Source organism: Pollachius pollachius, assembly GCF_949987615.1.
Source record: "Pollachius pollachius genome assembly, chromosome: 9".
Classification (NCBI taxonomy): domain Eukaryota; kingdom Metazoa; phylum Chordata; class Actinopteri; order Gadiformes; family Gadidae; genus Pollachius; species Pollachius pollachius.
The window spans coordinates 11,094,558-11,195,912 of record NC_136942.1 but is presented as its reverse complement, the minus strand read 5'-3'; the positions used below and the strand labels follow the sequence as shown (position 1 = coordinate 11,195,912).

The 101,355-nt window shown below is 49.1% G+C and overlaps 8 protein-coding genes across 10 annotated transcripts; 4 read left to right on the top strand and 4 right to left on the bottom strand.

The window, feature by feature from the left end:
- Positions 1-1,390: 1,390 nt before the first annotated feature.
- drd4a (dopamine receptor D4a) lies at positions 1,391-7,865 on the top strand (the record flags this gene model as incomplete). Its single annotated transcript, XM_079743861.1, has 4 exons — positions 1,391-1,660; positions 2,675-2,787; positions 3,649-4,211; positions 7,660-7,865. 4 exons carry the CDS (start codon positions 1,391-1,393, stop codon positions 7,863-7,865), a joined length of 1,152 nt encoding a protein of 383 aa, XP_079599987.1.
- Positions 7,866-8,464: 599 nt separating this feature from the next.
- deaf1 (DEAF1 transcription factor) lies at positions 8,465-25,217 on the bottom strand. Its single transcript, XM_079743613.1, has 13 exons — positions 24,867-25,217; positions 23,721-23,806; positions 22,941-23,070; positions 21,923-22,069; positions 21,601-21,740; positions 20,788-20,853; positions 20,524-20,568; positions 20,136-20,250; positions 19,812-19,919; positions 19,070-19,398; positions 17,742-17,816; positions 17,283-17,372; positions 8,465-9,066 (listed from the first exon to the last, which is right to left on the bottom strand). Exons 1-13 carry the CDS (start codon positions 25,033-25,035, stop codon positions 8,968-8,970), a joined length of 1,599 nt encoding a protein of 532 aa, XP_079599739.1. The 5' UTR covers positions 25,036-25,217; the 3' UTR covers positions 8,465-8,967.
- A 691-nt stretch (positions 25,218-25,908) lies between these two features.
- Positions 25,909-29,252, bottom strand: bet1l (Bet1 golgi vesicular membrane trafficking protein-like). Its single transcript, XM_079743958.1, has 4 exons — positions 29,233-29,252; positions 28,737-28,822; positions 28,403-28,459; positions 25,909-28,224 (listed from the first exon to the last, which is right to left on the bottom strand). Exons 1-4 carry the CDS (start codon positions 29,249-29,251, stop codon positions 28,057-28,059), a joined length of 330 nt encoding a protein of 109 aa, XP_079600084.1. The 5' UTR covers position 29,252; the 3' UTR covers positions 25,909-28,056.
- Positions 29,253-35,556: 6,304 nt separating this feature from the next.
- atp2b1b (ATPase plasma membrane Ca2+ transporting 1b) lies at positions 35,557-55,451 on the top strand (the record flags this gene model as incomplete). Of its 2 annotated transcripts, XM_079743889.1 has the most annotated exons (20): positions 35,557-35,755; positions 38,406-38,603; positions 41,251-41,508; positions 41,942-42,067; positions 42,290-42,487; positions 42,711-42,737; positions 43,511-43,645; positions 44,433-44,647; positions 45,344-45,586; positions 46,979-47,220; positions 48,534-48,771; positions 49,105-49,284; positions 49,916-50,003; positions 50,315-50,421; positions 51,387-51,578; positions 51,794-52,007; positions 52,799-53,010; positions 53,898-54,005; positions 54,623-54,811; positions 55,110-55,451. In XM_079743889.1, 20 exons carry the CDS (start codon positions 35,557-35,559, stop codon positions 55,449-55,451), a joined length of 3,711 nt encoding a protein of 1,236 aa, XP_079600015.1. The 2 variants fall into 2 exon arrangements, with proteins under 2 accessions (XP_079600015.1, XP_079600016.1); XM_079743890.1 differs by lacking the exon at positions 42,711-42,737.
- A 1,990-nt stretch (positions 55,452-57,441) lies between these two features.
- gtse1 (G-2 and S-phase expressed 1) lies at positions 57,442-63,944 on the top strand. Of its 2 annotated transcripts, none has more exons than XM_079742903.1 (11): positions 57,442-57,531; positions 57,924-57,985; positions 58,120-58,180; positions 58,633-59,236; positions 60,773-61,013; positions 61,209-61,751; positions 62,142-62,211; positions 62,347-62,520; positions 62,763-63,090; positions 63,196-63,312; positions 63,426-63,944. In XM_079742903.1, the coding sequence occupies exons 2-11, from the start codon at positions 57,967-57,969 to the stop codon at positions 63,510-63,512; spliced, it is 2,244 nt and encodes a 747-aa protein (XP_079599029.1). In that variant the 5' UTR covers positions 57,442-57,531; positions 57,924-57,966; the 3' UTR covers positions 63,513-63,944. The 2 variants fall into 2 exon arrangements, with proteins under 2 accessions (XP_079599029.1, XP_079599028.1); XM_079742902.1 differs by having other exon boundaries at positions 57,480-57,531; positions 57,934-57,985.
- Positions 63,945-64,957: 1,013 nt separating this feature from the next.
- LOC307080423 (cadherin EGF LAG seven-pass G-type receptor 1-like) lies at positions 64,958-94,211 on the top strand (the record flags this gene model as incomplete). The annotated part of the gene is made up of 35 exons (XM_079743112.1): positions 64,958-68,492; positions 71,286-71,951; positions 72,648-72,870; positions 75,027-75,142; positions 75,406-75,494; positions 76,640-76,797; positions 77,105-77,268; positions 77,449-77,574; positions 77,934-78,100; positions 78,630-78,815; positions 79,358-79,471; positions 79,629-79,806; positions 80,146-80,284; positions 80,869-80,989; positions 81,427-81,610; positions 82,196-82,297; positions 82,919-83,013; positions 83,304-83,513; positions 83,967-84,150; positions 84,384-84,893; positions 85,220-85,373; positions 85,524-85,703; positions 86,541-86,661; positions 87,332-87,532; positions 89,860-90,034; positions 90,252-90,364; positions 90,977-91,056; positions 91,156-91,282; positions 91,532-91,651; positions 91,930-92,045; positions 92,736-92,830; positions 93,018-93,149; positions 93,277-93,462; positions 93,823-94,063; positions 94,187-94,211. The coding sequence occupies 35 exons, from the start codon at positions 64,958-64,960 to the stop codon at positions 94,209-94,211; spliced, it is 9,333 nt and encodes a 3,110-aa protein (XP_079599238.1).
- Positions 94,212-96,745: 2,534 nt separating this feature from the next.
- LOC307080692 (gamma-crystallin M2-like) lies at positions 96,746-97,741 on the bottom strand (the record flags this gene model as incomplete). The annotated part of the gene is made up of 3 exons (XM_079743519.1): positions 96,746-97,027; positions 97,322-97,564; positions 97,709-97,741. The coding sequence occupies 3 exons, from the start codon at positions 97,739-97,741 to the stop codon at positions 96,746-96,748; spliced, it is 558 nt and encodes a 185-aa protein (XP_079599645.1).
- Positions 97,742-99,857: 2,116 nt separating this feature from the next.
- Positions 99,858-101,148, bottom strand: LOC307080850 (gamma-crystallin M2-like; the record flags this gene model as incomplete). The annotated part of the gene is made up of 3 exons (XM_079743783.1): positions 99,858-100,168; positions 100,423-100,665; positions 101,116-101,148. 3 exons carry the CDS (start codon positions 101,146-101,148, stop codon positions 99,887-99,889), a joined length of 558 nt encoding a protein of 185 aa, XP_079599909.1. The 3' UTR covers positions 99,858-99,886.
- Between the last annotated feature and the right edge of the window lie 207 nt (positions 101,149-101,355).

The window sequence follows — 101,355 nt, the reverse complement described above, 5'->3', positions numbered from 1 at the left end:
TAATTCTGCACCACGGCTGAATTTCGGGAACGTCTTCAAATACTGTGTTAGGGGCCCACTAATATCTATATTAAAGCATCCATAAAGTAGCATGCCATGGGACCTTTAAAGCATTGACTGTTCTACACTTAGGTGGCCGCTAGGGGGCGACAGAGGGACGACCATTCATTACCCTTAAATCTAAGCATAGTGGGTGGCGTTAGAATTCAATAGAATCTATTCAATCTACAATAGAGCACATACACTGATATAATCTATAAAGTCTTACTTTCGTCTTTACTACCAATTAATATACTATGAAATCATCTAAACAGTCTATGATATAATATGTATAGTATAGTCTATGATATAATTAATACACTGTGATATCATTTATTCACTATGATATAATCGATACAGTCTATGATTAAATCTATACAGTGTAAGATATAAATTTGAAAGGAGTAAAGTACTTTCAAATTCAGCCATACTGGAATTAATCATGTTGGTCTGGGACCAGTGGCCTTCATCATCAATCATCTTTCCCCCATCCATCATCATCATCATCCATCCATCCATCCAACTGTCATTATGATCTCATGACGCAATTTCCTGAATCCTCTGTTGTTGGTTCTGTTGACGTTCATCCAAACCACTCAGACTGAAGGAGTTCACCCCAGTGTGTGAGTCTATATGAAGAGGAGGAGGAGGAGGAGGAGGAGGAGGTGGTGGAGGAGGAAGAAGACATGTTGGCTAATATTATTGAACACAAACTCATCAGTCTAAGTCCTAATGACGTCACCACACACTAAACCAGCGCGTCGTTATCAATGAGCTGCAGCACTTGCTCAGGTGTCCGCGTGCTCAGGTGAGGGAGTCAGAGGATCAGGACCACCGGGGTTACCGTGAAGCCCCTCCTCCGGTCAGACTCCCGCCCGGCGGGGAGAGCAGCCCTGCTGTGCTCACCTGCAGCACGCGGGCTCCGGTCTCGCGCCCAGGTGTAAGCGGCTTTAGGGGGAGGAGCTGCTCTGGGTAATCGCCTTTCTCCTCCGCGCGCTCCGCCTCGACGTGTCCTTTAGTTCAGTAAACACTTGGTGGTGAAACCCAAACTTCCCACGGAGGAACGGCTCTTTAATTAACTGGTTTTGTTTAGTCTGGTGACGTAACGGTCCGGTGATAAAGCCCGGAACACGCGCGCAACGGGAGCGCGTTGTACAGCGGGGGCGCGCGTTATGAAGGACAGCGCGCGGCGCACTGGACTTTGGTTCTCGCCCTCGAAAAGCCGAACATGCGCTTTAACTTTTAACCTTTAACCCTCCCCCCCCCCCGCCCCCCGCCCCCCCTCCCGGAGGAGCACCCCCCGGAGACATGCCTACATGACGCGACTTGGGACCGTACGGGCTCCGAGGCGATGCCCGCCAACTTCTCCTCCTTCCCGGACCCGGAACCCGGGGCTCCCTCCGGCCGGGGCCCGGGGCACCCCGGGGCCCCGCACGACTGGCCAGCGCTCCTGTTTGGGGTGCTGCTGATCGTGGTGACGGTGTGCGGGAACGTGCTGGTGTGCGTGAGCGTGCACATGGAGAAGGCCCTGAAGACCACCACCAACTACTTCATCGTGAGCCTGGCGGTGGCCGACCTCATGCTGGCGGTGCTCGTGCTGCCGCTCTTCGTGTACTCCGAGGTGAGCAAGACGCGCCAGAACGTTCATATCTATACCTGATGACGTTTTAATGACAGTGGAGGCGTTAACCCTACTAGCATGAGACAGGTATTTACTGCGCATCCTATCCGTAGCGTGAGACAGGTCTTTACTCTGCAGCCTGTCTGTAGCGTGAGACTGGTGTTTACTCTACATTCTGTCTGCTGGTCAGACCTGAGACAGGTCTCTATTCTGAAGCCTGTCTGCTGGTCAGACGTTAGCCAGGTCTCTACTCTGCAGCCTGTCTGCTGGTCAGACGTGAGACAGGTCTCTACTCTTCAGCTTCTCTGCTCGTCAGACGTGAGACAGGTCTTTACTCTGCAGCCTGTCTGTAGCGTGAGACTGGTGTTTACTCTGCATTCTATCTGCTGGTCAGACCTGAGACAGGTCTCTATTCTGAAGTCTGTCTGCTGGTCAAAAGGTTAAAAAAAAGTCTCCAAAGAAACTTCTCAAGCTGTTTCTACCTGACCTCCCTAACCTGCCCTAACCTCTGACCTCTCTAACTAACCCTAACCTCTGACCTCTCGAACTGACCCCATCATACGTTAACATAGCATCATAGCTACCCAGTGCTAACATAGCATCATAGCTACCCAGTGCTGTCACTCTTAGGTTGATGAATCTTTGTTGAGTGAAAATACAAAAAGCTCTGAACAAACAAACCGTGTCCCCTCCTCTGATTGGCCGGCAGACGGGAGACAATTCTTCACCCCAAGACCCCAACGTTCTATTCCCACGGCAATAGCCCCCCCCCAATTGACAAGCTAAAACAAACACCAAGTTTGCTAGGTGTAGGTGTGTGTGGGGGGGGGGGGAGGCTGTCATATGATTGGTCCATCCCTGATGAAGAAAAGAAAGAGAGAGAATCATTAACGGCAGGAGACCACTGAGTGTGTGTGTGTGTGTGTGTGTGTGTGTGTGTGTGTGTGTGTGTGTGTGTGTGTGTGTGTGTGTGTGTGTGTGTGTGTGTGTGTGCGTGTGCGTATGTTTGTGTAGTTCCAGGGGGGGCTGTGGTCCCTGGACATGGGGGTGTGTGATGGGCTGATGACGATGGACGTGTTGCTGTGCACCGCCTCCATCTTCAACCTCTGCGCCATCAGCGTCGACAGGTCAGTGGGGCCAGCATGAAGGTAGCATGTTAGTAATGGACTTAGCATAGCATGATAGCATGGAGGTAGCATGTTAGTAATGGACTTAGCATAGCATGATAGCATGGAGGAAGCATGTTAGTAATGGACTTAGCATAGCATGATAGCATGGAGGAAGCATGTTAGTAATGGACTTAGCATAGCATGATAGCATGGAGGAAGCATGTTAGTAATGGACTTAGCATAGCATGATAGCATGGAGGAAGCATGTTAATAATGGACTTAGCATAGCATGATAGCATGGAGGAAGCATGTTAGTAATGGACTTAGCATAGCATGATAGCATGGAGGAAGCATGTTAGTAATGGACTTAGCATAGCATGATAGCATGGAGGTAGCATGTTAGTAATGGACTTAGCGTAGCATGATAGCATGGAGGAAGCATGTTAGTAATGGACTTAGCATAGCATGATAGCATGGAGGAAGCATGTTAATAATGGACTTAGCATAGCATGATAGCATGGAGGTAGCATGTTAGTAATAGACTTAGCATAGCATGTTATCATGGAGTTAGCATGGTTAGTAATAGACTTGGCATAGCATGTTAGCATGGAGTTAGCATGCTAGCATGGAGTTAACATGTTAGTAATATACTTAGCATAGCATGTTAGCATTGAGGTAGCATGTTTGTAAAATACTTAGCATAGCATGTTAGCATGGAGTTAGTGGAGGTAGCATGTTTGTAATAGACGTAGCATAGCATGTTGGCAGGGAGTTAGCCTCTTCCCCTGTAGTTAGGACTGGTCTGGGGGTGGGTACCTGTGGCGCCCTGTGGCCTCTCCAAGGAAACCACGGTAACCATGGCGTTGTGTGACCCCGCAGGTTCATCGCCGTGTCCGTGCCGCTGAACTACAACCGGCGGCACGTGGACCAGCGGCAGACGGGGCTGCTGGCCGCCACCTGGCTGCTGGCCCTCGCCGTGGCCTCGCCCGTCATGTTCGGGGTCAACGACGTGCCGGGCCGCGACCCCAGCGAGTGCAAGCTGGAGAACGACGACTACGTGTTGTACTCCTCCGTCTGCTCCTTCTTCATCCCCTGCCCCATCATGCTGCTGCTGTACTGCGCCATGTTCCGCGGCCTGCGCCAGTGGGAGGAGGCGCGCCGCCTCAAGCTGAGGAGCAGCATCCAGGCCTGCAGGAGGCTGCAGGAGGCCGCCTCCACCCTGCCGCCGCTGGCCTCGCTGCCGCCCCCGCTGCCCCCCTTCATAGAGCGTGACCCCCCCGAGAGCGAGGAGGCGGGTCCGCGCCGGCCCTCCGCCGACCTCCGGGCGGGGCCGGCCGGGACCCTCTCCCAGGTCCGCCTCGCCGCCGACCCCAACAAGAAGAAGAGGGCCAAGATCAACGGGCGCGAGCGCAAGGCCATGAGGGTGCTGCCCGTGGTGGTCGGTGAGTCAGAACCGATAACCTATCAATAACCTATCAGTAATGAATACAAGGCCATGAGGGTGCTGCCCGCGGTCGGTGAGGGGGGGTCTGAGTGGACCCCCCTCCCCTATGCTGGAGGCTTTAGGTGGAGTTCAGGAGGTTGTTCTATTAATAGCGCGCAAGGCAGGGCGAGGCCGCTCCGTCAGCTGCTGATCCCCAATCCACTTAGCGGCCGTCCTCAGAGCCCCGCCCCCCTGGGGCCCGCCCCCAGGGCCGCCGCCGGGACCCTGGCAGGGGCGCTCTGATTGGTCCAGAGAGGTGTTGAGCCCGGGCTGATTGGCAGGTGGCTCGCTCTAGCGTGTTGGCTAATGAGTCTCCGTTAAAGTTATTAAGAACACCCTGCATGACAGTAAGTCTCACAGGTCCTCAAACACACCAGCTCCAGACAGAGAGAGGAGACTGGGCTGAAGCCCCCCGACGGTCTGGAGAACTCAGCCTCCCTGATGAAGAATAACTTATTTTCAGGACACTTCGGCCAGCTCAATATTCGATTCAATATTCGAGCGTCATCATGGGAAGAGACAGGCAGCAAAGTGATCAGGAATACATTCAGTGAGACGATGGGTGGAAGCGATTCTTATAGGGGAACGTTCACATCGAGGGTTAATACAAAGGAAACAAGGGTGAGGGGGAGTGACCATGGTGGAGAGGTTAGGATTGGTGGGAAAGACCAAGTTAGTGCAATGCACTATGGGTGGAGTGGACAGGTCTGCAAGGCTGCAAGACGGTTAAAGGAATCAACACAATAAGGAGTCAGTGGATTTACATGACGTCAGTATCAGACTTCAGGGCCACCGTGGCAAAGCCAACTATCACCTCTCAGTCAGAGAGAGGAAGGGAGGGATCTCTAGATACAGGGAGAATGTATACAATTCCTTTTTTGATTGACTAGTAATTATATAAGTGGCCAGGACTCCCTTGAAAACGAGATATTATCTCAATGGGACCTTCCTCGAGAATAAAGGCCAAATATAAACAAGGTTAATATAATTAGTGTATAATTGTATCTTATAGTTACGATTAATATTTCCACGACAGTCCCTCTGTGAGAGCAGTACTTATTTGTAGCGAGGTCCGTGCTACACCCCACACTCCACCAAGGGGACATGAGTGGGCTCCCAACACAGAAACCAGGGGGGGGTCGTGGTGTTGAAGCCCGTTATTGTGAAGTTCTGCAGAGGATTAGGATGATGATGATGATGATGATGATGATGACACATGGCCTGGTGTTCCATGTTGCCGTGCAGGACTCTCTTCTGAGTGGGTGCAGTGATGGCTGCTCTAACCTGTTGCACACTGATTGCTCAACGCACAACACCTCAGTCTCGTTTATAACTGAACAACAGAAGGATTCAGACACCGGTAATACCGGCACTAACGCACACCAACAGTAAATGCTACAAAACGTTGAGAATATTTTTGTAGTGTTTCTTAATTAATATGACGTTATTTGCAATGGGAAAATTGTATTTTCACATTCTGTTTCTTACTGCCATTTGTATGGTGTGCCTTTTGATCAAGGGGGGTTAAATGGTTCAACTGAGTAGTCACCACTATTAGACCCCACAATGCAATTGTCAATGTCCAAATCAAATAATGTTTATCTAAAGGACAGAGTCTCCTGTTTACTCATCAAGTAGAAGAATGCATAATTGGATCTCTGCTCCCTCGTGACCGTTGTACCCAAGGCACAAAGGTTAACTTTAAGTAACGCTAGGAACAGGTAGGGTGGCTAGACAATGCAAGAAATAGGAGGCAGAGCTTACATGATGAAGGGAAAACAACATGATGGATTTTTCCCTTACACATCATGTGTGGAAAAGAGCTGATCTCAGCATTTCTGAGACCTGTCTGCCACTGTATAAGAGGTCCATGCTTTAGCCAATGCATTGGACTTTTCCTTGCAGATCTTTAAAGTCCAATTTCCACCAGAACCGACACGGAATCACCACGGCAGTAAAACGGTTGCCGAAAATAACAGTAACCATTATAGTCAATGTAGGCAATTCCACTGGATACGGTCGCAGCACGGCACGGAACCGTCCCCAAACCGGCACTTGGTTTACGATTCTTCTATTTTTGAAAGTTGCCGGTTCGCAGCCGTCTCTCAGAACACTTCTACAGCCAATCAGTTTGCATTTGCTCATGAATATTCATGAGCTCCCATCGACCCCTATGCAATTCACAGGATATTGTAATATTACACAGTCTATCTATGGTATCAATAGCTAATCAGTGGCAGAGAAGATATGAAAGTCTGCGTCGATGCCTCGTCTATTCTCTAATCACAAGTCCAGTGTCGCAAGCGGACCGCGACGTTGCCTTGACATCTAGAAATTATACCGTATTTAATGGGTTATAATATTGATGTGTAGGGGTTGATTATAACTCATGAATAATATTGTATGAATCATTATAATAATAATAATTTTTTCCAATTCATATAGGCCTATTATAATTATGCACGTCTTGAGCCATCAGCCGGAACGTGTCCGTACCGCTTCCAGTGGGGATTGCAGTGCGGAACACAACCGCTTCGCTGCCGTGCCGCTACTGTGATGGTTCTGGTGGAAATTGGCCTTTAGAGATGCAGGGCGTACTCCCATCTAAGGCCCCAGATTATTGTGAGGCCTCCGATTATTGTATGTTTGTTGTATGTTATTGTATGTTTATTACTTAAAAGTATTACCCTTATTGTTATGAGTTCGGATGACTCCTTATTCCTAAACAGTTTACACAGAAATGATTGACGTGGCCAAAATTCACACCACAATTAAATCCATGTGGGAGTAAGTACATATGAACAAATAATCCAGAGTGGTGAGCCTCCAGTTAGGTGGAGGGTGGAGGCTCCAGACTCCAGACGGTGTATACATGGATGTTTCTAGATTAACCTTCTGGAGTGTTCCGTTCACCAGGTGAACTGTGTCAATGGCCTCAGTGGTTACCAACAATGCCTTTCTCCTTCCATCCCAGACTCTTAATCAATGGGGGTGGCTTCATCAACTTAATCAATCAACCCTTTTTATACACACGATGAGACTAGCCCACGTTTAAAACTAGGTCCTCCAACCCACAAGCAGAACTAGCAGACCACCTGGGTGTGTCCATCACCATGACAACATGATGCTGTCCCTGAGTGGGTGTGATTCATTTGTTAGTGAGAATATCTTAGATGAGACTCTCATCTCCTGAAGCGATGTAGCTCCACATCTTCCTATCTAGAATAGCGTTGTTCTCTAAAGGAGTCTTTCAGAGACAACAGACAGTTCACTCTTTACTGACACCTCGTATCAGGACCGTACAACACGCGGTCCAGGATACACTCTTTACGATTGAAAGAGTTGAAATAAACTATCAGGCTGTGAGATGTGATCAAGACCCCCCCCCCCTCCTCCTTTTCCTCCAGGTACCTTCCTGTTCTGCTGGACCCCGTTCTTCGTGGTGCACACCATGCGAGCCCGCTGCTCCACCTGCTACGTCCCCCCCGGTCTGATGAGCGTGGTGACGTGGCTGGGCTACGTCAACAGCGCCCTCAACCCCGTCATCTACACCGTCTTCAACACCGAGTTCAGGAAGTTCTTCAAGAAGTGTTTCCACAGGTGCTGCATGTAGCCAGGACCCGGGTCTGACCAGGACCAGGTCTGACCAGGACCCGGGTCTGACCAGGACCAGGTCTGACCAGGACCCGGGTCTGACCAGGACCAGGTTTGACCAGGACCAGGTCTCAACGGGACCCGGGTCTGACCAGGACCAGGTCTCACCAGGACCCGGGTCTGACCAGGACCAGGTCTCACCAGGACCCGGGTCTGACCAGGACCCAGGTCTATGCAATACGCGGGTCTGACCAGGACCAGGTCTGAACAGGACCCGGGTCTGACAAGGACCCAGGTCTACCAACAGAGAGCCTGGAACCGGCTCTCTGTTGGTTCTGGAGGAACCTGAACCCTGGATCTGCTCAGCTTCCAGGATTCTTGGAGGATTAGAAACTCGTTTGTACAAAGTCGCACCGTTTGAAATCCATCTTTGTGGAATAAACTTTTTTTGATGAAAAGTGTTTCGTTGTCATTCTTTGGGGCTCTAGGACGAGACCGGGTTAAACCTCTTAGACCTTGACTCCCCCGCAGCGAGGACTCTCATAACCACAGCCAGCTAAACATCTTGTCTTCTGTCTAGCGTTCTGTTTTCTAGAGGAGTCTTTCAGAGACAGCACAAACAGTTCACACTCTTTATTGATGTATCAGGACTACTCTGATCAACACGGAGGTCCAGGATACACTCTCTGGGAAAAACGAAAAGTACAATTAAAAGAGATGAAATAAAACATCAGCCAGGCTGTGGGATGTGATGAGGAACGCTGAATGGTTGGTTTAGTTCATGATGGTTGCGTCACGGCGTCAGATCCACGCTTTATTACGTTAAATTAGTCTTTTAATGCCCAGTGTAAACATGAAGGACTGACTGGATACCCCAGACCCCCTGAACTGGACCCCCCGGATCCCCCGGAGCTGGTCCAAACCCCCTGGACTGGAGATGATCCAGGGAGGCACCCTGGTTTGGAGGGACCCCTTCAGACGATGAAGGAATGCAAAGAGGAGAACGCTCCTCAAGGGGGTTCCTGGGGGGGGGGTCCCTCCTGGGTCTGCTGGGTCCGTCAGGGGAATCTTGGGGGGCTCTGCTGGGGACCTGGAGTCCCTGGCCCTGGTCCAGGTGGGGGCTACACCAGGACCTTGGTGATCTCTATGCTGGCCAGGGGGTCGTCCTCCAGGGGCAGAGCGGCCCCCGGCTGACAGCTGTTCTGGTGCTCCTTCCAGTCCTAGCAACACGTTAGCATATGTGGTTAACAACACGTTAACCACATAAAAAACTTAACAAAAAAACAGACATCATTATGTATACTTTGATCAATATTACAACTCAACTTAACCAAAAATATAAACCAACTAGTTCAGCCTGGGGACAAACACGCGTGTGTGTGTTTGTGTGTGTGCGCGCGCCTGTGTCTGTGTGTGGGTGCATACTTGGGTGTGTTTGTGCATGTATCTCTATGTGTGCTTGTGTCTCTGTTTGTGTGTCTCTGTGTGTGTGCGTGCTTGTGTCTCTGTGTGCCTGTATCCCTGTTTGTGTGTGTTTGTGTGTGTGTGTGTGTGTGTGTGTGTGTGTGTGTGTGTGCACTCACATTTATTACTTCAGCGGGTCACCCCGTGAGGAGCACACCAACGGTGGGGGGCCCTAAACCAGTGTGGGGCCCAAAATGGTGGGCCCCACACCGATTTCATTTGTAATGAGCTAAGAACCCTCCCCTGATGTCCCTCTTGCTTTTTCTTGAATTGGCCCACGAGGTGACAAAAACTGGAAATGAGTGTGTAAGTGTGTGTAAACGTTTTGCTCACTACCGCCCCCGGAGCCTGTAAGGTGCTATAGCACCGACACACACTTTCCGGAAATGTGTGCACACACCATGGACACACCCGAAGGAAGTGAGTCCCTTTGGCCAATCAAATTGCTGTGCTGTGGGAGCTGCCGCGAATTAGAGACAGAAGAAGAATCACGGTCAAGATCAAAGTTAATATAATATAAGAAAACATCGAAGACGGGATATTTGATTTTAATGTGATGTCTGTGATACCTGCATACAACAGGTGAGCATGATTTTGTTCAATTAATATCGTTTATCTTAGTGACGTTATTTACTGTAATACAATAACCGCTAGCTGCTACCATTAGCCACATGTGGTTATATGCTAACGCTCGATTTTAGATTTAATTGGCTGTTATATTATTGTTATTATAATGTATTATTTTCATAGACTGGCAGCTGCTACAGTGCCAGCTGCTATACCCGACTCCAGCTGACTAATTAACGTTAATGAGCTAACGCTTTCAGCGTTAGCAAATATCGCTAGCGGTTAATATTAGCATTGCGGGCCACTACTAACATTAGCAGCTAGTAGGGCTAGGCGATATTGACCAAAAGTCATGTTTCTATATTGTTTAGCTGAATGGCGATGCTAGATATATATAGATATTTTTTTCCGTGGCCGAATAAATGTGTCTATTAGTAATGGCCCGCTAGTAAATCGCACTTCCACCACTCGTACTACAAATCCCACAATGCACTGCAACTGCTGACACGCGGGTGACTTGTGCTCCACCTCTAACCCCGCTGCTTCGGTTGTTTATTGACACACTAATCAGTGGTCCAGTGTTGACAACTTCCACTATATTTAGCAACTTTTCAGGCCCTCCATCGATTTATTTTTTTCCCAAAAAGCGACTAGACAAATCTAGCGACTTTTTCTGGGGTTATTGGGGACTCTGACGTGACAACGTCAACGAGCAGCAGGTCACTTGGACAGAGGCAGAGGAGGAATAAAAGCTAACTGGCAGCTCAAGTGAAGAAATGTACTAGTTATTTTAACGCAAAATAAACGTCTCGTTTGAATATATATCGCCCAGCCCTAGCAGCTGGCGATTTATTATTTTTTATTTATAAATATTAGCATTTTATCTCAAAAGCTTCCAGGTCATGTGATCAAATGGTTCAAAATCAGGGTTGGATCATGTTATTACACTGACTGCATGAGATACCTCTTGTTTTTACATTTGAAATCTGTTCATAATTTTTGTTCAGATGTGTATGTAAATATCATTTTTGCACAATAGCATAGCTATAGAACAATTCTCTTATGATGAATGTACAGTAATTATTACAATTATTATTACAGAACCATTATGTCTAAAAGGAGAAGAATAAAGCCTGAAGATGATGCAGAAAATATATTCTGTCTTGCACTGACAAGTCTGGATTATTGGCAAGATTTATCAACAGTTGCAAAGGTAAGTAGCAGAAGGTTCCTTGACACAACATTTCAAAAGAAAAACAGTAAAGTGGATATGACGACAGGGCAGAGTTTATTTACAGGGCAGAGGGCTATCAAGAGGGATAAAACATCTGCATTACAAAATATTAGAAGTAGATGTCATTATTCTCATGTATGGAATTTAGTTATTTTCTTGTTGTTCCCCATAGCCTGTTGGGTCTTCATTTTCATTTACTGAGTTTTTAGGAAGGTTTTTTTGATTTTTAAAATGGTGCAGGGACCCTCAAGTAGCACTTTCTTGCTCTTTATTTCTATTTATTTTAGAATCTGGATTGGTTTATGGATCAGTGACATCAGTTAATTCATTAATGACTTCAATACAAGCACCTGATACTGATTATGGATCACATCTGTTCCATTTCTACTTTGAACATAGGTTAAATGAACTAAAGTGTTCCACATTTCTGTGTTGCATCCTGTCTAAATGAAAAAATCAAAAAAGGTTTTGTTGGCATTTCCAAAAGGGTTAAGGAAGCAGTGTTGTGCTTATTATACTGGACATCTTGCTTCAATACATCCAGCATTTAAAGGCAGTAAACTAGAGCATCCTTTTACCACATTTAACTTCTAAATTGTGGGTCATGTTGCATGCCAAAAGTCACAGTGATAGTTCATCTTGTTGAAACTGGGTTGTATGATGTACTTATCTGTCTGAGCTGTTACATGTTTTAAAGCAATATTTATTACTTATAGTATTTAACACTCGTATGTTTCTAGTCTCACCCATATGGGGCCCTTCCGTTTGGTTCTCACTGAAACTGTTAAAATTGGAGTTGAGATTATGTCAGGTGTTGGACAGTGCAACAAAAACATTTATAACTGTACACTGCCTGAGCTGTTACATGTTTTAAAGCATTATTTAGAATGTGACCCACCGCAGACCCTTGTAATGGATTATGAGAGTTGCTAATACCTCAGAATGACAATGCTGTGCTCTCAGTTTGAATGTCTGTACCGTTTGAGAAACTGTTTTATCATTGGGTAACATTATCAGCCTTTGAATGTCTGTACATACAGTTGTGATTTCAGTCAGTTCTAAGTGTCTTCTTGTCTGGTATCTACATTTCAGATGAAAGACCCTCAGACTCCTGCAGCAGCAGTCGAGACAGAGACCAGCCCTGTACATCAGACGTTCCATGAGAAATCAAAGTCAGATGAGACTCACACACAGGTAAAATGACATTGTAGAGACAGTCATCATCAATATATGTGGTAGTTCTACTACCCAAATTTGCCAATGTTTACATTGCTTTAATGCAGTCAGGATTACTTATTGGGTGGTGTGATAAAGGCCGGTTAATGTCAAACACACTCGTTTCCAGTCATGTCCTTGTGGGGTCATTTTATGTCAAACACACTCTTTCTCTAGTCCCTTGTTAGTGGGAGCAGGTAACATACTGTAACACACTCGTATGTTTCTAGTCTCACCCATATGGGGCCCTTCCGTTTGGTTCTCACTGAAACTGTTTTTATGGCTCTGTCCAATACCTGGAATAATCTCAACTCCAATTTTAACATTTAGAATTGTACACTGTCTGAGCTGTTACATGTTTTAAAGCAATATTTATTACTTATAGTATTTAACACTCGTATGTTTCTAGTCTCACCCATATGGGGCCCTTCCGTTTGGATCTCACTGAAACTGTTAAAATTGGAGTTGAGATTATGTCAGGTGTTGGACAGTGCACCAAAAACATTTATCACTGTACACTGCCTGAGCTGTTACATGTTTTAAAGCAAAATTTAGAATGTGACCCACCGCAGACCCTTGTAATGGATTATGAGAGTTGCTAATACCTCAGAATGACAATGCTGTGCTCTCAGTTTGAAGGTCTGTACTGTTTGAGAAACTTTTACCATTGGGTAACATTATCAGCCTTTGAATGTCTCTACATACAGTTGTGATTTCAGTCAGTTCTAAGTGTCTTCTTGTCTGGTATCTACATTTCAGATGAAAGACCCTCAGACTCCTGCAGCAGCAGTCGAGACAGAGACCAGCCCTGTACATCAGACGTTCCATGAGAAATCAAAGTCAGATGAGACTCACACACAGGTAAAATGACATTGTAGAGACAGTCATCATCAATATATGTGGTTGTTCTACTACCAAAATTGGCCAATGTTTACATTGCTTTAATGCAGTCAGGATTACTTATTGGGTGGTGTGATAAAGGCCGGTTAATGTCAAGCACACTCGTTTCCAGTCATGTCCTTGTGGGGTCATTTTATGTCAAACACACTCTTTCTCTAGTCCCTTGTTAGTGGGAGCAGGTAACATACTGTAACACACTCGTATGTTTCTAGTCTCACCCATATGGGGCCCTTCCGTTTGGTTCTCACTGAAACTGTTTTTATGGCTCTGTCCAATACCTGGAATAATCTCAACTCCAATTTTAACATTTAGAATTGTACACTGTCTGAGCTGTTACATGTTTTAAAGCAATATTTATTACTTATAGTATTTAACACTCGTATGTTTCTAGTCTCACCCATATGGGGCCCTTCCGTTTGGTTCTCACTGAAACTGTTAAAATTGGAGTTGAGATTATGTCAGGTGTTGGACAGTGCACCAAAAACATTTATCACTGTACACTGCCTGAGCTGTTACATGTTTTAAAGCAAAATTTAGAATGTGACCCACCGCAGACCCTTGTAATGGATTATGAGAGTTGCTAATACCTCAGAATGACAATGCTGTGCTCTCAGTTTGAAGGTCTGTACTGTTTGAGAAACTGTTTTACCATTGGGTAACATTATCAGCCTTTGAATGTCTCTACATACAGTTGTGATTTCAGTCAGTTCTAAGTGTCTTCTTGTCTGGTATCTACATTTCAGATGAAAGACCCTCAGACTCCTGCAGCAGCAGTCGAGACAGAGACCAGCCCTGTACATCAGACGTTCCATGAGAAATCAAAGTCAGATGAGACTCACACACAGGTAAAATGACATTGTAGAGACAGTCATCATCAATATATGTGGTAGTTCTACTACCCAAATTTGCCAATGTTTACATTGCTTTAATGCAGTCAGGATTACTTATTGGGTGGTGTGATAAAGGCCGGTTAATGTCAAACACACTCGTTTCCAGTCATGTCCTTGTGGGGTCATTTTATGTCAAACACACTCTTTCTCTAGTCCCTTGTTAGTGGGAGCAGGTAACATACTGTAACACACTCGTATGTTTCTAGTCTCACCCATATGGGGCCCTTCCGTTTGGTTCTCACTGAAACTGTTTTTATGGCTCTGTCCAATACCTGGAATAATCTCAACTCCAATTTTAACATTTAGAATTGTACACTGTCTGAGCTGTTACATGTTTTAAAGCAATATTTATTACTTATAGTATTTAACACTCGTATGTTTCTAGTCTCACCCATATGGGGCCCTTCCGTTTGGTTCTCACTGAAACTGTTAAAATTGGAGTTGAGATTATGTCAGGTGTTGGACAGTGCACCAAAAACATTTATCACTGTACACTGCCTGAGCTGTTACATGTTTTAAAGCAAAATTTAGAATGTGACCCACCGCAGACCCTTGTAATGGATTATGAGAGTTGCTAATACCTCAGAATGACAATGCTGTGCTCTCAGTTTGAAGGTCTGTACTGTTTGAGAAACTGTTTTACCATTGGGTAACATTATCAGCCTTTGAATGTCTCTACATACAGTTGTGATTTCAGTCAGTTCTAAGTGTCTTCTTGTCTGGTATCTACATTTCAGATGAAAGACCCTCAGACTCCTGCAGCAGCAGTCGAGACAGAGACCAGCCCTGTACATCAGACGTTCCATGAGAAATCAAAGTCAGATGAGACTCACACACAGGTAAAATGACATTGTAGAGACAGTCATCATCAATATATGTGGTAGTTCTACTACCCAAATTTGCCAATGTTTACATTGCTTTAATGCAGTCAGGATTACTTATTGGGTGGTGTGATAAAGGCCGGTTAATGTCAAACACACTCGTTTCCAGTCATGTCCTTGTGGGGTCATTTTATGTCAAACACACTCTTTCTCTAGTCCCTTGTTAGTGGGAGCAGGTAACATACTGTAACACACTCGTATGTTTCTAGTCTCACCCATATGGGGCCCTTCCGTTTGGTTCTCACTGAAACTGTTTTTATGGCTCTGTCCAATACCTGGAATAATCTCAACTCCAATTTTAACATTTAGAATTGTACACTGTCTGAGCTGTTACATGTTTTAAAGCAATATTTATTACTTATAGTATTTAACACTCGTATGTTTCTAGTCTCACCCATATGGGGCCCTTCCGTTTGGTTCTCACTGAAACTGTTAAAATTGGAGTTGAGATTATGTCAGGTGTTGGACAGTGCACCAAAAACATTTATCACTGTACACTTCCTGAGCTGTTACATGTTTTAAAGCAAAATTTAGAATGTGACCCACCGCAGACCCTTGTAATGGATTATGAGAGTTGCTAATACCTCAGAATGACAATGCTGTGCTCTCAGTTTGAAGGTCTGTACTGTTTGAGAAACTGTTTTACCATTGGGTAACATTATCAGCCTTTGAATGTCTGTACATACAGTTGTGATTTCAGTCAGTTCTAAGTGTCTTCTTGTCTGGTATCTACATTTCAGATGAAAGACCCTCAGACTCCTGCAGCAGCAGTCGAGACAGAGACCAGCCCTGTACATCAGACGTTCCATCAGAAATCAAAGTCAGATGAGACTCAGCCACAGGTAAAATGACATTGTAGAGACAGTCATCGTCAATATATGTGGTTGTTCTACTACCAAAATTGGCCAATGTTTACATTGCTTTTCTGGATGCAGCTTTTTAGTCAGATCATTTCATGTTTATATGTTACTGTTAATTCAGGAACAGTTTTTGGTTAGGCTAACTTGTCTAGTTAGCAGATACTGCCATACATGACCTTTTCAAGTAACAGTTTTTTGCTGTTTATCTGTGTTTAGGTGTTTACTGTCCAAGGGTTTCCGCTTGTTGATTATTCAGATAGTGATGAAACTGATGAGGATTGTAAGGAGAACAAAACTCCCACTCCACACCGTGATTTTCTAAGGAACAATACAGAAAACATTCTGGTATGCCGCTGATGCTTTGAATTTCATTCAAATGTTTTTAGTCAAGTAATTGTATAAAGCCTCCTGTTACTGGTTTTAATAGATTGTATAGATCTATAGATTTAATAGATCTACAACTGTATTTTGTTTTCCTGTAATCATTTGTTGCAGCCCTAGTTCAGTCTCAATTTTGCCTAGAGCATGGTTACTATTTCATCAAAGTGTGAAATGTAGTTGTTGTTTCCATAAATAAATACATGCTCCTTCAGGACAACTTGTTGAAAGCATTTTATTTTATTGTTAGCCTCAAAAATAAGACTTAACCCAGGTCAACTGGTCTGGCAGTGATCAGGTCTGGGTGTGGACACTGAAGTTTAACTCAGCTTTCCAAGATATTTGGTTTATCACAGTTTGTGACTTAACAAGGGGGAAAATTGCTTATTCACATAGGGCCATGTTGGTTTGGATAGCTTTTTTCTCTTAAAATAATTAAATCATCATTTCATTTAAAATGGTTAAGTGCTGAAGATCATTATTTGATTACCATGCTACTACCCTATCTTCCTGTTGATGATCTTTTGTTAAGATGATAGCACATACAGTAGTTAATGAGCTTACAAGGCATTTGAATTTGCAGGTGTAGAGGGAAAAGAGATGGAATGAAGGAAGATAAATATAGATCCTCAACGCAGTCAGTGTCTGTGTGCAATAGAAACAATTTGTGGGCCCCAGATAGTAACTTAACACCCTGCAAAGATATAAAAACAAGAAAAGTGTGTGTGTGTATGACGCTGGACCTCACAAGTACTGTATGTTAGAAACGGGCCCCATAAGTGACCAAAAAACTGGCATGGAGACAAAAGTTTTAAATTTTGTTAAATTGAAGTGATTTTTGTGATTGGGATTTTTTTTTTATTTTACCTGATTTTTTTCAGCAGTGTAGAACCACTGGAAAGGGTGGACCCCATAAATGAGCAAAAAACTGGTGGGCCCCCTGAAGGGCAAAAACCAGTATGTGTGTGTGTGTGTGTGTGTGTGTGTGTGTGTGTGTGTGTGTGTGTGTGTGTGTGTGTGTGTGTGTGTGTGTGTGTGTGTGCGTACCTTCTTCTGGCAGAAGGTGGAGCAGTAGTTGACCTTGTGACAGCCGGCGCACTCACTCATGGCCGTGCGGCCGCAGTTCACACACATCTGCTGTAGGGGGCATCATCATCATCATCATCATCATTATAATTGTTAACGTGACAACAAAGAGGTTGTTTGCTCCCTGCAGACCTGGGATCAGCGGACAGAGGTCCTGCTGCTATGAACACATCCTACAGGCACAGCATGAGCCCAGGAATACCTCTGTGTCTGTCTGTCTGCCCACAACCTTGTCTGTCTGTCTGTCTGCCTGTATGCCCACAACCTTGTCTGTCTGCATATTAGGTGTGTCTTATGTTGTATCTTTCTTTCAGACAGACAGACCTTCCCAGCTCTGTGTCTAGCTGTGTGTGTATGTGTGTGTGTGTGTGTGTGTGTGTGTGTGTGTGTGGGGGGGGGTGTGTGTGTGTGTGTGTTTACATTGATTGTGATCTCTGTGAGGTCGGAGCTTCTCTTGGTCTCTGGATCATTCGTCTGGAAGGAAACACTTTGGAACTACACACACACACACACACACACACACGCACACAGGTCGTTATATATATATATGTATAAAAAAAGATATATAGATACTTGGTGTTTCCCAATGTGAAGGAAGCATGCTCAACGGCCACCTTTTTAAGGACACTGCGCCACAGAACGCCAACAAGCACTGTTCCCATGTTGAGAACACTCGGAAATTCGCGCCCTTTTCGCGTCCTTTATTTTTGAGAAGTGTGATGGAAAATCGACATGTTGTTACGTTTTTTGTCTTTATATGAACTTAAGTTTTGTTACTATTTTGTGTGATGCATATATTGCCTGCCTTCTACTCTCCTTGTGGGTCATGTGTAAACCTTTGAGTTTCGTGTGATGCATTTATTGCCTGCCTGTTCCTCTCCTTTCGTGTGATGATATCTATTGACACATTCTGTTTCCGTGCAATCCTTTGATGGGTGGGCCTGTTCCTCGACTCCCTGGGGAGCGTCGAGAAAGCAAAGGGTTACATGGCACGGCCGCGACCCCCTTTTATGACATCCTGGGGAGCTTCAATTGTGAAGATTACCATCTGGTAAAAAAAGGCTTTTGGTTTATTGGGGTACAGCTCCCCTCCAGAACCCAACCTAAGTGTATAAGAACTCCTAACTTTAGCCACTCAGCGGACTTCTCCTTGCAAACCTTTAGAGTATGAAGTAAGACGCAGGGCGAACTTCCATCTGAGGCCTCAGATTATTGTAGTGTATGCCTGTTATGTTGTTTGTTGATGCATGTTGTGATGTATCTTTGTTCGTACTTTTATTACAAATATATATGACCACCAATTGTCTACAAGTATTGTGTGCTTTTTGCATCAAAATATCTCATCTGTCTTAGACGCAAACTCTGATAGAGAAATTGCCACGACAGAAGTCCGAGAGTTTATTTTATTTTTTTCAACGAGCCAAAATACCCACAATCCTTTGTGTTCACATGCTACGCGGGGTATTTCAAAAATGCGTATGGAAAGCGATACACATTGCTTTACACAAGTGAAGTTATTTGAACGTTTTCAGAAATATTTTTTGCCGCATTGCTTGTTATAGATCAATGTAAATGCAAAGTGTGATAGTGTGGAAGCACTTCCACACTAGCAAGTCGTTCCAAACTCTGAACGCTACAAACGCTAGGCAGCACTCAAGCCCCATCTCCATAGGACGCGACTCGCAAGGAAGTGTTCTAGCAAGGTTGTAGCCTTCACTTTGGGAAACAGTCAAAGGATATGGTTGTACCTGGCTGACTTCCTTCCTGGTCAGGTGACCGGAGGCGAAGTGCTCTGATTGGCCGGCCTCCTGCTTGGCCTGCCCTATCAGTGCCTTCAGCTGCTGGACGTTGCCAAGCAACGTGTCAGCCAGCTGCTCCAGGTAGAGCCAAGGGCCCCTTGGGGCGTCGCCCAGCCCCGGCCCCGCCCCCGTCGCCATGGTGACCTCGCCGTCGCCAGGCACCAGAGAGGTCATGACCTCTAGGCCGTTGACCAGCCCCCCTGGGGAGGGAGGGGCCGACACCTTGGACTGGAGGGGGGGCGTCGTCAAGGTTACCGCTGCGGGGAGTGAGCTCAGCACTGTTGGGAGGAGGGGGGGGTTAATACTGTCTAACCCCTACCTGCTCCTTGATGACCTGCCTCTGTACTGTCTAACCCCTCCCTGCTCCTTAATGACCTGTCTCTGTACTGTCTAACCCCTCCCTGCTCCTTAATGACACGTCTCTGTACTGTCTAACCCCTCCCTGCTCCTTAAGGATCTGTCTCTGTACTGTCTAACCCCTCCCTGCTCCTTAATGACACGTCTCTGTACTGTCTAACCCCTCCCTGCTCCTTAAGGACCTGTCTCTGTACTGTCTAACCCCTCCCTGCTCCTTAATGACACGTCTCTGTACTGTCTAACCCCTCCCTGCTCCTTGATGACCTGTCTCTGTACTGTCTAACCCCTCCCAGCTCCTTGATGACCTGCCTCTGTACTGTCTAACCCCTCTCACCTGTGGTGGTGGTGAAGACGTCACTGGGGGCGGGGCTCTCTGACGGGGTGGGGGGGTCGAAGGTCAATGTTCCAGAGGTGGTGATCTGTCCCGACGGAGACACCGTGACTGGAGGACAGACGGCCAATCAGGTCACTCACATTTGAAAACATCCAATGACAACCAATCTTTGTGTGTGTTTGTGTGTGTGTATCTGTGTGCCTGTATCTGTGAGTGTGTGAGAGTGTGTGAGTGTATCTGTGTGTGTGTGTGTGTGTGTGTGTGTGTGTGTGTGTATAGTGCGTGTGCGTGTGTGTGTGTGTGTTTGTGTGTATGCACTCCTACAGGTTGCCCCGGGGGTCAGCGTGATGTTCTTGGGTGAAAGCTCGTCCTTCTTCTCCGAGGGGTCAGAGTCCTTCTTCCTCCTTTTATAGGGGACGAAGAGTCTCACCGGGCCAGTCTGCACCACGCAGAGAGACAGGCAGGGAGACAGGGCACGCAGGGAGACAGGCAGGTAGACAGGCACGTAGGGAGACAGGTAGGGAGGGAGACAGGCACGCAGGGAGGCAGGCACACAGGGAGACAGGACAGGCAGACAGACAGGACACGCAGGGAGACATGCAGACAGACAGGGACATGCAGGGAAAGAAAATTAAACGTTTGTGTTTGTGTGTGTTTGTGTTTGTGTGTGTGTGTGCGTATATAGTGCGAGTGTGAATGGCTGCTTGTTTACCATGCTGATGTTTTCACTTTCCAACGAATCTCCTTCCTTCAAAGACTAGAATGAGAGAGAGCGAGAGACAGCGAGAGAGAGAGAGGTGAGAGAGCTACAGTAATAGTGGTACCAGGGTAAGAGACATAGAGCTGCAGTAATAGAGCGGTACCAGGGTGAGAGACATAGAGCTACAGTAATAGAGGTACCAGGGTGAGAGACATAAACATACAGTAATAGAGGTACCAGGGTGAGAGACATAGAGCTACAGTAATAGATTGGTACCAGGTTTAGGTCGTCACAGCAGGCAGAGCAGGTACAGGAGGCTGCGTGGGGGTTAAGGATCCTCTCCTGGAATATAAACACCAGCATTAATACAACATAATACTACCATTAATACGACTATAATACTATTATAGTACTACCATTAATACTACTATAATACTACCATAACACTACTATTTATACTACTCTAATACTATCATAATACTACTATAATAAAACTATAATACTACCATTAACACTACTATTATACTACCATTAATACTACTATAATGCTACTATAGTACTACCATTAATACTACTATAATACTACCATAACACTACTATTTATGCTACTCTAATACTATCATAATACTACTACAATACTACCAAAATACTACCATAAAGCTACCAAAATACTACTATAAATATTACTTAAATACAACTATAATACTACGATTAATACAACTATAATACTACCATTGATACTACTATAATACTACCATTAATACTACTATAATGCTACTATAGTACTACCATTAATACTACTATAATACTACCATAACACTACTATTTATGCTACTCTAATACTATCATAATACTACTATAATGCTACCATTAATACTACTATGGTACTACCATGATATGACTATAATACTACTATAATACGATTATGATACCACTATAATACTACTATAATACTACCATTAATACTACTATAATATTACCATTAATGCTACCAACAATACTACCATAATACCGGCATTAAGAGGGCTAACATACTAGCATTAAGGGCTAGGCGTTGCTAGGCACCGGGAGGCAGTGTTGCTAGGCTACCTGGATGAGGCACTGCAGCGGTCTCCCGGCGTAGCGGATGCTCCTCTTCCAGTCCTTGCTGCTGGCGCGGCCGGCCATGCCCTCGAACTCGGTGGGCGTGAACCACTTGTTGTTGTGTTTGATGCAGCGACCTTTGCCCCCTGGACACAGACACACATGTTGACCCAGACGCACGCTAGGAGGCTTTTCAGACTGCATCACACTCTCTGTATGTACTCTCTATATGTAGGGTGTGTGTGTGTGTGTGTGTGTGTGTGTGTGTGTGTGTCTATGTGTGTGTGTTTCTATGTGTGTGCGTGTCTCTGTGTTTGTGTCAGCTCACCGGAGCCCAGCCGGCTCTTGTGCAGCACCCCGCTGGTGTTCCTGCAGCGGACCGGCAGCTGGCTGTTGAACACTGAGGGGTCCCAGTTGTACTTGGAGCCGCCGTCCTTCTCTGACGCCACCGCCAGCACGGCCCCCTGGCCGCCCGCTGGACACACAGCGCACTGTACACACTGGACTACACAGTACTACACTGGATACAATGGACTATACTGTACACACAGTACACTGTACACACTGGACTACACAGTACTACACTGGATACAATGGACTATACTGTACACACAGTGCACTGTACACACTGGACTACACAGTACTACACTGGATACAATGGACTATACTGTACACACAGTACACTGTACACACTGGAATACACAGTACTTCACTGGATACACTGGACTATACTGTACACACAGCACATTGTACACACTGGACTACACAGTACTACACTGGACTATACTGTACACACAGCACACTGTACACACTGGAATACACAGTACTACACTGGATACACTGGACTATACTGTACACACAGCACACTGTACACACTGGACTACACAGTACTACACTGGATACAATGGACTATACTGTACACACAGCACACTGTACACACTGGACTACACAGTACTACACTGGACTATACTGTACACACAGCACACTGTACACACTGGAATACACAGTACTACACTGGATACACTGGACTATACTGTACACACTGGATACACTGGACTATACTGTACACTGTACACACTGGACTGTACTGCACAAACTGGACTATACTGGAAATACTGGACTATACTGTACATACTGAACACACTGTACACACTGGACTATACTGTATACACTGTACATATATATAGATAGATAGATAGATAGATAGATAGATAGATAGATAGATAGATAGATATATAGAGATCTATCTATCTATCTATCTATCTATCTATCTATCTATCTATATACAGAATGATCTATGCCTTTATTCCTATAGTGTCGATCTATAGATCTATGTATCTATATACCGGAGGCCAGTGCTGCCGCAGCGCCCTTGAGCCCAGCAGCCTGCACGATGCTGCCATCGGCGTGGACCACGATGAGGGTGGCCTTCTGGGAGCCCAGCCCCTCGGACAGTTGCAGGGTGGTCCGCCCGCTCTGAAATATACAATGCATTTTAATAGATAAGACTCTAAGTTATAATATATGAGATTCGATGTAAAAATACATGATATTCTACATTATAATATATGAGATTCTACATTCAAACATATGTAAAACTACATTAAAAAAGATGCTATTCTACATTCAAATATATGAGATTCTACGTGATAATATATGAGATTCTATATTCAAATATATAACATTCTACATTGAAATATATATTAATTATACTATGATATTCTTCAAAATAATATATGATATTCTTCATTCAAATATAGCATTTATAATATTTGATATTCTACATTAAAATATATCAGTCATTTGAATATATATTTGACATTATAATACATTATATTAAACATTATAATATATTATCTGATGCATTCTCCATTCAAATATATATTATGTTACACATTATGTTTAATAATATATTATATTCTCCATTAAAATATATAATAGATTATATTACATTATAATGATGATAGATTATATTACATTATAATCTATTCTAATCTACATTCCCATTGATATATATGACATTATATACTATGATATATTAAAATACATAATGTACAGTGTATAATTATGCATTGTAATGTACAGTATATGATCGTGTATCATAACAGATTATTGTATGAACTCACAAACACGTGTTCTGGAAGGCTCCCCGTCGTGGTGAAAACTGTCTCCGACGACGACTGTACATCACCCACTGTTACCGTGGTTACCTCTGGGGAGACATATACGTACATAAACATATATATACACGTGTGTGTGTGTGTGTGATTACGTTTTATTTTTCTGTGTTTAACTTTTGGAATGGTGATGAAAACCATTTGGAGAGTTCACTCACCAGGCTGCTAAATTCACCCTAGCATAGCAGCCGCCTAGCATAGCAGCACCATAGCTTAGCAGCACCCTAGCTTAGCATAACACTAGCAGAGCAGCACCCTAGCATAGCATCACCATAGCATAGCAGCAACCTAGCATAGTAGCAGCCTAGCATAGCATAGTCAACCTAACCATAGTAGTGTTTACCCCATCCTAGTAGTGTTTGAACCATCCTAGTTGTTTACACCTTCCTAGTATTGTTTACACTATCCTAGTAGTCTTTACACCATTAAGTAGTTTACACAATCCTATTAGTTTACAGTTATTCTAGCAGTGTTGACACCATCCTAGTAGTGTTTAACCCTTCCTAGTAGTTTACACCATCAGAGTAGTGTTAACCATCCAAGTTGTTCAAACCATCCTAGTGGTCATGTTTACACTATTTGAGCAAGGTTTACACCATCCTAGTAGTGTTTTAACCATCCCTAGTAGTGTTTACACCATCCTAGTAGTTTACACCATCCTAGTAGTGTTAACATCATCATACTAGTAGTTTACACCATCCTAGTAGTGCTAACATCATCATACTAGTGTTTACACTGTCCTAGTAGTGTTAACATTATACTAGTATTTTACACCATCTTAGTAGTGTTTACATCATAATACTAGTGTTCACACCATCCTGGTAGGGTTTACACCATCATAGTAGTTTACACCATCCTAGTGGTAATGTTTACACAGTCCTAGTAGTGTTTACACCATCCTATTGGTGTTTACACCATCCTAGTTGTTTACATTATCCTAGTAGTTTACACCATCCTAGTGGTAATGTTTACACAGTCCTAGTAGTGTTAACACCATCCTAGTAGTGTTTACACCATCCTAGTAGTGTTTACAACATCCTGGTTGTGTTAACCATCCTAGTTGTGTTTTCCCGGTTGTGTGACCGGACGTCTTGCCTCCGAACGCCGCCTCTGCCGCCTCCTCGTTCGGCAGCGCCTCGGCTCCTAGGTCGAGGCTCTCCGCGCCTCCGAGCAGCGTCACGCTCACTTCGGCCTCCGACTCGGTGTCAGACGACTCGGGTCCGAGCGCCTTCGTCGCCGACTCGGCTTCGGTTTCTTCATCCATTCCTTACCCGCCGACGCACGACTGGAGCCGAACCTATCCGAACCTATCCTCACCTGTTCTAACCGATCCCACGGACGCTGACGTACGAGGTTATTGTTTAAGGGGATTATACGGTTAAAATATTACATTTAGAGACACTTTGCTGTCCTCATCAAGTCTATAAATGGCGACTCAGAATTTAATATTTTTCATGCACTGCGCACAGGAAAGAGGTGCACCGGAAATGACCGAAAGAAAACGAGCGAGCGCGAATCACAACGGTTACTGGACGCTCGTCACCCGAGTGGCGTGCACGAGCTCAGTGGTGTGTGTCGTACAGCGTTGCTGAGGCATTTAAACCACAGCAAGTGAGGATTTCATTCGGCGACATGAAATAATTTTGGTGGCCGTCATTTTCCACGGACGAATATAATAAAATAAGAAGAAATAGGAATAAAACGTAGATAATTTTATTATGCAAATAATGATCCCATTACTATAACACCGGTATAAGATTATATTATTTAGGAATTATATTTTCTCACAACGTCAGCATCAGGGTTTCCTTGTGTTAGGATCTGGCAAGATCTGGTGCATCCTTTTATACCGCTAATTTTATATTTAACTGTTACTAAACCTGCTGAACTAATCAGAAATATAGCTTCTTAAACCTGTTAAACGAATCCCTCATATTATCATTAATTGGATTTAGTAACAACAAGGCAAAACTAATGACTTCTTCCACTTCTTTGCACCTCTTTGTTCTTCTGTATTTTAACTGCTCTGTCTCCAGGGTCAGCCTGTCCTGTCCTGTTCTCCATCATTCATCATCATCGTTAACATCCTATCTTCTGTTACACTGAATAACCAATAGATTGAATTAAGCATCAGGCGCAACAGAAATAATGTTTCCTTTATTATTTAATGGTTCACATGTCACCCAACACTCCCAGTATACGGTCGGTCCACCAGTACACATCACTACTTTAGCGGCCATAAATATTATTTGTCATTATTTAATATGTTTTTGTTTTATTTATGTATTTAATCAGATTTTTATGAATATTGAGTTTGCATCATTAGGTAGGAAGGTATGGAGGGACTTTAGGGTGTAACAGCCAATGCACGTGAGCAGACGTTATTCACTCCTAACTTGAGCAGAAGAGTGAAGATGTATTTCTTTTGGGATTTTGAACCGGGTAATTTTCCCAACCGACCTCACACTGCAGGAACCCATCCTACATCCCACTGAAGGAACCCATCCTACATCACACTGCAGGAACCCACTCTACATCACACTGCAGGAACCCACCCTACATCCCACTGAAGGAAGCCATCCTACATTCCACTGAAGGAACCCATCCTACATCACACTGCAGGAACCCATCCTACATCACACTGAAGGAACCCATCCTACATCCCACTGAAGGAACCCATCCTACATCACACTGCAGGAGCCCATCCTACATCAATTACAATTACAATTACAATTAGGGCATTTAGCAGACGCTTTTATCCAAAGCGACTTACATCAGTTAATATACACATTGACACACCGACGGCAGAGTCAACCATGCAAGGTGACAGCCAGCTCGTCAGGAGCAGTTAGGGTAAGTGTCTTGCTCACATCAACAATCAGCTAGGAGGAGCTGGGGATCGAACTAGCGCTGGGGATCACACTGCAGGAACCCACCCTACATCCCACTGCAGGAACCCACCATACATCCCAATGCAGGAACCCACCATACATCCCACTGCACTGTCTAGGACCAGCTGATGGTTACTGGAGCAGGTTTCGATGGGGCCTCATATAGACAAGTTCCAATACCAATTATTCATTCCCAAAACTGATTGAGATTCCTGAACTTGAGTATCGGCAGATGCAGAGTATATCCCGATACAGCATCTAGCATTGTAACTACTAATAGCACTTGTTCTTATCATATACATTTAGAATATATTATTATTATACATTCGTATTCTTCCAGTTTATTAACGGATCATAACACCGTAGTGAATGTGTGATGTGTTCTGCCTGTGTAGTAAATGAGTCACGTGATGGTATCGGATCGGCGCATAGACTTGCATACTTGCCGATACCCGATACTGCGGGGTCTGAGGAATTTTCGATACTGGTATCGGCATCAGAAAACAACTCTAGCCTCATAACAGAAGGAATGTCTGATGTTAACAGGGTTGAGGGTTGATGAGCGCTAGAGCACATCTCTCCTTAAAAAGCCGCACTTTATTTAATGTTACTGACATAATGTTTATTTCAACCATGCCATATAATCCTGATCCTCAACTGAATCCTCAAGCTTCTATATCACTTTTGTTACTTTTCACTAAAATTTCCCCGTCCCAAAACCAAAGTCTATATACATTATTAGAGATAGAAGGATAAACACATTACTCCCCAGGCAACACAATCCCATCACCACTAATACATGTGTGCACAGAGCTCTCATACAACTGAGGCTCCTGAAACACCAGCAGAGGGGGGCGGTGAGGCCTCACTGGGACCGGACCCCATCTGCACCTTCAGACCGGGGGTCGGTGAGGAAGCTGTGGAAGGCTCCAGTCTGCCCAGTGGCTCCGCTGTGGGTCGCCCAGTACGCCCTGGTAAAGGTTCTGATCTTCAGACTCTAGTCTCTCTGTGGAGTTCATCAACAACTTCATTATTGTGACAGGATGGTGGGGTTGTAAACTGAAGTCCTGTTGATGATTCTCACAGATGAGAGGCCGCCCGGCTGGTCTGAAGCAGGGGTACCAGGCCTGGACTAGAGGTACCAGGTCCGGACTAGGGGTACCAGGCTCGGCCTAGGGGTAGGGGGTCTGGACTGGGGTGCCAGGTCCGGACTACGGGTCTGGGCTTTGGGCACAGGGTTCGGGTCTGGGTACCGGGACTGGGCCTGGGCTTGGGGTAAAGGGTCTGGGCTTGGGGTACCGGGTCTGGGTCTGGGTTACGGGGTGTCGGTCTGGGTCTGGACTAGGGGTACGGGGGTGGAATGTTGGTGGAGGGTGTGGTCGGAGCGGTGGTGCTCAGCTCTGTAGGCGGGAGACGAGGTAGTAGAGCAGGAAGAAGAGCGCCACCAGCCCCCCCGACATATAGCACATGATCTTGCGGTTGTCCCGGCTGGATCGCAGCATGGTGGAGAAGCGCTTCACGCTGCCCGTCAGCAACCCCGTCGCACTCAGGAAGTCAGAGTCCTGAGGACGCACAAAACAGGAAGTCAGAGTGCTGAAGACGCACAACACAGGAAGTCAGAGTCCTGAGGAAGCACAACACAGGAAGTTGGAGACGCTTCACATTCACAGTAGTCGTGGAACAAACACACATAACACAGGATTTTATAAATAATATAAAATCATCTTGAGAAGATCTCACCATGCCATCAATGTACATGTTCTGGTCCTCTGCGTCCTTGTCGATGTCATAGGCCAGCTTCCACAAAACACAACAAACACTTTAAGGAACACCCACAGACAATTTGTATTTGTTAAAGGACATTAGTTAAAAAACACATACAGGCTTGTATATTTTATCAATATAATTAATACAAATATTAATAATCTGAGTAAGGCAAAGCTTCATCGCCATTCGATCTAGAGAAATATTATCTAAAAACTGCTAATCAATCATTATTATTATCAATAATTGCTAACTAATCAATAGATCTCCTAACTGTATTGATATCCAGTCAACTGTGCTCCTCACGTACCGACTTCAGACGGGACACTTTGCTCGCCAGGTTCTCCGCCAGAAGTTTGTTCTCGGCATCCAACATGTCATCAACTGCTCCATGTCCTGCATTTAAAACTCATCATTATTGAGCTGAACTAATCAACATTGATCATAGCGAGCTGAACTGATAAAACACTGATCGTTAGTGAGCTGAACTGATAACACTGATCATAATGAGCTGAAGTGATAAAGACTGATCATAGTGAGCTGAACTCTCGTCTATCCTCGGATACAAACATGAACACTAAACCCTGAAGTAAACAGGGCAGTATTCTTTCATGGCTGCTCGACTTAGTGATAGTAGTTCATTAGTTCACTAATACTGTACACACTACATAGTATATCGTTAGTCGTCCTGTTTTTCATATGAACCGTCTACTGCACTCGATAACATTGATACAGTAGTGTTGACTTTAATCATACAATCGATATTTTAACCTAATTCTATGAGTTGTCGACGTGTCAAGACATACCCCGACCCCAGTCAGCCATGTTGTCGTGTTGTGAGGATCTACGGAAGCCGCGGAGAACCAAACCGTCCGACACTGCGTTTATCCTCCCCCACCACAAGATGGAGCCAAACACGTGTGAGTGTGTGTGTATGGGTGTGTGGATGTGTGTGTGTGTTTTAATTCTCTGAGTGTGTGTGTGTGTTTTAATTCTTAGAGTGTGTGTGTGTGTGTGTGTTTGCTACATCTAACTCTTTATACGGCTGTGAGCTAACTTTATATACCGCTTTGAGCTAACTCTTTATGCCGCTATGAGCTAACTCTTGAACTGCTATCAGCTAACTCTTTATACTGCTATGAGCTAACTCTTTATACCGCTATGAGCTATATCTTCATAATGTAATGAGATAACTCTTTATACCGCTATGAGCTTACTTTTTATACCGCTATGAGCTAACTCTTTATAATGCTATGAGATATCTCTTTATACCGCTATGAGCTAACTCTTTATGTTTTGAGCCAACTCTTTATACCGCTATGAGCTAACTCTTTATACCACTATGAGCTAGCTCTTTATACCGCTATGAGCTAACTCGTTAACCGCTATGAGCTAATTCTTTATAACGCTATGAGCTAACTCTTTATACCGCAATGAGCTAACTCTTTATACCGCTATGAGCTAACTCTAATTCAGACACCAGTAAACTGGTTCTTTGGCTACGAGCTAACTGTCGTCAGCCCAGCGAGGTCACGCCAGGGATATGGTAGTGGTGATGTCATCACCCGCTAGTGTTTAGTTCCAGCCAGCCAATCGGCTGCAAGGGCTGTCTAGGAGGTCCACGTGCACAGACCTATAAGACTGTGTGTGTGCATGTGTGTGCTTGTTAATTCTATGTGTGTATGTGTGTGTGTGTGTGTGTGTGCTATAATCCGCCTGTGGCGTATTAGGAATATTTGCAAGTACATGCATCAGTGAGTGTGTGTGTGTGTGTGTGTGTGTGTGGAGCCTGGTGTAATCCTTTATAGTCTGGTCCCTGAGCATGCAACAGTGTGTGTGTTTGCACATGGGTACCTGTCTCAAGCATGCAGCTCCAGGAGCGTGCACGTCCAGGAGAGTGCAGGTCCAGGAGCGTGCACCTCCAGGTGCGTGCACGTCCAGGAGCTTGCACGTGGCTGATTTATGGAACTAGGTGGTCCGAACACCAGCTGCCCCCCGCGGTGCGTCCTCCCTGCTGTAGCCTGACCTCCTGCAGACAGGGAAGGGGGAGAGGGGGAGGGGGAGAGGGGGAGACGGGGGGGGAGAGGGGGAGAGGGGGAGGGGGAGAGGGGGAGAGGGGGAGACGGGGGGGGGGGGGAGGGAGGGGGGAGAGGGGGAGACGGGGGGGGGGGGAGAGGGAGAGACGGGGGGGAAGGGGGAGGCGGGAGGGGGAGGAACATCGGAGGAGATCGAGGTGGAGGAGGTGGAGGGTGAGGAGGTGAAAGAAGAGATCGGAGAGGGGGTGAGAGGAGGTGGAGGAGGTGAGAGAGGAAACGGAGGGGGAGGTGGAGGTGGAGGGGGAGTAGCTGGGAGAGGGGGGGAGTGGGAGGAGGTGAGAGAGGAACTGGAGGGGGAGGTGGAGGTGGAGGGGGGGTAGGTGGGAGAGGGGGGCAAGGGGAGGAGGTGAAAGGAGATATGGTGAAGAGAGGAGAGAGAGGTGGGAGAGAAGACTGGGGAGGAGGAGAAGATGGAAGATGGTGGAGGGGAGGAGGTGGGAGAGGAGACTGGGGAGGAGGGGAAGATGGAAGGTGGTGGAGGGGAGGAGGTGGGAGAGGAGACTGGGGAGGAGGAGAAGATGGAAGGTGGTGGAGGGGAGGAGGTGGGAGAGGAGACTGGGAAGGAGGAGAAGATGGAAGGTGGTGGAGGGGAGGAGGTGGGAGAGGAGACTGGGGAGGAGGTGAAGATGGAAGGTGGTGGAGGGGAGGAGCTGGGACAGGAGACCGGGGAGGAGGTGGCAGGAGCTGACCAGGTGTCGTCACTGCCAGCGGCTCTGACTCCCAGCAGATATGCGTGGCTATTTTTAGCTTAATCCTGTTTGGATGAGGTCGTGCTCTCCTATCGCCGCGGCGACGGAGCAGTCCACTGCTAGTCTGTTGCGGGTCCGCAGCCGCTCGGAGACAGGATGTTAAATATCAGAAAGATGACCTCACTTCCTACTCAGAGACACATCTTCGTGCTTGTGGACACATGTAAGTAACTCCGCCCACCTCGTTAACCAACAGGTCCCCTCATTTAAATCCTTTGTTGTATTACCTCGTAGATACCTTCTATCATGTTGATCTGTCATGTTTAGATCTATTATGTAGATCTGTTATGTTTATCTAACATGCATTTATCTATCATGTATATATATTATCCATATATATCATGTATATATATCATGCATATACCTGTACCTCTTCCTGTACCTCTATCTCTACCTCTACTCCTCTACCTGTACCTCTTTACCTCTACCTGTATCTTTACCTGTACCTCTACCTGTAGCTTTACCTGTAGCTCTACCTCTACCTGTAGCTCTTACTCTACCTCTCTACCTGTACGTCTACCTGTAGCTCTACCTCTACCCCTCTATCTCTACCTGTACTTTCTACTTCTACCCTGTACCTGTACCTGTACCTTTACCTGTACCCCTCTACCTGTACCTCTACCCCTCCCCCCTACCTCTGCGTCTACCTGTACCCCTCTATCTCTACCTCTACCCTACCTCTACCCCTCTATCTCTACCTCTAACTGTACTCCTCTACCGCTACCTGTACCCCTCTACCTCTACCCTACCTCTACCCCTCTATCTCTACCTCTAACTGTACTCCTCTACCGCTACCTGTACCCCTCTAGCTTTACCTGTAGCTCTACCCCTCTATCTCTTCCCCTCTACCTCTACCTTTACCCCTCTATCTCTACCTCTACCTGTACCTCTACCCGTACCCCTCTACCTCTGCCTTAACCCCTCTACCTTTACCTGTACCCCTCTACCTCTACCCCTCTATCTCTACCTCTACCCTACCTCTACCCCTCTATCTCTTCCCCATATCTACCCCTCTACCGCTACCTGTACCTCTACCTCTCTATCTCTACCTCTAACTGTACCCCTCTACCGCTACCTGTACCCCTCTAGCTTTACCTGTAGCTCTACCCCTCTATCTCTTCCCCTCTACCTCTACCTGTACCCCTCTATCTCTACCTCTAACTGTACCCCTCTACCGCTACCTGTACCCTCTACCTCTACCTGTAGCTCTACCCCTCTACCTTTACCTGTACCCCTCTACCTCTACCCCTCTAGCTCTCCCTCTACCTGTACCTCTACCTGTAGCTCTACCACTGACAGTTTGATCATCTACACTGTTAATCTCACATGTTCAGGCTTTAACAAAGGAACTATTTCAGCACCCTGCGTTCCTCGCTTCCATCCCCCTCCTCACCCCTTCCCCGACCATCCCTACCCCCGCCACCTCCCTCCCTCCCCATCCCTCACCCTACCTCCCAGCCACCTCCCTCCCTCCCTCCCTCCCTCCCTCTCACTCCCTCCCCCTCCCTCACCATACCTCCCCACCACCTCCCTCCCCCTCCCACCACCGCCCTCCATACCCCCCCTCCCTCACTATACCTCCCCACCACCTCCCTCCGTCCCCTCCCACCACCTCCCTCCCCCCTCGCTTATCATACCTTCCTCTCTCCCCACCACCTCCCTCCCTCCCATCCCCCGCTCCCTTACCATACCTCCCTCTCTCCCCACCACCTCCCTCCCTCCCCCTACCTCCCCGACATCTCCCTTCCCCTCCCTCGCTCTCCCTCCCCCCTCGCTCTAGAGAGCAGGTGAGCCACCTGTCGCCCCCTCCCCGGGTCTCACTTGGTATGTTCCTCTGCCGCTCATTCAGTGTAAACCGTCAGAATGTTTTCTGTGAGGTTGTGATGAGGAGGGACAGCTGACTGAGCTGAGATAGAGTTTGGCGGGTCTCGAACAAACTGGAAGTACTGTTGGCGATGCGTAGCGACGCGTGTGTGAGCGCTTGCCGTGCTTCACTCAGGAGTTTAAGTTGAGTCGCCCGCAGCAGCAGCGAACACCCATGGCCACCGGTTGTCTAATTAGATTAGCCAGAGGCTTTTCCTCAGATAATCATCCTGCCGGCTCTCTTCTCCTCTCCGCTGGAGCTACCGCCATCCCGCTGCTCCGCTTGAAGGTCGAATCTTATTTCTGAACGGAGTGTGTTCAGTAGACCCAGCGGGGTGCCGACCGAGGTGAGGCGGGCTCGAACAGAGTGAGGGTTCTCGAACAGAGTGAGTGGTCGCGGACAAAGTAAGGGATCTCGGACAGAGTGAGGGGGCTCGGACGGAGTTGGGCGAGGAGAGCGACAGGGGAGACTGTGAGTATCCTCTGTTCTCCAAACTATGTGATGGTGCGGTTTTGTTCTTGCACAGTGTTGCTGGTGAGGAAACATGTTCGGTTTTAACAGTTAATTTATTCATCAACCTTTCAGGGATAACTTTCAGGGTCCATGCGTGTAAATATTGCACTACTAGTCAGTGTTATTTTTTTCTTATCTTGTTTTACCTCCCATGTTGGTTTTAAATGACAAATATGTAATCTGTTCACTGTGTCATGAGCTGTGTTTTCTATCCTCCGTTTGTGTTAAATTTAATAAAATTTTAATGATTTTATGTTATCGTATTATAACATATTTAGGTAAAACAATAAAGCCAATCCAGATCTCTCTTCAAACGGTTTGATTTGACCAACAGAATCCATCCCTAGTTTTATCTACTGGTTCGACCCCACGTGGGGACCAGGAAGCGCTCTGATTGGTCAGAGAGACAGGTAAACAACCTGCACCTGCAGATTAAACGGGATGATTTGAGTCGGAGGGTCAAATCCCAAAGGTCGCAATCTGAGGAGTAGCGCTCACACGCGGAGAGGTTTCGTTTAAAAACACACAAATAGTCGGTCGGTGATGTTGGTGTCATGTGATGATCACCATGAGAAGGAGGGTTGTTTCAGGGCAGTGATTCGGTCGCGGCTACGTGCCCTCCGGTGTGAAGATGATTTTGTTCACCTGTACTACCAGCGCCATATGTTAGTGAACTGTAATTAACCACAGAGTATGGTTTGTTTGATGGTTTATTTCATCATTTATTTGGCTCCGCCGACACAAATACTTCCACACCGGACTGGGACTGGACGGTTGCCAAGCAACACAAACCCGCTCCTGCGCACTGGCGTTTCATGTGTGCCTTGTCCGTCTATATTCCCGTTAACGTTGATTGTGCAGCCGGTAAAGCGGGAGTGTGTTGACGGTTCTCCAGTGTGTGTGACCCAATGGGAGACCGGCTTACGGTCCTTAATGTAATTAGCGGGCAGAAACACCAGTACAGTGATACGTGCATGGTCAGGTCCCAGGGTCCCGGTGTTATGCTCTGTTTAAAGGTGTGTGGCATCTTGGTACGGATTTATGATATGTAAAAATCATTTGTTTGCTTTAAGAAGTGCATCATCATATGAAAGTAAATTTCGATGACGTAGAATGAGCCCTTTATATCTACATAGGGAGTGGGTCATCGTCCAACTCCCATCCATCGTCTAAGGTAGCACAGAACGAACAAACGTGTGTGTGCGTGTGTGTTTTTGTCTGTGTGTGTGTGTGTGTGTGTGTGTGTGTGCGCGCGCGCGCGTGTGTGTGTGTGGAGATTTATTTGATCTATGTCTATATTTTTAGGACATTTTATCATTGTTATAAGGCTGAACATGGTCCTGTATGTGTGATACTTATCTGTGTTTGTTATTTATTAGGCTGCAGTTTCATTCAATTCCATATTTTATAAACTATTTCCCAGACACATTATTAACCTGTAATAGAGAAGCCTTTATTACCCCCAGATAGAATCGATAGAATCGATCCCTACTGCTATTGTGTAACTTCACCCTAATCTCATCATGACTCACCCATGTCTGATGTGGTTTATATTAATTCTGGAAATGTTTCTGCTGCTTTCAGATGTAGGCTTGTGACCTCTGACCTCCTCAGCCCCAGGAAGAGAATGGAGGAAATGGATTTCTTCATGTCGGACCTTTAGCGACCTCGAGAGAAACACGGAATAACCACTGAGGAAGACCTCCGGTTCCACTTCCTGTCCTCCACTTTCTGCCCTCTACTTCCTGTATTACTTCCTGTCCTCTACATCCTGTACTACAGGAGGTCAGCCTATCTACTTCCTGTCCTTCAGGAGCCCAGGCTATCTACTTCCTGTTCCCTACTCCCTGTGGTCCCGGAGATCAGGCTCTATACTTCCTGTGCTCTACTTCCTGTCGGAGCTCAGCCATGGCTAACAACTCGTTCCGGGGGTCGAAGCGCGGCGGCCGTGCGGAGGCTAATCATAGCGCCCCGGAGTTCAGCGTCTCCGTGAAGGAGCTGCAGGCGCTGATGGAGCTGAAGGGGCCAGAAGGTGCCGCCCACATCCAGGAGGTCTATGGCGACGTGGGCGGGCTCTGCGCCAAGCTCAGGACCTCCCCCGTCAACGGTATGACCTCCGCTTTACTACACACCCAGGCCAAACACCCGGACCACTTCTTTATCGGGTTATCCTATCTACAGATGGTGATTTTTGGGCTAACCCCTGTTGGGGTTAGCCACGTTGATGGTGTGATGTTGGTAGTTACCACGGTGATGGTGTAATGATGTTGCTGACCATGGTGATGATGTGATGGTGTTGGTTACCAATGGTGATGGTGAGGTGTTGGTGGTAACCATGTTGATGGTGTGATGTTGGTGGTAACCAGGGTGATGGTGTGATGTTGGTGGTAACCATGGTGATGTTGTAACGGTGTTGGTAACCATGGGGATGGTGTTTGTAACTATGGTCTCCGTGGGGTTAGGAGATTTCACCAGGTGTGTTGCTGTTACAATCCGAGCTCCTCCCAGGGGGAGGGGCTTAGCTTCCCACCAATATGATTGATTGAGTTCTACTGCTGTACACATCCAATCAAATCAGGCCCCTAATCACCTAGATCCAACACCACCCACTGAGCACCACCTCAATGACAATCACTCCTTACCACCCAGTTAAAACCACCACAACTTTGGTGGTGCTCAGTAGTTGTGCAAGGATGATACTTCAACGCTGTCGTCATGAAAGATAATGACGTCACTCATGTTGTTAGTGCTGAGAGCTGATTGGCGGGGCGTGATGCTGACTCACCTGGGCCGAGCCATGGGGATGTGTTGACGATGTGTCCATGGGGAGGGTGGTGGAAGAGGACATGTCTGGACACGCCTCAGCACTCTGGTTATTTATAGTCTGAGGACAGCTCACTTCAATCTTCATTTTTCATTAAAACATCAACTGGATAGTCTTGTGCAGGGATGGGCAACTTTCATGATAAAGAGGGCCACATTTCTCATCTTAACCATCAGAGGGCCGCATGACTGCGCACTTCAAATAAACGTAAGCTGAGAGAAGCTACAAAATTTTGAATTTGGTAGGTATAATTTCCTGTATTCTGGTGCATTTTGGGGATGGCCATCACCTAAAAAATCGTCCAGATTCATAACCTATGTACGGTATGTTAATTGAACCAACATACATTAATTTCATGTTTTCCATGCTCAAACAGCCACATGAATGGTTAGTATTTGTATCAGTGCAAAGGGCTCACATACATCATCATTCAATGATGTCACAAAACTGAAAAACAGTGGCCCAACATTAAGTGCAACAACTCAATGAACTCAAACCCAACAAGCATGATATTCATTGCAGTTGTAGTAGTTGTAGTGGCGACTTAACTGGAAATCTTTCATGATTGATATCGTTTCTAAGCAAACTAGACACATGGGTTTGCCTTTGAATTCTATGAACAAATACTCTGCTTCTCATTTTTCTTGACCGAGTTTTCTGTAACTCGATAATAATAATAATTATGTGTAGCACATAATTATTTTTTAATTATGTGCGGGCCTGACTGAGTGAGGATGCGGGCCGTTTGCGGCCCACGGGCCGCCAGTTGCCCATCCCTGGTCTAGTAGTCAGAGTATCCCCTAACCCGTACCTGCTCCTTAATGTCCTGTTTCTGTACTGTCTAACCCCTACCTGCTCCTTAATGTCCTGTCTCTGTGCTGGCTAACGCCTACCTGCTCCGTAACGACCTGTCTCTACTGTCTAACCCCTACCTTCTCCTTAACGACCTTTCTCTGTACTGTCTAACCCCTACCTGCTCCTTAATGACCTGTCTCTGTACTGTTTAACCCCTACCTGCTGCTTAATGACCAGTCTCTCTACTGTCTAACCCCTACCCTCTCCTTAATGACCTGTCTCTGTACTGTCTAACCCCTACCTGCTCCTTAATGACCTGTCTCTGTACTGTCTAACCCCTACCTGCTCCTTAATGACCTGTCTCTGTACTGTCTAACCCCTACCCTCTCCTTCATGACCTGTCTCTGTACTGTCTAACCTCTCAACCTCATCTCCTTCCTCCTCTCCGTTCCTCTTCTAAGTTATTAGCTATAAGTTAGATGTTATAAGTTATTAGCTAGTTAGATGTTAAGCTATTAGCTAGTTAGATGTTATAAGTTAAGAGCTAGTCAGATCTTATAAGCTATTAGTTAGTTAGATGTTATAAGTTATGAGCTAGTTAGACATTCAGAAGCTGGAGCGGTTCTGAAGTCCTCATCTGTATCTGACTGGAGGCGGGCGGTGGGGGCACTGTCAGAGACGGTTAGCTTTGCTAGTGTTCATCCAGTGGGGGGAGCCGTCACTGTTAGCCCGCAGCTGGTTAGTAGTAGTGCTATCATGCCTATCCATGGTGAGTTACCATGGATACGGCAGTCCATGGTGCCGTTGCCATGGATGCAGAGGGACCATCCGCTATGGAAATATGCACGTGATGGAAGTATTCCGTGACACTTGCATAGCTCCTCCCAACATAAGTAACGTCACTGAAGCCATCGTTTACACCTCAGCACTGTCTCCCTGATCGCTGCCCTGAGTCCCTGATTGCCTCTTAAACCAAGCCACTAGAGCTAGGGCGCTAGGACACCTATGACAGTGGGTAACCTAGGGCGCTAGGAGACCTAGGGCGCTAGGAGACCTAGGGTGCTAGGACGCTAGGAGATTTGCTCCACCCGTTCAGCTCCTTGGTCCTGACCTCCTGTCTCCTGTCCTCGGTGCTCAGGGCTGGACGGGACTGCCGAGGACTTACAGCGACGGAGGGAGGAGTTCGGCCAGAATCACATCCCTCCCAAGAAGCCCAAGACCTTCCTGCACCTGGTGTGGGAGGCCCTGCAGGACGTCACCCTAATCATCCTGGAGGTGGCGGCCATCATCTCGCTGTCCCTGTCCCTCTACAACCCCCCCGACACCAGGAGGGAGAGTAAGACTCACACTCGACACGCTCAACCCCATGCTTATCATAGCAGAGCTAGCCAGCCTCATCAGTACAGCCCTAATCACAGCTCCAGTCTCAAGGAGCTTCAGACCCACGTTCTAAGACCCCCCTCACCATCCGTCCTCTAAAGGACTCAGAGGAGGACCGCCCAGACCCAGAGGGTAACCGCCCAGAGGATAACCTCCCAGACCCTGAGGAGTACCTCCCAGAGGAGGACCGCCCAGACCCAGAGGAGAACCTCCCAGACCCAGAGGAGTACCTCCGAGAGGAGAACCTCCCAGACCCAGAGGAGTACCTCCCAGAGGAGAACCTCCCAGACCCAGAGGAGAAATTCCCAGAGGAGAACCTCCCAGAGGAGAACCTCCCAGACCCAGAGGAGTAACTCCCAGAGGAGAACCTCCCAGACCCAGAGAAGAACCTCCCAGAGGAGTACCTCCCAGAGGAGAACCTCCCAGACCCAGAGGAGTACCTCCCAGAGGAGAACCTCCCAAACCCAGAGGGGAAACTCCCAGAGGAGAACCTTCCAGACCCAGAGGAGTAACTCCCAGAGGAGAACCTCCCAGACCCAGAGGAGTAACTCCCAGAGGAGAACCTCCCAGACCCAGAGGAGAACCTCCCAGACCCAGAGGAGTACCTCCCAGAGGAGAATCTCCCAGACCCAGAGGAGTACCTCCCAGAGGAGACCTTCCCAGACTCAGAAAGGGAGACCTTGACAGGGATGTCAGGAGGGTAATGGGGTTAGAACTGGATTATTAATGACTCTTCCAAGTCAATGCAGTTCCCACTATAATATTTTGTTTTTCAAGCTCAGTCTATTTTATATAGTTTATCTTATTAGAGCCATGTCAGGCAATTTGGAGGAACCAGCCAGAGTAAGCTGGATTTTGAAAGTATCCAACCAAAAAATCCAGGCCTCCTTCCAAAGCCCCTCCCCCAAAACACACGACTAGCTTGCTAGCTATAGCAGCAGGTTTGCCTAGCATGGTGGAAGACTCCAGCTCACCTTGGAGAGGTTTGCCTTCATGCCTTTTGCCGAACCTTTACCCTAAATGTGAACAAGTAGTTGTGCAAGGTTAAACACATTGTGACTGGAAACTACAATTTGTAGACAAAATAACTGGCAGCTAAATCGGAAAAACAATAAGAGAAATCAAGCCGGCCTCCTGACTGAAGTGTTTAATTTTTTCCTCCTCACTACATGTAATTATGCTACTTAGCTCTCCATGCTACTTAGCTCTCCTTGCTACGTCACCTGACGTCCCTAAGCCCTTCTGGCAGAGGGCTCCAGGCAGCGAGCCCTGGGGCAGATCCTTCTGTTCGTTAGACTCGGGCCCAATGGGATTACGGTCAGGGTGCGTGCAGGCGGGTAGGGAGGTTGACAGACAGGGGGGCCGTCCAATCATGGCATTCGGCCCAACGGATTGATGGACATGCTTCTTGCAGGTCTACAACAGCCACTGATTCCAGAGTCATTCTTCCTTATTTTTTGAGCATTTGATTCATTGATTGCTGTCGGGATGTGAAAAGTTGAACAAATATGTCAAAATGTTTCTTAAATAAGTTCCCTAACCTAGACTTTACTCTCTTTTTACGGTTATTTTATTAACCATACTTGGTTTAAGTTTTTCACATTCAAACGTCTACAATTAGTTCTGATCCAGTGAACCAGTCAGCTTATGGTCCAGTTTGAATCACTGCATCAGTCAGCTTATGGTTCAGTTTGAATCACTGCATCAGTTAGCTTATGGTTCAGTTTGAATCACTGCATCAGTCAGCTTATGGTTCAGTTTGAATCACTGCATCAGTCAGCTTATGGTTCAGTTTGAATCACTGCATCAGTTAGCTTATGGTTCAGTTTGAATCACTGCACCAGTTTGCTTATGGTTCAGTTTTTTGTCATTTATTACTGATTTTCTTAAAGGTTGTGTAAGGAACATTTGTTTATAAGTGCCAGTCAGATCTGTTCAAGCGTATAGAAGTTCGTATCCCAGAGGTGATCTTCGTCATCTCAACCATGTCACTCCCTCATCACCTAGTAACTTGTCTCCTCCTAATGGTTTTCCTGGAGACAACCTCATATCCCTTCTGTCTCTTTGGTCGGGGAATGAAACCGATGAGGAGAGATGGTTTATCATCACAGGGTTGAACGGTTTCTTGTTGTGGTGCCCCTCATTAGTGATGCTAATGAGGGTGTGAGAGATGGTAAGAGAGTGAGAGGGAGGGTGAGAGAGTAAGAGGGAAGGTGACAGAGTGAGAGGGAGGGTGAGAGAGTGAGAGGGAGGGTGAGAGAGTGAGAGGGAAGGTGAGAGAGTGAGAGGGAAGGTGAGAGTGAGAGGGAGGGTGAGAGTAAGAGAGAAAGGGTGTGATAGTGAGAGAGAGTGGGAGAGAGTGGGAGCCATGGTGAGAGTGAGAGAGAGGCTGGCTAGTAGTCGTTTCAGTCAGACCTGCAGCACCTCCAACAGGGAAGGAAGTGATCTAACTCTGAGGGTCGGGTGGTGTTCAGACTGGGAGGAAGTGATGTCACTCTGGGGTCGGGTGGTGTCCAGACTGGAAGGAAGTGATGTCACTCTGGGGTCAGGTGGTGTCCAGACTGGGAGGAAGTGATGTAACGCTGGGGTCGGGGGGTGTCCAGACTGTGGCCGAGCGGCAGGTGGGGTGGAGGACGAGGGCGAGGCGGAGGCAGGCTGGATCGAGGGCGCGGCCATCCTGCTGTCGGTGGTGTGCGTTGTCCTGGTGACGGCCTTCAACGACTGGTCCAAGGAGAAGCAGTTCCGCGGGCTGCAGAGCCGCATTGAGCAGGAGCAGAGGTTCTCTGTGGTGAGGGGGGGGCAGCTGGTCCTCGTCCTGGTGTCTGAGATCCTGGTGGGAGACGTGGCCCAGGTCAAGTATGGTGAGGACACCTTTCTCCTCTCCTCCTCTCCTCCTCTCCCCTCTCCTCTCTCTTCTCTCTCCTCTCTCCTCTCCTCTCTCTCCTCTCTTCTCTCCTCTCTCCTCCTCTCCTCTCCTCTTTCCTCCTCTCCTCTCTCTCCTCTCTCTTCTTTCCTATCCTGTACTCTCACCTTGTCTACTGTCAATTATTGGTTTCAAGTAAATGATGTTGATATTTATTTTATGTATATACTGTATATATACATATATATATGTCTACTGTATATCTATATCTATCTATCTATCTATAAATATATATATTAGTACTAAGTGGTGTGTTTGGGGTCCATGGGACCTGTTGTATATGTATATACTCAGTATACTGTATAGTAGTATTTAGTGATGTACTGTATATATATATATCTTGTGGTACTAAGTGATGGTCTGGGCTCCAGGGGACTTGCTGCCTGCGGACGGAGTGCTGATCCAGGGGAACGACCTGAAGGTGGACGAGAGCTCCCTCACCGGGGAGTCAGACCACGTCAAAAAGACCCTGGACAAAGACCCCATGCTCCTCTCTGGTACTCCCCCCTCCCCTCTCTCCTATCCTCTCTCGTATCCTCTCTCCTCTCTCCTCTCCTCTCTCCTCTCTCCTCTCAACTCTCTCCTCTCCTCTCCTCTCACCTCTCCTCTCCTCTCCTCTCCTCTCACGTCTCTCCTCTCTCCTCTCCTCTCCTCTCCGCTCACCTCTCTCCTCTCTCCTCTCCTCCTCTCTCCTCATGCTCCCTATGCTCCCTATCCAGGCACCCATGTGATGGAGGGCTCTGGGAAGATGCTGGTGACGGCCGTGGGGGTGAACTCTCAGACCGGCATCATCTTCACCCTGCTGGGCGCCGCGGACCAGGAGGAGGATGACGAGGAGGAGAAGGAGAAGAAGGAGAAGAAGAAGGAAGAGAAGAAGAAAGAGAGGGAGCGGAAAAAGAAAGAGAAGAAAGATAAATGTAGGCTGACTGTCTGCCTGTCTGTCTGTCTGTATGGCTCTCTGTCTGTCTCTCTCTGTCTGTTTCTGTCTGTCTGCCTGTCTTCTCTGTCTCTGTCTGTCTGTCTGGCTGTCTTCTCTGTCACTGTCTGTCGTCCTGTCTGTCTTTCTGTCTGTCTGTCTGCCTGCCTCCCTGTCTGTCTGTTGGGTGTTAACCCTGTCATATATTCTTCTTGTGTTTCCAGGTAAGAAAGAAGGAAAGGGGAAGAAAGGTGAGTCCGCCCACTATCTCTTACACTAGCATCATGACCTCCTCCTGCTCCTCCTCCTGTCACCCACCTCCTCCAACTCTTCCACCACCCCCCCTCCTCCTGCTCCTCCAACTCCTCCACCTCCTCCTGCTCCTCCTCCTGTCACCCACCTCCTCCTGCGCCTCCTCCTGTCACCCACCTCCTCCTGCTCCTCCAACTCCTCCCCTTCCTCCTGCTCCTCCTGTTACCCACCTCTTCTGTGTGTGTGTGTATGTGTGTGTGTGTGTGTGTGTGTGTGTGTGTGTGTGTGTGTGTGTGTGTGTGTGTGTGTGTGTGTGTGTGTGTGTGTGTGTGTGTGTGTGTGAAGAGTGAGGGCCAGTAATCCCTGACTAGGATCATAATCCCTGAACCAAACATCATCCCGTCTGAACAGCAGAGCTCCCTCTACTGGCTGCCTAGTAACGCTACCCTGCTACGGCTAGCCTGCTATGGCTATCCTGCTACGGCTACCCCTCTACTGGCTGCCTGCTAATGCTAGCCTGCTAATGCTAGCCTGCTACGACGAGCCTGATCCTCCTTTTTCCACACTTCCTCCTCCCTCCCCTCCTCCTCCTCACCTCCTTCTCCTCACCAACATAATGTGAATATGTCTCTATCCCAGTATATTAACAGACTCGTGAAGGTGTCTCTCTATAAACAGACCCTTAATGTGAAAGGTGTCTATATAAACAGACGCTTAATGTGAAAGGTGTCTCTTTATGAACAACTCCTAATGTTGAGTCTCACCTGGGCAGGTAAAGATGGCGTTGCCGTGGAGATGCAGCCTCTGAACGATGACGGAGAGAAGAAGAAACCAAACCTCCCAAAGAAGGAGAAATCTGTCCTGCAGGGGAAGCTAACCAAGCTAGCCGTCCAGATCGGCAAAGCAGGTACGCATGCTAATGTTAGCTAGTGTGAGAAGGTTGGGCTGGCCAGCTTGCGGCTAGAAAGCTTTTTACTAGCTTGTGTGTGGCTAGTTTGCTTGAGGCTAGCTTGTGTGTGGCTAGCTTGTGTGTGATTAGCATGTTTCTAGCTAGCGCATGGCTATCCAGCCTTGGGCAAGCTGGGTAACAAATTAGTTTAGATTTGATCTGTAGGGTCCCGCCCCCAAGAAGGCTGACGTCAGATTCACCATGGTGAGACCCAATTTAGCCTAGCCTAGCAGCAACATGTCTCCTCAGTGACATGTTGAGGGGGGGACCTTCAGAGGGACCATCATGTCTCTGAGGAGACATCAGATGGACCTTCATGTCTTTGAGGAGACATCATAGGAACCTGCATGTCTCTGAGGGGACAGTGTCATTGTGAGCCCCCCATGCCGGAGGTAAAAGTCAGTAGATGACAGCAGATGTCACATGATGAACCCAGCAGTCACATGGGTACAGCATCTCTCGTCAGACAGGAGACTGACAGGGAGCTTGTTGCTCCCGGCAACAAACTAATCCTGTATGGGAGCTGTGACAGGAGACGGGCCACCACACACCCACAGGCACACACGCAAGCATACACACTAGCCCACTCTCCTGCTCTCTATATATTATCCATTTTACATATATTGAGCTTTTACCTGGATTGTTGAGGAGAGCTTGGACCTCAAGTGTTTCCTGTTGGCCATGACTTTGTTCCTGCACCACCTCCCTCACCCAAACCTCCCTCACCTCCACCCCTCTGCCCCAGGTCTCTTCATGTCGGGGATCACGGTGGTCATCCTCATCACCCTCTTCGTGGTGGACACCTTCTGGGTGCAGGGTCTCCCCTGGGTGTCGGAGTGCGTCCCCGTCTACATCCAGTTCTTCGTCAAGTTCTTCATCATCGGGGTGACGGTGCTGGTGGTGGCGGTCCCCGAGGGTCTGCCCCTGGCCGTCACCATCTCCCTGGCATACTCCGTCAAGGTACCTCCCAGACCCTGATACTGGACTTGTTGAGTCCAAGACCAGTGCCTGTTGAGTCTGTGTCCAAAAAGGTCTGAGTCCATTCCAGGCCGAGTCCAAATGAGAGACAGAAAACAAACCTCCTCGAGACCACTTAGTTTCCTGTTTATCATGTTTGAGTGTAATGCTGCTAGGGAGACTTTAGTGTGTATTTTAAGATGATCATTTTGCACTGTTATTTGTAATGTGTAGTGTTACCACACTTTAGCTTCAGATTAGGCCATATTGCTTACTTTAAGTTCAGCCTTTTCACTCACAAGTCATGTAAAAATGAAGCAAAAAAAACGATGAGCAGCTGGATAAACTTCAGCTGCTTTTTTGTGGCAAACAATTGGTTACCAGGCGGCCAATGTCAATGCCCGTTTTATTTTGAATATATTAAACCTATGCCCGTTTCCTGAACAAGCTCGCTTAATCAAGTATTTTGTTTTGAAGGAGGAGTTACTTTACAAGGCAGCAATAAAAAAAAAAAAAAGTAACCCAAATAATATATTTTAATTTTTCGTGATCCGGTACCACATGAGCTGCGACTCGACTCCGGGCCCGACCCCCGACCCCAGGCTGGGGGCCGCTGGTCCAGCACACAGAGCGGCTGCAGTAAGGGCGCCCCACCAGAAGGGTTACTGTGACTCTGAAGTCTGTCCTCCTCTTCCTCAGAAAATGATGAAGGACAACAACCTGGTGCGCCACCTGGACGCGTGCGAGACCATGGGCAACGCCACGGCCATCTGCTCGGACAAGACGGGCACGCTCACCATGAACCGCATGACGGTGGTGCAGGCCTACCTGGGGGGACGCCACTACCGCAAGGTCCCGGAGCCAGACCTCGTCCCCGCCCGCCTCCTGGACCTCCTGCTCATGGGCATCGGGGTCAACTGCGCCTACACCACCAAGATCATGGTGAGCTACACCACCCACTGCACCACCCACTACACCACCAAGATCATAGTGAGCTGCACCACCCACTGCACCACCCACTACACCACCAAGATCATGGTGAGCTACACCACCCACTCCACCACCAACTACACCACCAAGATCATGGTGAGCTGCACCACCCACTGCACCACCCACTACACCACCAAGATCATGGTGAGCTACACCACCCACTGCACCACCCACTACACCACCAAGATCATGGTGACCTACACCACCCACTACACCACCCAGATCATGGTGAGCTACACCACCCACTACACCACCAAGATCATGGTGAGCTACACCACCCACTGCACCACCCACTAAACAACCAAGATCTTGGTGAGCTGCACCACTCACTGCACCACCCACTACACCACCAAGATAATGGTGAGCTACACCACCCACTGCACCACCCACTACACCACCAAGATCATGGTGACCTACACCACCCACTACACCACCCAGATCATGGTGAGCTACACCACCCACTACACCACCAAGATCATGGTGAGCTACACCACCCACTGCACCACCCACTAAACAACCAAGATCTTGGTGAGCTGCACCACTCACTGCACCACCCACTACACCACCAAGATAATGGTGAGCACCACCACCCAATGCACCACCCACTACACCACCAAGATCATGGTGAGCTACACCACCAAGTACACCACCAAGAACATGGGGAGCTCCACCACCCACTGCACCACCCACTACACCACCAAGATCATGGTGAGCTACACCACCAACTACACCACCAAGAACATGGTCAGCTCCACCACCAACTACACCACCAAGAACATGGGGAGCTCCACCACCCACTGCACCACCCACTACACCACCAAGATCATGGTGAGCTACACCACCAACTACACCACCAAGAACATGGTCAGCTCCACCACCAACTACACCACTAAGAACATGTTGAGCTCCACCACACACTGCACCACCCAAGATCATGGTGAGCTACACCTGCACCACCCACTACACCACCAAGATCATTGTGAGCTACACCACCCACTACACCACCAAGATCATGGTGAGCTACACCTGCACCACCCACTACACCACCAAGATCATTGTGAGCTACACCACCCACTACACCACCCACTACACCACCAAGATCATGGTGAGCTACACCACCCACTTCACCGCCCATTACACCACCTCGATCATGGTGAGTCCAGCTACACCTACACCACCCATTACACCACCCACTACACCATGTCAATCATGGTGAGTCCAGCTACACCTGCTCCACCCATTACACAACGTGTACAAATAACTGCAGAAAGTTCGCCTCCTGAACGACCACACCCAGGGTGGTGTAGCCGCGCCCTGAGGCTGACGGAGGTGGCTGTGTTTCAGGCCCCGGAGAAGGAGGGGGGGCTGCCCCGGCAGATCGGCAACAAGACGGAGTGCGCCCTGCTGGGCTTCAGCCTGGACCTGAAGCGGGACTACCAGGCGGTCCGCAACCTGATCCCCGAGGAGCGGCTCTTCAAGGTGTACACCTTCAACTCGGTGCGCAAGTCCATGAGCACCGTGCTGAAGAACGCCGACGGAGGCTACCAGATGTTCAGCAAGGGCGCCTCGGAGATCCTGCTCAAGAAGTAGGTCCTCCCCCTGATGGGGGGCAAGGGGGGGCACAGGGGTCAGAGGTCGAAGCATGGAGGGTCAGAGTGGGGGGATGTTGTCATGGAAGTAGTCATGTGCTGTAGTCTGCTCTTTTCTCTCTGGTCTGGTCAAGGATGGTCTTTTTATCTTGTCCTGGCCTAGGCTTGTCTAGTTTAGTTTAGGGTGATGGGGTCCTGGTGGGGTCTGTGCTCATGGTGTTCTGATGAGGTCCTGATGGTCTGATGTGGTCCTGGTGGTCTGATGTGGTCCTTGTTTGGTCTGATGTGGTCCTGGTTCTTGCTTGGTCTCACCTGGTCCTGGTCCAGTGCTTTGTTCCAATATCCATACTATCCGTACTTCCTATACGTAGTTTGAGTATGAAGGGCGTTCCAATTGAGATCGGGGTGAAAAGAAGTCTACTGAAAGGACACGGAGGGTGTACTGAAAACGGTCAGACCGCTGAGTGTGGATCGATGTACACTTTTCGTACTCAATGGCAGCCATTTTAGCTACGTAGCAGAAGAGGGCGGAGCCAGGATGAGCCAACGTCGGCGCATTTTCAACATAGCCTGCATTAATGGAGTCATTTTGTAGCTTTTTATAGCTTTTTATAGCTGCTAGGCGCAAGAGTTCCCCGTTCAAAGCGGGATGTTTATTACGGGAGATGAGCCACGGCGGCAGTAGCGATCGTAATATCCGGTTAGTGCACCACGGAGTACTCGGGTTGGAACAACAATGACATCTGAAAATCGGTGCCCTTAGTGCATGCGGATAGTGTAGTCATGGAAGTATGGATATCGGAACACAACACTGGTCCTGGTCTGGGGTGGTCTGATGTGGTCCTGGTCTGGGGGGTCTGATGTGGTCCTGGTCTGGGGGGTCTGATGTGGTCCTGGTCTGGGGGGTCTGATGTGGTCCTGGTCTGGGGGGTCTGATGTGGTCCTGGTCTGGGGGGTCTGATGTGGTCCTGGTCTGGGGGGTCTGATGTGGTCCTGGTCTGGGGGGTCTGATGTGGTCCTGGTCTGACGTGGTCCTGGTCTGATGTGGTCCTGGTCTGATGTGGTCCTGGTCTGACGTGGTCCTGGTCTGACGTGGTCCTGGTCTGACGTGGTCCTGGTCTGATGTGGTCCTGGTCCTGGTCTGATGTGGTCCTGGTCTGACGTGGTCCTGGTCTGACGTGGTCCTGGTCCTGGTCTGATGTGGTCCTGGTCCTGGTCTGGGGGGGTCTGATGTGGTCCTGGTCTTGGTCTGACGCGGTCCTGGTCCTGGTCTGGTGGGGTCTAATGTGGTCCTGGTCTGGGGGATCCAGGTGCTGTAAGATCCTGACGGCGAGTGGCGAGGCGAAGGCCTTCAAGGCACAGGACCGTGAGGAGGTGATGGAGCAGGTGGTGGAGCCCATGGCGTCGGAGGGCCTCCGCACTATCTGCCTGGCCTACCGTGACTTCCCCCAAGCCGACGGGGAGCCCGACTGGGACAACGAGGCAGACATCCTCTCCACGCTCACCTGCATCTGCGTGGTGGGCATCGAGGACCCCGTCAGACCCGAGGTACACAATAAAAGCCATCCTCGCATATCTTAGCCTATCATCTGGTTTACACAATAAAAGCCCTCCTCGCATGTCTTAGCCTAGCATCTGGTTTCCACAATAAAAGTGGTAGGCCCTAGTCTCCAGCCACATCCCCACCATGAAATAAAAGTCCTTCTTGCTGCACTTCATCTACCATCTGTTTACAAAATAAAAGTCCTCATTGTTGCAGTGTGTCTATCATCCGTTTTGACAAAATGAGAGTCCTCCTCACTTGTCCTCCAGATTGACATCTGGTTTGGCCAAAGTCCTCCGCTGACCTTGACCGGGTTTGACCTTTGACATCTGCCCTAGGTCCCGGACGCAATCAGGAAGTGTCAGCGTGCGGGCATCACTGTGCGCATGGTAACCGGGGACAACATCAACACTGCCCGCGCCATCGCCCTCAAGTGCGGCATCCTGAACCCCGGTGACGACTTCCTGTGCATGGAGGGGCGCGAGTTCAACCGCAGGATCCGCAACGAGCTGAACGAGGTACAAATACTCCCAACGAAGTACAAGTACCCTCCAACGCAGTACAAGTACCCTCGTAGTACAAGTACCCTCCAACACAGTACAAGTACCCTGCAACACAGTACAAATACCCTCCAACACAGTGCAAGTACCGTCTAACGCAGTACAATCACTCCAAACGCAGTACAAGTACCCTCCAACGCAGTACAAGTACACTCCATCGCAGAACAAGTACATTAAGTATGCAGTTCAAGTACCCTCCAACGCAGTACAAGTACTCTACAACGCAGTACAAGTAGCCTCCATGGCAGTACAAGTATCCTCCAACGCATTACAAGTATACCAACGCAGCACATGTACATTTAGTATGCAGTTCAAGTACCCTCCAACGCAGTACAATTACCCTCCAACAAAGTACAAGTACTCTCCAACGCAGTACAAATACTCAGCAACGCAAATACTCAGCAATGCAAATACTTGGATCAAGGCAAAAACAAAAGCATTAGCAGTAGCACTGCCACGTAACTCTCTCTCTCTCTCTCTCTCTCTCTCTCTCTCTCTCTCTCTCTCTCTCTCTCTCTCTCTCTCTCTCTCTCTCTCTCTCTCTCTCTCTCTCTCTCTCTCTCTCTCTCTCTCTCTCTCTCTCTCTCAGATAGAGCAGGAGCGTATCGATAAGGTTTGGCCCAAGCTGAGAGTCCTGGCTCGATCGTCTCCCACCGACAAACACACTCTGGTGAAAGGTTGGTCCCTCCTCTTCCCCTAGATAGATACATCTAGAAACACAGACACATCTAGAACCTAGAAACACAGATACATCTAGAACCTAGAAACACAGATACATCTAGAACCTAGAAACACAGATACATCTAGAACCTCGATACATCTTTAACCTAGATACAGACACATCTAGAACCTAGGTACACAGATACATCTAGAACCTAGAAACATCTAGAACCTAGATACAGAGATACATCTAGAACCTAGATATACAGATACATCTAGAAACCAGATAAATCTAGATTAGATTTATCATGGTGATGTCATCCTGCAGGCATCATCGACAGCACGGTGCTGGAGCAGCGCCAGGTAGTGGCGGTGACAGGGGACGGGACTAACGACGGCCCCGCCCTCAAGAAGGCTGACGTCGGGTTCGCCATGGTAAGACCTAGCCCAGCAGCCACTTGGACCTAGCCGAGCCTAGCAGCCACCTGGACCTAGCCGAGCCTAGCAGCCACCTGGACCTAGCCTAGCCTAGCAGCCACCTGGACCTAGCCTAGCCTAGCAGCCACCTGGACCTAGACTAGCCTAGCAGCCACCTGGACCTAGCCTAGCCTAGCAGCCACCTGGACCTAGACTAGCCTAGCAGCCACCTGGACCTAGCCTAGCCTAGCAGCCACCTGGACCTAGCCTAGCCTAGAAGCCACCTGGACCTAGCCTAGCCTAGCAGCCACCTGGACCTAGCCCAGCCTAGCAGCCACCTGGACCTAGCCTAGCTACTACCTGGTCCTAGGCTAACCTAGCAGCTAATGTAAAAGGTTAGGTTTACACGTTAACATGTTAGTTAAATAGTGTGGTAGCACACTAGCATGCCAGCATGTTAGCATTAGCATGGTAATTGTAAAGTGTGCACAGGATGTTCTTCTTGAGACAGGTGTGTCTCTTAAGGGACATCAGAGGGACCTGCATGTCTCTGAGGGGACACTCTCATTGTTACCCCCCCATGCCGGAGGTAAAATTCAGTAGTTGCCAGCAGATGTCTCATGATGAACCCTGCAGTCACATGGGAACAGCATCTTTCGTCAGACAGGAGACAGACAGGGAGCTTGTTGCTTCCGGCAACAAACTAACCCTCTAAGGAAGCTGTGACAGGAGACGGGCCTCCACACACACACAGAAACACCCACAAGCAAACAGACGCACACACACACAAACGCACACACACACGCACGTACACATGCAGACGCACGCACACAGACGCACATAAACACACAAACGCACCCAGAAGCGCTTACACACACATGCAAGCACACTGACTCCCCTTACAGGGTATAGCCGGTACTGACTCTGTCTCCCCCTACAGGGTATAGCGGTACCGACTCTGTCACCCCTGTCTCCCCCTACAGGGTATAGCCGGTACTGACGTGGCCAAGGAGGCATCGGACATCATCCTGACAGACGATAACTTCTCCAGCATTGTGAAGGCGGTGATGTGGGGGAGGAACGTCTACGACAGCATCTCCAAGTTCCTCCAGTTCCAGCTCACCGTCAACGTGGTGGCAGTCATCGTCGCCTTCACTGGAGCCTGCATCACACAGGTCTGCCTGTCTGCCTGTCTGTCTGTCTGTCTGTCGGTCCGTCCGTCTGTCTGTCTGTCTGTCTGTCTGTATGTTTGTCTGTCTGTCTCTCCTGCCTGTCCGTCTCTCCTTTCCGTCTGTCTCTACTGCCTGTCTGCCTCTCCTTTCCGTCTGTCTCTCCTGCCTGTCTGCCTCTCCTGTTCGTATGCCTAAGCCCTCCTCCCCCTTCTCCCCAGGACTCCCCCCTGAAGGCGGTGCAGATGCTGTGGGTGAACCTCATCATGGACACGCTGGCCTCGCTGGCCCTGGCCACGGAGCCACCCACCGAGGCCCTGCTGCTCAGGAAGCCCTACGGCCGAAACAAGCCCCTGATCTCTAGGACCATGATGAAGAACATCCTTGGCCACGGTGTCTACCAGCTCATCACCATCTTCACCCTGCTATTTGCAGGTACCACCCCCCCCCCCCAGGGGTTCTCCTCAGCAGCCTCTCCAGACCCGCCTGGAGAGGCTGGTTCTTCCTGCGAATGAATCACAAACAACCTTTCACTGTTTGGAGAAATTCAAACTTTCTAATGCTGGCATCAGAGGTCAAATGTAAAAAATAAAAATTGCCCTCTAGCAGGATACACACCTGTATCTGTAACAGGTAACACACCTGTATCTGCAACAGGTAACACACCTGTATCTATAACAGGTACCACACCTCTATCTGTAACAGGTAACACACCTGTATCTGTAACAGGTACCACACCTCTATCTGTAACAGGTAACACACCTGTATCTGTAACAGGTACCACACCTCTATCTGTAACAGGTAACACACCTGTATCTGTAACAGGCAACACACCTGTATCTGTAACAGGTAACACACCTGTATCTGTAACAGGTAACACACCTCTATCTGTAACAGGTAACACACCTCTATCTGTAACAGGTAACACACCTGTATCTGTAACAGGTACCACACCTCTATCTGTAACAGGTACCACACCTGTATCTGTAACAGGTAACACACCTGTATCTGTAACAGGTAACACACCTCCATCTGCAACAGGTAACACACCTCTATCTGTAACAGGTAACACACCTGTATCTGTAACAGGTAACACACCTGTATCTGTAACAGGTAACACACCTGTATCTGCAACAGGTAACACACCTCTATCTGTAACAGGTAACACACCTCTATCTGCAGCAGGTAATGTACCTTGTGCCACCTTGTCCTCTGCTCGTGTCCAGGTGAGAGGCTGCTGGACATCGACTGCGGCCGCAACGCCCCGCTCCACGCCCCTCCCTCGGAGCACTACACCATCGTCTTCAACACCTTCGTCCTCATGCAGCTCTTCAACGAGATCAACGCGAGGAAGATCCACGGCGAGAGGAACGTCTTCGACGGCGTGTTCAACAACCCCATCTTCTGCAGCATCGTCCTCAGCACTTTCGTCATCCAGGTAAACCCTCTGTTTAGAGCGTTACCTTCTTCATCCAGGTAAACCCTCTGTTTAGAGCGTTACCTTCTTCATCCAGGTAAACCCTCTGTTTAGAGCGTTACCTTCTTCATCCAGGTAAACCCTCTGTTTAGAGCGTTACCTTCTTCATCCAGGTGAACCCTCTGTTTAGAGCGTTACCTTCTTCATCCAGGTAAACCCTCTGTTTAGAGCGTTACCTTCTTCATCCAGGTAAACCCTCTGTTTAGAGCGTTACCTTCTTCATCCAGGTGATCCCTCTGTTTAGAGCACTACCTGAACCATGTTAAGGTTGATATTGGCTGTCAAACATCAGGTTAGGCTGATCTCCAACTATCGTTTGAATCAGACACTAGGTCTGTAGTGATCAGTAAATATGCTATGAATCAGACTAGTCTTTAGTGATCAGCAACTATGGTATGAGTCAGAAGCCTTAAGTGATCAGTAACTATGGTATAAATCAGACTCTAGCCTTTAGTGATCAGTAACTATGGTATAAATCAGACTCTAGCCTTTAGTGATCAGTAACTATGGTAGAAATCAGACTAGCCTTTAGTGATCAGTAACTATGGTAGAAATCAGACTCTAGCCTTTAGTGATCAGTAACTATGGTAGAAATCAGACTCTAGCCTTTAGTGATCAGTAACTATGGTAGAAATCAGACTCTAGCCTTTAGTGATCAGTAACTATTGTATGTTTCAGACTCTAGGTCTTTAGTGATCAGTAACTATGGTATGATTCAGACTCTAGGTCTTCAGTGATCAGTAACTATTGTATGTTTCAGACTCTAGGTCTTTAGTGATCAGTAACTATGGTATGATTCAGACTTTAGGTCTTTAGTGATCACTAACTATGGTATGTATGCGTTCCAGTTTGTTATCGTGCAGTTTGGGGGGAAGCCGTTCAGCTGTGTGAGTCTCAGCATGGAACAGTGGCTGTGGTGCGTCTTCCTGGGCTTCGGATCGCTGCTTTGGGGACAGGTGAGTGGTCGTTATATACTAGTTCAAATGACAGGTGAGTCAGTCGTTATATATTAGTTCAAATGACAGGTGAGTTAGTCATAAGTCTAGTTTAAATGACAGGGGAGTCGGTCATAAAGGCTACGATATAGTTAAAGCAAAATTGAAATGTCGTGTTCGCCGAGACTGGCTCCCAGCCGGTGTGTATTAACCAGCAGTGTTGTGATTGGTTCCAAGCCGGTGTGTATTAACCAGCAGTGTTTTGATTGGCTCCCAGCCGGTGTGTATTAACCAGCAGTGTTGTGTTTGGCTCCCACCTGGTGTGTATTAACCAGCAGTGTTGTGATTGGCTACCGGCCGGTGTGTATTAACCAGCAGTTTTGTGATTGGCTCCCAGCCGTCGTGTATTAAACGAGCAGTGTTGTGATTGGCTCCCAGCCGGTGTGTATTAACCAGCAGTGTTGTGATTGGTTCCCAGCCGGTGTGTATTAACCAGCAGTGTTGTGATTGGCTCCCAGCTGGTGTGTATTAACCAGCAGTGTTGTGATTGGCTCCCAGCTGGTGTGTATTAACCAGCAGTGTTGTGATTGGCTCCCAGCTGGTGTGTATTAACCAGCAGTGTTGTGATTGGCTCCCAGGTGGTGTCCACCATCCCCACCAGCCGTCTGAAGTTCCTGAAGACGGCTGGCCACGGCACGCAGCAGGAGGAGATCCCTGAGGACGAGCTGGACGAGATGGACGACCTGGATGAGATCGACCACGCCGAGATGGAGCTCCGCCGGGGCCAGGTGCTCTGGTGCCGCGGCCTCAACCGCATCCAGACCCAGGTGGGACATCTCTCTGGTCCCAGTATCCTCCTTGGTCATGGACTTCTCCCTGGTCCCGGTCTCATAGCTGGGCGGGGCTGGCTGGGGTTTAGTTCAGAGTTCTGGGTTCAAACCCAATTTGAGCCCAAAACTCAGAACTAAACCCCAGCCAGCCCCTCCCAGCTAGCGGGCATAAGAGGAGGTGTGTGAAGGTCTCTAGAAGGTCTAGGAGCTGTGTGAAGGGCGTGGAGGTCTGAAGGTCTCCAGCAGATCTAGGAGGCGTGTGAAGGTCTCAGGGCTGGTGTTTGCTCCTCCTCAGATCCGGGTGGTGAATGCCTTCCGGGACACCATGTCCCCGTACGAGGGCCTGGAGACGCCAGAGTCGCGGAGCTCCATCCACAACTTCATGACACACCCGGAGTTCCGCATCGAGGACTCGGAGCCCCACATCCCGCTCATCGACGATAACATGGGCGACGACGACGACGCCCCCACCAAGCGGAACTCCGTGGCCCCGCCCCATTCTCTTGCGTCACCCAATCAGAACAACAACGCCCTGGAGAGGATCCACCCACTGCACCTAGGAGCCGCGCCTCCTTCTTCCTCTTCAGGCCCCCCCTGCCCCGGGAGCCCCTTGCACAGTCTGGAGACCTCCCTCTGAGGAGCCAACTCCGCCCACATGAGGGCGGAGTCAGTGATGACAATGCTGAGCCGGCCAACAGGAACGCCCCCTCGACGTTTGGACTGTTCCCATTGGAGGACTCCAAACTGTGTTTGTTTTTACCCTTGTTGGGAGTTTGTTCTCGTGTGTTCTGTTTGAGCGTCAACTTTGATTGACTTAGGGCCCGGGGGGGACGGAGACAAGAACCAGGAAATGCTAAACCACCAAAGGGATTTACCGTAAAAGAACCAATTTGGGAAAAATGTCTAAAAAGGAATGTTGGAATTCTCACACAGGAACCCTTAAACAGAAATGTTTTATTTTCCTTTATTGTAATTGTTGTATTTATTTTAATTTATTTAATTTATTCACTGCTAGAGAAAAAGAAGGAAGACACAAATTGAAGTTGGAAACCAGATGTTCCGTAGGACGTTGAAAGAGTAAAGATCTGATCTTAGATCAGAACCACAATGGTCTACCTCCCTGGTCGCTCGTAGTTGGTAAAACATGAAACCTTCCTCATCCCTCCTCATCCTCTCAGTTCCTCGCCAGTGGTGACTCTCACCACCACCCGCTGTCGGCTCCATGGCGACGTGGTAACAATGGCGACTCCATTAAATATTCAATCATTTAAATAACGAAAGAGTCAGGTGACGTAATCAATGTTTGTGTTTGTAAAAGTAACAAGTGAAGTCTCTGGTTGGATGATCGAAACATTTGAATAAAGACTCACAAACATGTCGACCAGTATGGCTTACCTATACCTTTCTGTCACTTTGTGTTCAAGGTTTTTTTTAATGTTTAGATTCACTAGCCTAGACCTGCTAAACGTTATGATATCACGAGAACGGCAGAGAGCTAACGTGAGTCTGTTAGCGTTAGCAGTAGCTATAGGAACACTTTACACAGCAAGGTGAGATGTGATTGGCTGAACTGCTTTAGGCCAGCAGAACTGAGTCCTTGTTGTTGTAGATGAACCGGCCATCCTTACCAAAGGTCTTTCTTCATACCGTCTCTCATTTGTGGCAGATATCTGAAAGTGCTTCTTCAAGTTGTTGTAAAGAATTACCTTTCAAATTGAAATTTGATTCGTTATAACCTGAGATAGACTTAGTATAGTTTCACTCCTGAAGAGATTCCACTTATATGTCCTCATATCATAGATTCCCATATCATAGATCTTCCTCTGCTTAGCTGTTCTAGAAAGGCCATAATTAAATGCATTAGAAGGACATTTATAATGAGATACAATGCTTGTAACAATAGCTGGACTGCCTTTAATTCATCAACATTTTAAAGCATGGTTGTGGTGTTCATAGCAAGAGTACCTGTTACTTATCACTAACAACGTCATAGTTACAAACGCTGGGTTAGGACTATTGCCAAAGCAATTTAACTTGTTATAAATGCATGTTATAATGCAACAAGTGTCCTTGTAATGCATCAAATATGGTCTTCAAGTGTTAAAATAAGTAATTTTATTTTGTTTTTTACTATTTCACAATTTTGTAGGATAATGTGAGTTGTGCGAGCTAATATCGTTGATATTGTATGTTAATATCGTCAGTATGTGGTTGTTGCGATTTTTTTGAAATTTGTTGAGTTGTTTCAGATTTTTTGGGGAAAATAAAACTGATATTTAGATAACCTTAGCTAATTTTATTTGGTTTGATTCATTTGAGACGATATTAGAGTTTGATATTTCTCCATTTGCAAAGGCTGGTGTCCTATTCATTATTTATCATTAATTATTAATGATAACATTAATGCTTTACGAAACAAATGGTTTAATACGTAACATTTATAAATTTGTTTAAATAAAAGGAAGTCTAGAAGGCAGAAAGTCTTACGGGAGACGGCAGGCCGAGGCTGCGGCTAAGGTTGTATTAGTGATTGAACTACATTTCCGCTTCCGGAAGCAGAACTTCCAGGGCGAAGGTTTAACCAATCGGAGAGCGCAGCTTGTCAGCTGATCCGGAACAAGCAGAATTTGAAATGTTTGCCTCTTCATGTTTTCACAGAGGATTCTGAAATCTGTCGAAGTAAAGAACTTCTACGTCTAGATTACCGACAACATCAGGTTAGTTCCTCAGCAGCTGATTGTGTAGAATATCTCATCAAGTGCGATAGTAGAGAGAGATCGATTAGCCTTGTTTATCTTTAGGTCGCGTTATTGATCGATGCGTAAAACTAAGATTGAGGCTTAATTTAACTATTAACTATCAACTATCGACCAATGACTGTTGACTATCAACTATTGACTATCAACTTATTAGAAAATACCTTATCTGGTTGAGCCTGCAGGTAAAATCACTCTGGTACATTATAGAGTTTCTTAACAAATTATATAGTCTTACTGTTGCAGCTATTTCCTCTATGTAATCATATCATGTATTAAGAGTTTAATGTGAATTGAAGTGAATAATGTATTCATAGTTCAAGTGATGGCGAATAATCTAATCATAATGAAAGTGATTTTCAGGCTCAATCTGGACTGCTGAGCCCTGAATGGAGGATGGATGTACTTAAGGCTGGTAAAGAACCTTACTTCACAGAGCACAGAAGCACAACACAATATCCTTCTGCTGTTTCATGGTGTTATTAGGGGATAGAAAAACATCTAATCTGACATGTCAATGTGTTGCTGTGTGCCTTCTTTATATTCCAGATGAATATTATTCCTTGGCGGATGAGAAGTTTGACTTCGACATGTCGCTCTCCCCTGACAGGTACACTCATCGCTTGGCTTACTGTTTACATATCACTTATTTAAAAGTAATATTTTACACATAAAACTAACTATATTAACTATAGTTAACTATTGATATTAACATGTCATTAACGTATAACTTTATCACGTATGACTTAATATTTGCACATTACTTATTATATACATATAACTTTTATTCACGTATTACTAATTTGACATTTATTTGATCCATATATTACTTATTATTTGTTGTATTGGACGGGTTGCATGGCAACCCATTGTTCTCCTCTGGTGTCTTTCCTGGTTCAGCCTATGAGGACGCAGTACTCTTCAATTCCTCCCTACCGTTTTTCAAACATCAGCCCCTTCCTGTCTCCGTTCTTCACCTGCTGTCCTTCACAACAACGTTAAATCCGGCCCTACATTTCTCTGAAGTTGTCCTAATCCTTTTGAACTGTCTCCTCCAAGCAGCTCCAGAGGGGAGGAGGAGCAGGAGGACGACGGGGTGTTTGTCTCGGGGGTGGGGGTGTCCCAGCCCCCCCTGTCTGGTGGAGAGGAGCCCAGCTTCAGCCCCCTGTTGACGGATTGCTTCGAGAGAATCTCTCAGGAGGCCAACAGCCTGGCCAGCAGGCTGGCGGAGTGCCCGCACCAGGAGGAGGTGGGAGGAGGAGAAGAGAGTAGCCTTCAGAGCAGCCCGCTCCCGCACCTGGACTCCCCCGTGGAGCAGTTTTTCCAGGACCCCCGGGACAAGATGGGTCTGCTGAGCCTCGCCCGCCCCAGCTCGGCCCTTAGCCCCATCAAGAGGGAGACATTCTGCGTGAGGGACAGCCCCCTGAAGCTGCTGCCCCCCGCCCTGCAGACCCGCCTGCTGGCCCCCCCGGCCACTAGAGCCCGGTCCCGGCTCAGCAGCGCCAGCCCGGCCGGCCCCCAGACCAGGACCCAGACCCGGTTGTCCCTCAGGGGGAAGACCGGCCTCGGGGTGCTGCCCAACAAGCCACCGCCCCCTGGCACCCTGAGCGGCCCCCAGCGCTTGGGGCCCGTCGACCGGCCTGGCCGCTTCGCCCCCCCAGGGAAGGTAGGACTGGTTCTGCTGCTTCGTCCCGGACCCATCTGGTCCTGCTGGTTATATGACCAGGAGAAGTTGTTCTCAAAGCTTTTCTACCAGTGTACCCCCTCTAAGATGGTTTTTCAGCCTAGTACCCCTTCACCGGTACAATTCTTTTTTTGGGAGAAAAAAAGTATACAATTAACAGCATTTTATTGTATTTGCCTTCTAATTGGATGTGTAAACATAAACATTAAAAGGTTGCAAATTATGAGGAACTTGGCACAACGCCAGGGGAGGGTCGGAGCATGCAGAGGTGACCCCCTTCAGGGGAGGGTCAGAGAAGGTAGAGGTGACCCCCTCCAGGGGAGGGTCAGAGAAGGTAGAGGTGACCCCCTCCAGGGGAGGGTCAGAGAAGGTAGAGGTGACCCAAGCCCCCAGGAACAGTGCATACTTCCGCAATCCACCAGTGCTCAGCGGCCAAGCCTGGTATTGCAGCTGTTTAAGCGGGCTGTGGACGGGTCCCTCGATTCATGGAGGTCCGGAAGTAGATATCCCCGTTCACTCCAATACAAGTGGCGAACAGGAATGTGTCTCCGCAAAAAATGTCTGGATATCAATCAAAGGCTCATAATTATCTTTATACCATGTACTAATAAAATGTAAGTTTTCTCTTTTCAAAATGCCTCCTCAAGCGTTTTATTAGCAGTTGTTTGCAGGAGAAGGAGGGGTGGGCAGCTGAAAGGAGTCGTAGTGAAACAAATGTTGTTTCGGCACAGCATCCGAGAGGGCTCAGTGCACGGCTCCGTTAACTTCTCCTGTTAGCCTCGAGTGGTAATTATGATTTGGTTTTGAAATACAAAAATAAATATATACAAGGTGTTTTTCTTTATAAGGTCAAAAAGGGACAAACTTATCTAAAATTATAATATAAATAATAATTGTTAAATATTAATTGTTGCCCAGATGGCAGGAGGAGTGTAATTTAAAGATCACATATAGAGAATCATCGAGGGGGTTAGTAACTTATACTTCCATGGTCGGTAAACAATGCGACTGTGTTCGCTCAGACCTCTCGCTTATGATGCTACAATGCTAACAATGCTAGAAAATGAGAGTTTTTCTGCATCCGGCACGTCATGCACTAGGGCGAGGCTTGAGACCTCCATGATGCGGAAGCAAATCTCTCCTTGATGTTCCCCTGCGCCATTGAGCAATTTTCATAGGAATGAATGAGCGGCCTGTTTTAGTCGGCTGTCCTTTCTTTAATAGGTCCATGAGGTGACCCCCTCCAGGGGAGGGTCAGTGCACATAGAGCTAACCCCATCACAATATGTTCTTCCTGAAAGTGACGACATTTTGTTGTTTCTGGATGCGCTCTCTTTCTCACAGATTGCTCAATTTTCTAATGTATTTTGTTTCAGAATTGAAACTTGCCAAGGGTGAAAAAAATGTTTTTATTTTATATAGGGTTAGTACCCCCTGCAGTACCCTTGGGGGTATGCGTACCCCTATTGGAGATCCACCGACCTAGTGTCATCTACAAGCCTCCCTCTCTGTTCCTAGAGTGCACTGGGGCCGCGGCGGGGGTCCAGCAGGGGGGGGTCCTGTGAGGACCTGCTCTCGGACACGGCCAGCATGGCATCGGACACCAGTGACTGCTCCCTGGACAGCAGCATGCAGGGGTGGCGTGCCCGGGCCCCGCCCCCTGGCAAAGCCCCGCCCACCAGTACCAGGAAGGGGGTGGAGACCAGGAGACACGCCTCCACTTCCTCCCTGTCCTCCGGCCTCTCGGGCTCCGTCACTGGTAAAGAAGTCTCCTACTGGTTCTACTGGAAGCAGCCCGGCATAACCACAGGCTGCTTCTGGTTATACTGGGAGCTGCCTAGTACACCGCAATCGGCTACACGTGTGTGTATATATGTACACAAATCCACGTAGGGTTGATCTTCTTATTAGCAGGCATGGAAACCATAGCAACCATAAGATGTTGTGTTTTCAGGGAAACCCAGCCCGGGGGGCCCCAGGACCCGGCGCTCTATGATGCTGGGGAAGGCTGCTGAGCCCCCGGCGGCCCCCGCCCCCACCACAGCAGGGGCCCGCCGTTCTCTCTCCACCACCCTGAGGAGACCCTCGGAGGTGGGGGCCAGACCCCCCTCCGTGGGGGGCCGGTCCACCCCGGTGAAGCGTGCGGAGCCCGGCACCCCACTAGGCCTCACCCCCGCCAAGAGGCTGATGGAGATGGCCCCCTCCCCTAGAACCAGCCTGGCCCCCTCCTCTAGGCCCAGCCTGGCCCCCTCCTCTAGACCTAGTCTGGCCCCCTCGTCCAGACTTAGCAAGGCCTCCTCCTCCAAGCCCAGCCAGGCCTCCTCCTCCAAGCCCAGCCAGGCCTCCTCCTCCAAGCCCAGCCAGGCCTCCTCCTCCAAGCCCAGCCAGGTCTCCTCCAGGCCTCAGCAGCAGCCGGGTACCAGGGTCAAACCCAGGGCCCCTGTGGTCCCCGTGGCCCCCACACCCACACAGCTGCGACGCCTCGCAGGCCCAGAGGGTGAGTGGGTGAATTCACCAAGTGAATAACATAACATGTGAGGATGATTGGTCCATGTGTTATAATTGTTCTAGGCGTTTTAATTGGTCTAGGCGTTTTAATTGGTCCAGGTGTGAGGATTGGTCCAGCTGTGAGGATTGTCTCAGGTGTTTTAATTGGTCCAGGTGTGAGGGTTGTCTCAGGTGTTTTAATTGGTCCAGGTATGAGGATTGGTCCAGCTGTGAGGATTGTCTCAGGTGTTTTAATTGGTCCAGGTATGAGGATTGGTGCAGCTGTGAGGGTTGTCTCAGGTGTTTTAATTGGTCCAGCTGTGAGGATTGTCTCAGGTGTTTTAATTGGTCCAGATGTTTTAATTGGTTCAGGTGTGTTCAGTATCTCTGTTGTTTCCAGGTGCATCGACCCCAGATGCCCCATCCATGAAGAATCCAAAGAGACTGGTCACCACTTGCAGTGTGGACGGGTGAGAGTTCGGGTGTATGTTTGTGTGCATGCGTGTGCGCGCAGGTGCGTCGTTATTCGTGTGTGTGTGTGTGTGTGTGTGTGTGTGTGTGTGTGTGTGTGTGTGTACAGGTGTGTTAACCTTGTGTCCCTCCAGCCTCCCCCAGAGGGCGGAGCCTCCCTCCACGCCCGCCTCCTCCTGCGGGGGGGCGGGGCAGCAGTGGCGGCCTCAGCGCTCCGCCCTGCCCACGCCCAGCGGCCGCAGACTGTCCTTCATCCCCACCATGACCCCCCGCAGCCTGCCACGCCCCGCACAGTCCGGTCACCCCAGGTAGGAGCACCCACTGGTAGGAGCCGACCCCCCCCCCAACTGGTAAACGGACCCACTGGTGGGACCCCCAACTGGTAATGGCACCAACTGGTAATGGCACCAACTGGGAATAGCACCCAGTGGTGATAGCACCCACTGAAAATGTCACCCACTGGTGGGAGACAGGAAAAGGGCCACGGGACCCGAGAGAGGAGGTTTTTCTCCCAGTACATTACTAACCAGTCTCACTGGTCCGTTCCCAGCTGCGCTCCCCCACGGGCCCCTGAGCAAGAGGAGGAGGAGGAGGTCTTCGCCTCGGAGATCCAGCCCTTCTGCCTGGAGGAGGAGGAGCCGGCCCCTGGCCCACCACCCCCCACCCAGGGCCCCAACCAGCAGAGAGAGGAGAAGGAGAACCAGGAGAAGGAGGAAGAGGACAAGCACCAGGAGAGAGAGGAGGAGAAGCAGAATCAGGAGAAGGAGAAAGAGGTGGAAGTGGAAGAGAAGGAGAACCAGGTCGACCTGATGGAACTCCAGTCTGTTGAGGACCTGCTGTCAACCACTCAGCACAACAAGAACCAGGAACTCATGGAGGTGTGTGTGTGTGTGTGTGTGTGTGTGTGTGTGTGTGTGTGTGTGTGTGTGTGTCTGTGTGTGTCTGTGTGTCCGTCCAATATAACCAGTAGGTTTGTGTTTCAGTTCCCGCTGGTGGACGTCCCGGCTCCGGTCCGCCGTCTGGAAGAGAAGCTGCTCATCGACCTCTCCAACACCCCCGACCACGTCAGGACCCACAGCGCCAAGCCCTGTGGGGGACAGGTGAGCAAGGCGTGTGTAGTACTGCGTCTTGGGGTCAGTGTGTTCTAGGGTTAGTGTGCTTTGGGGGCAGTGTGTCATTGGGGTTAGTGTTTATTCTGTGTTCTGCTCCACAGCTCATTGATCTGAGTTCCCCGCTCATCAAATGGAGCCCAGAGGAGAAGCAGGGGAACACTGGAGTCCTCGTCAACATCTCCTTCTGAGCTAGCTTGGCTACCTAGCCGTCTGCTGAGCTAGCGCTGCTACCTAGCCATCAGAGCTAGCGCTGCTATCTAGCCGTCAGAGCTAGGCATGCTAGCTAGCTCTCTGGTCTGCTGTCTTTTGCTGAAATGTATTTGTTTGTTTCAAATCACACCCTATAGATTTGTATTGCATTAAAAATAAAAAGGAGCTAGAAAAATTGTGAGATCAGCATATATCTGATAAATAAATGAAAAAGAAAACAATGTTCATCTGTTCAGGCTGAGATCTGTTCAGGAGGTGTCCACACCCTTCAAAGTTTTTAGTGTTTTAATGTTCACAATAAGAATGGCTCTAAAGATGATCTGGTCAGGATCTAATGTTCGTAGTTCCAGGAATGTTGTTCTAGAAAACTGGATTCTTAAACTTTACTCTAAATCAATTGTGTTCTTGTGTCTTCTACTGTATGTCCTGAATAAATAAAGTGTCTTAATTTAACGGCAGATAACAGCATGAGGTTATATTTCTTTTGCACACATCCAAAGACCTGCAAGTATTGACCTGCAGAGTGAGTCAGGACACACTGGGACTCTGGAAGGTAAGTCCAAGTGTGTTCCTTTCAAATGAAGAGCACCTAGGCTAATGTAGCTGTGCAGGTCAACAGAAGCACACAAATCTGTATATTGACATTTGCCTGTCTTACCCAGATTCAGACTGGTGGTTAAATCCTGAATCCCGTATAGTGCCTCCAGGAGTTTGCCACTATGAGGTATTAAGAATTAAACAACTCATCCGGGTAAGACACTGAGAGGCCAATGTACAGATATCTGCGAATCCCTTCAACGTTTGAGTGCAGTACCAGATTCCGTCCACAGGGAGAGCCCTCTGCCTGTACTAAAGGCTGCAGTACCAGAGTCTGTCCACAGGGAGAGCCCTCTACCTGTACTGAAGACTGCAGTACCAGAGTCCGTCAACAGGGGGAGCCCTCCACCTGTACTGAAGGCATTATAAATGTATTAATTTCTTAAGTTTTAGAAACACCGTTGATAGGAGAAGTTGATGGGTCCCTGACGTGCCACGGCAAAACTACGCAATAAAAATTACTCGGAAGCTATGTGGAGACAATCGTTTAATTTATCTTTTGTGATGTAAAGTTCTCGTGGTCGGCATTGATATTCAGCTATACTGTATTCAGTACTTATTTTTGTATTAACCATAAAAAAAAAATTGTTTTTATAATTATTGATAGGCCTATATGTCCTTATAACAGATGTAGTCCGAGGTTGTATTTGAATGAAGTAGTTTAAATAAAGTTTGTGCGTGCGTGTCCGGGTGTGCGTGTGTGTGTTCGTGTGTGTGTTGATGTCGATGTCCATACCCCTCCATGCCTAGCAGAGGAACGGACGCTGTCCCGGACAGCAGGTGGTTCCTCGGACTGTGAGGACCCGGCGGACCATGGTGGTACAACATGGATGGTCTCAATTTGTGGCTCCGGCTCTGGGTCCTGTTCTCCCTCGGCTTGTATTCTGGAGGCTTTAACCTCGACCTGGACGCGGACCGGCTCCCCGCTTGGTCCGTGCTGGTCAACGCCTCGCTGGGACCCGGGTGGGTCTACGCGTTGGACGGGACTCGAACCCCGAGCTACTGGCGCCGCTTCATCAGCATCGGAGAACTCGACGGGACCGTCCGACTCTCAGGGAAGTTGAACTGCTCATTTTTACCCAGGAACCCCTCTCCATTTTACGTGCGGCTCAGATCGATAACTTCTGCTGATCGGGTATCGATCCGCTTCGACCCCGTCCTGCGAGGGCCAAAGTGTCCCGTCAGACGCGAGAGGAGCAGTTTGCCCGACGTGTCGCTGGATCTCCGCTCCGATCTTGTACCGACGTCTTGTCTCTCCACGCAGGTTTTGTTCCACAGTATCCTTAAGTCTTTACCGCCGTTCCTCTTCTTTCGCCCCACCAGCGACCTCCATGGTTTATCATGCGAGGTGGAGGGCCAGGAGACACGCCTCCTACCGGGCGGTGTTCATGAGCCGTGCGTCCCGTCCGGCGGGAGGGCGGAGCTGCTGCTGCTCTGCAGGGGGCCAAACTTCAAGAACTCCTGGCTGCGTCTCACAATGCGCCCGGACACTCAGCTGAGGCGCCGGGGAGTCGGTTGCGGGGTCAGACCCGGTTTAGGTGGTGGTGGTAACGTGGGGGCCAGGCGGGGCCGGAGGGCCACTAACACCGCCCCCCAGTTCCAGCTGCCCAACTACCACGTGTCGGTCCCGGAGAACGAGCCGGCGGGGACCCGGGTCATCACACTGCGGGCCCTGGACCCCGACCAGGGCCCCCCCGGGCGGGTCCACTACCACATGGAGGCGCTGTTCGACAGCCGGTCCAACGACCTCTTCCAGATGGACCCGGACACGGGCGGGGTCGTGACCCTGTGGCCCCTGGACCGGGAGAGCAAGGACACGCACGTCTTTAAGGTCATCGCCGCGGACGACGGGAGCCCGCGGCGCCGGAGCACGGCGTACCTCACGGTGACGGTCAGCGACACCAACGACCACGCCCCCGCCTTCGAGCTCACGCAGTACCGGGTCAGCGTTCGGGAGAACGTGGAGGCGGGCTTTGAGGTGCTGACCATCAGGGCCACCGACGGCGACGCCCCCTCCAACGCCAACATGGTCTACGCCATTGTCAACGGCGACGGAGACAATGCAGACTTCGAGATGGACCCCCGCAGCGGGGTGGTCCGGACTCGAGCGCGGCCGGACCGCGAGGCCACGGCACGTTACCAACTGGTCGTCCGTGCCGACGACCAGGGCCGGGACCCCGGGCCCCGCAGCGCCACGGCCACCGTGCACATCTCGGTGGAGGACGAGAACGACAACGCGCCTCAGTTCAGCGAGCGGCGCTACGAGGTCCGGCTCCCGGAGGACCTCCCGGCCCCCAGCAGGGTGGTCCAGGTCCAGGCCTCGGACCCGGACCAGGGGCCCAACGGCCTGGTCCACTACAGCATCGTCAGCGGCAACGTCAAAGGCCAGTTCTACATCCACGGCCCCACGGGGGTCATTGACCTGGTCGGGCCCCTGGACTACGAGGCGGTGAGGGAGTACCACCTGCGCATCAGGGCGCAGGACGGGGGCCGGCCCCCGCGGGCCAACGCCACGGGGCTGGTGGTGGTGAGGGTCCTGGACGCTAACGACAACGCCCCCATGTTCGTCAGCACGCCGTTCCAGGCCTCGCTGCCGGAGAGCACGGCGGCGGGGGCCTCGCTCATCCACATCCAGGCCATGGACGCCGACGCGGGCGCCAACGGCCGGCTGGAGTACCGGCTCACCGCCACAGCGCCCGGCTTCCCCTTCGCCATCAACAACAGCACGGGCTGGGTCACGGTCGCCACGGCGCTGGACCGCGAGGCGGTCGAGCTCTACACCTTCGGCGTGGAGGCGGTGGACGGCGGCGTGCCGGCCCTGTCGTCGGCGGCGAGCGTGGCGGTGACGGTGCTGGACGTCAACGACAACACGCCCACCTTCCCGCGGCGGCAGTACGAGCTGAGGGTGAGTGAGGACGCGGCGGTGGGCGGCAGCGTGCTGGCGCTCAGTGCCGTGGACCGTGACGCCAACAGCGTGGTCAGTTACCAGATCACCGGCGGCAACACGCGCAACCGCTTCGCCATTAGCAGCCAGGCGGCGGGCGGCCTGCTGACGCTGGCGCTGCCACTGGACTACAAGCAGGAGCGGCAGTACGTGCTGACGGTGGCGGCCTCCGACGGCACGCGGGCCGACTCGACGCAGGTCACCATCAACGTGACAGACGCCAACACGCACCGGCCCGTCTTCCAGAGCGCAAACTACCAGGTGACCCTGGGGGAGGAGCAGCCGGCGGGCGCCACCGTGGTCGTCATCGCCGCCACGGACGAGGACACGGGGGAGAACGCCCGCATCACCTACGTCATGGAGGACAACGTGGCCCAGTTCAGGATCCACCCGGCCACGGGCGCCATCACCACGCAGGTGGAGCTGGATTACGAGGACCAGGCCTCCTACACCCTCGCCGTCATCGCCAGCGACAACGGCGTCCCGCAGAAGTCCGACACCACCTACGTGGAGATCATCGTGGTGGACGCCAACGACAACGCGCCTCAGTTCCTGCGGGACCTGTACCAGGGCGCGGTGCCGGAGGATGCGCCCGTCTACACCAGCGTGCTCCAGGTCTCCGCCATGGACCGGGACTCGGGCGCCAACGGGAGAATCAGCTACACCTTCCAGGGCGGCAACGACGGGGACGGAGACTTCTTCATCGAGACGTACTCCGGGAACATCCGCACGGCCCGCAAGCTGGACCGGGAGAACGTGGCGGTGTACAGTCTGAGGGCCCTCGCCCTGGACCGGGGCGTGCCCCCGCTCAGGGCCCTGGTGGACGTCCAGCTGTCCGTCCTGGACGTCAACGACAACGCGCCGGTGTTCCTCAGGGAGGAGATGGTGCTCAGCGTGCCGGAGAACAGTGCCGTGGGCTCCACCGTGGGCCGCGTGGCCGCCTCGGACCCCGACCAGGGCTCCAACGCCCAGATCCTGTTCCAGATCGTGGAGGGGAACCAGCAGGAGGTGTTCCAGCTGGACGTGTTCACCGGGGACCTGGTGGCCCTCAGCGAGCTGGACTACGAGGCCCGGTCCGAGTACACCCTGGTTGTGCAGGCCACCTCCGCCCCGCTGGTCAGCCGCGCGGTGGTCCACATCCGCCTGCAGGACGTCAACGACAACCCGCCCGTCCTCGGCGACTTTCAGATCGTCTTCAACAACTACGTGAGCGACCGGCCCGGCGGGTTCCCGGCCGGCGTCATCGGGAGGGTTCCCGCCCGCGACCCCGACGTCTCGGACCGGCTGCGCTACGACATCGTCGAGGGCAACGAGCTGCAGTTGCTCCTGCTGGACCGAGACAGCGGAGACCTGAGCCTCAGCCGGGACCTGGACAACAACCGCCCCCTGGAGGCCCGCATGGAGGTCTCCGTCAGCGGTAGGAACCAGGTTCTTGTTCACCGTATCTATACGCTTAGTGTGGTTATGATACGGGCTCTTCATGTGGATCTGAGAGACGGGTGAGCCCCTGAGGACGGGCCTGAGGGGCTCCAGAGGAGGGCCTATCCGTGCCTGCGGGGTCCCAGGGGACGGCCTGTCAGAGCCCCAGAGGACAGCCTGTCAGGGCCCCAAAGGACAGCCTATGGGGCCCGTCTCGACATCAGAAAGTACAAGCTCTTAATGGAACAGATAAATACCCTGGAGGTTAGAAGGAGGTCGTTCACTGTGTCTCCCGGCCGCATTAACCTCTTCTAGACCCGTAGAGAGACGAGGGCACACTGCTAGTTCAATCAGTCAAAGGACTTCCACATTGCTTTCATCAGAGCGAATACAATGGGAGACCGTTGGAAAACTCCAACACCAAACTAGCAGAGTTATTCAGTTAAGTCAGTTAGTTTGATAGTGAGTGAGTTTGTTCAGTCAGTTAAGCAGCGAGTCTGTTTGTTAGTGAGTTAGTATGTCTGTCAGAGAGTGAGTCTGAGTTGAACCAGCTGAGCTCATCCCATCTCAAGTTGAACTGGTGTTGGAATGATGTCAAGTTATGTAAGAATATGTCATAGAAGACCGTCTGTCTGTCTGTCTTTCTGTCTGTGCCTGTATATCTGTCTGTCTTTCTTCTCTACAAGTTAGAGGGACCGAGGTTGTTGGAACCCAAAAGAAAGGACTTGCTGTGTGTGTGGGGGAGGGGGGAGGGGGGGAGGGAGTTAGTGTGTGTGTGTGTGTGTGTGTCGGGGGGGGGGGGGGGGGGGGGGGGGGGGTTAAGCACTGAGGAGCTTTGGCAACTTCTTTAGTGTTGGCATGACAACGGGCCAAGAAACGCATATTGGTGCATTCTTAGCTCTGTGTGTGTGTGTGTTGGGGGGGTAGCCTGAACCTTTTTTGGGGTGCTTTTGTCCCTGTGCAGATGTCCCACAAATGCATTGTGATGGAGCTACAAACACCGTCAGGTCAGAGTAACATGGGGGGTTGTAGTGGTACGGTGGTGTAGTGGTTTGTGGTGTAGGGTGGAGGTGTGGGGTGGGGTGTGGTGAAGGGGGGGGGGGGGGGTTTGTTGTGGTGTTGGTTTGTTGTGGTGTTGGGTGGTGGTAGGGTGGGGGTGTAGGGTGGAGTGGGGATGGTGTAGGGTGGGGGTGTGGTGTGGGATGGTGTAGGGTGGGGGTGTAGGGTGGAGTGGGGATGGTGTAGGGTGGGGGTAGGGTGGGCGTGTAGGGTGGAGTGGGGATGGTGTAGGGTGGGGGTGTAGGCTGGAGTGGGGATGGTGTAGGGTGGGGGTGTGGTGTGGGATGGTGTAGGGTGGTGGTAGGGTGGGGGTGTAGGGTGGAGTGGGGATGGTGTAGGGTGGGGGTGTGGTGTGGGATGGTGTAGGGTGGTGGTAGGGTGGGGGTGTAGGGTGGAGTGGGGATGGTGTAGGGTGGGGGTGTGGTGTGGGATGGTGTAGGGTGGTGGTAGGGTGGGGGTGTAGGGTGGAGTGGGGATGGTGTAGAGTGGGGGTGTGGTGTGGGATGGTGTAGGGTGGTGGTAGGGTGGGGGTGTAGGGTGGAGTGGGGATGGTGTAGGGTGGGGGTGTGTTTTGGTGTGGTGTGGTGAAGGGTGGGGGTGTGTGGTGTGGTGTGGTGGGGTGTAGGGTGGTGTAGAGTCGGGGTGTGTTGTGGTGTAGGGTGGGGTGGTGTTGTGGTGTAGGGTGGGGGTGCAGGTTGGTGTAGGCTGGGGGTGGCGGCAGGGCTATTGTGTATTCTCTATTGTCCCGCTCTAAAGCTCCAGACCACAGCTCTTTTTCAGCCGGTTGCCGCGGGAAACGGGCCAGGAATCTGAGGCTGAGCCATCAAACCCTGACGTCATAAAGATCTGCTCTGAGGTCCTCTTCCTCTCCTCCACCTCCCCTCCACCCCTCCTCTCCCACCTGCACCTCTCCTCCATCTCTCCTCTCCTTTCCTCCACCCCTTCCCTCTTCCTCCACCTCTGCTAACTGAAAGCGATCAATGTTCTGACAAGAAATGACTCAGATCACATGACCTGTGGTGAGGAGAGAGAGGGGGAGCGAGAGAGAGAGGAAGAGAGGGGGGGTGGGGAGAGGGAGGGAGAGAGGGAGGGAGAGAGACTACACTTGTATATAGAGGTTTATATTGTGCACATTTATATTCAGTTTCATGTTAATGTCCTGCTGCGTTTTGAGTGAGCTTGAATAATGTATTCTAAACCCTTCATAAGACAAGCTGTGTGTGTGTGTGTGTGTGTGTGTGTGTGTGTGTGTGTGTGTGTGACAGTATGAGGACAGTGTAACAGGGTGAAAAGCTCATCTTTGTCTGTTGATTACAGCCCCCCCCCCGCAGAGCTACACATCAGAGCTAGCTAGCTGGCTAGCAACTAAATATTAGCTAAAAGCTCATTGACAATTAGCTATTTTTGTTGCTAACTACGAGCTTACAGCTAGCCACCCATGAGCTAAGGATAAGCCTAAAACTAGCTAACTATGATCCAAACAACTAGCCAACAATGACCTAACAATAAGCTAACAACACACAAATAACTAACTGTGATCCTTAAAATGAGCTAAAAGCTATCAATAGTTAACAAGTGGCAGTTATCAGCGGCTATCTACTGCCTACTGCAGTGTTCTCATTGGTCAGAACGTTATGCCCCACCCACTCAGACCTGGTGGGGGCTCCTCATTGGTGCCCAGATGAGACACGTCTTCTCCATCATAGTGAACAGGATGTTGTCACGGTTACAGATGGCGTGCACCGGGTGTCCGCCCACTGCGTGCTCCGCGTCGCCGTGGTGACGGACGAGATGCTGAGCAGCAGCATAACGCTGCGCCTGGACCACATGACCCAGGACCGCTTCCTGTCCCCGCCCCTCCTCGCTCGCTTCACCGCCGCCGTGGCGACCGTCCTGGCCACGCCCCCCCACGCCGTCTCGGTGTTCAGCGTGCAGGACGATGCCGAGGGCGCGGTCCTCAACGTGTCCCTCTCCGCCCTGTGGCCCCTCCCCCGGGGGGCGGGGTCCGGGGCCTGGGTCCCCGCGGCGACGCTGAGGGAGCTGCTGTACCTGAACCGCACCCTGCTGGGGCGCCTGGCCGCACTGAGCGTCCTGCCCTGGGACGACAACGTGTGTCTGCGCGAGCCCTGCGACAACTACATGCTGTGTGTGTCGGTGCTGCGCTTCCAGAGCTCCGCCCCGCGCTTCGAGGTGGGCGGGGCCGGGGCCGGGGGCGGGGGGGTGATGTTCCACTCGGTGCGGCCCGTGGCCGGCCTGCGGTGCCGTTGCCCCCCCGGCTTCACGGGGGACTACTGTGAGACGGAGCTGGACCTCTGCTACTCCTCGCCCTGCCAGCCCCCCGCCCGCTGCCGCCACCGCGAGGGAGGCTACACCTGCCTGTGCCCTGCCCACCGCACAGGTGAGTCACATCTGCACACACCTGGAGAGTATAATAGAGTAAAGTAGAGAGTAACAGTCTGCTCCCTGTAGTAGAGTAGACTACAGTAGGGTAGACTACAGTAGGGTAGAATTGAATACAGTACAGTAGGAAACAGTAGTGTACAGTACAGTAGGATACAGTACAGTAGAATACAGTAGGGTACAGTACAGTAGAGTACAGTAGGATACAGTACAGTAGAATACAGTAGGGTACAGTACAGTAGGGTACAGTAGTGCACAGTAGAATACAGTAGAGTACAGTAGGGTACAGTACAGTAGAGTACAGTAGGATATAGTACAGTAGAGTACAGTAGGATACAGTAGGATACAGTACAGTAGAGTACAGTAGGATACAGTACAGTAGAATACAGTAGGGTACAGTACAGTAGAGTACAGTAGGATACAGTACAGTAGAATACAGTAGGGTACAGTACAGTAGGGTACAGTAGGATACAGTACAGTAGAATACAGTAGGGTACAGTACAGTAGAATACAGTAGGGTACAGTACAGTAGAGTACAGTAGGATACAGTACAGTAGAATACAGTAGGGTACAGTACAGTAGGGTACAGTAGTGCACAGTAGAATACAGTAGGATACAGTAGAGTACAGTAGGATACAGTACAGTAGACTACAGTAGAATGCAGTAGAGTAGTGGGTAACTGTGGTTCCTTTAGGGCTGCGCTGCGAGGTGGACTCCCTGGGGGGCCGCTGTGCCGCGGGGGCGTGTGGCAGCGGGGGGACCTGTGTGGACCTGCTGGTGGGGGGCTTCGTGTGCCGCTGCCCCCCCGGCCCCTTCCTCCCGCCCTTCTGTCGCCTCGCCGCCCGCAGCTTCCCTGGCCACTCCTTCGTCACCTTCTCCGGCCTCCGCCAGAGGTTCCACTTCACACTGAGCTTAAGGTAGGACCTGACCTCTGACCTCTACCCTCCCCCCCCGACCCTAACGGCTGGTAACCGGAAGGTTGCTAGTTCGATCCCCGGCTCCTCCAAGCCGAGTGTCGAGGTGCCCCTGAGCAAGGCACCTCACCCTGACAGCTCCGACGAGCTGGCTGTCGCCCTGCGTGGCTGACACCGCCGTCGGTGTGTGAATGTGTGCATGAATGGGTGAATGTGAGGCAGTATTGTAAAGCGCTTTGAGTGGTCACTTTAGCAACGGATAGACTGATATCATGCTGATTGGATAATTCCTCTGGGCTTACAGGTCTAGCCTTCTAACGCAAACTCATGAATAGCAGGCTTATGGAGGCCATAATTCATGCTGGTGTATTACTCCAACATGGCTGATTCCTTGTTCTGGGTTGATGGATTATAAGTATGAAACCAGGATTTGGAAAAGGGGGTTTTCAGATGACTGCCCCCCCCCTGTGGCCGGAGAGTGCATAGCAGCTCAGAGCGCTCAGAGGTTATGAGCTGAGCTCTCACTTCATAAACCTGTTGCTTTATTTTTACGACTGAACAGTGAGCCTTCATGTTTTGAGGTATAACGGTTTTAAATATTCAACATCGGCCAACCCTGGTGGTCATCATAACCTGGTTTATTCCTTACATATTCCTGATACTTCACAGTATTCCTTAGGTCTCTTAGTATTCCTGATGGTACAGTCCATGTACCTCCCAGTATTCCGGTAGTATTCCTGATGGTACAGTCCAGGTATCTCCCAGTACTCCGGTAGTATTCCTGATCGTACAGTCCAATATCTGCAGTGAGCAGGAATGTGGACCTGAATGCCATCGGAGCATCTATTGGTGAGGCATGTTGTGGCAGAGAGCTGCTGTGTGAGGTCACTTCCTGTCTGCTAACTAGTGCTGAGTCAGGTACCCTGGCCCCACAGGAAGCAGTCATCAACCTCGACTCCTGACCTTAAGATAACGCTCCAGTTATGGGGACACACTTTATATATATCGTGTGCTTGAACCTTGCTTTACGATTGGGCATGTGGTCATGTATTAAACCCTAAGCCTCTAACATATAGCAATGTGTACATTATACTCCTTAGCCTCTAACATGTAGTAATATGTGTATATTAAACCTTCAGCCTCTTACATGTAGTATTGTGTGTCTTAAATCCTCAGCCTCTAACATGTAGTAATGTGTGTAGTAAACCCTCAGCCTCTGATATGTATTAATGTGTGTATGAAACCCTCAGCCTCTAACATGTAGTAATGTGTACATTATACTCTTCAGCCTCTAACTAGTAGTAATGTGTGTATTAAACCCTCAGCCTTTACAGCTGACCTTGATGTCTCTGTTGACGCATTTCTACGAGGACTTTTCCACAATGTTTTCACCTATAATGGTCAAACTCATAAATCTCCCATATTTTACTCTCGTCATGTTACCTTGACAACGGCCGGTGGGGGAGGGGGTCGGGGGTCAGGGGTGAGGATGCAGGTGTTGGTTTTGCTCAGAGATGTTTCCTGCAGACTCGCCCACGACCCACCTGGGATCTGAACCCCACCGCCGCGTGTCACATAGCCTCCCGCCTCCCCCCCTCCCTCCTCCCTCCCTCTCAACCTCCCTCCTCCCTCCCTCTCTCCCCCCCACAGACCTCCCTCTCTCCCTCCCTCTCTCAACCTCTCGCTCTCACTCTCCCTCCTCCCTCCCTCCCTCAACCTCCCACCTCCCTCCCTCTCTCCCCCCCACAGACCTCCCTCTTCTCACCCTCCTACCTCCCTCTCTCTCCCCTGCAGACCTCCCTCCTACCTCCCTCTCACCCACCTCCCTCCCTCCTCCCTCAGACCTGCCTCCTCTCACCCTCACACTTCCCTCCCTCCCTCTCTCCCTCCCTCCTCTCAATCTCCCACCTCCCTCCCCCCATCCCTACTTCTCTCCCTCCCTCCCCTTCTCTCTAATTTCCGTTAGAGAGAGGTGGAGGAATTTCAAGTCAAGCGATTTGTTGCTTTGATCCCAGAGAGCGGCAGCAGTGACCTCTGTCCGTTCAAATGAGCTGTGATGACATAATAAACATGAATCAATAGAGCTGCTGCCGCTCTGAGGTGTGGATCAGTGTGTTCATAATGTATTGTTGTTGTTGTTGTCGTTGTTTGTGGTGCAGCTTCGCAACCAGAGAGCGCAGTGGGCTGCTGCTGTACAACGGACGCTTCAACCAGAAACACGACTTCATCGCTCTGGAGCTGGTGGACGAGCAGGTGCAGCTCACCTTCTGCACAGGTAAACAAGCCCCGCCCACCTTACAACAGGTAAACAAGTCCCTCCCACAATCACAATGGGTAAACAAGCCCCGCCCTCCTTAACGGCAGGTAAACAAGCCCCTCCCACCTTCATAACAGGTAAACAAGCCCGCCCACCTTAACGCCAGATAAACAAGCCCCTCCCACCTTAGCGACAGATAAACAAGCCCCTTAAAACTATGCAGCTTCCCTGTGTTCCTCTGAGCCGTAGCGGTTGTTGTTGTAAAAGCGTTTCTCTTCCAGGCGACACAAAGACGGTTGTGTCTCCGTTTGTGGAGGGCGGGCTCAGCGATGGCCAATGGCATTCAGTTCATCTCCGGTACTACAACAAGGTAGGCTGCTTTGCCTGTCAATCACCCCACAGGGTATTTATCCCTCCTGTGGTTGGTGGAGTCGTAGTCTGATGCACTCAGAGGGGGGGAGGTTTGTCTGGGTGGAGGGAGTTGATTGGCTACTTCATATATGAACAAGCCAGTAAGATTACACTGAATTTTCTTATTCATGTTGAATCATCCACTTAATAATGAATAATTATTTAGCAGATTATAAACAAACAAGCAGCTACGCAGGCGCACACACACACACACACACACACACACACACACACACACACACACACACACACAGCGCGGGGCGTAACTGGGTCGGGGTAATGGTGTCATGAACAACAACAATGCTAACCACCTCGGGGTGGGAGGTCTTTGTCTGAAGGTCAGCGATGCTACCAGTTGCTATGGCAACAGACACGCTGGGACCTGCCGTTGGGACTCTGGAAGCTTGTGTCTTGACCTCGTTAGGTGGGGACGAGATGAAATAAGATTCATAATAATAATTATGATATTTACCATATTTAAATTGCTTCTTTACCAGCATTTTATAATTTACTTCACTGAGAACTAAAACCGGGAAAACAGAACAATAAAATACAGAATCACAAACAAGGCCTAACATGAAGTTTATCCTTTTTAACCAAGTGTTTGCAAACATTTTATATGTTCTATCTGTTCTAGGTGTTGCTATGTTCTAGGTGTCTCTAGGTTCCAGAGGTTCTAGGTGTTGCTATGTTCTAGGTGTCTCTAGGTTCCAGAGGTTCTAGGTGTTGCTATTTTCTTGATGTCTCTAGGGTCCAGAGGTCCAAGTTGTTGCTATGTTCTAGAAGTCTCTATGTTCCAGATGTTTCTAGGTGTTTCAGAGGTTCTAGATGTCTCTAGGTTCCAGAGGTCCTAGGTGTTGCTATGTTCTAGATGTCTCTAGGTTCCAGAGGTCCTGGGTGTTGCTATGTTCTAGATGTCTCTAGGTTCAAGAGGTTCTAGGTGTTGGTATGTTCTAGATGTCTCAATGTTCCAGATGTTTCTAGGTTTTAGGTGTTCCAGAGGTTCTAGGTGTCTCTAGGTTCCAGAGGTTCTAGGTCTTGGAGATGGTTCTATGTTGGTTCTAGATGGTTTTCTTCAGAGCGTGGTTCTCCCCTCTCCTCCAGCCTAATATCGGCCACCTGGGCACACCCCACGGCCCGTCAGGGGAGAAGGTGGCCTTGGTTGCCGTGGACGACTGTGATGTTGACGTGTCCCTTCGCTTCGGAGCCCAGATCGGAAACTACTCCTGCTCTGCTCAGGGAACCCAGGGAGGAGCCAAGAAGTAAGACCGCCCCTCTCTGTCTGTCTCTCTCTCTCTGTCTCTCTCTCTCTCTCTCTCTCTCTGTCTGTCTGTCTGTCTGTCTGTCTGTCTGTCTGTCTGTCTGTCTATCTCTTTCCGTCTGTCTGTCTGTCTCTCTCTGTCTGTCTCTCTCTCTCTCTCTCTCTCTCTCTCTGTCTCTCTCTCTCTAAGCCCTAACTTAGGTCTAAGCCCTAACTCTCTAGCTCCAGTAGGTTGTTGGGTCTAAGCCCTAACTCTCTAGCTCCAGTAGATTGTTGGGTCTAAGCCCTATCTCCCTGTACCCCTGCAGGTCATTGGATCTCACGGGCCCCCTGCTGCTGGGAGGGGTTCCCGACCTAGACGAGGACTTCCCGGTCCAGAGGTCGGACTTTGTGGGCTGCATGCGGGACCTGAGCATCGACCACCAGCCCGTCGACATGGCAACCTACATCGCCAACAACGGCAGCACCGCTGGTGGGACCAATACCATAATATTACATCATCTATATCAGATTATGGATGATGTAATATGCGTCCTTATACATTCTAACATGATCTACACAATACGATATCATATATAATTTCTATTATACTATACATTATATTTAATGTCTGAATCTATTTTATATAATCTATAATCTCCATCCCCTCCAGGCTGTCCGGAGCTGCAGGACTTCTGTGCCGGGGTGGTGTGTGAGGGCGGGGGGGCGTGTGTCAGCAGGTGGGGGGGCTTCCTGTGCGACTGCCCCCTCGGCTACGGTGGCAAGACCTGCCAGCACGGTAATGCTGTGTGTGTGTGTGTGTGTGTGTGTGTGTGTGTGTGTGTGTGTGTGTGTGTGTGTCTGTGTGTGTGTGTGTGTGTGTGTGTGTGTGTGTGTGTGTGTCTGTGTCTGTGTGTGTGTGAATGAGTGAGTTTAACCATTGCCGTGATTGGTCCATTTTGGAGGGAGCAAACTGATGACGGAGAGGGTCTACCCTTTCCATCGTGTTTTGACCGGCCGGTGCTTCCTCCTTAACGTGTGTGTGTGTGTGTGTGTGTCTCTGTCTGTCTGGGTGTGTGTGTGCGTGCACGCTTGTGTGTTTCTGTGTCTGTGTGTTTGTGCTTGTGTGTGTGTGTGTGTGTGTGTGTGTGTGTCTAGTCATGCCCTCCCCCCACACCTTCCCTGGGGGGGCGGTGCTGTGGTGGGCGGACCCCGGGGTCACCGTCTCCCTACCCTGGTTCCTGGGTCTCATGTTCCGGACCCGCCGCCCCTCTGGGACCCTGGTCCACACCGCCGCCGGGGGGGCATCTGCTCTGCAGCTGCTGGTACGGACACACCTGGAGTGACACATCTGGAGTGACACATCTGGAGTGACAGACCTGGAATGATACATATGGGGTGACACACCTGGAGTGACACACCCGGAGTGACACACCTGGAGTGAAATCTGGAGTTAGACTATAAACATCTTGAGTTAGATAATAAACATCTGGACTGACATCTGGACTGACATCTCAAGTTAGGTACTAAACATCTGGAGTTAAATAGTTAACATCTGTGGTTAGATAATAAACATCTGGGTTATATAATAAACATCCAGAGTTAGATGATAAATATCTGAAGTTAAACATCTGGAGTTAAACAATTGGAGTTAGACAGTAAACATCTGGAGTTAAACATCTGGAGTTAAACATTTGGAGTTGGACAATAAACATATGGAGTTAGATAATAAACATCTGGAATTAGATAATAAACATCTGGATTTAGATAATAAAATCTGGAGTTAAACATCTGGATTTAGATAATAAAAATCTGGAGTTAAACATCTGGAGTTAATTGGCCCCTCTTCCCCAGCTGGTGGACAGCTGTGTTAGGTTCCAGGTGTTCCAGGACTCCGTGGAGGTGGGAGTGGTGGAGTTCCCTGAGGTTCGAGTGGATGACGGGGCGTGGCACCACCTCCAGGTGGAGCTGAGGAGCGTGAGGGAGGGGAAGGAGACCACCTACCTGGCCCAGGTGTCCTTGGACTACGGCATGTTCCAGGTACGCAGACCTAACCAGCTGTTTGTCTGGTTAAGGGCCTCACCTGACCAGGTGTGTGTCTGGTTAAGGGGCTCACCTGACCAGGTGTGTGTCTGGTTAAGGGGCTCACCTGACCAGGTGTGTGTCTGGTTAAGGGGCTCACCTGACCAGGTGTGTGTCTGGTTAAGGGGCTCACCTGACCAGGTGTGTGTCTGGTTAAGGGGCTCACCTGACCAGGTGTGTGTCTGGTTAAGGGGCTCACCTGACCTGGTGTGTGTCTGGTTAAGGGGCTCACCTGACCAGGTGTGTGTCTGGTTAAGGGGCTCACCTGATCAGGTGTGTGTCTGGTTAAGGGGCTCACCTGACCTGGTGTGTGTCTGGTTAAGGGGCTCACCTGACCTGGTTTGTGTCTTGCTAAGGGGCTCACCTGACAAGTTGTGTATCTTGTTAAGTTGGTCACCTGACCAGCTGTGTGTCTCGTTAAGGGGCTCACCTGACCAGGTGTATGTCTGGTTAAGGGGTCACCTTACCAGTTGTGTGTGTGTCTGCCCCTCTCATTGCAGCGGCGGGTGGAGGTCGGGAGGCAGCTGCCCGGTCTGGAGGTCAGGACTCTGTTTGTCGGAGGTCTGTTGGATTCAGACGGACGGGTGGTGGACGGACTGACGGGCTGCATCCAGGTGAGTCCAGACCCGGACCCGGACCACGACCCGGGCGCTGTTGCTACCTTCAAGTTGTGTTCGGTGTGTGTGTGTGTGTGTGTGTGTGTGTGTGTGTGTGTGAGCTTCTGTGTGTGTGCTAATGTGCCTGTGTGTGTGTGTCTGTGTGTGTGTGTAGGGGGTGCGTATGGGTGAGACCCCCACCACTCTGTCTAATGTCAACATGCTGGAGGCCAGGCGGGCGGGGCCGGTCCAGGAGGGCTGTGACGTCGCCGACCCCTGTAGCTCCGCCCCCTGCCCCGCCCACAGCCGCTGCATCGACCGCTGGGCCACGCACAGCTGCCCCTGTAACCACGGTAACGCAACATCCACTATGCACCTTATACTATAACATTATAACATACCACTAGACCATGATATAACATAACACTACTTCATAAAGCAAAACCAGGTTATAATAAAGCTGACCATGTTAGCAGTGTGGAGATGTAACTAGAATGTAAACAACATGTTACATGTTGTAACATGCTATGAAACATGTAATTATATAAATTATGTCATAAGGTCTACATGGCTGTAAACATCTGGATAACATGTTGACATGTTATTAATGTTGTTCTATTTTTATATATAAATATATTTTATCTATGCATATAGTGTTCTACTTGTTATTAACATGTGACCCCTGTCCATAGGGTTCCTGGGGACGGAGTGTGTGGACGTGTGTGCGCTGAACCCGTGTCAACACACGTCGTCCTGCGTCCGGACCCCCGGCCCCCCGGGGTACCGCTGTGTGTGTGGACCCGGGTACCAGGGGGAGTACTGCCAGCACAGGTACTAGTACTAGTACTTCTATAATACTACTATACTACTACTACTATAATACTATAGTACCAGGGAGAGTACTGCCAGCACAGGTACTACGACTAATACTTCTATAATACTACTACTATAATACTATAGTACCAGGGGGAGTACTGCCAGAACAGGTACTACAATACTACTAGTACTACTATAATACTACTATACTACTAAAGTACTACTATAATACTGATATACTACTATAATACTATAGTGCCAGGGGGAGTACTGCTAGCACAGGTACTAGTACTACTGTAGTACTACTGTACTACTACTATAATCCCCCTGATACTATAGTACCAGGGGGAGTACTGCCAGAACAGGTACTACTATTAGTACTGCTATTGTGTTACTAAACTACTACTGTAATACTACTATAGTACTCTAGTACCTAGTACTGCCAGCACAGGTACTACTTTACTACTACTATAGTACTCCCGTGTGTAATAGTAATATTTTATAGTATTAAAAATAGTAACGTGTATGTGTCTGTCTGTATTAATACGCACGTGTGTGTATATTAATGTGTGTGTGTATTTTTTTTTGTGTGTGTGTAGGGAGGGGCCTCCCTGCGCGGTGGGCTGGTGGGGGGGGGAGGTGTGTGGTCCTTGTAGCTGTGATGTCAGCAGGGGGTTCCACCGGGCCTGCAACCAGACCACCGGGGTGTGTCGCTGCAAGGTAGGAACGCACACGCACAGACACACACACCCAGACACACAGAGACACAGACAGAAAGACGGACAGAGAGACAGACAGACTGTCACTGACAAAATACTGAGACATAGTGACACACACAAACAATGACACACACGCATACACGCGCATATCCTCACAAATCGTTTGCACTTAGTTGAATCAATTTCTTTACTCAGTCCTTCATCAAATTTCCTAATTGTTTCATCCAAGATCTGCTACCGTACTCGTCTAGAACTCCCCTCCTCAACTCCTTCTCCTCTCTCCTCTCCTCTCTCCCTCTCCTCTCTCCCTCTCTCCCCTTTCCTCTTCTCTCTCCTCTCTCCCTCCCCTCTCCTCTCCTCTCCTCTCCTCTCCTCTCCTCTCCTCTCTCCTCTCCTCCACTCTCCCCTCTCCTCTCCTCCTCTCCTCTGCTCCTCCAGGACAACCACTTCCAGCCCAGTGGCTCTCCCTCCTGCCTCCCCTGTGCGTGCTTCCAGCTGGGGTCTGCGTCGCGGTCCTGCACCCCGCCGAGCGGCCAGTGTCCCTGCAGGCCGGGGGTCACCGGGCGGCAGTGTAACCGCTGTGACAACCCCCACGCCGAGGTCACCACCAGCGGCTGCACCGGTCAGACCCCGCCCCTCACAGCCCGCGCCATGCTAGTTAGCCTCACGCCATGCCAGTTAGCCTATCGTCATGCTAGTTAGCCTCACGCCATGCCAGTTAGCCTATCGTCATGATAGTAAACCTCACGCCATGCCAGTTAGCCTATCGTCATGATAGTTAGCCTCACGCCATGCCAGTTAGCCTATCGTCATGGTAGTTAGCCTCGCTGCCATTCTAGTTAGCCTCACGGCATGCCAGTTAGCCTATTGTCATGATAGTTAGCCTCGCGCCATGCTAGTTAGCCACGCTCCATGCTAGTTAGACTCGCTCCATGCAGGTTAGGCTATCTTCATGCTAGTTAGCCTTGCTCCATGCCAGTCAGCCAAGTGCCATGCTACAAACATACATACAACATAGCCTAGTGCCATTTTAGTTGACCTAGCCTTATGCCACATATATACAAGATGATATGGTAGTTAGCCTAGCGCCATGCTAGTAAGCATAGCGTCATGCTATTTAGCATAGCGTCATGCTAGTTAGCATAGTGCCATTCTAGTTAGTCTAGCCTAGCACAAAGCTACATCTAGCGTGTTTTCTGTGTTGCAGTGGTGTACGAGGGCTGCCCCAAAGCCTTCGAGGCCGGACTCTGGTGGCCCAGGACCGGCTTCGGCCAGCCGGCCGCCGTGGAGTGTCCCAAAGGATCCACAGGTAAACACTACACATAAAGGATCCACAGCTAACAGAAACACTGAGGATCCACAGCTAACAGAAACACTGAGGATCCACTGGTAACAGAAACACTTGAGGATCCACAGGTAACAGAAACACTGAGGATCCGCTGGTAACAGAAACACTGAGGATCCACAGGTAACAGAAACACTGAGGATCCACTTGTAACAGAAACACTGAGGATCCACTGGTAACAGAAACACTAAGGATCCACTGGTAACAGAAACACTAAGGATCCACTGGTAACAGAAACACTAAGGATCCACAGGTAACAGAAACACTAAGGATCCACAGGTAACAGAAACACTAAGGATCCACAGGTAACAGAAACACTAAGGATCCACTGGTAACAGAAACACTAAGGATCCACAGGTAACAGAAACACTAAGGATCCACAGGTAACCGAAACACTAAGGATCCTCATGTAACAACAATATATCTCTGTCGGTACAGTTTGAATGTTCATAGAAACAAGTGCCAAGCAATAACAATCACTAGGTTAACCCATTCCCTGTAGACAAAACAGATAGCTAGGATAAGATGCTACACAATGCTAGCTGTCTCCTCTGACGGTGTCTCTCTGACGGTGTCTCTCTCCAGGGGCGGCGCTACGTCACTGTGGGGAGCAGGACGGCTGGCGGCCCCCCAGCCTGATCAACTGCACCTCCACCGCCTTCACCCAGCTCAGGAAACAGGTGGGATCTGGTCTGGACTGGTTTGTCTGGTCTGGTCTGGACTGCTCTGGACTGGTCTGGTCTGTCTGGTCTGGTCTGGACTGGTCTGGTCTGTCTGGTCTGGTCTGGTCTGATCTGTCTGGTCTGGTCAGGTGTAGTCTGGTCTTGTCTAGATCATGTAGTGTTATATGTTGTGTTAACTAAAGAAGTGATATATGTTGTGTTACCTAAAGCAGTGTTATATGTTGTGGTACCTAAAGCGGTGTTATATGTTGTGTTACCTAAAGCATTGTTGTATTGTGTTTGTCCAGGCGGAGGCGCTGTTTCTCAACGGGTCGCTGATGAACGGCGAGGCGTCTCAACGATTGGCCGGCCTGCTGTGGACGGCCATCAATCAGACGAGGGCTCTCCATGGCAACGACATAAAGATAGCCTATCGGCTGCTTATCCTCCTGCTGCAGTTTGAGAGTCAGCAGCAGGGGTTCAACATGGCCGCCACTCGAGACATCCTCTTCCACCAGGTGACCACAGATCACTCCTCCTGCTCACTCCTCCTGGTCACTCCACCTGCTCACTCCTCCTGCTCACTCATCCTGCTCACTCCTCATGTTCACTCCTCTGCTCACTCCTCCTGCTCACTCATGCTCACTCCTCATGTTCACTCCTCTGCTCACTCCTCCTGCTCACTCCTCCTTCTAACTCTCCCTGCTCACTCCTCCTTCTAACTCCTCCTGCTCACACTGCTCACTCCTCCTGCTCACTCCTCCTTCTAACTCCCCCTGCTCACTCCTCCTGCTCACTCCTCCTGCTCGCTCTGACCACTTCTCCTGCTCACTTCTCCTGCTCACTCCGCCTGCTCGCTCTGCTCACTCCTCGTGCTCACTCCTCCTTTCCACCCCACCTGCTCACACCTCCTGCTCACTCCTCCTTCTAACTCCTCCTGCTCACTCTGCACACAATGCTCTGTGCCCCAGAACGTGGTACACGCGGCGGCGGCAATCTTGGACCCGGGCCACGCCTTGCAGTGGGAGGAGCTCCAGGAGCAGGAGGCGGGCCCTGCGCTCCTCCTCAGGAGCTTCGAGGAGTACGCCCAGAACCTGGCCCGCAACACGAGGAGGACCTACATGAAGCCAGTCACCATCAGCTCCAAGAACATTGGTACCCAATTGTGTGTGTGTGTGTGTGTGTGTGTGTGTGTGTGTGTGTGTGTGTGTGTGTGAGAAATATGACCACGATAAACATGACAATGTTTAAATTAACAATGAGGTGAAATACAGCAACATAAATTCTGACACTCTTCTCCTCTCTTCTCTCCTCTCCTTTCCTCTCGCCTCTCCTCTCTCCTCTCCTCTCCCCTCCCCTCCTCTCTCCTCTCTCATCTCCCCCATCAGTGTTCTCTCTAGAGTATCTCCCCCCCTCCTCCTCTGACCCTCCCAGGGACCTCCAGACCTTCGCTCTCTTCCCCCACCTCCTCCGCCAGACGGCCCCCCCAACGCCCCCCTCCAAGCCCCATTATGTCACCTCCCAGACTGATGATGTCATCTCCCAGCCTGATGATGTCACCTCTCAACCTAATGTCACCTCTCAGCCCCAAGGTGTCATCTCACAGACTGATGATGTCACCTCCCAGCTCCATGATGTCAGCTCTCAGCCCCATGATGTCACCTCCCAACCTAGTGTCGCCTCCCAACCTGATGATGTCATCTCTCAGCCCGATGATGTCATCTCTCCACCCGATGATGTCATCTCTCAGCCCGATGATGTCGTCTCCCAGCATGATGATGTAATATCTCAGATTGATGATGCAATCTCTCAGCATGATAATGTCATCTCCCAGCCTAATGATGTCATCTCCGAGCCTGATGATGTCATCTACCAGCCTGATGACAGGAGGTCTCTCGGTGAGTCACCAGAGAACGATGACATCACAGATGACATCACTAACCCTAACCCTAACTCAGTGTTAGTCTCCCACTCCCCATGTTCGTTAACGCTAACTCTATATTAGTTAATACTAACCAATGGTAAATACATAACCTTTACTAGTGTAACTCCTACTATCACTAACTACTAGTTATAACAAAACTACTTCATGATCATTACTAGTTAATACAAACAACTATTCATATAGTTCATATTGACTACTAGTTATTATTACAAAGTGCTAGTTCATACTAACATGCATGTTCATGCTAACTCTATCCTTATCTGTGTTTGGTTTCCATAGAGACAGGCCCCGCCTCACCCCATGCCGTCGCGGCCAGGAGGATGCGTCGTCACGGCGACCAGCAGGGACCCCTGGCTGTTGCCGTGGTGATGGTGTTCAGGACGCTGGGGGACCTGCTGCCTGAGAGCTACGACCCTGACCGCCGGAGCCTGAGGTAGAGCCCATGAGCAAGGCTCCAGAGTAGCAGCCGACGCTGGTGCTTTAACCTGCTGTATTCACTGTGTGTGTGTATGTGTGTGTGTGTGTGTGTGTGTGTGTGTGTGTGTGTGTGTGTGCTTGTGTGTGTGCATGTTTGTGTGTCCAGACTTCCCTCCAGACCAGTGATCAACTCTGCAGTGGTGACCACAGCCGTCTATAAGGAAGTGGACCCTGTGCCCTCTGACCTGGCGGTGACCTCTGGCCTGCCTGTGACCTTGTGGTTCCATCTGCTATACTCTGAGGACCGCAGTAAACCCACCTGTGTCTCCTGGAACCACTCAGTAGGGTAAGATACACCGGAATATATATATATATATATATATATATATATATATATATATATATATATATATATATATATATATATATATGTATATGTGTATATATATATATATATATATATATATATATATATATATATATATATGTATATGTGTATATATATATATATATATATATATATATATATATATATATATATATATATATATATATATATATGTATATATGTATATGTGTATATATATATATATATATTTATATGTATATACTGTTATATACTACTGTGCTATACTGTTATCTGTACTGTTATGAACTGGTGTTGTATAACGTTGTGTATATAGTGTAATATTATAGTGTTGTAGTTGACGGCTGTTGTTGTGGTTGACGGGTGGTGTTGTAGTTGACGGGTGGTGTTGTAGTTGACATGTGGTGTTGTAGGGTGGTGTTGTAGTGGGTGGTGTTGTGTGGTGCTGTAGTTGACGGGTGGTGTTGTTGTGTGGTGCTGTAGTTGATGGGTGGTGCTGTGGGGTGGTGATGTAGTTGACGGGTGGTGCTGTGGGGTGGTGCTGTAGTTGACGGGTGGTGCTGTGGGGTGGTGTTGTAGTTGACGGGTGGTGCTGTAGTTGATGGGTGGTGCTGTGGGGTGGTGCTGTAGTTGATGGGTGGTGCTGTGGGGTGGTGCTGTAGTTGACGGGTGGTGCTGTGGGGTGGTGCTGTAGTTGACGGGTGGTGCTGTGGGGTGGTGCTGTAGTTGACGGGTGGTGCTGTGGGGTGGTGCTGTAGTTGACGGGTGGTGCTGTGGGGTTGTGCTGTAGTTGACGGGTGGTGCTGTGGGTTCCAGCGGTGGAGGTGGATGGTCGGCCCGGGGCTGCGGCCTGGTGGAGAGGAACTCCACCCACATCAGCTGCTCCTGCTCCCACACCTCCAGCGCCGCCGTGCTCATGGACGTCTCCAGGAGAGAGGTGGGGTGGAGCTGATATCTAACCCTATCCCCTGACACCAACCCATAACCCTCACCCCCTAACCCTCTATCCTCCTAATCCCTAACCTCCTAAGCCCTAACCCCCTAACCCTCTATCCTCCTAACCCCTAACCTCCTAACCCCCTCACCCCCTCACCCCTAACCCCCTCACCCCCTAACCCCTAACCCCTAACCCCCTAACCCCCTCACCCCCTAACCCTCTATCCTCCTAACCCCTAACCTCCTAACCCCCTAACTCCCTCACCCCCTCACCCCCTAACCCCTAACCCCCTCACCCCCTAACCCCTAACCCCCTCACCCCCTAACCCCTAACCCCCTCACCCCCTAACCCCTAACCCCTAACCCCTAACCCCTAACCCCCTAACCTCCTTACCCTCTAACCCCTAACCTCCTGACCCCTAACCACTGACACCAACCCCTCACCCCCTAACCCCCTTACCTACTAACCCCTAACCTCCTAACTCCTTTCCACCTAGCCCCTAACCTCCTAGACTCCTAACCTCCTAATCCCTACCCTCCTTGCCTCCTAGTCTCTACCCCTGCAATAATCTGAACCCTGACCTCCTCCACCATGTTGGACCTTGATCTTACCTCTGATTGGACGAACAGAGAGCAGAAGTTTATGAATGTCTGGTGCTCCTCCCCCTCAGCACGGCGAGGTCCTGCCCCTGAAGGTCATGACCTACTCGGCTCTGTCGGCATCTCTGGTCACCCTCCTCTTCACCTTCCTCCTCCTCTTCCTCCTGCCCCGGCTGCTCTCAAACTTCCACACCATCCGGAGGAACCTGGTGTCCGCCCTCTTCCTCGGCCAGCTCCTCTTCCTCTGCGGCATCGACCAGACCGACAACACGGTAACACGCAACTAAACCCTAACCTAACTTTAACTATCTCTAACTCTATCTCTATCTCTATCTCTATCAATAACTCTGACTCTAACTGTATCTCTATCTCTAACTCTATCTCTAACTATATCTCTAACTATATCTCTAACTCCATCTCTAACTCTATCTCTAACTCTAACTATATCTCTAACTCTATCTCTGACTCTATCTCTGACTCTATCTCTAACTCTATCTCTGACTCTATCTCTGACTCTATCTCTATCTCTAACTCTATCTCTAACTCTATCTCTAACTCTATCTCTAACTCTATCTCTAACTCTAACTCTATCTCTAACTCTATCTCTAACTCTATCTCTATCTCTGACTCTATCTCTGACTCTATCTCTATCTTTAAAGGGGACATATTATACCACCAGGTGTGAGCGTGATTAGCCAGTACAAGCTGTTTTGAAAATTTGCAGCTTCTAACATCCCAGGTGGGCGTGTCCACCTAGATGTGTGGTGGATAGATCAGTCTACCAGCCTACCCAGTGGACTGTAGCAAACGTCATCTATCCGTCACACATCTAGGTGGACACCCCAATCTGTGATGTCAAAAGCTGCACATTTTCAAAACGGCTTGTAATGGCTAATCACACTAACATCTGGTGGTATAATGTATCCCCTTTAGTTCATAAAAGGACATTACTGGCCCGTCTGGCCGTTACTACTGCAGGAGGCTGCACACAAACACACACAGAAACACACAATACAATTACAATAAGTTAAAGCACGTTATTTATGTTTGATATGTTATACAAGTCATTGTATGTAATTGTTTGATGTTATCGCATGTTATTGTTTGGTATGTTAAACATGTTATTGTAATGCATGTTATTGCATGTCATTGTTTGGTATGTTATAAATGATATTGCTTGATATGTGATTGCATGTTATTGTTTGGTATATTATCCATTAGTAATGCGCGATGTAAACGATATACGATATAAACGATAAAAAAAAATGGCCTACGATAGAGATTTTAATTATATCGCTCTATCGCGATGATGCATGTTGATGACGCAAAATACAATGTTTAATTTTTGGTTTGGTGCAATTCCTTTTCACATTGCAATTTTCGCAACAGTGCCAGAATTCGTCAACAAACCTGCATGTGTGCAAAGAACGTTAACCCATTTGTACCGGCTGGTGTGCGGCGCAACATTGTATCTAGTAGATACAATGTTGCTCCGCGCAGCCGGTACAAATGGGTTAATGGTAAACACGCATTGATGCGCAATCCGGTCTTAAAGGTAAACACGCACAGATGCGTGATCCGGTCTGAATGCGTTAAATCATTGGACAAAAAGGTCTGGGGTGTTGTAAAGCGTTAAAGAAAAAGGGGGGGGGGGGAAGCACCGGTGAAAGTAAACAATCATGGATATCCAGCGTGATATACATTGATCTGCGGACTGGTCCAACTCCTTCTCCCTCATCCTGACTCGGAATGTGTTAAATGCATCGGCATTTTTAAGTTATGTTTTCCAGCATACTTTTTACTTGCTTTTGTCGGACCGTCGGGTGGTGGCTAAACATGGAGCAAAGAGGAGACGGAATGTCTTTTGGATATCGGACCCAAATATCCAAAAGACGTTCCGTCTCCTCTTTGCTCCATGTTGAGCAACGTCTCCGAGACCACCTCTCCGGCTGGGTCAACCTCCTTTTGATGGTTAAAAATATCACGTAATCGACAAAAATCTTAACAATCAATGATCGATCATCAATTAATCATGCCCATCCCCAATTGTCAGTACAGTGTCTGTTCCTTATCTAGAAAGACACCGGTTTTTCCTGTTCTCTGCATCTTGGGTGGCATTTAAGAACCAAGGACTTAAACTAAGTGTAGTGCCTTTTAGAATGGTTTGCACTAAAGGAAAGAAACCCAATACAAATTTTATTTATCTGCAACATTATGTTGTATGATTACAGTGTTTCACAATAAATGTTCTCGAAATGACATACTATATTTCTCTTTTTTTTAAATACATTAAGCAGTTTGGCTTTCCTTAGGGTCTATGTAACCTGTTCTGAAACGGTTATTTTATGATTTTATGTCGTGATATATATCGTTATCGCAAGAGGCTGCAATGTATATCGCAATATGGATTTTAGGCCATATCGCCCATCTCTATTATCCATGTTATTGTTTGATATGTTAAACATGTTATTGCATGTTATTGTGTGATATGTTATACATGTTATTGTTTGATATGTTCAACATGTTATTAATGTTTGATATGTTATATGTTATGCATGTTATTATGTGATATGTTATACATGTTATTGCTTGTGCCCAGGTCCTGTGCACGCTGGTAGCCATCTTGCTCCACTACTGGTGCGTGTGCACGTTTGGCTGGGTGTGTGTGGAGGCCGTGCACGTGTACCGCATGCTGACGGAGGTCCGTGACGTGGACCACGGTCACATGACCTTCTACTACGCTATTGGCTGGGGCTTCCCCGCTGTCGTCACTGGTCAGTTAGTATCTCTATCTATCAATCTCTATCTCTCTCTCTCTCTCTCTATCCATCCATCCATCCATCCATCCATCCATCCATCCATCCATCTATCTAAAGGGTGCATTTGGTTCCCCCTCAAGGGTTAGCAGTATTAAGTGTTAGCAGCAATAAGGGTGCGTTTGTTTCCTCTCACGGATTAGCAGTTTTATGGGTGTGTTTGTTTCCCCTCCAGGGTTGGCTGTGGGTCTGGATGCTCAGGGTTTCGGGAGCTCTGAGTTCTGCTGGCTGTCGGTAGACGACGCCCTCATCTGGAGCCTGACCGTGCCCGTCTGCACCCTGCTCCTGGTGAGTGTGTCTGTGTATGTGTGTGTGTGTGTGTGTGTGTGTGTGTGTGTGTGTGTCTGTGTTTGCCACAAACCCCCAATCAGTAAGTTAAACTCCCTCTCTACCTCCCTCTCTCCCCCGCTCCCTCCCCCATCTTCCCCCACCCCCCTTTCTCTCCCTCTTTCCCTCTGTCCCCCCCTCCCTCCCTCCCTCCCTCTCCCCTCTCTCTCCCTCTCTCCCCTCTCCCCCCTCCCTCCCTCTCCCCTCTCCCCCCCTCCCTCCCTCCGCCCCTCCCTCTCCCCTCTCCCCCCCTCCCTCCCTCCGCCCCTCCCTCTCCCCTCTCCCCCCTCCCTCCCTCTCCCCTCTCCCCCCTCCCTCCCTCCGCCCCTCCCTCTCCCCTCTCCCCCCTCCCTCCCTCTCCCCTCTCTCTCCCTCTCCCCCCTCCCTCCCTCTCCCCCCCTCCCTCCCTCTCCCCTCTCCCCCCTTCCTCCCTCCCCCCCTCCCTCTCCCCTCCCCCCCTCCCTCCCTCCCTCTCTCTCCCTCCCTCTCTCCTCTCCCCCCCCTCCCGCTTTCTCCCTCTCTCCCCCCTCTCTCCCTCTCCCCTCTCTCTCCCCCCCTCCCTTCCTTCCCCAGGTGAGTGTGGGGGTGATGCTGCTCTCCCTCAGGGTGATGTGTCAGAAGAGCGGCCCCTCGCTCCACCGGCCAGCAGCGAGGTCAGCTCCTCCTCCTCCTCCTCCACCTCTGTTCACCTGGTCACCGTCTGTTATTGACTCCATAAACCCTGTCTCCTCTCCTCCTCTCTCCTCCTCTAGGTCGGCGTTGCGTCTCTCCTTCCTCCTCCTGCTCCTCCTCTCCTCCACCTGGCTCTGCGGGCTCATGGCCGTCAACAGTGATGTAATTTCCTTCCACTTCCTCTTTGCAGTCTTCAGCTGCTTACAGGTAATCAATAAAATACACCTTAACTGAATACCTTAACTTAGTACCTGACCTTACTACATTAACTTAAAAAGTAATACCTAATACCTCACCTTAATGCATTGCCTTACTACTTTACCTTAGTACCTCAATACCTTACATAATAACCTACCTTTATACCTCACCTTAAGACCTTAGTACCTCAATACCTTACTTAACACCCAAACGTACCTACCTGTGTGTGTGTGTGTGTGTGTGTGTGTGTGTGTACAGGCGTCGTGTGTCTTCCTGTTTTTCTGTGTGTTCAACCCGGAGGTGAGGAGCAGCTTCTCAGACGTCTGCTCCCCGCGGAGAACCAGGAAGGACACAGGAGGCGCCCACACAACACTGACAGTAGGAGGAGGAGGAGAAAGGGGGGAGGAGAGGAGGAGGAGAGGGAGGGAGGAGGGGTATAGCTAAGTGATGAAGAGGAGGATAGCTAAGTGATGAAGAGCAGAATAGATAACTAAGTGATGAAGAGGAGAATAGCTAAGTAATGAAGAGCAGTATAAATAAGTGATGAAGAGGAGGATCAATTAGTGATGAAGAGCCGAATAGAGAACTAAGTGATGAAGAGGAGGATGGCCATGGCTAGCCGGATGCTGCTGAGCTGACTGTGTCTCGTCCCTTAGCGCTCCCTGAACGTGAAACACTCGCTGGCAGACGATGACGCCCTGGTCCGCACCAACATCAGCGAGTCCAGCACCTCCCTGAACCGCTCCTCACGTGCCTCCTCCAGGAGCAGCAGGTAGACTAGCTCCTCCTCTGTCCTCTCTCCTCTCTCTCCTTAGCTTCTCTGCTCTCGCTCCTTTCTCCCCTCTCTCTCCTCTCTCTAGCTCTGCTCGCTCCTCTAGCTCCTCTCTCTCCTCTCTCTCCTCTCTCCTTTCTCCTCTCTCTCCTCTCTCCTCTCTCTCCTCTCTCCTTTCTCCCCTCTCTCTCCTCTCTCTAGCTCTGCTCGCTCCTCTAGCTCCTCTCTCTCCTCTCTCCTTTCTCCTCTCTCTCCTCTCTCCTCTCTCTCCTCTAGCTCCTCTCTTTCCTCTCTCTCCTCTCTCTCCTCTCTCTTCTCTCCACTAGCTCCTCTCTCTCCTCTCTTTCCTCTCTCTCCCTTCTCTCCTCTCTCCTCTCTCTCCTCTAGCTCCTCTCTTTCCTCTCTCTCCTCTCTCTTCTCTCCACTAGCTCCTCTCTCTCCTCTCTTTCCTCTCTCTCCCTTCTCTCCTCTCTCGTCTCTCTCCTCTAGCTCCTCTCTCTCCTGTAGCTCCTCTCTCTTTTCTCTCCTCTCTCCTCTCGCCCCTCTCCACTCTCCTTTCTCTCTTGTCTCTCCTCTCTCTCCTCTCTCCCCTCTCCTCTCTCTCCTCTCTCTCGCTCTCTCTCCTCAAGACACAACTTTGTTCACAGAGGTAGTTCAGTGACACTAATGACCTCTGACCTCTCTGCCCAGGGACGTGAAGCGAACGTTGTCGGGCTCGGCCAAGATCGGTTACCATGGAGACGGAGACTCCTCCCACTTTGGACACAAGCGTTCCAAACGAGAGGGTAAATTCTGTTATATAAATATGACGCACCACTAACCACTACCAGTTACTAACCACTGCTAACCAACCCCTAGGGTCGGTACCATGGACATTTGGAGAATCTGGAGTTTGGACGGTTTGTGTTAGCGCTAGGCTAGCTTCATGTTTTGGAGGGTGAGCCTGACGCTGACCTGATATTTTTGGGACAGAGTCGGACTCGGATAGCGACCTCTCATTGGACGACGCCTCCTACGGCTCCTCAGAAAGTGACGAGGAGCGGCGGCGACGGAGACAACATCGCCATGACAGCGGGAGGGCTCCTGAGGCTAGCTCGCCAAAAGGTAAAACTGCGAGGACGTTAAGACCATGCTAACTACATAACACATACAGGGCAGTTCATATCTGACGTGTTCAGTTACTCCGTACCCGGACAGAAAAGTCAATACACGAAGCAATCTTCTGAAACAGGCAAGCTACGCACCAATAAGAAGGCGCCTTACTGGCCAGTAGACCTGCCCACCGCCAGTGAGGGGGAGGAGTCCAGCAGGGTGGAGACGCTGCGTGTTGAGACAAGGGTTGCCGTGGAGACAGGGAGAGTATGGAAAGACTCGTCACTGCCCAGCTCCCCTGACAACCAATCGGAGAGGAGACGAGGTGAGTCAGCCCCTGAGGGGGCGGGGTTGGAGAATAAAAGTGTGGTTGCACACCTGTTTGTGCGCATATAACTCATCTTTATACTCTAACTAGTTTTAATTATAATATTCTTGCAACTAATAAATAAAATACATCTTAACTTAATACCTAAACTTAATGCCTTACCTTACAACATTACCTTAAAACACTGTCATTAGTTTGAATTATAATACTATACTTATATACTTACTAATACTATAATACAAGTAGTATTTTAGTAGCCCAAACTGTACTGCTGCGTTTTTCTCCAGTTTAATCTTAGCGTCAGCGTTCAGGTGCATTGGAGTCCTAGAGGTGTTGAACGTGTTGCTCTTCCCCCAGGCATCCTGAAGAAGCAGACAGCGTACCCCCCTGAGGTGGCGGACAGGAACCTCAGGAACCTCCTCAGGGAGCGGCTCCACGACTCCTCCTCCCTCTCCATCACCCCCCCCTCCCCCACCCTCAGAGGCCTTCGCCTGGTCGCTGGGGGCAACCTCCTCCCTCATCCCCCCCTGTCCCCACGGCAACGCAACCCCAACGGGGTCTCCCCGGTTACCCCTAAGGAGCGGAACTCGGACTCAGAGTGAGTTTGAGCGGGCAGAGTCTCTCTCGCTTGTTATATTTACTGTATATATTCACATTGTGAAAACATGCCATTCTGTCTTTGTTGTGCTCTACTAACTAATATTCTTCTTTCTTCTCAAAGTGACAGCAATGAAACCTCAATCTGACCTCGAGGTGGTCTTATCTCCTGACGGTCTGGAGGAACCTGTCTGGTCCTTGGAGGTCTAATCTCCTGACGGTCTGGAGGAACCTGTCTGGTCCCTGGAGGTCTGATCTCCTGACGGTCTGGAGGAACCTGTCTGGTCCCTGGAGGTCTGATCTCCTGACGGTCTGGAGGAACCTGTCTGGTCCCTGGAGGTCTGATCTCCTGACGGTCTGGAGGAACCTGTCTGGTCCCTGGAGGTCTGATCTCCTGACGGTCTGGAGGAACCTGTCTGGTCCCTGGAGGTCTGATCTCCTGACGGTCTGGAGGAACCTGTTTGGTCCCTGGAGGTCTGATCTCCTGACGGTCTGGAGGACCCTGTCTGGTCCCTGGAGGTCTGATCTCCTGACGTTCTGGGAGTCTGAGCCATCAGTCAGAGTTCCTCTCTGTCACCAGACCAGGCGCTTAGTGACGTTGAGCCGATCATAAGGAGGAGCCTAGCGTGGCTCCTCTGAGACGTGGGCGTGGTCTTCCTCCAGCAGCCCCGGGATTGGTGGAATATTAAGAGGGAGCAAAGGACACTGTTGCTGTTGCACCTCCTCTCCTCTAGGAGGAGCTAACGTGGGACGGTCTCTGGGTTAAAGCTCTTCAACGGGTGAATGTTGTGCCAATACGACAGTAAGTGATTCACTAAAGGCCTCATTTACCTTCATGATACAATTTATTTTTTATATTTTTACTACCTTTTTACTGTTGTTTTTGTACATAAAATAACTAATTTTGATACTGTAGTCGTTGTTATACTGCTTTACAACATTTAATGATCAGGGTTCTTTCCAGCAAAACAATGTGTTTTGTTGTACGTGTATTTTTTACCAGTTAGTTAATTTATGTTATTTTGTCTATTTTGTGGCACTTTTTGCTTGAATTTGTGTACTATCTGTGGTCATTTGATTCCGTTCTCATGAGTATTAAACTTCATACACTTCATTATCCACATTAACCATAACACACAATGAAATATTAAGTCACAAAAGGATGCACAAACTGTTTTATATTTTATTTTTGTGACAAATTTTGTCAGACATCGATAATTGCCAATTGCTTAACTTGTTACTCAGAACCTATAAATATGCACTGATAATTATGTGATCAAATTTTTTTATTGTTTATTCAGGGCAAATTAGGATACATTTTACCTATATGATTTACATTAATCAAATGTTTATAAGAGCTAGCCAGCTAGCCTCTACACCATTTTAAATTGTATCTTATTGCATTATACGTTTACAATATACTATGAGTTGAGTCACTCAATGAAAAGAAGTGTTCCAATACTGTCATGTTAATTACATGTTTCAGTATTCCCGCAAAAAAAAGTCAAAATATGATCACATGATGATTGCTGAAATGATTGCTGCATATTGTATTTTATGTAAAGTTTGCCGATTCTTAAGGCTGTAAGGAAGCCTTCAGAGGTCAAACTCTGTTGAATGGCTTAAACAGGGAGTGAAGTGTTTGTGTAAATGTGTTTTGCGTATCCTTTCCCAACAAGCAAAGTCATATTCCTCTGTCAGAGTCTATAACTTCACTTAGCTATGACCTTTATTTGCTTCTCATCAGGGTATGACTTTGAACTGTATTATGAAACATAGTCTCTGCTGTATTTATCTCTGGATTATGCAACGGAGAACATTTCGTATTTATTGTTTGTGAAAGAAACGCTGGATATCCTATTTTGCAAATGTTAAATAAACACCTGGACATTCATAATTTTGCAAATTATAATTTAGTTTAGATAATCTTTTTGGTAAAGGTCTAGCTAACTCAGACTAGTCTTGATTTAGCTGTAGCCTGGGCCGTGTCTGAAATCAATCCCTTCTGAAAGTGGGGATTTCAGACTTTGAACAGCAGCACTACAAATCATTATGCCCAGAATGGTGCACGATAGTTTACAAGTGAGCGATTTCACGATGAAATCGCTATGTCTTCTTCAAGCAAGCCTTGGTTAAGCTCGGTCTAGCCTGTTTTGGGAGCGTGCCTATGTTCCCTGGGTCCTATGTTCCCCACTTTGTATGTGACCGGGGAACATAGGACCCTGTGAGCAAATCTTTTTTTCGTAGGATGGTAGGGGTAAGTACCGCCTTTTTCGGCTCTGATTCGCCTGTGATTGGTTTGAATGGCTCTCCTCCGATTGGTTATGGTTAGGGTTAGGTTTAGGGTTAACCCTCACCCTAACCCTAGCCCTAACCCTAACCCTAAACCTGACCCTCACTCTTTGCTCCCGGGGAAAATAGGACCTGGGGACCCCCCTGTTTTAACCCAGTGACCCATGACCCTTAACCTTAACCCTTAACCCTTAACCTAGACCCATGACCCAGAATCTTAACCTGGACCTATGAACCTGAACCTTAACGCTTAAATGTAACCCTAAACCTTGACCCCTCACCCCAAAACCCCTTGTCTCAATAAGAAACTCATAACACATTGTTTCATGTAAACGTTGAACCTTTATTTCAGACTTCAGTCAGCATAAGTGAAGATTGAAGGTCTGCTGGTCTAGTAGTAGGAGTCATTGATGCGCCTCATGCTCATGAACCTCATGCCCTGGCTCATGCCGTGGTTCATGAAGTTCCTGTACTCTCCGGGCCTCATGTACATGCACCTGCCCCTGTACTGGGGCTGCTCGTACATCAGCCAGTGGCCGTCCATCACGTGGCAGGACATGCAGTTGGACATGCGGTAGCGGTCCATGACGTTATCGCAGTCGTCCATCATCTCATGCATCTGGCCGCCGAAGTTGTCCCTCTCGTAGATCCTCATCCTGTACTGGCCGCGGTGCTGGAGGGGGAGGAGCATCGTGAGACACTATGGGAGCCAACTTAGCTAGGGGGACAGACTGCAGCATTAGCTTATCTAAGAGGACAGACTGTAGCATTAGCTTATCTAGGAGGAAAGAGTGTTGCAATGTTAGCTTAGCTAGGTGGATAGAATGTAGCAAAGTTAGCTTAGCGATCTCCTTACCATGGGGATCATGCAGTTAGCTTAGCGCTGTGCTTACCATGGGGATCATGCAGTTAGCTTAGCGCTGTGCTTACCATGGGGATCATGCAGTTAGCTTAGCGGTGTGCTTACCATGGGGATCATGCGGACGGACCTGATGCAGTCGCTCATGCCCATCATGCTCATGTAGTCAGAGTACTCGCCCCTCCTCATGAAGAACTGGTTGCCCATGTAGTTGGAGCGGTCGTAGACCATGAAGCAGCCGCGCTCCACCCTGCAGGAGTGGCACCTGCTCAGGTAGGAGGACATGTCAGCGCAGTCGCTGCTGCACTCGTAGGAGCGGCCCTGGAAGTTCCTGTCCTCGTAGAAGGTGACCTGGAGACGAGATGAAGAAGAACACTGGGCTGGTCAGCAGCAGAGAACAGGGTGTGTGGGGGGGGGGGGGGGGGGGGGGGGGGGGGGGGTATCTGAGGTGAGGTATCTGAGGTAAAGGTGTGGTGTGTGTGAGTGTGTTCTTACCCTTCCCATCATGTTCATACCACTGGAGCTCATGTTGGCGTGTGTTAGCGCGGTAGCTGTTGCTGCTGTACTGACTTCCTGTGGGAGGCCACCCTCTTTATAGCACCTGCCCACCCAAAGGCCCATTGTCCAAAGGCCTGAGCCAGCAGGGGGTCTGGAGGCCGGGGCAGGGGTCGGCTCTGGGCTAGGGCCTTCTCTCTCACAACCAACATAAAGGACCGGTGACCTAGAGGAGTTGTGTGTGGAGCGTCAGAATGACCAGGTGAACCCACCACACCAGCATTGTCTCCACATGGTGACCAGCTAGGAGCTAATGTGTTCATGTTGATATTGTGCTGTGATAACTGGGTCTAAAGTGGCTTCACCAAGTAGTCACCTCACTCATTTACAATATAATAAACTATATTATAATGCTACTTTAATACTAAGCCTACCTTACTGCCTTACATGAAAGCTAAACATGATACATATTACACATATAAAAATAGTATATATAATGCATATAACTTATGTATTATATGAATTCATATAACTTACAATATATTTATCATATTATATGTTTATGGTGACTGTGATAGAGTTTGAATTACATCCTAATAATATTTCTCAGCTTAATCTTCTTTAAACACAGCCTAACATTAGTAATAATTACTATAATAATATTTATATTGATCCACTCATCCTGACAACATGGTGCTACAAGGAAAACCTGGTTCCAGAAAAAGAACGTTCTGAGATGCATTTATAATTTCTGAAAATAGTATTTTTCAAATATTTTAATATAATACATACGACTCAGCTGACTGGTGTGAACATGTTGTCTTAAAACAAGGTTGGGTTTTTTCTACAATGTTCCCATAACCCTGAACTGTATTAATAGTAAGGTATAGTATCATAAAAGCCTATTGACGAAGGACTAATAATTCTATAAATAAAACCGCTCCCATCCTAGAATAATGTTATGAGTTACCATGTAGGTTGCGAGCAAAACACAAAATGTTTCAAGAAAAGTTTGTAATATTTTGTATTTATTTATTTAAAGACACAGGACTCAGTTCCAAGACTGTAACGGATATAATAGACATTTACAGACACAAGCCTAGTATAGAAGAATACCTTGTAATATACCAAGCGACTTGTACTAGTATACCTTGTAGTGTACCTTGTAATATACCATGTGACTTGTTCTAGTATACCTTGTAGTGTACCTTGTAATATATCATGCGACTTGTTCTAGTATACCTTGTATACCTTATAGTATATACCTTGTCAAACACCTTGTAATATACCATGCGACTTGTACTAGTATACCTTGTATACCTTATAGTATATACCTTGTCAAACACCTTGTAATATACCATGTGACTTGTACTAGCATACCTTGTAGTGTACCTTGTAATATACCATGTGACTTGTACTAGCGTACCTTGTAGTGTAGCTTGTAATATACCATGTGACTTGTACTAGTGTACCTTGTAGTGTACCTTGTAATATACCATGCGACTTGTTCTAGTATACCTTGTATAGCTTATAGTATACCTTGTCGTACACCTTGTAATATACCATGTGACTTGTACTTGTATACCTTGTATACCTTATAGCATACCTTGTCGTACACCTTGTAGTGTACCTTGTAGTATACCATGTGACTTGTACTAGTATATCTTGTAGTGTAGCTTGTAATATACCATGTGACTTGTACTAGTATACCTTGTAGTATACCTGTAGTACACCTTGTAGTATTCCTTGTGGTATATCTGTAGTACAGCTTGTGGTATACCTTTAGTATACCTTGTAGTATACCCATAGAATACCTTGTAGTACACCTTGTAGTATACCTTGTAGTACACCTTGTGACATGCTAGCAGAAGTTTCTGATCATGTTTACAGACGATACAACTCTCGATATCAGATCAACAAGAGCATTAAGATCACTTTATTTTTCCTCTTTATTTACGTTTGTCAGATGGGAAATTTGCATTTAGCTTCAGTCGATTTATGTGGATTGATATTTGATATTTTTGGTACACTTTCAAACTGAAACTGAAAGCAAGAGAACAGGCCAGAGTATTTAAAGGAACATTTCTTTATTGACCGTATTTCCCTTTGTTAGTCAGAGAAACTCTAGTAGCAAGAGTCCATGGTGAGCCTCATGGAGGAGACTGGAGGTCTGCTGGTCTAGTAATAGGAGTCATTGATGCGCCTCATGCTCATGAACCTCATGCCCTGGCTCATGCCGTGGTTCATGAAGTTCCTGTACTCTCCGGGCCTCATGTACATGCACCTGCCCCTGTACTGGGGCTGCTCGTACATCAGCCAGTGGCCGTCCATCACGTGGCAGGACATGCAGTTGGACATGCGGTAGCGGTCCATGACATTCTCACAGTCGTCCATCATCTCGTGCATCTGGCCGCCGAAGTTGTCCCTCTCGTAGATCCTCATCCTGTACTGGCCGCGGTGCTGGAGGGGGAGGAGCATTGTGAGACACTATGGGAGCTAACTTAGCTAGGAGGACAGACTAGCAATAGCTTATCCAGAGTATAGCAAAGCTGGCTAAGCTAGGTGGACAGCATGTAGCAGGGATAGCTTAGCGGTCTCCTTACCATGGGGACCATGCAGTTAGCTTAGCGGTGTGCTTACCATGGGGATCATGCAGTTAGCTTAGCGGTGTGCTTACCATGGGGACCATGCAGTTAGCTTAGCGGTGTGCTTACCATGGGGATCATGCGGACGGACCTGATGCAGTCGCTCATGCCCATCATGCTCATGTAGTCGGAGTACTCGCCCCTCCTCATGAAGAACTGGTTGCCCATGTAGTTGGAGCGGTCGTAGACCATGAAGCAGCCGCGCTCCACCCTGCAGGAGTGGCACCTGCTCAGGTAGGAGGACATGTCAGCGCAGTCGCTGCTGCACTCGTAGGAGCGGCCCTGGAAGTTCCTGTCCTCGTAGAAGGTGACCTGGAGACGAGATGAAGAAGAACACTGGGCTGGTCAGCAGCAGATGGTAAATGGACTGCATTAATGTCACGCTTTTTTGTAACCAGTGGCCACTCAAAGCGCTTTACAATATGGCCTCACAATCACCCATTCATCCAAACATTCACACACCAACGGCGGTGTCAACCATGCAAGGCGACAGCCAGCTTGTCAGGAGCAGTCAGGGTGAGGTGCCTTGCTCAGGGACAGCTCAACACTCGCTAGGAGGAGACGGGGATCGGACTAGCAATCTTGCGGTTACCAGCCAACCTGGGGGGTGCGTGGGGGGGGGTGTGGCCGGTCAGACCCTATGGGGACACGCCTCGGAGTGAAGCACCGCAGGGGGTCGTACCTGGACACAGCGTCCAGAACGTCCACAACATCAGAGAACAGAAAAAGTTGAGTTCTTCAAAGAACAGAAAGGAAACTCACTCTGTTGTTCATGTTCATGTTGCTGGCGGACATCGTGAGGCTGCTACTGGTAGTACTGGTTGTACTGGGCTGTTACTGTGGCTACTGGAGTGGGTACCTACCTACCTGGCCTGAGAGGGAGCTTATATAGCACCTGAGCAGAAGGGTCCATTGTGTTCAAAATATCCTGAGCCAGCACACACAAATTCTTTTGAAAGGTTGGTTTGAAAGGGTTAACAATAACCAGACCTGTGGGCGGAC

Coding starts and splice junctions, on each gene's coding strand:
- deaf1 (XM_079743613.1), bottom strand. CDS start 25,035: ATGGATGAAGAAACCGAAGCCGAGTCGGCGACGAAGGCGCTCGGACCC. Junction 22,070..22,940: donor TGCGGCAGCACTGGCCTCCG/GTATATAGATAC, acceptor CTGTGTGTCCAG/CGGGCGGCCAGGGGGCCGTG. Junction 19,399..19,811: donor CGTCTTCACCACCACCACAG/GTGAGAGGGGTT, acceptor TCCTCCCAACAG/TGCTGAGCTCACTCCCCGCA.
- gtse1 (XM_079742903.1), top strand. Junction 61,752..62,141: donor ACGCCTCGCAGGCCCAGAGG/GTGAGTGGGTGA, acceptor TGTTGTTTCCAG/GTGCATCGACCCCAGATGCC. Junction 63,091..63,195: donor AGAACCAGGAACTCATGGAG/GTGTGTGTGTGT, acceptor TTTGTGTTTCAG/TTCCCGCTGGTGGACGTCCC.
- bet1l (XM_079743958.1), bottom strand. Junction 28,460..28,736: donor AAGTGTCCCGTCTGAAGTCG/GTACGTGAGGAG, acceptor GTTTTGTGGAAG/CTGGCCTATGACATCGACAA. Junction 28,225..28,402: donor ACATGTACATTGATGGCATG/GTGAGATCTTCT, acceptor GTGCGTCCTCAG/GACTCTGACTTCCTGAGTGC.